The sequence below is a fragment of the Delphinus delphis genome, chromosome 20 (genome assembly GCF_949987515.2).
Source record: "Delphinus delphis chromosome 20, mDelDel1.2, whole genome shotgun sequence".
In the NCBI taxonomy this organism is placed as follows: Eukaryota; Metazoa; Chordata; class Mammalia; order Artiodactyla; family Delphinidae; genus Delphinus; species Delphinus delphis.
The window spans coordinates 493,776-619,863 of NC_082702.1; the positions used below are offsets into that span (position 1 = coordinate 493,776).

Consider the following 126,088-nt stretch of genomic DNA (forward strand, 5'->3'; position numbering starts at 1 on the left):
CCTTATGGTGTCATTTCTCTTTCCCTTGTTTTTCCTGTAAACTGGTAGTTGGATCTAGAGGCTTAATTAGATTCAAATTTGTATGTATATTTGACAGTCTTTCATAGGCGTTGCACGTTTCCTTTTGCATCATATCAGAAGGCACATGATATCTGGCGCGCTTCTTTTATGTTTATTTTGATCATTCAGGTGTTGACAGCCTGATCCGTCTATTACAAAGTTCTCCAACATTTTTCACAGAATGGGTTCTAGCAGTCGTTGATGATCATTGCCTTACACCCATTATTTCATTAGGAGTTACAAAATAGTGGTTTTCTAATTATATCATTCTTTCTATGTCTACTTGCTGGAATTCTTCCATAAGGAAAAATTTTCCCTTACCAACTTTTTTGGTTTCCCTAATGTTGTAGTTATCTTATGACAGGGCCGAAAGCAAGCTCATCACACGAGATGAATTGTGCCGAAGCACAGCAGTAGAGGGCTGCCGCTCGCTCAGGCAAAACAGTGCCGTCTGTCTTGTTGTGGTAGCTTTTATTAAAGCATTATCTATGTTTACATTTTAAGACGTATTTTTTTAACATTCCAGAAATGCCAAAGCAGCAACATATATTTTTATTGATTATACAAGCAATAATGGGCTTTCTTGAAAACATGCCGTGCTTCGTCCTTGAGCAAAAGCAGCACAAGGACATTGCCTTGTGTTCCCACAATTCTGATTATACTGAAGTAGCACAAGAACATTTCCTTGTGTTCCCACCATTCTGATTATACTGAGGACATCTTATGGATCAGTGCCCGAAGCACTCAATGCTTATTCGCAGGCCCCCGGTTTGCCGGGGTGGGGGTGGGCTCAAAGCATTCAAGACTGTTTACAGTTCTGGCTTATTCGCATGCCCCCGGTTTGCCGGGGGTGGGGGTGGGGGGTTGCTCAAAGCAATCAGGACTGCTTGAAGTTCTGGCTTATTCGCCAGCCCCCAGTTTGCTGGGGGTGGGGGGTGCTCATGGGTCGCGTCTCCTTTCCATGTCCTCAGTTATTCCACTACATTTCCCCCTTTTTGTTTTGCAGCTTGTGCAGCATCAAGGAGAACACGGCAGCTTGTTGCGATGTTGCGTGGCGGGTAGCTTTCACTCGTCCTCGGACTACAATTAAACATATGATTATTATTATTATGAGCATTAGCAATCCTGCAGTAGAACCAAATAAAGCATGTAATTTAGACATGGGATTTAGATTATTAAGTCCTTGAATAATTCTAGTCCATACTTCTTGTGAATTAAGTCGTTGTAATCTCTTCTGAAAAGTTTGTTGAATTTTCCCTTGTAAATTCACAATTTCTTCTGTCAATTTTTGTGATGTAATAAATGCTTTTTTATTTTTGCCCAGGGGAATGCAGACTGATTATATGGAACCGAAGTGACACAAAAGGCACTTTGATTCCAGTCACAACGTAGCTTCATTTGTCTTTGTAAATTTACAAGTTGGTCCCCCAACATAACCACAGCTTGTAGTAAGTCTGCTATTTCTGAATGTATTTCCGAATCAATTTGTCATTGAGAGGACCAAAGCATTTCAGAGTTTTTATGCCAATCAGTTATATAATCAACGGTCTGAATAGATTGTTCTAAAGCAACTCGAGCTACTTCAGCAGTAGCTGTTATGGCTATAATACCCATGACAGCTGCAATCAACATTCCTACAAATCTTTTACTTCTTTTTAATGCATCAGTTAAATATTGCAAAACAGCCATAGGAGGAGATTCTTGCCATTCCCTTCCAAGATTGACAGGAAGCCAAAGACCTGTCCGAGCTCCTAAGATATACAAACTTTCAGTAGATATGTTAAAAGATATACTAGAGTTAATGCAGGTATACAGAGAGCAATTTTTACACATTATAATACCTTGAGTCTCATTCCATACAGCTGGTTCCTTTAACAATATATAAGGTAATTTTACACAACTACGAGTATACCGAGTAACATTTTTATGAAAAGTCAAACTATGATTTCCAGATTTGTTAACCATATGTCCTACCCAGGCATTAATCTTTTTTAAAGCTGTCATAAGCTTCCATAAATCATTTTGGATAGGATATCCACTTAAATGAGGACCAGGAGGAGAAAACCCTCCTGCATGTCATACTATGGTATCATTAATAGTATTGCTATAAATAGTATTATCCTCTCTATGTTAGTGTAAATTCTTCAGACCCCTTTTTCCTCGGGCGGAGCCAAAAGGGCTCCAATCAATGACGCTTCCCCAAGAAGTATTAACAAGAAACCGAGCCATTTCTCCTCGGCATCGAGTCCAATGGACCCAATCCGATAATCGATCCACAAGAGGCACCTGGCACGGAGGCAAGAAAGGTGCGGAAACATTCTCATTAAGAGTGGAATTAGAACTTTTAAAACTATAAGCACTCAAAAGATATAACCCATGATATCTGTTTTCATTTTTGACAACATTTAACCATGCCTGATAATTCATTTTAAGGCAATGATCTCCCTTTCCCATACAGATATGAGGTCCATTAACACCCACCGTGTAATTTTCTATTATCCTTCCTTCTTCTTCCGGCTTTAAAGGGCCTCTATCATCAAAAGGACCAGGCAACCATCCAGACTCATTTACATATACAAGAATTGGGGCATCCCACCAGGGAATACCCATATTAAGAGGAGGGTTAGGAATATAAGTCCAATAAGTATGGTTAGTACAATTTATCTCATTGGCTTATATGCTTATTATCTGTGCAGACAACACTGCCAACATAGCCACAAAAAGATTGGTGCTAGTGAGGGGTTTACCCTGTGAAAGGACAAGATTTTTAGCAGTGCCTGCAAACTTTTTCATTTGCCCCCAGGTCAATGGAGACGCCCTCTTTGTTTGATCCAATGGCACACGGAATACTCTCTTGCTCAAATCCATCTCCGCAAATCCCCTCTTCATTCCCGTCACATCAAAGCTACGCTTAGTTGCCATCCCGAAGCTTTATCTTTTTAGCCGGCACCCAATAGGATTCAGCTCCTGCAGAAACAAAAGCATATCCCCGGCCCCAACGAAGAACCTCGGCAGGTTTCCAAGTGTTAGTATTTTCATCTAATATAAAAACAGGCTGTCTAAGTTCTTGTGTTCGTTGGACTTATTTTTGTCCAATGTCTGTCAGCTGCACTAAAATCATCTTCTCCATGATTCAAAAAATTAAGAGTAAATAAAGCAATATGTATTCTTTTCCTAGGACTTTGTACCTCATCTTCCCCTTTTTGTTTTATAAGTATTTTTTTCAAAGTGCGGTTTTGTCGTTCAATAACCGCTTGTCCCGTACTGTTTTTTGGGATACCTGTAATATGTTGTATATTATGTGTTGTAAAAAAAAGTCTGACATTTTTGAGAGTGATATGCAGAAGCATTATCGGTTTTTATGTTGTCGGGAACTCCCATAACAGCAAAAGCTTCTAATAAATGAGTTATTACAGCATCAGCTTTTTTAGAAGATAATGGAGTTGCCCATGAAAGATGAGAGTAGGTGTCTACAGAATGATGAATATATTTTAACTTTCCAAAACCAGGATATTGAGTTACATCCATTTGCCGGATAGCATTAGCAGATAAGCCTTTAGGGTTAACTCCAATATTCAAACAAGGTTGATTAATGGCAGCACATTGCGGGCATGTACGGAGAATAGTTTTTGCTTGTTTCCATGTAAGATTAAATTTATTTTTCAATCCTCTGGCATTAGTATGATATCTGTGATGTTCTGCTGTAGCTAACTGTACGATACCCGCTAAAGTATCAATAAAATCATTTCCATCTACCAATGGGCCGGGTAAATGAGTATGAGCACGAATATGAGTAATATAAAGTGGTGCAGTACGTAGTCTAATTATATGTTGTATTTGCAAAAATAAAGAGTGCAGTTCTGATCCATCATTTGGGATAAAAGCGGTCTCAATATTTTTAACTGTAAATTCCACATGCTGAGAGTCTGTAATTATATTAAGAGCAATTGGATAATCTTGTAACAATAGTATTACAGCAAATAGTTCTGTTTTTTGAACTGAAACATATGGAGATTGTAACACATTTTGATCATGATTGTTAGCATATCATGTTCTTCCCATTTTATTGGCATCAGTAAAAAAGGTTGGTCCTGGGCTTCCCTGGTGGCGCAGTGGTTGGGAGTCTGCCTGCTGATGCAGGGGACACGGGTTCGTGCCCCGGTCCGGGAGGATTCCACATGCCGCGGAGCGGCTGGGCCCGTGAGCCATGGCCGCTGGGCCTGCGCGTCCGGAGCCTGTGCTCCACAATGGAAGAGGCCACAGCGGTGAGAAGCCCGCGTACCGCAAAAAAAAAAAAAAAGTTGGTCCTATAACAGGATTTGATTGAACTATTTTTGTCAAAATTTAATTAGTCTTTTTCAAAAATTGTAAACGTTTATCAGAAGGATAGAGATTATGTATTTTGCCTATATAATGAGCACAGGCAATTTGCCAGTTATCCTCTAGCTGAACCTTTATTTATGGCAGTTGCAAGTAAATTGGCATGATAAGTAGGAGATCCAATATCATGGCAAGCTTTTATATACTCCTCGAGTGGAGCGTTTACAGCCCGTAAAGGTCGCAATGCCTTCTGGCATTCAGGATTTGCACTCTCAAAGGCCAAAGATTGTAATAATAAATCTTGCACCTCTATTTGTGCTACAGCTCTTTGAATGGCTGCACGCAGTCTAGACAAGAAATCAGTGTAAGGCTCACCAGGCCCTTGCATTAACTTAGTAAAAGATTGTGCTGTTTTTTCAGGGGGTTCCATTCGTAACTATGTTCGTAAACAACACATACGTATTTGAATGATTCGTAAATCATCAAATTGAGCTTGAGCTTGTAGATTACTAAATGCGCCTGCTCCTATTAATTTATCTAAAAGTGGCCCTGGAGGATTGCGGGCCGCATTAGTCTTTGCCATGTTTTTAGCTTCCTCTTTTTACCAAGTCTTAAACTGTACATATTGTCCCGGTTTAAGAACAGTTTTGGCAATCGCTTCCCAATCATGAGGAATTAATATGCTTTCTGTAGCATATCCAGACAAAAGTCCTTAAATATAATTAGAATGTATCCCATACGCATTAATGGCTTCTTTTAGCATTTAAAAAATTTTTATATCATGACGGTTATACTCAACATTTACATATCCATTCGGAAATTGATCATTAGCAGGCATAGCTTGTCTAACAATAGGGAAAGCAAAAAATGATTCAGAATATTGCTTTTTTTCCTTATTCATCTCTTCTTCCAATAAAAGTTTGTTAGATTCAGGTTTTAGAGGAAAGCGAAACTGACGAGAGGCTCCAACAGGATAAGTTGTTAATTCTAAAGGAGGAGCCGAAGGAATAGTAGGACATGGCTCATTGTTTTTATTTTTTTTCAATTTAACCATCAAATTTTTTAACTTTGAAAGTATATCAGAAATCTCATTCTGTTGAGAAAGTGGCATCTCATTTCGTTTGCTAGCTTGCTCCCGATCTTTATCATCATCAGAAAAAGCCCCTTCATCACTGGAACCTGAAAAATCCTCTCCTGTCTCAGACACAAGGGGAGGAGGAGGCGGAGGAAGGTCCTCTATAGGAGACTCACGAAACTGAGTACGAAAAGCAGCAGAATGATCGGGAGCAGAATTCGGACGCTGAGGGCGCGCCCCATTTTTATTTTCAGTTTTAGATTGTAATGGTTCCAGGGCAAGGGAAATTAATTTACAAAGAGACCAAACACGGACAGATATAGGGTCTCCATGCTGATGAGCTGTTCTTAAGGCTCGTATAACCTGTTTCCAAACTTTTAAATTCAACTGGTTATGACCAGTAGGTTGAAACCAGTAACAATGTTTACGAAGCAGCGCAAACAATTCATCAAAAGATTCTGGTTTCACTTTTACTCCTGAACTCCGTAATAACTGTTTCAGGAGTCTAATGTATTGAAATTCTACTGAATGGGAATTCCCCATTACAGTTAATCTACTGATCCCGAAGGTTTCGCTTACTCTTGAGCGGACCAAATTCCCCTTCGGTCCCGCGATCACGCGATCACTTACCTTCAGGTCCCTGTTCGGGCGCCACCTAAGATGTACAGGAGAGAGAGGACAAATGCTTCATTCTTTCCCTTTGCTTTGAAAAAACTGAGACGTGTTAGCATCCTTCAAAGGTGGCCAGTGAGTGTGTTTTATATACTTGGATTTTAAACATATTCTCTGTGTTTTAACCTATTTCAGTGAACAATTTGATGCTTCAATTAACCAAACTTTGGCCAAGATCAGCTCCTTCAGTCTGTCTCCTGTGTCCTTTTGACATGACCTCAGTAGCCTTTGATAGCTTATTTACTTTCCTGTCTGAGAAGATGTTACAGGCTCATTCTGTAAATTTCCAGTACCAGCCTTGGAATTGGCCATTTTGCTGAGGAACCCTGGTTCTGTTTAATGGGAAATGTGTTTTAGAGACCATAATCTGGGTACTAGTAGTATTCATTGCTACTATGGTAATTATTGTTAAAAACCTCTTCAGTGGACATTTAAAAATTGGGATATATATATATATATATATTTAAGAGAAACATTTTAGATTTATCCTGATATTTCTATATCAAATTTAGTGTGACAGGGCTTTAATTATTTATTTTATGCTTTGATTTTTTTTTTCAAGCTGAAAATCTTGGTTCCTAATTACATCAGCAGAATTACTTAGTTGCTTTGTGTTTCAAATTACCTCCAATCTTATTACTGACAGTTCAAGAGTTATTTGCAGTTCTTTTTGTCCTTAAGATCTATCTCTAAGGTGAAATTGCTGTGTTTTTAAGTTAATGGAAATAATTATTCATGTGATAAGCTTTTCACTGAACACTTTCAATTTTTAGAGATCACTTAAAACTTAAGTAATTTCTAATTATGCAAAGCACTCTCATGGTTCCAAAATGAAAACTACAAAAGCAAAATTACACTTAGAGAAGCCTAGCCTCTTTGGCTGCTCCTCCCTCTATCCCTGCCCTCTCCCACTGGTAATCATTTATATTAATTTTGGATTATCCTTCCATTTAAAAAAGTATCTAAGCAAATACATTCTGCACGTGTATCCCACACTCTTCCTTGGGTAAAATATTCCATACCATACATAGTGCTCTGATGTACTTCGTTGCTTATACCTAATGATTTGGCGGGCGATCACTCTCTGCCAGCTGCTAGGGCACCATTGTGTTGCAGGACCACAGTTCCTTCTACCAGCCCCCTACTGATGACATGTAAGCTGTACTGAGTGTTTTACTATTACAAAGCGTGCTGCAATGGATACTCCTGTGCCTACGTCATTTTGCATTTTTGGCAGTGTGTATTTGGAATAGATCTCTAGAAGTGGGATTACCGGGTCAAGGATAAATGTGTTTTTAATTTTGCCCAATTCCTGTCCTTTGAGGTTATACGTTTTGCATCCCGCTAACAATGTATGGTAGGACGTGTTCCCCACCGTCTCATCAGCTGGCTATGGCACCAAACTTTTGAATCTTTGCCAATCTGATAGGTAAAAAATCGTATTCCAATACAGTTCTAATTTGTGTGTCTCTAATGAGTGAGAATTTCTCTAATTATGAGCATCTTTTAATATGTTTAAGAACTATTACATTTCTTGTTCTGCGAACTGTTCATATTTTAGCCTTTTTTTTTTGTTGTTGGTCTTTTACTCTAGCTTTGGAAGTTCCTTATTAGCAATATTAACCTTGCAAATTGCAATTTTCCACAGTTTGTAATCTTTTTATGTTGCTAATGGTGTTGTTGTTTCTTTTTCATGCAAACGGTTATTTTTACACCATCAAATTTATCAGTATTTTCCTTTATTGCTTCGGGATTTTGATTCATGGGTAGGAAATAGTCTCAAGTTTTGCGAACATTCACCCATGTTTCTCCTAGTACTTGTATAGCTTCATATTTTACATTTAAATCTTTGATCCACTCAGAATTCATCCTAGTGCAAGGTGTGAGGAATGAATTTCATTTTATCTTTTGCCACAGGTAGACTAAGTAGTTTAGCAAAATTGTCTACTCTTTCCTCACTGTTTGAGGTGCTCCTTTTATCATACACTAACTTTCCATGTGTAATTGAGTCTACTTCTGGATTTTCTTTTCTGTTGAATATGTCTATCTACTCATGTGCCAATACTACAACTTTAAATAGATGCTTCATAATACAGTTTACTATCTAGTAGTGCTGGTCTTCCCTCATTGCCTTTGTTTTTCAGGGTGTTTCTGGTTTTTCTCTATTATTATTTAGTGCTTATAAATTGTCAAGTGTTGAAAGAGGAGCTAGTAATAATAGTAATAACAACAGTAATAGATTAAGGGCTTACTGACTACCAGCCTGGTAAAGCACACGTGTGTATTGACTCAGTTCTTTTAGCAACCGTATAAGATAGCCTCTATATGAACTTCCCCTTGGAACAGATAGGAAAGCTGAGGCCCAGAGAGGTTAAGTAACTAACTCGAAAGGCACAGCTGGTAAGACACAAAGCCCAGATTTGAACCGAGGCCATCTTGCTGCAGAGCTTGTGTTTTTTGTTTGTTTGTTTGTTTGTCTGTTTTCAAATATCTGCCGGTTTTAGACCAGACTGACTTGGAAATCCTAGATTCCCTCAACTCCTGGTTTGGTCTAAGCCATGTCTCCTCTTCTCTGGAAGATCAATTTCCTCATTGTTACTGGGGGAGCCCTCAAAGTTGGGGTGTAAAAGCTGAGTGTTGGTGCCACTGGCAGGAACCACTCTGTCTCACATGGATGAGGGAATATTGCAGGCAGAAGAAGCCCAGCACCCTACCCAGGACCAGACGGAACACTGCTGACTAGCTCACCTTCGATCAGCTGGACCCCCGCAGGCTTGGGTGTGCTCCTAGTTCCAGGAACAAAACATTGCCCCATTGGGCAGCCCCTCACAAAACTCCAGGGGGCGCCACTCCCACGCACTGCTCACACATCCCTTTCCTTCCCATTTTGTGGGCTTTTAGCTTTCCAAACCAGCTTTTCTTTCTCTTGGTGTCATGAAAGGAAAGGAATGCCTGCCTTTGGCTGTTCTCAGAGAGAAGACAGCAGGGATATTCTCTGCCACTAGAGATGCAGCAGCTGCAGAGCAGAGGTTGACCATATGTCATTACACTAAAAACTGTTGTTTAACAGTTTTCTTCAAGAATGAGTTCTCTGATGTCCAGCAAGGGGAGAGCACCATCTGAAAGCCTTTCTGCACTGATTACATTCATGAGGTTTCCTTCACTGTGAATTCTTTGGTGTTCCATAAGTCAGATGGTCTGCTGAAGGCTTTTTCGCAGTACATTCAAGTTTTTTGTTTTTTTAAAAAATTTATTTTATTTATTATTTCTTTTTGGCTGTGTTGGGTCTTCGTTGCTGTGCACGGGCTTTTTCTCTAGTTGCAGTGAGTGGGAGCTACTCTTCGTTGGGGTGTGCAGGCTTCTCATTGCAGTGGTTTCTCTTGTTGTGGAGCACAGGCTTCAGTAGTTGCGGCTCATGGGCTCTAGAGCACAGGCTCAGTAGTTGTGGCGCACGGGCTTAGTTGCTCTGTGGCATGTGGGATCTTCCCAGACCAGGGCTCAGACCTGTGTCCCCTGCATTGACAGGCAGATTCTACACCACTGTGACACCAGGGAAGCCCCTATTTTAAAAAATTTTTAAATATTTATTTACTTGGCTGTGTTGGGTCTTAGTTGCAGCACACCAGATCTTTGTTGCCGGGAGCAGGCTTCTCTCTAGTTGTGGCACTCAAGCTCTAGAGAGCGCAGGCTCAGTAGTTGCAGTGTGCAGGCTTAGCTGCCCCAAGGCATGTGGGATCTTAATTCCCCAACCAGGAACTGAACCTGTGTCCCCTGCATTGGAAGGTGGATTCTTAACCACTGCACCACCAGGGAAGTCCCTCATGGTTTTTCACCCTTATGAATTTTCTGATTCACTATAAGATAAAAGCTCTGTCTGAAGATTTCCCACATTGATTACATTTATACGGATTCTCTCCAGTATGGATTCTTTGATGTCCAATATGGTGACAATTCCGGTGGAAAGACTTTTCACACTTATGGCATTCATGAGATTCCTCTCCAGTGTGAGTTCTCGGAAGAGTAACAAAGTGAGAACTCCAACTGAAGCATTTCCTGCACTGATTACATTCCTAAGGCTTCTTTCTTTTCAATGTGAGTTCTTTGATGTGAAATAAAGCCAGACCTCTGAAGGAAACACTTCCTATATTAACTACATTCATAAGGCTTCTCTCCATTATTCTTTTTTAAAAATATTTATTTATTTATTTATTTTTGGCTGCATTGTGTCTTTGTTGCTGCACGCAGGCTCTCTCTAGTTGCAGTGAGCAGGGGCTACTCTTCGTTGCAGCGTGCGGGCTTCTCATTGAGGTGGCTTCTCTTCTTGCAGAGCACGGGCTCTAGGTGCGCGGGCTTCAGTATTTCTGGCACTCAGGCTCAGTAGTTGTGGCTCACGGGCTCTATAGAGCACAGGCTCGGTAGTTGTGGCGCACAGGCTTAGTTGCTCTGCAGCATGTGAGATCTTCCCAGACCAGCACTCGAACCCATGTCCCCTGCATTGGCAGGCGGATTCTTAACCACTGTGCCACTAGGTAAGTCCCTGCATTATTCTTTCTTTGATACACATTAAAATCAAGGATGTGACTGAAAAACTTCCCACATCAAATACAACAGAACAGTTTTTCTTCAGTGTGAGTTTTCTGATGCCTAATTAGTCAAGACCTCCTGCTGAAAGCTCTCCCACATACACATTCATGGAGTCTCTCTCTAGTACGAATTATGTAATGTCAACAAGTTGGGAGCACCAGGTGAAAGACTTCCCACGTTGATTACATTATACAGTTTTTCTTAGGCATGAGTCCTTTAATGTGCAACCAGGTGAGAACTCCACTTAATAGATTTACCACAGTGGGCTTCCCTGGTGCGCAGTGGTTAAGTATCCACTGGTTGGCTTTCATTAAGTTCCAGCTCCACAGGAACCATAATGGTGGCTGTTTCTATGTTCTGTGATCTAGGAACCTGAGGCAGCGGAAAGCCACATCTTACTTTGTGAATGGGACCCTTCTCCACTTTCTCCAGCTTTCAGCTGACTCATTCTCCCAGTTACCTCCCAGTTACTATCCTCATCCATTTCTACAAGTTCAGCTGCCTCTGCCCCAGAGGATACATGTGCACCCTTTTCCACCAGACAAAAGTCTAAGTCCCAGGATCACCAAAAAGTCTGAGCAGCCTACTCTTCCAGACTGTTGGAATTTCCTATGCAATCTCCATGTTTCTGTGAGAACAGAGAAGCATTCCACACAATTCCAAGCCCCTAGTTCCTTGCGGTTTGCCAACCCTAGGCACAGTGCCTGTCCCCTCTCCCTTTCCCAGATCCAGTGCTTCCTGGAGGGATAGACCATCCCTTTGGGTACAGTATCCATTGGTGGAAACTTTCAAATCATGTACACCCCCTGCTATTACTGCAGAAGCAAATTACCACAAACCCAGTGGCTTGAACAATACAGATTTATTATTTTACCCTCTGGAGATCAGAAGTCTATCACTGGGCTAAAATCAAGGTGTTGCCAGTACTGCATTTCTTCTGAAGGCGCTAGGGAATGAATCCATTTCCCTGCCTTTTCCAGCTTCTAGAGGCCCCTCACATTCCTTTGTTTATGGTCCTGCGTCACTCAAATCTCTGCTTCTGTCACCATATCTTCTTTTCTTACTCAGATCCTCCTGTCTCCCTCCTGTAACAACCCTTGTGATGACACTGGGTCCGCTGGGATGATCCAGGATTATCTCCCTGTTTCAAAATCCTAATGTAATCACATCTGCAAAGTCGCTTTGGCCACGTGAGGTACCATATTCACAGGTTCCAGGGATTAGCAGTGAACATCTTTGGGGGCCATCATTCTGCCACTCACAACCCTCCACCCAGGATATTCAGACACATCCTGGGCCCTGACCACAAATTTATGACTGTAATGCTGGGTGGTACAAATGTGAATTACGTGCGGTTGGGGAAAGATTAGGAACCACCAGTTTATTTATTTATTTGGCTGTGCCAGGTCTTAGTCGCCGCACGCAGGATCTTCGTTGTGGCATGGGGGGATCTTTTAGTTGTGGCATGCGAACTCTTAGTTGCAGCATGCATGTGGGATCTCGTTCCCTGACCAAGGATCGAACCCAGGCCCCCTGCATTGGGAGTGTGGAGTCTTAACCACTGGACCACCAGGGAAGTCGCATGTATATTCAAACCCCGCCTCATTTCATCCTACGCTAAGGAAAGTGGAAACTCTTCCATTCACCTCGGAGGTGAGTTCCTCTGACCTTCTGAAGAAGTCAGCTTATGATATTAAGTTATCCATATAGCCTTATATCTTTCCTAACTCAGCATTTATCACCTTCAGGTTTCTTTTATTGAGAGTGGTGAGTACAGAGGCTCCTGCCACGAGACGAGGGCATTGCTGGCCCTCCTGGTGACATCATCCACCATTCCCTTGGTTGATCATCCTCCAGCTCATCATCCAGGCTCCTCATATAATCCTGACAGATGTCCATTCATCTGAAGGAGGTTCGTGCAACCACCTGCCCTGCCACCCGCTGATCATGCTCCCAGAGCACTTCCTTCACCTGCCTCGGCCCCCACTCCCCTTATCTACCCCAGCACAACTTCCCAGGTCTACCCAGGGCCCACCCCTTTTGTTTTAACATTGCTTCTTTTAATCAAGTCATTAGTGAAAAAACATTTAATCAAATAAGTGGGAAAAAACACACAGAGATCCTACCACAGAAATATATAGTTTATTTATCTAGGTTCTCTTTCAATCCTTGTCCATATGCATAAATACTTTACCACAAATATAATATCAGTGCACAGACTTTTTGGTACCTGGCTTTTTAAACAGATTATAAGCATTTTCAGGTTTCACTAATATCACTTTTAATAACCAACGAACAAACAAATTAAAATGGCAAATCAACTGAGCGAAAAATTAAATGTTTTTCCAACTGATGTATTCATTAGCGATACTCCCCACTGCTTTTCTTACCGACTTAGGTGCAGGGCGGTCTCCCTGGTCATCCTTTGGTCTTGAGAACTTCATCACTCAAGGCTTTCCACATTCAGTCCGGAATCTCAACCAGGCTCGCTCATGTGACACTGCAGGATCAGGCTGCAAAGGCGATGTCTCTTCACCTGGCTTGAGGGCTACGAGGTAGGCTGTTTCTTCTTGCATTTCACCCCGCTGTGCGTTTTCTGATGCCCTATCAGGTGCGAGCTCTGGGTGAAGGCCTTTCCGCACTTGTTACAGGTGTAGGGGCGCTCGCCGGTGTGAGTCCTCTGATGCCTGATGAGATGGGAGCTCTGGCGGAAGGCTTTGCCGCAGTCCTGACATGGGTAGGGCTTGGCCCCGGTGTGAGTCCGCAGGTGCTGGGAGATGGCCGAGCGGTCGTTGAAAGTCCTTCCACACTCGTGACACTCAAAGGGTCTCTCCCCAGTGTGAACCCTCTGATGCTGCGTGAGGGAGGAGCTCTGCACGAACGCCTTCCCGCAGTCCGGACACACGTAGGGCTTCTCTCCCGTGTGGATCTTTTTATGCACGGAGAAGTACCTGGGGTTCCGGAAGGTTTTCCCACATTCGCTGCATCGGCACACCTGGCTCCCTTTGTGAATTCGCGTAAACGTGATCTGCTGAGTGCCCCGGGGTAAGGTTCTCCCACAGCTCCCGCTCTCCTGGTCCTTTCCCCTGCCGCAACTCTTCTGATGAAGTTTTACACAGGGGTTGTGTGTCGTCTTTTTGACCCTGGGGTCACGCTTGCGCAAGCGTTTTCTAGGAATGGCCTTCTGAAGGGAGATGTGGCTTGTGTCGGGACCTGTGCTTGCCTGGGGTTTGGGGCTTTCACCGGGTGGCTTCTGAGGGAGGGTTTTTTCCTGAGTGAGCACTACTGGTTTCAACGCTGTGTCCAAGATCTCCGGGGCCCCAGCCTGCAAGGTGTCTCCGGAGGTAGAGGGCTGGGTGTCATCCCTCGAGAATTCCTCCACTTTCAGGTGGCAGGCTGGCTCTTCCTCGGGTGTGTTGGGGTTTGGAGTTAACTGTTTGCTTTCCAGAGTAGTCTCCCACCCTGAAAGAAACACAAAGGTACAGACACTGTAAACAGAAAGTGCTAAAACGGGTCGACAGTACGACATAATTAAATGTCCAGAAGCTGTGTTTTCCAAGTACAGTCATGCACCCTGGGGAGGGAGACTGAAAGCAGTGAAGCAGCAAAGAGCGGCACACCGAGCTTGGGCAAGGGCTGCGGGCGTCTCCCAGCTCTGAGTCCCTGTTCTCATTCACCCTCAGGGTGGACAGCAAATCGGTCCTTCACTGGACCTGAGGCTGCCTCTGTTCTTACGAGCCCCATCCCTCCCAATGTAGTGTCAGCTAGAGGCCCTGGACGGTGCAGGGGACTCGAGGGCATGTCCAGGGCCCAGAGAGGGTGTAAGCCCTGACTCAGAGCCCCCATGGCATCCCAGTCCCGGAAGCGTGGAGGGCCTTACCCACAGAGACCAGGTGTCCAAAGGTCTCCAGCATCACGTCGTGGTACTCGGTCCTCTGCGTCAGGTCCAGCAGCCCCCACTCCTCCCTGCTGAAGTCCACAGCCACATCCAGGAAGGTCACTGGTTCCTGCAATGTCACACACCTTGTATTTCAGCAGGAGGGTCAGGGAGTCCTTGCTGGGGACAGAAGAGAGGCTGGCGGGGACATTCCGACAGAGCTCACTGTGCTGGGATGCCCCAGCTTTGAAGGTTTGCTTGGAAACACTGACTGGGGCCTGTAAAAAGTCCAATGGGTCTGCTCTCACAAAACCAGAGTCTGGGGCCCAGGCTGGAGGAAGAGCCCTACCTCACAAGGAACTACAGAGTGCCACAAACAAACCGCCTCTACCCTTTCCCCATGACTTCCCACCGGAGACCACCCCTCGGGCCAGCCTTGCACCTCCCTGGGCATACCCCATTCTGGAACAGCCCCTCCCCATGGGGACAGGGGTTGCCTGGGGCTGGGGTGGCTGCCTGGGCCGCACCGTGATGAGTCCTTTCCGAGGAGCTGACCAGCACTCCGGGAGGAAGAGGCTTCCCACCGCCCTCTGTCTGGATCCGGCAGGCATTTTGCCCAAAAGGGGCAGAGCCTGCTTGAGAAGGAAGAGGCTGGAGCCCCTGAATACAGTTGTGCCTGAAGCCTGCACCAGACCACTCATTACACGAGAGCTGATAAATTCACTCCTACGCTCAAGCCAGATGTAAGCCCCGACCAAGATCACACAGACACCATCACTGGCTGCTCTCTAAACCTCAACAGGCAGCAAGACAGGGCCAGTCCTATTTCGTCTACACCCCAGCTCTGATGATTTTGATGCAAATCCCAGGCTTTGTTTCAGTTATAAACACCCAGCTCTGCGTTTCTGAAGGATGAAGCCTCTTTTGTTCTAACTGGGATCCAGCCTTGATCTGGACGCCTGGGCCCGAGGCTGCGAACGCTTGGCCCCTCCCCACTCTTCCCTCCAGATTTCCCGGCTCCTGGTCACTGTGCCCTGTCGTGGTCTCCAATGACACCACAGTCGCAGGAGGGCAGGCCTGCCCTTCACACTCAGCACTCTGAAAGGCCTGCCTGTGGGAGGCCTGCAGGGGATGCTGGGACCAGAGAAGGAAAGGGTGACACTCCCCACTCACCTCAGGCAGTGCCTTCACCAGCCTGGTGGCCATGTCCTCCTCCTGCTGAGCTGTGGTCTGGAGAGAGCCGGTGGGGCCCTGGGTGGGCAGTGCTGGGAAGAGACGGCAGCGCAGGGTTAGGTGGGGCAAGGACAGCCCACGTCTATCTCCGGGACCCATAACTTATCGTGCCCCTCATTCTTCTCTCAAAGCCTGTGTCCAAATCCCCATGTGTGTGACCACAGGGCACCACTGTCCCCACTGCGGGTCCCATCCACTCCCCTTCCAAGGACTGTTCCGGACCCAGTCCCTCCACTGAAGTAGCTGCCTCACCTCCACGCTCACCTCAGCAGCTGGCCTCACACCTTCTCCTCAGAGACAAAGACCCCATTTCCGGCCTCCACGCCCTCCACCCCTTCATCCTTCCTTCCTGCTACACCACGGAGTGGGGAACTTCCCCTGGCCCCAGGACCAGACTCATTCCCCCAAACCCATCTTGATGCAAATTTTACCAAGTTTCTTCTACCTCAGAAAACAGCTCTGCCTGGCTTTATGGCCCCTCTTGACCATGGCTCTTCGATGTCTGACTTTCTTTATGTGTCCTCACATGGTCCTTGGGCTTCTATAATGATGACGCCACCCCACTATCAAGGAGGACACACGATGTGACCCAGGCTGGTCCAGCAGGCCGTTGCTTCCTCCTGGCCAAAATGACTGGATCAGGGATGAACATGGGCCCCCCAGCCAGCCAATCAGAGCCAAAGGGGCATCTGTTGGAACATTTAGGAAAGAGAAATTCCATCCTGGGAGCCCCTACATGGAAACAGTGCCTTTGAGTGAAGCCATCAGAGGCCAGCAGAAGTATGATATAGCAGAGAGGACGAGTCCTGAAGATGAGTGGAGCTGCTGGGTCTAGCCATGCCTGAAGCTGGATCACCCTTGGACTTTTTCAATATATTGTCCTTCTCCCTTGGGCCACTCTGTGTAAGGCTTGTGGCAGTCATGCCCAAGAGGTTCAATGGACATGCTGACCACAAACGCAGGACTCATAGGGTTCCCTGGAAGGCCTCTTTTGTTGTCCCCTGTAACACTAATTGGTTTCATTCACCCCCAAGGTGTGAAATGGACTCACTGCCTTTCATCTCAGTGAGCTCAACAACTGCCTCCCTGGCACCTATATTAGTTTCCTGGTGCTGCTGTAACAAGCTGCCATGCCAGTGGCTCAAGATAACACAAATTTGCTGTCTTACAATTACGGAGATCAGAAGCCTGACACAGCCTCGAAGGGCTAAAATCAAAGTGTTCACAGGGCTGCATTCCTTCCGGAGGCTTCAGGGAGAACATACTCCTTGCTCCTTCCAGTTTTTAGAGGCTATGTAAAATACATTGCTCGTGACACTTTCGTTGTATCACCCCTGCCTCAGTTTTCACATCTCCTATTCTGACTCTGGCCCTCCTGCCTGCCTCTCATAAGGACCCTCATGACATTGGGCCCATCCAAGTAATCCAGGATAATCCGTCCACCTCAAGATCCTTAACTTAATCACACATGTGAAATGACTTTTGCCATGTGAGGTTCAAGGGGTTCCAATGTGGATAACTTTGGGGCCCTCACCCTGCAGACAACAGCACCCCAGACTCGGTGCCTGTGGAAGAGACCACTCCCACTGCCACCTGCCCCTCTCCTTCCCCGCACCTGCTTCTCCAGGAAGCCCTCTTCTCTGAATCCCACCATCCAGCCTCAGATTCCCCCCTCCTCCTCAAGCATCAAAATCAATCAGTCAATCACGCATTCACTCAAGAAACATCTTCCAGGTACCCATCACAGACACAGAGAGCAGGGTCTGCGCTCCACAGAACTCAGCTTGAAGGACATCAAGCCTCATGGAGGCTGGCTCCCAAATACGTCCCGAACCTGTGCCGTCCCCCTGGCCCACCACCACTGTTACCCTCTCTACCCCACACCGTCAAACACACGTTCATTTGTCAGACTCCCATCTTTCTTGCTAGACTGGAGGCTTGTTGAGCTCGTAAGTCCATGAGTCCTGTCTATCTCAGTCACCATTTTATCCACAGCCTCCACTGAGTGTATGATGTTAGAAGGCACACCAGGGGACTTCTCTGGTGGCGCAGTGGTTTAAGACTCCGCGCTCCCAATGCAGGGGGCCCGGGTTCGATCCCTGGTCAGGGAACTAGATCCCACATTCATGCCACGGCTAAGAGTTCGCATGCTGTCACTAAGGAGCCCGCCTGCCACAACTAAGGAGCCCGCGAGCCGCAATTAAGGAGACAACCTGCCGCAACTAAGGCCCAGTGTAACCAAATAGTAAAATAAATAAATAAATATTAAAAAAAAAAAAAAGAGAAGGCGTACCAGAAATACAACACCTGTGTGACTGATATTGATATAGCAGGGATCCCAGAGGGATGAAAATGAAGCACATTATCTGCTGGCTTCCATCAGAAATGTGTGGAGGGCTCATTAAAGAACGCAGTGCCAGGCCTCACCCAAGGGTTTCAGCAGCTCTGACGTGGGGCCTGAGACCTTCCATTTCCACAAAAGGGTCCAGAGAGGAAGCCATTCTCAGAGCCTTGGCCCAGGGGTAGTGACAGGCACGTCAGCAAGCAAGTATCTAAAGCTCTGACTCATGAACTGGGGTTGGGGGGGGGAAGCAGATGCCCTTGGTGTAGATGGAGTGGGCACCAGCCTTCCCCTACCCCTCCCAGGAAGCCTGGGGTTCCTTCGCCCCCACCCTCCAAGATGCCTTCACAGGAACTGCTGTCTCCCCAGTCTTCCACTGCACTCACCTTCCTCCTCAGAGATCCAGGTCACATCCTCCACCAGGACTACTGCCTCCTGGCAGTCCACTGGGTGCTGCGACTCCACCCACATCCGGAGCTTCCCGGGCAGCGCGCCCAGGAACTGCTCCAGCACCAGCAACTCCAACATCTGCTCCCTGGAGTGAACCTCGGGCCGCAGCCACTGGCGGCACAGCTCACGCAGCCGGGCCAGGGCTTCTCGGGGCCCTGCCACCTCCTCAAAGCGGAATCCCCGGAACCTCTGGCGAGCGGTCTCAGGGTCAGTTGGATGCTTATCCAGATGTTGAGTGGGCTCCCTGAGGATGTCTGGGCTCAGGCCCTCATCTTCAGCATAGAGGGCGCGGATCTGGGCATTCCGGGGAAGAGCCACCTCCTCGTTCAGTGTGAGGATTTCAACAACCTCGATCTTCATCAGGGGATTCCCAGCAGGAAAAGGATGGAACTGAGGGTCCAACTGAGCCTCAGGACACTCTGTAAGTCAAAAGCAGAGCAAGACAGATGGCCAAAAAATGCATGAAAAGGTGAGCAACATCGTTAACCACCAGGAAAATGCAAGTCAAAACCACTGTGAAATACAATTTCATACTCTCTAGGATGGCTATTATCAAAGATGGGTGGTAACAACTGTTAGTGAGGATGTGGAAAAATTGGAACCCTTGTGCGCTGTTAGTAGGAATACAGACTGCTACACTACTTTGCAAAACAGTCTGGCAGCTCCTCAAAAAGTTAAACACAGAGTTATATCATGATCCAGGAGTTTCAATCAAAGAGAATTGAAACCATGTGTCGACACAAAAACTTGTACAAGAATGTTCACAGCAGCATTATTCATAATTGCCAAAAAGGGAAAACAACTCAAATGTCCATCAAATGATAAATGGACAAACAAAATATGGTCTAGCTATACAGCATGGATGAATCTTGACTACATTATGCTAAGTGAAAGAAGCCAGACACAAAAGGCCCCATACTGTATAATTCCATTTATATGAAATGCCCAATATAGGCAAATATATAGAGACAGAAAGCAGATGAGTGGTTTCCAGATGGGGGAACTGAAGGGCTTTGGGGTGATGGCTAAGGGATACAGGGTTTCTTCTTTGGGATGCAGAAACTGTTTTGAAGTTAGATCATACTTATGGTTGCACAGCCTTGTGAACATAGTAAAAACCACTAAATTGTATACTTTCAAAGGGTGAACTTTATGGTATATAAATTATATCTCAACATAGAAGGAAAAAAAAAGACCAAGAGATAACAAGAATTGTTATGCTGTATATGCCTGCAGCCATGAGGGGAATAGAACCTGATCCCACCTCCATGGGGGCCAAGAACAAGGATGTCTGGGAAAGGCAGGGACACTGGATCTTGTCATAGAGTCCACAGAGCATTTGCTGAACAGAACTCCAGGATGGTCCTGAAATGCTAAGGGAAGCTCTCTATAATTCCAAGAAGAAATGCTAATTCTAAATGACTTAGAGGTTTAAAAAAATAAATTAAAAGAAGTAAATAACACAGACTATGATTTATTTTTGGTTAGATTTCTGTTTTATAGAGTTTTCTTTTTGACCCCAAGCCAATAATCTCCAATCAGAACCTTCTCCTTTTTTCCACTATGAATCTTCCCACTCCCAGCCTGCCTTAGTCTCTACCGAACATAAGGGACGGTGGCTGACCACCTTGCTAGGGTGGGCTCTGAGTAAGTAGCCTCTGCATGTCCTCCTCTGAGTGGTCTTTATTTCCACAACACTCACTTCCTAGCAATGTGGTAAATGATGAAATAAAACTGGAAGACACAGGTAGTGTTAAAACACAGGTCAAGAAAATTGTGAAAGATTCCCATGTAAGCATTAAAAAAATTAATACACTGGTTTTAGGGGGATTATGACAACATAGAAATGTTCCTGTCACATGAAGTAAAAAGCAGAACAGGAAATTACTATTGAATGAGTCCCCCTAAAACCAATTCCCCTGCCGAGTTTATGATTAACCTCTGTTATCCAAAACTTTATCCCCTTTCTTGTCCCTGCTGATCTCAATCCTGTGCTAACTGAACATCAATCAACCAGTGTCAGATGACCAATACTGCTGTGATTGACAACATCATTAAAGTACAAATTCAAGTTATCTCTTCACGGTAATATGAGCTAACAGATCCTGGAACCATGGACCACCTAGCCAGAGAATCCTAAACCAGAGACATGACGACTTCTGAAACCACGATTAAGTAATGTCACAAAACGATGATTAACCCTAGACTCTCAGTTCTTCCTTTAAAACACCCCTAACTCAAAGACCAAGTTGGAGTGGATCTGAGACTTGTCTCCACGCAATAAACTCTTAGTTTGCTGCAAACTCCTGCTGTCAGAATTTGGCTTTCTATCCCTGGAGCACAGGAGCAACTTTGCTCACACTACTGTGGGAGTAATTACAATTGCGTTAGAAAAAAAAAAAAAAAAGACTCAGGAAGCGATTAGGAGCAGCGGCTCCCTGCATACGCTGCCTCTGTGCTTTTCCTCGCCGTCTGCGGCCTCCCAAGCACCTGCCACATCGTCCACCGGGCGCACTTATCAGACAGCGTGGGCTGCCGGCGAGCTGGCTTTAGCTGAGTCCGCGGAGCGCGCCCGGCCCCTCCTCCAAAGGGTGAAGCGGTAAAAAGCCCATGCCCCACCCACCCCGACCCTGAAGCCTCACTCGCTCCTCTCAGAGATCCAGGAGCGCGGGGCCGCGGCTTCCGGCCTGGACGGAAGTGCGTCAGGCACCCGCCTCACTACAATTCCCAGGAGCCTCCACGCCGCGGACTTCCGGCCCCGCCATGTTGAGGGTTTGGGTTAGCCTGAGGCCCTTGGCAGGATGGTGGCTGCTCGGCCAGTGGTGGGGCTTTCGCCTCTGGCCTCCACTCGCGTTCTCTCCCGGCCTCCCCGGCGACGGTGGACGCGTCCTGGGGCGACGCCGACGCAGCCTCCACACACACCTATCCGAGCTGCAGGTCTTCCCCGTTGGGTGACGCGGGGTGAGGGGAGCGCGGCCGCTTTCCCCGAGAGCAACGACCACCCGGATTCCCCACCCACTTTCCTCCCCCGCCCCCACATTCTTCCCCTGTCTCCTTACGGCTTTGTCTTCCCTTCTCGGAAATTCCTGACTGCACACTTCGGGTCGGCGGCGGCCTCCACGGACCTCACGGGCGTCGCCCGTTGCTGGCGCGCTATCCGAGTGAGTCAGCTCGGGGTCAGGAGTCGCCCAGTGCCGGGTGGGGCCGCCCCGCCACCCCAGACTGGCCTTGGGCGCTCCAGGGTTGAAAAACAGGTCCTGGGCCATACTGTGGCTTATCGGCCGCTGCCAGTCGCTTCTTTGCTACGTTTAAAGTGACTTTTTCCTTGATAAAAATCATGGCAGGCATTTGATCTCTCACTTCTAACCTCTTCCCCCCACTTCCTCCCAAATAAGGTTTTGAGTTAGTTTCATCGGGAGGCTTGCCCGCCCAATTCATATCTGCGTTATCTTGAGCATTTAGTTCCCTTCCTGTTCCTTAGGATTTCTGGAGGGTAATCCCCACCACCACCCGGTCATTCTTGATTTGAAAGCTTAGTTCACTTTTCTTTCACTTACAGCTCTTAACAGCTCTTAAGGCTTGGTTGGAATTTCTCTCTGAGGATAACTTGGGAGATAGGAGTTTATACCAGAATCTCAGCAACACTGGCCTGAGAAGCAGCCCCCACAAGGGGTGGGCGTGGGGCTCCCTAGCGGCTCCGTGTTGGGCCACAGGCACCATTTTGAGCAATAATCATGCATGACACTTAAGAACAAACTTAATTTTCCGTATTGCTTCATAGCTATTTAAGTTCTGAAATTTCCGTTTTGTATTCCTTGGTTAATCAGAGGAATTTTTATTTAATGCTTTCTCCTTTAAAAAAACCACGTTGGGTCCTTTTTATTCTACTTCATCCCCTCCATCCCCACCCCTTCTCCTTTAATCTTGATCATATATTTAGTTCCTCTTATCCTCGGGGGCACCAGGGTGTTTTCTTAGAATCTTGCATTGAATGCTCACTGAAAATGTTTACAGTTTTAAACTGTAGAGCCTTTCTGGGTTTGGATGTCAGGAACTCTGCCGATGTTTTTGGCGCTGAGATTCCAGTGTATTTGCCTTCCCCCTGCTGTAGCAGCCCTTCAGGCGGACACTGGTTCTGCAGTTGTCATAAAGCACCTACAGGGTGCTCTGCAGTATGTGAGATGGCCACAAGCCTCTAAACCCATGGGTAAATGTCATCCTAGGCACCTCAGTCCTCTAACCGTCTCATCTCTTGGACCACTCCCCAAAACCTGTAAGGTAATCCTTACGGCTGTCCGTTCCAGAAAAGTATTCGCCCCACTTGACAGCTGTGTTTACCAGCTAACAAGGCTGAAACTGGATCCCCACCTCACTGAGGCAGGGCTGACTGACTCACCCACTTTCCCACCTACCTGCCTGGGGCTGCATAAAATTATCCCTATCAGCTGCAGCTCCAAGTACTGGCTTTCAACCCACCAGCTGAATAACCCTGGGGGGAATTTGGGCAATTTAGTCCCCTCCCCTGCAACTCCCCTATCTAGCTGGGGGGCTATTACACAAATTCACTGAGCCTTTGGGCAAGGGGCTTAATTCTTCTGGGCCTCAGTTTCCCCTAAGTCCTAAGTGATTAGGGACCCAAAGCCAGTACTGCATGAACAATAGTAAAGGCTGATGGGAGCTGCTGTTTTCTTCTTCTAATTACCGTTTTCTACTCTCATGTTCTCTCTGCTGCTCCTTTCCAGGTAAGCTGTCTCCTTCATAGTGCCCACGTGCCCACTTTCCTAGGGAACGCGGACTGATTAACCAGGTACACTAGGGCTACCAGTCCACAAATATAATAGTAACTAATTACAATGATCTTTTACCAGCTTGTTGGGGGGCGGGGGCAGGGTCAGCTCCCCTCATCCCTGTTGCATACTCCCCTGTCCCTCTTCCTCCTTGTCCAGGATGCCCCCAGCTCTCACCCTTTCTCCTTTCCCCATCACTCTCTTCAGCTCTGCTGGGCACCCTGCTATATCGCCTTCTAAACGTGTCTCCCCCACTGCACCACTAAGGCTGCTAACTGGGTCTCGTGCATTGGAAACCCCTAGGCCAGATCCAGAGGAGGATCTGCCAAAGCCACTTATGACGATCTTTACATCAGTCAAACTCTTTGAATCAGTAACAGTAGCTACCATTTCATGAAAGCCCTCCAGGACCTGGGCTTTTACACCACCACAGCCCCACTAAGCAATAGCGTCCAACCTTTACACAAAAGAAATCCAAGCTGGGAGAGGATAGGAACCTGCCCAAGGCCACACACTGGGGAAGGGAGCAGCTGGGATCCAAACCCTCTTCTTTTATGCCCCTTACACCAAAGAGGGCTTCACACAGCAACTATTCTTACTTTTCCTCAAACGTGCCCAAATGTGTCTTATCCAGAAGTCATTGCACTTGCCTGTCTGATAGTCTCTCCTAGCATCTCCACCTTGATCTCCTTCCCCATCCAGCTCTCAGCTCTGATGTCATCATCTCAGAGCTATCTTCCTGCCCAGTTCTAAACTAGTATTGCCTACCCATGCTTCCCCACTCCTTGATAGATACCCTATTGTTTCATTTTTCTTCATAGCACTGATTGCCACCTTAAAGTATCTGACTCACTAATTTCTCTCTCCACCTTCTCTAGAACAGCACTGCCCAGTGGAACTTTCTTTGGTGAAGGAAATGTTCTAGATCTGCAGTGTCCAACACAGTAGCCATTAGCTGCAGGTGACCAGTGAACATTTGAAAGATGGCCAGTGCGACTAAGGAACTGACTGGTAAGTTCATTTTAGTCGGTTTACATTTAATCAGCCACAAGTGCCAGTGGCTACTCTAGAATGAATGTAAGCCTAGTGAGACAGGGGGCCTTTCCACCCTGTTCATCGTGGTGACCCACCCCTATAACAGTACTTGGCATTTTGGCAGGTGCTCAAGCAGTATTTGTTGACACAACACAGCTACTAAGTGCCTTGGTGAACGGTTCACCAAGACATTTGGGCCTTTTAGCCTTATGTCTGGATTTACCCATATTTCAAATTTCAGGAAATCTCACTGGCACTGTGAGTGTGCCATCTGAAGTTACCATGGGAGGATGGCTGTTGCTACAAAGTTCCCATCTTTTACTTAGGAGCCTAAGCAGGCCATGGGGTAAGAGGACACTTGGTTTGCACCCCACCTGCTTCTTCCCAGACCAGCCAGGTCAGGGACTTGTATTCATGCTCCCACAGCAGCACTTCTGTGGAGGACTTATAGGACTTAAGAAAGGGACTTCACACACTTCTAGCCTTTGTAAGCTCTCAAAAGAAGTCAGTGCTTTTACAGTACTTACTTAAGTCTTCCATGGCACTCTAACATAACTTTCTCCAAATAGAGCCTGCTCATTAACAATTTATTCTTAGGTTCCATTTCAAAAAAGTATCACTCACAAAATCTATCCTCTATCTGTGTTAAATTGGTTATTCCTGGTATAAGCCAGAGCTATTCGCTTCTGTATTTTGCAATCTGTTGCAACTGCTCAACTCTTATAGCTATTTCAGAGGATTAGCTTTTTTTAAAAAAGGTGTTAATTGTTACAAGCTACAAATATTTCCTCCTTTTCAATATTTTTCTCATTTTGTGCTTTGGTGAGAACGATGCTATGTATACATTGCAGAAGAACCTGTTAACATAGCACCCTGTGTTGTCATTGAGTAGCTCATGTTCCATGGAAACTATCTTTTAACAGGAAGCTGGAAAATATTCACTGCCCAGGTCAATATAGAAACACAACTAACTGGCCACTTTGTTCTAAGAAAAAGTTGGTTTTTACATTTCTCCTGGGACCAATTTTGCCAACTTTACACTTTTCCAGAAATCTTTCCATCTTATTGTTGGTTCTTTCCTGTACTCAACAAATAATTACTGAGCACCTACGTTGTGGCAGGAACTGGTGACATAGCAGGAAGAAGACAGTCGTTTCCATTTTATAAGCATAGTTACCGGCAGCACCTCTAAAAATGGAAAGTCACCCTCCCACCCAGTTTCCTTCTTGGGAGACAGTTACATTCTATCAGTTTCTGTATTCTCCCAATGATAACCAATTGACACATTCATACTTGGTGTGTGTATAGTTTTAAGAAAAAAAACCCCATGTACATCTATATATCTTTATATATGTGAAGATATGTATGTTAAAGATATATATTTTAAGAAATACATATTTCTTGGAGATTGTTTCATATCAGTACATAGAGCTGGCTTATTCTTTATAACAGTTGGGTAAAGTACTATAATGAGAACTACATGTATTGCTGAATATCTGAATAGAGTTTCTTTTCCCTGTATAGGTTTTTAGTTTGCCTTTTATTTATTCTGTCTATCCAGAAAATGGGCTTTTTTTCTTCTTCATTTCTGACTCATTTATTCCTGCTTTTATCTTATTTTCCCTCAGGACTTTTGGAAGTATTTTTTCGCCAAAAAAGGTTTGAGTCAAATGCTTAGTTCATTTACTTTCCTTCTTATTCAGTTAACAGTTAAAGCACTTCAGGCTTTGAAATTACTCCAGGGACTGTATCTGGACACCAGAGAGAGTGGTCCCCAGATAAAAGGATTAAGATTACATGGTCCTAGAGAACACATAGATGGATGATAACAGAGAACATAAAGTATTCTTGAATAAAGACTGCACAGTATGTGACCACACCCTGATAGGCTGGATTCCTGCCAAAACATGTTTGATGGTCACTCAAGATTGTAGACTTCTGCACCGTCCCCAAGGATGTGACCCTCTCAAAGTTCTTTGTAGCAGTATCTTAAGATTTCCCTTTATCATCCCTTACCTACTCTCTTGTCTCAGAGCCTGGCCTAGTCTTCAGAGTCTCCTCTTTGAAGATTCCCTCTTGTCTCTTGAAAATTTTCCAACCATTTATTCTCTCAACAGTTTCCTGAGCTAGAAAGTCAGTCATTGTCCTAGAACTGGGGACTTACAAGGGAAACTGAAATAAGGATGCATGCTCTCACCCATGCTACTTAACATCTGTTCTAGATGTTCACATCAGATAGATAATAGAACCCAAATTGGAAAAACAGAATGTTTTACTATATATTTGTACAGTTGACCCTTCATGTCTGACTATACTACGCCACTTTATTTTCTTTTTAAATATGGAACGCTTCATGAATTGTATGTCATCCTTATGTAGGGGCCATGCTAATCTTCTCTGTATCGTTCCAATTTTAGTATATGTGCTGCCAAAGCGAGCACTGTACTACACCATTTTATATAAGGGACTTCAGCATCTACGGATTTTGGTATCCATAGGAGTCTGAAACAATCCCCCATGGATACCAAGGGATGGCTATCCTTACGTGATCAAAGTTTTGCAGAGTTCGCCTTCCTTATGACCTATCTGACATAAAAACAATGAGACATTTCATTTATATTATTAAGTGTGGTTCTTTTCAGTGTAAGTTTTTCTGTTGTTCTGTCAAATAAGGTCAGAGCTAAGATTAATGATTTGCCTGTGCATATTGCATTGAGAGTCTACTCTCATATGAGTCCTCTGATCTGAACACAATGAGGACTCCTACTGAAGGGCTTCTTGCCAGTGGGTTCTGTGACTCCTGAAACCTTCCTAACACTAATTATTTTCTCAGACACTCTCCAGTATGACTTCTATGATGCTGAAAAAGAGAGCTATTCATGAAACCTTTCCATAGCAGTCATGTTCCCATGATTTCAGAGTTCTCAGATATAATTATTTGGTATAAGAATTTTTTCAAATTGAACAGAACTGGAACTTTTTGTCCAGTATGAATTCTCTCAAATCAGACTATATCAGGCCAGAAGCCTTTCCTGCTATGATTATATTCCTGAGATTTCTTCCATGTTTGAGTTCTCATGTTGAAAACTCACGATGAAAAGGATTTCCTCCATTCAGGGTCTCTTGTGTGAGCTTTCTCTTAAAGGCTGAGCTGAGAATAGGCTTTCTCACACTAGTCTTGTTCTTGAAAGAATTATCCTTTGTATAAAACAATTGATTTCCTACATCCCCCACATGTTGGTTTTATATAGCCCATGTGAGTCCTCTCAGGCTACACAAAGGATGAAATCTGGAGAAGAATTTCCTTCTCTTCCTCCCAACAAAAAAATCTTCTTGTACAAGCTATTTTTTTCTATTGATGTTTGTACTAATTTGAGAGTTGCCACGTTCATATTTGCAGGGCTCTTCTCCTGCTTAAATTCTTAACCAGTCAAAAAAAGTTAAATATCCTTCAGGCTTTCCTACAGTCATGACCTTCAAAATAGTGTCTTTATTGCTTTCCTAATGTTTAAATCTAGATTATGTCTCAAGCTTTCCACCCAAACCACACATATAGTAATACTTTATTGAAGAACACTGAGTGAGAAGGTGGAAGATTTGAGTGCCATCAAGTATTTCTCCACATTCCTTATCTTCATAGCATCTCTTCAAATTAGTGCCTTCTTGAAGATGAATACCTGTCTTCAGCATTTATCCAGTCTCCCTTCTACTTCAACCAATGCCTATGCTGCCATTTTTACTGTCATGGAGAGCTGAAGACATGCAAAATGAGCTGCATCAGAGAGGCCTAGCTTTCATTCAGTTCCAGTTCTCTGCACTGAGGAGAGGCACAGCTACATTAGTGCTGGGAGAAAGAGACCACTGCAGGAGATGAGAAGTTCTCTTAATAGTAAAGCAGGCCATTCCAAACACCTATGATTCCCATGTTTTTATGTACTGCCTCAAGAGGAGGTCCAGGCAGATACATTCAGCTGGCTTTACAAACCTCTACCTGGGTGTTTCTAAGTCCCCCCTCATTCATACTTCATTAACAGAACCAGTCAAGACATGGGAGAGTTCTAAAAACATTTGGATCTAGGTGAAAGCTATTAGGTAGTTCTTTGTACTAGTCAACTAACTGTTTACCTAAAATTATTTCAACATAAAAATAAAAACCAAAGAAAACCTCTATTTCCACCCTTCAAAAGTCTCTGCCTTTATCAGACTTAACCATGTCAATGACTAATGCCAAAAATTCCAGGGTCGTAATATCGCTGTTATTGTATTTTTAAAATGAAATACTGATACGTTAAAAAAATATATATATAGTAAATACATATGTTACAAAGAATAGTCACAGGAAATCCCTTGAAGCTTTCACCTATGAGCAGTTCTTGGCACCTTCCTTTCCTTTGCTCTCTTGGGTCAATTACTCAACTAGCCCCACTGAATCCACCTACGAATGGGGAGGAGCCAGCTTCTCCCCAACCCTGCTACTACGCTGTCAGGCCAGGTATTGCCACCTCTTCCCTAGATGCTACCACAGCCTGCTGCCTGCTTCCGTCTGTGCCCTTCCATCTTCACAGAGTGAGCTGTGAAAAGCACACCACACACGTACTCAATGAAAATCAAACCCCCTTCACAGTGGAAGCGCTGTGTGCTCTGCCAAACTTAACTTGCACGTCAGTACACCTCGGTTACCTCCTCCCAGCCCAGTGGGTGACTTTCCATTCCCAGAATGTGCCATGCCTGCTCCATTCTCACAGTAACCCCAAGTGGTGTTTGTATCTGGAAGCTCTTCCCCACCACTCTTACGTCTGCTGACTTTCTTTTCTTCAGGAATCGGCTTAAATCTCACCCCTGCATTGTCACCTGACCAACTCTTCTAGAGTAATTCCCCATTGCTCCCTACTTTACACCATGTTCTTTTTCTTCTCAGTACTTACCACTGTTTGTGTTTACACAGTTATATCTATGTAGCTTGTTTGTAGAAGGCTGTCATCTATTAGACTAAGGAGTCTACAATGGCAGGGATTATGTTAGGTCTTTGGCTTACTACCTAAGTGTACAGTTTTTTGTTTTTGTTTTTATATTGCATAGGACACAAGAGGCCTTCCACAAATATTTGTGAAGTAAAGGGGAAGCAGTGGAAGAAAAAAAATCACATAAAGGACTCTTTGTGACACTGCAGAAACGTGTTAAGCACCTATCACCTCAGGCCTAGCCTGCAATTGTCCTGGTAAGCCTCCCTGCACAAGGTCTCTCGTTCTGGAGCACCACCCCTGAATCTCCTGTCACCTGTCAAGCCAGCTCCCCTGAGATGTGCAGAACCATAGGCGCCCAATGCCCCCTGACAGCAGCTAGATTTAGGAAACTACTAGACCATCCAGAATTGCATGCCTGGGAGGTTTGCCCACATGGGACTTAAGTTCCAGAGAGGATGAGACACAGACCTAAGCCAGAGCCACAAAGATGGGAAGAGACCTTAGGAGGCTGGATCAACCGGGGGGAAAGAAACCATGTTGGGTGAATACAAAGTGCTTGTGTTGCTGGGGACCTTCCAGGTAAGGTTTGGTTTAGTGACCTGTGCTCATGGTTAGAAGGGAGGTTTTCACTGTAGAGAATGAAAGGAATGACGTGAATATGGAAAAGAAAAAATATTAATGTTGAGCCATCAGGCTAACAAAGGAGTCCAGGAAAGGGGGACAAAGAGTCAGTGAAGACTCTAGTCTATGTTGTGGCAAACAGAAGGTCATCACCAAAGATGGGGCCAGGTGCAGGCTTCACAGCTGAAGACTGCCAGGTTGCTCCGAAGCCACTTTCATGAGAGCAGAGAACAAAGGCGGGCAGAACACCCAAAGTTCTCCTTATAAAGCCAGTACACTCTGATACAGAAGTGTCCAAAAATAACAAACAAAAAGAAGAAAACCACCTAATCCCCAACCTAATTTATGAATATTGATGCAAAAACCCTAAAAAAATAAGTTAGCAGACACCAGCAACACATTACAACAAGGGCACTTCTATGATTATGTCACTGTTAATTGTTCAAATGAGAAAATCCCCATGGTCGCTTTGGAGGAGGGAAATTGGGGCTATTACTAATTTTCATTTATTAGAAAGGGTGAGGTGACTATTTCTTTATCCAGATAAAAACTGATTTGAATCACAGAATCCAGCAGCATGCTTGTCAAAACCTAGAGACTTGCCCTTTTAAGTCTAAGACCGGATACTCAAATCATCACACTCTCAGCCCAGTGTTTTGGAAGTACCAGATAATCATAATCATGAATGCAATTACATGATCGTGCAAATGAAGTAAAATAATACAACTGCCTCCTCCTTTATACTTGCCAGTAAGATGACTTTGTACTGAGAAAATTAGTGAGACTCTAACAAAACTGTTACAAATAATAAGAGAATTTAGCAGCATGACAGGTTCATCTGCAACAACTAAGGAAGACTGCAAGGGATGATTAACCTGAGCAGATTAACAGCAACTACAGTGAACTCCCAGCAGCACTTGGAAGGCCTGACTAGCACAGTGAGGTAAGCACATCCCTCTGTACACCTGTGCCAAAACTCAACTGAGACCAGTTCTGCATCAAGGAATGTCTGAATCCAATCAAATGTAAGACACCTTCTAACAAGATTTTCTCAATGAATCCTGACAAGCTGATGGTGAGTTCATTTGGTTGAAAACAGATGTGTTTTTTTTTTAAATAATGAGAGGAACTACCATTTATCCAAGTTTGTTGTAAAGTTACAGTAAGTACAGCAATATGGTGTTTACTCAGACACTGACAGAGACCATGGGAGCATAAGGGGCCAAGAAGGCCTGCACATGGTGATGACTATGGGAATTAAGTCTGTGATAAAGACGGCGTTTCCAATAATGAGAAGAACCAAGTCAGAAAACGGTGTTGAAAAAACTTGTGCCCCACATCATATACACAAGGAAACCCAGTTATAGGAAACAGCTACCCCCCCCACAAAAATACCAGAATTGACAAAAGTATTGGTACAACCTGCCTATGTATGACATGAAACCTAGAATAGGAGTAAAGACAGATTTGAAAGAAAAAATATCTGAAATCATAAAACTTCTTTATGGAGACTAAATAAAGGTAAAAGATAAATGTTGGGGCTTCCCTGGTGGCGCAGTGGTTGAGAATCTGCCTGCTAGTGCAGGGGACAGGGGTTCGAGCCCTGGTCCGGGAAGATCCCACATGCCGCGGGGCAACTAGGCCCGTGAGCCACGGCGACTGAGCCTGCGCATCTGGAGCCTGTGCTCCACAACAAGAGGCTGCGATAGTGAGAGGCCCGCGCACTGCGATGAAGAGTGGCCCCCGCTTGCCACAACTAGAGAAAGCCCTCTCACAGAAATGAAGACCCAACACAGCCATAAATAAATAAATAAATAAAAAGGCCAAGCATTTGAAGCCCTTTAAAAAAAAAAAGGTAAATGTTGGACTGGTATTTGCAGTATTAACATCCATAACATATAGTATATAGAGTCCTCCTGACCACACACACGCAAAAGACAAACCAAATAGGAAAAGGGAAAACACATAAACTAACAAAAGCAAAAATACAAATGATCTGTAAACTTATGAAAATACGTGCAACTTCATGAGGGAAATATGAATTAAACTGAACATATCTTTTCCCATCAGATCTGAAAATCTTAAAAGAGGACTATAAATCGCTGGTATCTTATGAAAAGGAAAAGCTCTCATGTTCTTGAGCAGCTATATGTATTTTAAAAGATCTTAGCAGTTTGTTGCTACCAGATTTTTTCACTTACATCTTGGTTGATTCTAAGTTCCATTTCTAGAAATCCTTACCTACAAAAAACCAACTTGAGTGCAAAAAAAAGTATGCGAGGAAGTTTTTTGCAACAACTTGAATGTCCATCAAGAGTGAAAAAATCAGGGCATCCCTGGTGGTGCAGTGGTTAAGAGTCTGCCTGCCGATGCAGGGGCCACGGGTTCGTGCCCTGGTCCGGGAAGATCCCACATGCCGCGGAGCAGCTGGGCCCGTGAGCCATGGCCACTGAGCCTGCGCGTCCGGAGCCTGTACTCCGCAACGGGAGAGGCCACAACAGTAAGAGGCCCGCGTACCGCAAAAAACAAAGTAAAAAAATCAAATGTGGACTACACTTGCATTTGTTAAAATGAATGATGCAGACCTGTCTGCACTGAGTATGGAAACACCTCCTCAAACAAACATATATCCATAAATGTAAATGTATCTAAAAAATCTAGCCAGAGACACACACCAGTTACTGGAGATGACAGGATGGAAGGGCAGTTAGACAATGAGTGAAGCAGGGTGAGGGAGCCCCTGTTGCCAATATGGCACCGGCAACAGGTTCATGTTCATGTTCAACCAAGCAGTACACCCTGATTCTGAAGCCAGAGGAAAATGCAGGGCTTGATTCAGCATGTCTGCAGCTACTCATCACAACACCCCACTGGGGGTTTTCCCCATCCACCTCCTTTTCTAAGACACTAGTTCCTCACTAACCAGGACTCCCGTGCCAGGACTCCCATGTGCCTGGTTCTCACCTGAAAAGGTGTCTCGAGGAATTCCTCTCTCCACCGACCAGAGTTCTTCCTCCTCCTCTAACTGAGACACCACATCTGGCTTGGAAAGCTGATGTTCTGCCCAAGGGAAAAGAGACAGTGCTTGGGGCGGGGGTCTGTGTTTGGGAGAAAATACTTTCCTGCTGTAGCGATTCTGTCCCTGTGTTCTCCCCTGCTAGGGCATGACTTCTGGTCTAGGGCAGTGTTAATAACCCTACCCATCCCATTTGCCAGCTGCTTGCTTTTCTGGACTCCTTTGCCAGTAAAGGAGGCACTGGGACCTGGTTTTGGCCAGCAAGACACAAAGGGAAGTTTGTCAGCTGGGGGCCTAAGGCATTTTTATTTTTTTTTGTATGACAGCTGTAGAAAGAGAACTAGCCAGGGTTGCCGTCTCTCCTTTCTGCCTTGAACATGGACATGATGCTTGGCATCACGGCCATGCATATACTAACCTAAGAATGGAAAACTTCACGCTAACCATGGAGAGATGCAAAGGATGAGGGTCTCTGATGATACTCCTGAGCTGTCAAGACACAGACACCCCGTCCTGAAATTCTTGTTACAAACACAGTAAACATCCACTGCGGCATCTGGAAACATTCCTGATAGACCCACCTCCCTGGTATTCAACGCCTCTGACGGATGGACTAGGTAAAGCTTCAGAAGTTATATATGAAATTGCCCTTTTCCAATGGGTACAAAGTAAAGCCCTCTCCCTCAGGCTCCAGGGCCTTGACATTTGAACTCGGATCCCTGCAGGCTGAGCCGAAGCAGACACACACTTCAGAGGCACCACATTCGTGCTGCAAAGCGCAGATCTTTATTGACACAGAGGCCATCCTTACCCACTGAGACAAGGTTCCTGTAGTTCTCCAGCAACACCTCCCTGTACAGGGACTTCTGTTCGAGGTCCAGCATTCCCCACTCATCCGGGGTAAAACCCAGGGTCACATCTTCAAAGATCACTGGTTCCTAAAACCCACAGGTGCGTGTTCAGCCAGGGCCTGTTGTCACCCATGCTGACAGGAAGGGGAGGCTGACTGAGCACATGTAGGCACAATCAACACGGTGACCTGAGCATTCCAGGTGTGTCTCATCATGAGTTCCTGCATTTGTCTGAAACAGCAAACCCAAGCTTGACCCTATCAGGTCACAGCAAGGAAGACAACCCATGAGGCTGGAGAAGGTTTTTCATTCTCTGAAAACCTCTCCATTTTTTGTTGACCTGGGGCTTCCAACATTTGTATCAGTGTGTATACCTCCTGCTAGGAGATTGTGTGAGCTGAATGATCAAACCCCAGCCTTCAGCCCCCACCCACTTCCCATACTGCTTCTACTTCCTTCACCTGTCAAGGATTCATCCTCAGCTCTCTTCTCTCAGGGACTAAGCTCTAATGCCAAAGTACTGTTTAAATATAAGCCTGATCCCTGCTTAGACCTGACAATGCATACCCCCATCCCACCCCCAGTTTAAACGGTAAATTAGTATCCCCCATACTTGGACCTCTATTCTAACCACTCCCTTGGAAAGTAACTTGTTATCACTCCACTAACTAGGGTCTCTTCTTCCCATCCACTCTCCCTCCCCTTCCCCTTCCCGAGATGCTACGGGGCCCGGGAGCATCTCAGGGAAGGTGATGTCCCACCATCAGCCCGCCACCCCCGCTCCCAAATCCAGGGGTAGACTCAAACTCATAAAGAAGCCTCTACTCACACGGAACCAGGCCGTCGGAAGCCCGGTGGCCATACCTTCCTCTTCCTCAACGTGTCTCGTGGGAGTGGGCAGAATCCTGAGAAGGTCGAATTTGGGAGGTGGGAGGGGCATGAGCGCTACGCCAAGGCCCCCCGCCCCCCTCGGCCCAATCAACAGGAAATGACAAGTCCATTCCCCACCTCGGAAGACGCCCTAAAGGAATGTCTCCACCTGCTCTTGAACACGCAAAAGGACGGTTTCCCACCTTCCTCACCGAGAGGGAATCGCCCCCCGCCCCCGTCTGCCCGCAAGCGCCGGGAGGGGGCGGCCCCGCCCCGCGTCCTCTGGGCCCCGAGTCCCCGACTCCCACTGCCCCTAAAGGCCACACGGCGGAAGGACGGCAGGCGAGGCTGGCTCTGGGCTGCTACGATTGGTATGGTAGGGGCCGCGGCTCGGCGCTCCCCGCGGAGCGGCCCTAGAACTGAACCCCCGACGGGCGCAAGTTTCCCGCCGCACTCACCCCGCGCGCAGCGCACAATGGCGCCCGTCGGCCCGCGGCGAAGTGCGTCAGCGCGCCGGCCTGGACTACAACTCCCAGGCACCCCCGCGGCGCGGTGCGCCCCACCTAGCGGGCGGCGGCCATCTTGGCCGGCCAACTCGGGGCGGCAGGCGAAGCCCAGGCGGGGGAGAGCGCCCTCGGCGGTGCCGCTGGGCAGGAGGAGGCCTTGGGAGGGGCAAGTCAGGCCGCTGGGCCACAGCACCTGGGTGGGCGACGACGCAGGCCGGGAGGGATCCACACGCTGCCACGAGGGCTGCTAACGCATGGGACCGGCCGGAAGTGGATAAAGGGAAGCTTGGGCGGGGCAGGGCCGGAAGTGCTGAGGGGCGGGGCGAGCTTCTGCTCACACCCAACGTAGGGGGAGGCGAGGCGGGCCGGAAGTGCGGGGGGGCGGGGCTAAAGTCTTGCCAAGTTCTGGGAAGAGGGCGGTGCTAAAGGTGCGTCCACGTCTAATGGAGAGGAAAAAGGGGCGGGTTGGGAGGGTGGGAAATGTTCTGGAGACGGGACTGAAATCAGCCAGAGGTCCTGGGAGGAAAAGAGGGACGGGCCTGCCCCAAAGTGTGCAGAGGTTGAGACTAAATGTCCTCCAGGCCCAGGGAGGGGAGTGGGGGTCAGGACTGTCTACTCAAGTTGTGCGATGGGCAGAGTTAAGTGGACCCAAGACACAGGGATGGGGGCGTGGCTGTTGTCTACGGTAAACCAGAGCTAGACGGAAGTTAAAGCGGTGAAAGTAGATTTTATTCAATAAACTATTGCAACCGGGGAAGGGAGACTCCAGTGTAGAACTGAGATCAGTTCTGAATACAACCAGAATAAGTGGGGATTTATGGCCTAGGATTGGGGGAGTGGGATACTGGTGGATAGAAAATGAAGAAAAGGAAACATCAAGTCTGGGGGGATTCTGGCTGAACCAAGATAATAGGCTTTTTTACTGAAGGCAGGCCCAGGTGATGGGATATCACCTGGGATAGAGAGTGGGGATGAGGAGTTTGATCAGATATCAAGAGTAAGGAATTCGTGATAAACTGACTTAGGATTCTTGCTAAAATGGGATTCTACGAGGAAGTACACGTATGGGGCTTACTGGGGAGAAAGTTAAGGGTAGCCTGTCTGATGTTTGGTTAAGCAAAGAATCAGGGAGTTGGAGTGGGCTGGACAGGATTCTCTACCCCGTGTCCTCTTCTATGAGCGAGATGCCCATATGTAGGAAATGGGAGAAGTCTTTCGCTGCCCAGGACCCGGTGTGTGCTCTTCTTCCTTGAACCCAGCCCACTCTCATCTTTCTTGGGAGCCCAGGACAAATTATTTTCATGTCTTCCCCAGAGTCCAGTATTTGGTGTCCTTTCATCTTCCTTAGTTTCCAGGGCCCAGGCTCTGATGTCCTCTCTCCTCCTTGGTGCTTGGTTCTGTCTTATCCTACTCTGACCCAGGGCTCAGTGTATTCTTTCTCCCCTTCCTTGGGGTTTCCTAGCAGGTTTCAGCAGCCCTGTGCCTCTGTTTGGATCATCCTGTCCACTGCATGCTAAACTTGTTCCAGGAGTTGTTAATTTCTATGGCCACTGTGGAGAATATCCACGTGCAGGCTGCACATTGTTCATCTTATTTGTTGCAATTAAGACAGTATATCTGTTGACTTTTGCATATTAGTATTTAGAGACTATGCAGATGTCTTTACTTCTAACAGCACTTCCCTGGATTTTACTTGGCTGTTGATAAAACAACATCCCATTCATTAAATAATTTAGGCCTCTTTTCCATACTTTGACTTTAAAAAAATTGATGTTCTATAGCCCTAGGTAGTATGACTGGGCAATTAATTAGCCATATTATTGTTTTGTTTTGGATGTGACTAGAGATGCGTCCAGTGATTCACCTTCAAGTTTGATGGAGGCCTTAACATCTTAAGAAAGAGAGCATTCTTGGAAGTTCAGTTTTTTCTGTTTGTATGGTATAGAATAAAAACATGATTTTAGGTTAAAAAGTGTTTTTAAATAAGTATAGTATTTGAGATTGATTCATGAAACCCACTTGAATACAACTTTTAATAATAAATTGCATGTTCTTTTTTCATTTAGCAAATTAATCATACTATTTAATTTACTGTAATTTGATTACATTAAAAAAAATTTCTGAACAAATGTTAACTATTATGCATGTAAAATGTCAAAAATGTTATGCATCCTGTTTGCATACAGGACCCTAATCCTTTGTTCTAAGCCTTCGGGGCCAGAAGTATTTTAGAATTCATAAACATTTGGATTTTAGCAGTATAGTAAGGTGCATACACTGCGCAATATGTAACATCCCAACAGGTCTGGGGCAGCGTCTGGGTATATCTGTATGAAAATATATGAGGAGTCCCACTAAGTTAGAGAGAAACAAAGTGTAAATAGCCGTGTTAGTTCAGGTAAATTTTGCAGAGACATAATAGGGGGAAGAAGCTTTTCATTAGAAAACATTTTAGAATTTAGAATTGCAGAAAAGGCATTGTGGATCATTTATGAAAATTGCTGTATTAGCAGTATTAATCGTTTCATTCAATTGCAAAGTTTAATTTGCCCTTTTCCTCTCTTAGTATAGTCTGACAAACATGCTTATTGAGATACTGAATTGTTGAACTATATTAACATTCTTTCATATGCTTTTTAAAATCAGTAGTCCACTATTGGTTTAATTTAAACAATTTATGACTAAGAATAAGAGATATAAAACTATATATTGACCAAATCACTGTGGTAGCTGGTGGCATTCAATCGACTGAATCATGGACCTACAATTTGATCTCCATTCACCGTTATTATTTCATCACACATAGCATCTCAAAGTGTTCCATGTGAAGGGGAACACTTTAAAAGTCATTAAAAAAACAAGAAAATGAAGAAAGATGTATATTTTTGTCTTTGAAACATGAGCCTCTAGGACACTTCTCAACTCCTCAGAGCTTAAGAACTTCAGGTTAGAGAAGGAGGAATAAATTAATCAGCATTTTACCTGTAAATTGTTAGTATCATAACTATTTCCTGAAAATAGGCTTTGGGGTCTCTTTATTACTGCTACACATTTGTTCGGCGCCTGTTCTCCCACACATCAAGAATAAGTTCAAAATCATGATAATCCAGACAGGCTGTAGCACATGGGGGAAAGGTGAAGAACCTGAGCTCTGAGCAGAGACAGACCACACACAGCTTCCAGAAAGTGATCTCTTTCAAAAAGGAGTGTAAGAAGTCCACAGAATACTGGACAAACCAGTAAGTTGACTTTGGAATAATCCAGTTCAAAGCTTTGTACCCTGTATCCTATAGGGTGTGTTTAGCTGTAAATAACTGAAAATCCAACTACCATAAATAAACACCATTTCCTCACTGAAATGAATGTCTACAAGTAGGAGCTTCCTGGTACTCGTTAAGCCACCACTGTCATCCAGGACCAGGCTCCTACTTTCCCTCTTGGTATCATCAAGTGTAGGAGTGTCTCATCCTTTGGCCACTAGGATGTAGACAAGGGATAAGCCAGCAACCTGCTTCCTGCTGGTCCTGAATACAACCCATTTCAATATTTCTCTCTGCCTTAGGAAATTGACCTTTTCCTCTCTGATGAAAATTGACCCCCACCTTTCTTCATTCTCTTGTTTATTCACTCCTCTGTTCAATAACCATGGATTGATATGCACATCCAGAACAGAAGGATATCTGCTTTCAGCAATCTGAAGTTTAAGATTTCTGTATGTCCTTGTTACCACAAAAAAGATAGGAAACAGACGTAAGAGCTGTAACTATTAGAAAAGAAAATATAAAAATGCTTCTATTAATAGATAACATTACGAACTTCCCTGGTGGTCCAGTGGTAAGACACCCTGCTCCCAGTGCGGGGGGCCCAGGTTCGATCCCTGGTCAGTGAACTAGATCCCGCATGCATGCTGCAACTAAGAGCCCACATGCCACAACAAAGCTCCCGCATGCCACAACTAAAACCCAGTGCAGCCTAAATAAATAAATATTTTAAAAAATAGATAACATTAGAATACTTTAAAAATCCAATTGGAGGGCTTCCCTGGTGGCACAGTGGTTGAGAGTCCGCCTGACGATGCAGGGGACACGGGTTCATGCCCCGGTCCAGGAAGGTCCCACATGCCGCGGAGCGGCTGGGCCCGTGAGCCATGGCCACTGAGCCTGTGCGTCCGGAGCCTGTGCTCCGCAACGGAAGAGGCCACAACAGAGGGAGGCCCGCGTACCGCAAAAAAAGAAAAAAAAAAAAAAGAAAGAAATAAAGATACATGAATCAACACACAGGTACACACAAAATCTGTATAACCTTAACAAGTATATTGAAAAGGAGATTCAGAGTAGAAGCATAAAGACGTAACTGTCTGGGATTAATTTGTTGGGAAATGCAAGGAACCTACAGGAAGATAAGTTTCTGGAAAGAATTACAAGTAAAATTGCATAAATGAAGCTGAATCTTATGTTCCAGGTTGGGAAGGCCAACTATAAATCCCAAATCATCATTGGGCTCAATACAACAGCAAATGGGATTACGGGATTACAGTGGGCTCTTTGGGAGCCTGGCCCTTGACTTTGCTCTGTACTTCCTCTTTAAAATGTGAGGAAAGGAACTGACTGCCATCTTCACAAGGACAATCAAGTTGGATTCAAACTCATCTTAAGGAGAAATGCCCTCAGAAAGTACTAGTTCAAAAAAATTCTTTTCCTTTCCAATAAATTTAGACTTCAAAGCCATCAACAGCATGCAGTAATAATCATAGAATTTTGTGTGTGTGTGTGGTGGCAGAGGATTCATCTTGTTCAGCAAGTTGGCACATTTTTTTTTTTAATGGAGGTATGGTTTTCTTCAAGCACCTTTGTTTTTTTCCCTACCCAGAGAGGACCCATGTCACCCACTATGAAGACTGAGGGGGAGAGTGTACCCATGTCTGCATGTGTAATTTGATGAATCCACCATATACCCTTGTTCCTGTGTGTTTTCACATCATATCCTTGGAACTCTGGAATGTTTCTTTGCCTCCTCTGTAGCCCCTTGGCAGTGCCTCTCAGACTGCAGCTGGCCCTTCATGCTGACCACAGTGGTTCTCTGCTCTTTGTGGGGTGTCCACCTCCTGAGGAGTGACTCTAAGTCAGGTAAGCAAGTGTCAGCCTGAGCCTGCAGAAGCTTATTACCTGTGATGGCTGCTCCTAGGGTCCCTGACTTGTGTCTCAGCATGATTAAACAAGAGACTTGAGAGCAGAAGCTTGTTGGGAGCAAGAAAGGGTTATCATGTGAGATTTTTTGGGGCCACGAGTAACAGAATGTACCACCATTCACTATCTCTTTGCGTGAAATCCAGAGCAAGGGCTTCCAGGGATGGTTTCAGGTGCTCTGCGTCTTCTGCTCAGCTCTCCTCAGTGTATTGTCTTGCTTAATCCCAAGGCTCGTGTCCTCATGGCCTCAAGGAGGTTGTCACAGTTTCACACATCACACGAAGCCATACAACATTTGGCTGAAGATATAGCCATCAGGGAGTGTGTTTGTTTCCTTTGGCACTGTAACAAATTACCACAAACTTTGTGGCTTAAAACAGCACGAATTTATCATCTCAGCTCTGAAGGTCAGAAGTCCAACACGGGTCTTTCTGGGCGAAAATCAACATATTGTCAGGGCTGCCTTCCTTCTAGAGGCTCTAGGGGAGAATCGCTTTCCTCGCCTTTTCCAGCTTCTAGAGACGTCCTGCACTCCTTGGATCATGGCCTCTCTCTCCATCACCAGAGCCAGCAGTGTAGCATCTATAAGTCTCTCTCTGGCTCTGACGTCTGCTTCCTCATCACATTGCCTTCTCTGACTCTGACTTCTCCTGCCTCTTCTTAAAACAAGGACATTCGTGATTACATTGGGCCCAGGATAATCTCACCTCAAGAGCCTTAACTTAATTGCATCTGCGAAGCCCCTTTTGCCCTGTAAGATAACATAGTCACTGGTTCCAGGCATTAGGATGTGGGCAGCTTTGGGGAGCCATTACTCTGCCTACCTCAACAAAGGAATGCATTCTCTTCAGAAGCACTCTTTCTTGTAGACTTCCTCAGGCCCCGTTGGCTCAGGTTGACACAAGTGTCCATGTCCTGGCTGTGACAAGAGCTGGAAAAGAGTGGCTCACATTTTGGCATCTGTAGGTGACCCCTCCACGGTGGCTGGCACAAAAGGTGAAGCTCATCTGCCCCAGAAGCCTCTCTTCAAGTTGAGTTCTAAGGACATATGCCCCATCTGAGAGCAGCTGGTGCTGGAAGTTTCTGGACTTGCTTCCATCAGGGATCTGGAACTGAACAAATTCTCAACATCCAGGGAGCAGCAAGGAGATGGGTATCTTGGTGGAGGATTTGATGGTAGTGCTGGAAAGGAAAGGTGGTATTCCATGGAGTATAAGGGAAGAGCAGGAGCTCTCCCTGGGGTTTAGGAGGAAAACCAGATTTTCAAAGGATTCTCATAAAGGGAGAGGGAGAGGAAGGTCTTCAGAGTTCATGTGTGGGACATTTCCCTTTATCCCTTCCGCAGAACCATATACCCTTTTGAGCAGCTATGGGTGAGGTTGCTCCCAGTCCCAGTATCACCCTTGGAGTACGGACACTTCACCAGGCTGTGGTATGTCTTTTTTAAAATAAACATTTTATTTTTTTTCCTTCCAGTTTTATTGAGGTATAATTGACATCCAGCACTGTATAAGTTTAAGGCGTACTACATAATGATTTAACTTACATGCATCGTGAAATGATTATCACAATAAGTTTAGTGAACTTCGATTGTCTCACATTGATACAAAATTAAATAAACAGAAAAAAAGTTTTTTACTTGTGATGAGAACTCAGGATTTATTCTCTTAACATCTTTCTTATATAGCATACAGCAGCAATAAGTATATTTATCATGTTGCACCATCAACCTGCCTTCATCCGATTCCCCCTCCCCCCTCCCCTCCCCCCCCGTAACCACAAATCTGATCTTTTTTTATAAGTTTATTTGGTTGTTTGTTTTGAAGTATAATTGACCTACGATACAAAACTATTTTAGTTCCTGATACACAATATAGTGATTTGATATATCTATATGTTTGGAAACGATCACCATGGTAAGTCTAGTTACCATCTGTCACCGTACAAAGATATTACATAATTATTGACTATATTCCCCACACTGTACATTTTATACCTATGACTCATTTATTTGGCCACTGGAAGTTTGTGCCTCTTAATCCCTCTCACCTATTTCTCTCCTCCTCCCACCCTTCTCCCCTTTGGCAATCACCTATTCTCTGAATCTGTGACTCTTTCTGTTTTGTTATGTTTGTTCTTTTTTGTTGTTGTTGTTTTTTAGATTCCAAATATAAGTGAAATCATGCTGTATTTGTCTTTCTCTGTCTGACTTATTTCACTTAGCATAATAACTCTAGGTCCATCCATGTTGTTGCAAATGGCAAGATTTCATTCTTTCATGGCTGAGTAATATTTCATTGTGTATATATACCACATCTTCTTTATCCACTGATCTACTGATGGGCACTAGTTTTCCTTCCATATCTTGTCTATTGTAAATAATGCTGCAGTGAACATAGGGGTGCGTATATCTTTTCAAATTAGTGTTTTTATTTTCTTTGTATAAATACGTAGGAGTAGAATTTCTAGATAATATGGTAGTTCGATTTAATTTTTTTCTTTTTTTTGGGTAGTGCTGCGTGGCTTGTGGGATATTAGTTCTCTGACCAGGGATTGAACCTGGGTCATAGCAGTGAAAGTGCAAAGTCTTAACCACTGGACTGCCAGGGAATTCCCTGATTTAATTTTTTGAGGCACCTCCATACTGTTTTCCACAGTGCCTGCATCAATTTACATTCCCATCAACAGTGGGTAAGGGTTCCCTTTTCTCCACATCCTTGCCAACACTTGTTATTTGTTGTCTTTTTGATAATAGTCATCCTGACAGGTATGGGGTGATATCTCATTGTAGTTTTGAATGTGATGTTGAGCATCTTTTCAAGTGCCTGTTGACCATCTGTATGTCTCCTTTGAAAAAATGTCTATTCAGATCCTGTGCCCTTTTAAAATTCGGTTTGTTTTTTTTTGATGTTGAGCTCTATGAGATCTTTTAATATTTTGAATATTAATCCCTTATCCTATATATCACTTATAAATATCTTCTCCCATTCAGTTGGCAACGTTTTCATTTTGTTGATAGTTTCCTTTGCTGTGCAAAAGCTTTTTAGTTTGACATAGTCCCATTTGTTTATTTTTGTTTTTGTTTCCCTTGCCTGAGGAGACATAGCAAAAAAAAAAAAAATTACTAAGACCATTGTCAAAATGTGTACTGCTTATGGTTTTTTCTATAAGTTTTATGGTTTCAGGTCTTACGTTTAAGTCTTTAATCCATTATGACTATATTTTTGTGCATGGTGTGAGAAAGTAGTCCAGTTTGAGTCTTTTGTATGTAGCTGTCCAGTTTTCCCAACACGATTCATTGACGAGGCCATCTTTTCCCCCATTGTATATATTTGCCTCCCTTGTTGTAGATTAATTGCCCATATAAGTTTGGGTTCATTTCTGGTCTTTCTATTCTATTCCATTGATCTATATGTCTGGTTTTGTGCCTGTACCATACTGTTTTGATTATTGTAGCTTTGCAGTATAGTTTTAAATTAGGGCGCATGCTACCTCCAGATTTATTCTTTCTCAAGATTGTTTTGGCTATATGGGGTCTTTTGTGTTTCCATGCATATTTTAGAATTATTTGTTCTAGTTCTGTGAAAAATGCCATTGGTATTTTGATAGGGATCACATTGAATCTGAGATTACCTTGAGTAATATGGTCATTTTAACAATATAAATTCTTCCAATTCATGAGCACAGTATATCTTTCCATCTGTTTGTGTCATCTTCAGTTTCTTTCATCAATGTCTTATAGTTTTCCCAGTGTGGTCTTTTACCTCCTTAGATTTATTCCTAGTTATTTTATTCTTTTTGATTCAGTTGTAAATGGGATTATTTTCTTAATTTATCTTTCTGATAGTTCATTGTTAGTGTATAGAAATGCAACAGATTTCTGTATATTAATTTTGTATCCTGAAACTTTACAGAATTCATTGATGAGTTCTTGTAGTTTTGTGTGTGGTATGTCTTTTTAGTCCTGCCTGAACACTGACTATGCCCCTAGAAACATGAAGATGCAGGCAACTCTTTATGATACCTCTCTCAAAGTTAGTAGTGGAATGCCACTTGTGAAACATTTGTGAATTTTTATAAAAGTCTGTAATTTGTTTGACGTGACAGGACTATGCAAGAAAGAAATTGTTGGCATATTTTTCAGCTCTCTTCTATGACTACTATAAAACTGTACATATGTTGATCCCTATGATACTATAAGATAAATGATCTCTGCATGACACTTCAAATTTGGTGGGTTTTTTTTTTTGATGTAAAAAATATGCTGTTGTCGTTGAAACATTTACATTTTATTATCTATGGCAGTCATTTCTATGAGACATTGTCCATCAGGCCTAGACCCCGAGTCCCATTAAATGACTTTCTATGGGAAATCAAGGGCACATGCAGAGCATAAGTGCTCATACCTCGTTATCTGTGACTGCAGGGAGTTACAAGTGCAGAGTCTTATTACATTCAGGTACCTGTTTATGGGTCAAAAATAACTTGTGGATTCTGCCTCCTTTGTGGTTTATTTCTGATATCAAATCACATGGAATTCCAACCAATAGCTTTTCCATATTATGTTCAATGAGTTTCTCTAATCTATATGAATTTCCTGGTGTCAAATAATGTGAAAGCCATAGTTGAAAGCCTGCCAATATTTCCTCTCTTCAAAATGTTCTCCAGTATGAGTCCTCTTGTGTTGGATAAAGTGAGAACACCTCCTGAAGGCTCTTCCACACCATTTACATGTATAGGGTTTTCCCAGTATGAGTTCTCTGATGTAGCATCATAAGTGCTGAGCTATGTTTAAAGCTTTTCCCACAGTGAACATATCCATAGGTTTCTCTCCAGTGTGTGTGCTGTGATGTTGAGTGACTGAGAAAAGCATGAAACTTTTCCCTGAATGATTACATTGTAGTGTTTCTTTCCTTTATAGATCCTTGGGTGTAACATAAAGCAATCACACCTTGAAAATAAGTTCCTGAATTCACTGCAAATATGAAGTGTCTCATAAGTATAAATTCTCTCATACTGAGTAAGGGATAATTTGTGCCTATACATTTATAGAATTTTTCTCCTATATGAGTCCTAAAATGTACTGAAAGACAATCTTTCTCAGAAAAGACTCTCCCACACTCAACACATTGGTATGATCTCTCTTGAGTATGACTTCTCTGATGTCATTGTATAGTGGAAGAAGGAAGGACTGAGTTCTAATCAACTTTTTCCCCAAATGTATTATTCTTGCCGCCTCTGTCCTGAATCAGTGTTTCCTCAAGGGCCATGTGTTCCACCCCTCTCTTCTGGTTCTCCTGCTGCTTCCTTAAGTGAGCCTCACATTCCTGGTCTCTGCCAAATGTGGAGGGATGTAGTTCAGCCTTTGTGAATCTTTCTATTTTCAGGACAGCACATGAGTCTAACAGAAATGCCCTGATTTCTGGCTAACTCTTTGTTTTTGAATCCAGTTTCCAAGCCTGGAAAAAATATAAATAATTATACAAATATAGACATATATGTGTGTGTGTGTGTGTGTGTGTATATATACATATATATCACATATATATGCCTCCTTCCCACTTGCACAGGGAGGCTTTGCAAGTCACTAGCAGCATGTGAGGACATGTAATCCTTCTTCAAGGAGGGCAGTGAAACAATGGGACCAACAATTCAACTGACTGGTTTTCAGTCAATGAATATTCATTAAGTACCCAGTATGTGCCAGGTATGAATAAAGACTTAAAGAGGATAAGGAATGAGCTGGGCAGGTATCTGATGGAAGCGTATTCCAGGCAACGGGGGAACAGCATGTGCAAAGGCCCTGACGTGGGAGCATATCATGCATGGGAGCACCAGGGAGAGGACGAGCGTGGCTGGAGCTGAGTAAGGCAGAGAGAAAGAAAGGTGTGAGCTCAGGGCTGACCTGGCTGCCTTGCAGGCTGTGGTGTGGACTTTCCCCACTGAGGGAGCTGGGAGCCCTCAAAAATTTTGAGCAAAGGAGGGAGGTGCCATGGAAAGTCTCTGGCTGCTATGGGGAAATTTAGCTGGGGAGAAGGATAGAACCAGGGGGGCTGGCGACATGATCACTGTAAGAGATGCTGGCCGTCAGGCAGGCAGTGAGAGTTGGCTGCATTCTGGGTAGGTTTGAGCATGATGCTGGCAGGACCTGCTGTCCAGTCACAGGTAGAATATGAATTAGCAGAGTCCAGACACCAAAGAAGATTTGGCCTGGGACTTCCCTGGCGGCTCAGCAGTTAAGAATCCGCCTGCCAATGCAGGCGACACAGGTTCGAGCCCTGGTCGGGGAAAATCCCACATGCCGTGGAGCAACTAATCCCATGTGCCACAACTACTGAGCCTGCGCTCTGGAGCCCGCGAGTCACAACTACTGAGCCTGTGCTCTAGAGCCCACGTGCCACAACTACTGAGCCTGCGCTCTAGAGCCCACATATCACAACTACTGAAGCCTGTGCACATAGAGCCCATGCTCCATAACAAGAGAAGCCACCACAACGAGAAGCCCGTGCACCACTACGAAGAGTAGCCCCTGCTCACCACAACTAGAAAAAGCCCGTGCGAAGCAACGAAGACCCAACAGAGCCAAAAATAAATAAATAAATAGATAAATAAATAAGTTTATTACCAAAAAAAAAGATTTGGCCTTTATCAGGGAAAGAATGGAAATGCTGGTGACCAAGACAGGCAACGCTGTGAGAGGGGCTGGAATTGAGGACAGCACTGGCATTCGCTTTGGGGCATGTAAGATGCTCATCAGGCCTTCCAGTGGAGAGTCAAGGAGGCAGGAGACTGTTTTAGTCTGGAGTACAGGGAGGGGCCTGGGCTGGTATGATGTACTTGGGGATCATCAGCAATAGAAAATCTGAAAAAATGAGGCACTGACCAGAAGAGGGAGTACAGAGGAGAGTGCTCTTCAGAGCAGAGGAGTCTGATAACGGAGAACCTGGTGTGAGGAGGGGCAAGGCAGGGGGAGATCCCGACCTTCTTTCTCAAGCCTGAGGCACTTTGGCCTTCGTGGGCTCCTTCCTCCATCAAAAAATAGAAAAAAATACATTTTATTACTACATTGGTATAAAGATGAACATAAGCCAGACGGGATTACATTCATTTTTCTCCTCTAATTTTAAAAGGAATGATACCACTTTGGTAGACCCTTAAGGAATCTTGAGCACTCTGGCTTCTGTTCCTGATGGAGAAGTCTAGGAATTGAAAGAGGATCGGAGGCCACAGAAACCAAGGGGCTAGAACCTGATGGAGCTGGGGGGCAGGACTCGACCAGGCAAGGCTTTGTAACCTGAGTGAAGGATCTTTTTCTTTAAGGGCACTATGTGCACCAACAGAGGACAAGGCACCAAGGATAGACTATTGCTTGGCTGCTACGCTGACTTGCCTTCAAAGAGGGACCTGCTGTCAGCTGTGAGCTCCTTAGGAGCCCAGGTCACACTCTTTTCCCAGCAGCCTCTGGCCACCAAGCACTCAAGTCCATGGCCCACAGGCCTGGATGTTTGCACCCCACATAAGACTCCTCTCACCGGCAGTCTGCCCTGAGCTTATTGCTGGGCAGCATGGTGGTCTGACAGTGCCTCCTGGCCAATCCTGCTTTCTCCCCTTTTCACTTTTTCATTCTTTTACTAGTGTTATTCCCCAATAAACTTTTGTACTTCTGACTCCATCTCAGTGTATGCTGACCCTGACTATGACACCTGGAGAAGCCAGACAAGAACATCAGAGGAAAAGTAGTCAGGGGAGCTGCTACGTAAAGGTTCATACACAGTTGTGAGATAGACTCCAGCATATACATGGATAAACAATGTAAAGTGACCAGTCCCGAAAAAGATTGGGTAGCTAATTAACAGACATACGGGGAGTGTGCAGACTTGCTGGTTGTCAAGGGCCTGCAAGTTAAATCAATGCATTTCAACTTCTAGAGTGGACATTGTGGTAGGCAAAATTCTAAGATGGCGCCCATAATTTCCACCTCCTGGTATTACACCCTGATTCATTTCGGTTGTACAGCAAAGAGGAAGGGATTTTGAAGATGTAATTTAGGTTTTAAATCAGTTGACCTTAACCTAATCAAAAGGGAGATTATTGGTGATAGATCAAGATGGTGGAGTAAGAGGGACATGGATCGCACCTCCCTCCATGAACACATGAAAAATACATCTACATGTGGAACAATTCTCACTGAAAACGAACTGGAAGTTGGCAGAAGGACTCCTGTACATCCAAGGCTGTAAGAGAGATCCACAAGTAATTGGGCAGGAAGGGAAGAAAGGCGACCACGTTGGGACCTGTGTCCCTGGGTGGGGACTAAGAGGAAAACCCTAATAACCCAACTGCCTATCAGCAGATGATTGGTTTAAGAAGGTATGGGGACTTTCCTGGTGGGGCAGTGGTTAAGGCTCTGCGCTCCCAATGCAGGGGGCCCAGGTTCGATCCCTGGTCAGGGAATTAGATCCCACGTGTATGCCGTAACTAAGAGTTTGCATGCCACAATTAAGGAGCCCACCTGCCGCAACTAAAGACCCAGTGCAACCAAATAAATAATAAAATAAATATTAAAAATAAGATATTGTATGTATATATTACATATATACATGTGGTATGTATGTATATATTATATATATACACATTGCATATACATATATGTGTATACATATGTAATGGAATATTACTCAGCCATAAAAAATAATGAAATATTGCCATTTGTAGCAACTTGGGTGGACCTAGAGAATATCATACTGAGTGACATAAGTCATACAGAGAAAGACAAATATTATATCACTTACATGTAGAATCTAAAAAATAATACAAATGAATCTATATACAAAACAGAAACAGACTCACAGAGAAAAGAAACTTATGGTTACCAAAGGGGAAAGAGAGAGAGGTAGGGATAAATTAGGAGTATGGGATTAACAAACTACGATACATAAAATAGATAAGCAACAAGGATTACTGTAAGCACAGGGAACTATCCTCAATATCTTATAATAACCTATAGTGGAAAAAGAATCTGAAAAAAAAACCTGAATTACTTTGTTGTACATCTGAAACTAACACAATATTGTAAATCAACTATACTTCAACTAAAAAAAACCCTACAATCACCAATACGAAAACAAAAAAGTGTATATATTGGGTGAGATTCTTTGAGAATTGTCTCCTTCACCTTGACTTAGGCTGTGTGGGAACTGTGCCTGGTACCCTAGGCCTCACACACATCCTGCCTGGGCTACTCTGGGGGTTGCCCCCCCACATTCATGCTGGATAGTGGAAGTGTGGGTATTTATTATTTTTTGTACATATACTAATTATTTCTTTTTGAAATTGTTTTATTTTATACACATACATAAAACTGAGAACATTTATTTCTTTCAAAAGCACATTTTCTAACTGCTTGCTGCTAATTTTTATATACTGATTTTTCCACAACACATACATTGATTTGCATTCCTAATCGTCCATCTAAAATCCTTCCCTAACTCCCATTAATTCCAAAAATGTGCAGCTTCTGTTTAGATTTCTAAGGAAATAACTATACTGTCAATGGATAATGAGTTGCCCTTATCTGAATTTTAACATATTTTTCTTAAAAATGTGATGATATAGAATTATTTCAGCAAACTATGCAGTACATAAAAATAAGGCTGCACAATAATGATGTCCTGGGATAAAGCGAAAATAAATGTCAGCGAATCCACATTGATATCAATAAATAACTGAATAAGTAAATGAGGCGAAGGGACAGCTCTTCCTGACAGAACCGCTCTTAAGTCCCTGGGCTGGAGGCGAAGACTGGGCGCAGGGCGGGCGGTGACAGCTCGGAACCTTGCGGCCGACTCCCGCCCAGGGCGAGGGGACTGGATCCGGCGCGGTGCTGAGCAGAAGCGAAAGGCAGGCACTCGGGTCTCTACACCGCAAGGGTCCAGCGGTGGCCGCGGAGTCTCCTGGGACGCGCACATCCGGGTCCCGGCGCGCGCACGCGCATTTGTACCGAACATGGCCGCGGCAGCTCCCGCCGCTGCCGCAGGTGCCGCCGGCCAGTCTCCGGTGAGTCCGCTGCGCCCCTCGCCCTTTCGGTTCCCCGATTTCCCCCGAGGGCGGTGTGTGTGTCGCGGGGGGCGGTGTCCGCTGGGTCTTGGTGACGCAGGAGCGGAGCGTCTGCCGGCGGGTTTCCCGGGGTCAGTGGGCGCGTCCGACTCGCAGGGCCGGGGGTCCGCCCGAGGCGCGGCGGCCCTAGCGAGTGAGGACGCCCCCGGCCAATGTAGACGCCCCCCTTCTGCGGTGTGGATGTCCCCCGACGGGTGTGGACGCCCCCCTTTTGCAGTGTGGACGTCCCATGCAGTTGAGGACGCCCCCTCCGGCAGGTGTGGACGCCCCCCTTCTGCAGTGTGGACGTCCCCTGCAGTTAAGGACACCCCCCGGCGAGTGTGGACGCCCCGCTGCGGGTGTGGACGTACCTCGGCGGGTGTGGAAGCTCCCTCTTAGGGTGAGGACGCCCTAGCGATTTCCTCCGCGTTTCCCGGCGGTTCCGCGCTCGTCCTTCCATAGGTGCCTTTTTGCCCCTGCCTGCCGGGTGTCCTGGCCCGGCCGCTGGGGCGAGCCCCGGGTCTGCCGCCCTTCTGCTGCCGGGTGGTGGGAGGGCCCGTGTGGGCGTCGGTGGGTCTCGGGCCGAGGTGGCCGCGTTGCGTCCGCAGACTGTGCCGTTTCCCACCACTCGGCAGACCGGGAGGTGTCAAATCACCTGTTTTTTTCCCCACCTAATAGCTGCAAAATCAGATCTTGCTGCACTTCTCAATGAGGGCTGCGTTTTTCCAGCTGTTAGTGGCCACTTCGCTTTCCTCTTCCTTGGTTTAGTGGGTTCCTTTCCTTAGCTCCTCTTCCCGCAGTAGTTTACGATAAAAGTTTTTCTGCATATAGAAAAGTTAAGACACTTGTGCGTCCTTATACCAACTCATTAACTCTCTGCTATACTTGCTGTATGCCCTATATTTGTTCCCTTTGTCCACCCTTTTAGCCACCCACTAATCTTTTTGGGATACAGTCAAAGTAAATGGCAGATATCACTCCACTCCCCCCTCAAACACCTTACTACGCTTAACATCAGTTAGAGTTCAATATTGCTTTTTAAATTTTTGAGGGAAAACTGACTTACATTGAAATGCACAGATACTCATTGTATCACTGGATGAGTTTTGGCAAATGCAGTCCAAACCTTTATCAAAATTACCATCACCCCAGAAAGATCCCTTATCCTTTGCCAATTTAAAAAAAATTGCTTATTAGCGACTTGGGCTTGTAAAAATATGTTTTGAACACTAAGACTTTGTTACTTTTTCTACCCACAGCAAGCAACTTTTCTCCCTTCTATTGATTGTTTCTCTCCCTTAGCACTCGACTTTTTATTTTGAAGTTTTACACCTACAGAAATGTTGCAGGAATAGTTCAATAAACACTTGTAAAACCATCCAGATTATCAAGTTATTAATACTTTGCCTCATTAGCTTTACCCTACTTTTCTCCCTGCCTCAAACACACATCTTTTTATATCTTACACACCCTCCCACAAGAAGACAAAAGGTTTATCACTCACATAATGAGACTGTCTTGGAGAGCAGGGCAGACTTCCCATGATGATCCAAAAAAGTGTGAGTGGGACTCCCCTGGTGGCCCAATGGTTAAGTCTTCTCCCTTCCACTGCAGGGGGCGTGGGTTCAATCCCTGGCCGGGGAACTAAGATCCGGAATGCCACGTGGCGCGGCCAAAAACCAAATAAACAAAAATCGTGAGACAGCAGGAAAAGGAAGCTCGCTGGGCTTCTGTAGTGATTAATGGAGTTGAGATGAGGGTGGCCTTGCATTGGTTGGGGCTTGCATGGTTTGAACTTCCTGCCAACACCAAGGAGAAAACACTCAGGCTTTCTTGTTAGTTTGCCTCGTTTGCAGAAGGAGAAGGGGCAGTAGGTGGTGGTGAGGATGGGGGGTTGAAAGCTGTCAGCAGTCAGTCATCAAAAATGAAGTCAGGGGCTTCCCTGGTGGCGCAATGGTTGAGAGTCCGCCTGCCGATGCAGGGGACATGGGTTCGTGCCCCGGTCCGGGAAGATCCCACATGCCGCGGAGCGGCTAGGCCCATAAGCCATGGCCGCTGAGCCTGCGCGTCTGGAGCCTGTGCTCCGCAACGGGAGAGGCCACAACAGTGAGAGGCCCGCGTATCGCAAAAAAAAAAAAGAAGTCAGGCTGTTAATCACAATTGGTAATGAGGTGGGTAACTTTATTTGGACAGGACTAAAGTTAGTGGCAAACAATTTATTTTTGTTAAAGAATGTATCATTTGAAGAAGTAAACATTATCATGTGTGATCCACAGAGATGGCAAGAACCATGCAGATGGGGTCAGTCATCTGAGGTCTGGCAACCATTGATGTCAAACATCCAGTCATTGGGCTTAAGTGGATCCCTCTGCAGGGTCATAGAGACTGGGTATAAAGCCCTTCAGAGGTGAGTGCCTGGGAATGGAATTCTCCACAAGCTTTATTTTATTTATTTATCAATTTATTTATTTTTATTTTTGGCTGCATTGGGTCTTCGTTGCTGCACGCAAGCTTTCTCTAGTTGTGGCGAGCGGGGGCTGTTCTCCCTTTTGGTGCACGGGCTTCTCATTGTGGTGGCTTCTCTTGTTGCGGAGTATGGGCTCTAGGTGCGCGGGCTCAGTAGTTGTGGCTCGTGGGCTCAGTGGTTGTGGCACACGGGCTCAGTAGTTGTGGCTTGTGGGCTCTAGAGTGCAGGCTCAGTAGTTGTGGTGCACAGGCTCAGTAGTTGTGGCTTGCAGGCTTTAGAGAGCAGTCTCAGTAGTTGGCTCACGGGCTCAGTAGTTGGCTTGTGGGCTCAGTAGTTGTGGCTCGCGGACTCTAGAGCATGGGCTCAGTAGTTGTGGCCCACGGGCTCAGTAGTTGTGGCTTGCAGGCTTTAGAGAGCAGTCTCAGTAGTCATGGCTTGTGGGCACAGTAGTTGTGGCTCGTGGGCTCTTGTGTGCAGGCTCAGTAGTTGTGGCCTGTGGGCTCTAGAGCACAGGCTCAGTAGCTGTGGCACATGGGCTCAGTAGTTGTGGCCCATGGACTCTAGAGTACAGCCTCAGTAGTTGTGGCTCACGGGCTCTGTTGTTGTGGCACGTGGGCTAAGTAGTTGTGGCTTGTGGGCTTGGTGTGGCACACGGGCTCAGCAGTTGTGGCCCACGGGCTCAGTAGTTGTGGCCCACGGGCTTCAGTAGTTGTGGCACACGGGCTCAGTAGTTGTGGCCCATGGGCTCTAGAGCGCAGGCTCAGTAGTTGTGGCGCACGGGCTTAGTTGCTCTGCAGCTTGTGGGATCTTCCCAGGCCAGGGCTGGAACCCGTGTCCCCTGTGTCAGCAGGCATGTTCCTAACCACTGCACCACCAGGGAAGCCCTCTCCGCAAGCTTTAATCCCAAGATATCAGAAACATGCCAAGTGGAGTCTAGACCAGTAGTTCCGACTCCCAACAGATTCAACACCTGCTTAATTGTTTAAATAGCTGTATTGAGGTATAATTCATATACCATATAATTCACCCTCTAAGGTATACCATTCAGTGCTTCTTAGTATATTCACCAAGTGGTGCAGCCATCACCCAGATCAGTTTTAGAATATTTTCATCATGCCCCCAAAGAAAACCCCTGTCCGTTAGCACTCACTTCCCATTTCCTCCATCCTTCTTAGCCCCAGGCAATTACTAATCTACTTTCTGTCTCTGCATTTGCCTATTGTAGGCGTTTCATATAAATGGCCATACAATATGTAGTCCTTTGTTTTGGTTTCTTTCACTTAAAAATGTTTTCAAGGTTCATCCATGTTACAATGTATCAGTACTTGGTTCATTTTTATAGATGCATAATATTCCCTTGTATGAATATATTAATTTGTTTATCCATTCATCAGTTGATAACCATTTGAGTTGCTTCCATTTTGGGAGTATTACGAATAATGCTTCTGTGAACATTCACATACAAGTTTTGTGGGGTTTTTTTTGTGGAAATATGTCTTCATTTCTCTTGGATGACCTAGGAGTGGAACTGATTGTAGCCACACTAGGGGGTGTGAAATGGTATCTCGTTGTGTTTTTGATTTGCAGTTCCCTGATGGTTAATGATATTGAGCTTCTTTTCATTATGCTTATTGGCCTTTTGTATATCTTCTTTGGAGAATTGTCTATTCAGATCCTTTGCCCATTTATGAAATGGGTTATTGGTCTTTTAATTATTGAACTGTAAGGGTTGTTTATTTATTCTGGATACCAGTGCCTTATCAGATATATGATTTGCAAATATTTTATCCTATCCTGTGGATTGTCATTTTACTTTCTTAGTAACATTCTTTGAAGCACAGAAGGTTTTAATTTTGATTAGTCCAGTTTATCTACTGTGTCACTTGTGCTTTTGGTGTTGTATTCAGGTTTCTGAAGAATTATGCCTATGTTTTTCATTTAAGAGTTTTATAGCTTTAGCTTGTATATTTAAGCTTGTGATGCATTTTGGGTTATTTTTTGTGTAATGCTCAGTCTTTCTTCTTTTTTTAAAGGTGGATTGTCTGAAGCCATTCTGTCTCTGCTCTTTCCACAGGAGGAGTTCTACTTTTTTAAAAAATTTATTTATTTTATTTAATTTATTTTTGTCTGTGTTGGGTCTTTGTTGCTGTGCACGGGCCTTCTCTAGTTGTGGTGAGCAGGGGCTACTCTTCGTTGCGGTGCATGGGCTTCTCACTGTGGTGGCTTCTCTTGTTACGGAGCACAGGCTCTAGGCGCGTGGGTTTCAGTAGTTGTGGCTCGCGGGCTCTAGAGCGCAGGCTCAGTAGTTGTGGCTCGCGAGCTTAGTTGCTCCGCAGCATGTAGGATCTTCCCGGACCAGGGCTGGAACCTCTGTCCCCTGCATTGGCAGGCAGATTCTTAACCACTGTGCCAACAGGGAAGCCCAATGCTCAGTCTTTATGATCAATAGTAGCAATATGCCTTTTACTGTCCTGAAAAGAATTATATAGATAATATTAAATACTCATATAACTTTAAAAATTAAATGTAAAGAATCAATAAAAGGAAAGGCATTTGTATTAAAAAAATTACCTCTATATTTAAATGTTTGGCACAGCTACCTGGAGAACATAAGAAGCAGTCTGCTGCTGGAGGTTGTAGGTTTGGATTAAGAGAAATGGGACAGTCAGAATTCATTGTCTTCAGTGCAGTTGAATGAGGTGAGGTATGGCTGGATGTTGCTGGAACAGTGAATGTTGTGGGTGGATCCAGACCAGGTGTATTAAATAGGAATGGAAGAAAGTACCTTGGTGGAAGCAGGTTCTAAGCACTTACGCAGTTAAGGCAACCCAGGCTGTCTGGATGATCTGGGGTGACAGGTGAAGGGTCAGTCACCCCCTCTGCTATGACCTGGAACAACATCAGGACAATTTATCACAGAAAACAGTTCTCCAAACAGACCTGAAGTCTCAGCATGTGCTGGGGCAACATTCAGTGTATAGAAAGCCTTAGAGACCACCTTCTTTGGTGGCCATGGGGAAGAGAAGGACAGGCTGGGGAAAATGAGTCATACTGGGGCTCCAGAGAAGTGGTATTGTGAATATCTGAGGTCAGAGGATGAGTGGGGTGGGGGAGGAATAGAGACTTCCCCCCGCCCAAATTTGTGAACAGCATCAAGGTGAATTTTTTACAACATAGTTTTGGTATCATTGTAGTGCCAAAAATAGCTACACGGATGTGTATGAGGGCAATAATACGAGATTTTTAAAACAACCTTAATTAATGAAATTCAGTGTAGTTCCTGCATTAAATACCCTAATTTAATACTATTTCCCTGAAGTCTGTCCTAATGTCCTCCTGTATGCTTCTGATTGTTCTTTTTGCAGTAACCGCTATGGCACTCAGGCCCTCACTGATTGAGTGTAGAGTTGGAATGGCCAGTTTTGGTCAAGGAGAGAGATGCAAAATAGGGAATGAGTTCATAAATTCAGGGCTGTATCTGGATTTCCATTCAACTTCCTTCCCCTAAATGAAGGCACCTTTTCCCTGATGTCTTGTAACACACGTAGTATTATTCTGTAGTTCAGTACCCCAGGTTAATACCTGCAGGGATTTCGGTCCACAGGTTGGTCAAACATCACGTGGAGCAGTCCCAGGTGTATTAGCAAGTATGCATCCCTGGTCCAGGGCCATCAGATGCTAGTAGTTCCCCCCCCCCCCCCCCCCCCCCCCCCGCTTCCGTCTTTGTGACAACCTGACACCTCCACAGATTTCTGGATGCCCCCAGGGGAAATACTGCCAAGGTCAAGCGCTGCAGGTCAGGCTAGGTGAAACTTGTCCCCTTATAGGTGTAAATTTACTTATCACAGCTTTATTGAAATACAATTCATATATCATATGATTCATTCATTCAAAGTGCACAACTCGGTGGTTTTTAGTATATGCACGAAGTTGTGCAGCCATCACCACTATATATTTCCAAAACGTTTTCATCAATCCAAGAAGAAACCCCATACCAATTAGGAGTCACTCCCCATACTGCCTTCTCCCAGCTCCTGGCAGCCACTAATTGACTCTCAGTGTGTATGGAATTGCCTTTTCCGGATGTTTCACTTAAATGTGATCATATGAACACTATGGAGTCTTTTGTGTCTGAGTTCTTTTTTTTGTGTGTGTGTGTGTGTCTGAGTTCTTTTACTGCGTATAATGTTTTCAGGATTCATCTGTGTTATTGAAGCATTTATCAGTATTTCACTCCTTCTTAAGCCTGAAGAATATTCCATTGTGTGTATTTCGACATTTTGTTTATCCACTCATCGGTTGGTAGACATTTATTTGGGTTGTTTCCGCTTTTGTTTATCATGAATAGTGCTGTTGTGTACTCATAATTCATGGAGAAGTTTACGTGTAGACATATGTTTACATTTTTCTTGAGTAGATACCTAGGAGTGGAATTGCAGGGTCATATGATAACTCTGTTTAACTTTTTGAGAAACTGTCAGACTGTTTTCCAAAGCAGCTGCACCATTTTATTTATTTATTTATTTTTTGGCTGTGTTGGATCTTTGTTGCTGCTCGCGGGTTTTCTCTAGTTGTGGTGCGCAGGGGCTAGAGCACGGGCTCTAGGTGCGCGGGCTTCAGTAGTTGTGGCACATGGGCTTGGGTGCTCCATGGCATGTGGGATCTTTCCGGACCAGGGATCAAACCTGTGTCTCCTGCATTGGCAGGTGAATTCTTAACCACTGCGCCACCAGGGAGGTCCCAGCTGTACCATTTTACATTCCCCCCAACAGTGTGTGAGGGTTTCAGTTTCTCCACATGCTCACAACACTTGTTATTGTCTTTTTTTTTTTTTTTGCCGTGCTGTGTGGCTTGACCCCGACCACGGATTGAACCCAGGCCCATGGCAGTGAAAGCCTGGGTTTTTTTTTTTTTTTTTTTTTTTGCGGTACGCGGGCCTCTCACTGTTGTGGCCTCTCCCGTTGCGGAGCACAGGCTCCGGACGCGCAGGCTCAGCGGCCATGGCTCACAGGCCTAGCCGTTCCGCGGCATGTGGGATCTTCCCGGACCGGGACACGAACCCACGTCCCCTGCATCGGCAGGCGGACTCTCAACCCCTGCGCCACCAGGGAAGCCCCTAAGCCTGGGTTTTGATTAGCATTTCCCTAGTAACTAATGATGTTGATCATCTTTTCATGTGCTTATTGGCCATGTGTATGTCTTCTTTGGAGAAATGTTTATTCAGATCCTTTGCCTATTTTTAAAATTTGGTTGTCCTGTAATTATTGGGCTATAAGAGTTTTTTATATCTTCTGCAAGTCCTTTATCAGATACGTGCTTTGTAAGTATTTTCTCCTGTTTGGTAGGTTGTCTTTTCACTTTCCTAGTGGTATGTAAGTCTTATTTCAATAAAGGAAGTATCTATTATAGATGAAATGGACATTCCCTTTGCTTCTCTAGGGCTGTTCCCTTCCACACTCCCAAGACAGTCATGATCACAGCTTTGGTAGATGTGTTGCCAGGGCATTTTAATATTTTTACTTCGAGAATACTTTGTCTAAAAATTTGAACTAAGTGGTATCATCCTATATATGTCTGACTTACCTCATTTCTTTTAAGTGCACACATACATCCTCCCCTTACAGACTTGTAGGGAGGTGCTGTCCATCTCTTGTTTCCACAGGACAGCTGTAGGCCACCCAGGCCCCAGTCTACTCAGAAGGCTCAGAAGAGGAAACATGCAGCATGGTAATAAGGCAGCCTCAGGAGGTCTGAAAAGCAGGAGCAGCCAGGAGTGACAGCTGGGGATATGGTCCTCCTGGCCAGCTGGCCCTCCACATCACTGTTGAATGCTGTGGACGTAGCAGGCCTCTGGGGTCTTGGCCTTGGCTTCAGACTGAACAATTCTCATGTTTCCTCACGTGTGATGTTTACCTTAATTCCCTGTGTTCATAGTTGATAAGAATTTTCATCATGAGTTGGAGCTTTCCTTAAAATACCTTATCAATTTATTGACGTAGGGTAAAGGCGTCTACTACTTTAATCTGAGAGCATTTTGATCAAGAGTCTGGGTGAGATTTGTTCAAATTACTTTCTGAATTTATTGAGATAGGATGTAGGGGGCTGTCTTCTACTTTAATCTGAAAATGTCGGGAATCGTATCAGTAGATGTTCTAATGTTTCATAGGCCTTCTTTTGTAGGATAAATCTAATGTTGCCATTTTGATAACTTTCTTCTGTTTCTTAATTAAATCCCCCTTTTATGACGAATATCACCTATGTATGCCTTCTTGTTCTTTATTTTATGATTACTCTTGCCAAAGGTAATTTCATTAGTCTTTTCAAATAACAGACTTTTGGTTTTCTTCATGTTCTTGGCTGTTTCCTTGTTTTTGGTTTCTGTAATTTTTGATCTTACCTTTATTATCACCTTCCTTTCACCTCCTGTTGGTTTCCTCTGTGGCTCTTTCCCTTACTTCTTAAGTCGAACAGTGATCTCACTAACTTTCAGTCTTCTCTTTAAAATACAAGATTAGGGACTTCCCTGGCAGTCCAGTGGTTAGGACTCTTCGCTTTCACTGCTGAGGGCACAGGTTCAATCCGTGGTTGGGGAACTAAGGTCCCGCAAGCTGCATAGCATGGCCACAAAAAACAAAAACAAAAACAAAACAAAACAAAAACAAAAAACAATAACAAAAAAAACCAAACCAAAAAAAAAGCCCCATGCATTAAAGACCAACATTTTTCGCCTAGCAACTTGTTTAGCTGCACCCTCCTTTGCTACATGTTTTGAGATGTGCCATCATCATCAGTTGTTCAGTTCTCCGTGTTTTCTAAGTAGATGCTTTCTAATTTGCATCAACATTTCTCTGTGAGTTACTGAGAAACAGGTTTTCATTTTTCCAAATAAATAGGGTTTTTTTTTTAAACTTACTATTATTTTTTGTATTTGGCGTTCTTTCTGTTACTGGTTTTTAACTTGAACACATTTGTAGTCAAGAGACTGTGGTCTGGTCTTTGTTGAACTTATTCTTTGGCCTGGTTTATGACCAATGTTAGCAAATGTTCCACTTGTGCTTGGAAAGCCTTTGGCTCTAATTGTTGGTAGTGGGTCTTCAGTCAGCTGTGTGACCAGGCTGGCTAATTACATTCTCTTATGCTTGTCTCTGTTCAGTCTTCTGCATTTCCATTTCTGAAAGAGGCTCATAAACCCTCCCAGTATGGCTGGATTTGCTGACTTTGCTCTGTGTTTGGAGGCATGCTGTTAACGTAGACATCTTTGCCATTGTTATATTGCCCTTTTATCATCCTTGAAGTTTATTGTTTGTTAGCAAAACACCATTCAATCTTTGTTTGGTTAGCATTTGTCTGTTCCGAACTTTTGCTTTTGTCTTCTGTGTCCTTTTGCTTTTGGTGTCTGTTACAAACACATTTTTAAATGCAGTCTGACACAGTGTTTATCTTGCCCATCAAAGCCACTTACATTTATTGTTATTGTGATGTCCTATTTTATACTTTCTATCTTAACTTGTCCTTTTTGAGCTTTCCCCCTTAGCACCTTCTTCTGGATTGATCTGTTTTTTTTCCTTTTCTTTATTATTCTTTTCTCCTGTAACAGGGTTTTTCCACTTCAGCACTATTTACTTTTGAGTTTTGAGGCTGGTCATTCTATGTGTGAGAGGCTGTCTTGTGTTTTAAAGGTATTTCACAGCATCCCTAGATTACAGTAGCATCTGACCCCAAGTCATGACAGCCAAAAATGTTCCCAGATGTTGCCAAGTGTCTTTTGAGGGTAAAACCGTCTCTGGTTGAGAACCACTGCTCTGTGGGCTTGGAAGTTTTACATGACATTTATTCTTTTATTCCTGACTTGACCAGGTCTAACATGAATCATGAACAATATAAGAATGTCAGGACACTTAATTTTGCTACCCTGTTTTCATCTCACAGGCCACTCCATTCAGTATTTTAGTCCATCCCATTGTTAACCCCTGAGTCATTGTTACTGCTTCATTTTATGCGGTCAGTGCTGGATATTATTTAAATACATGTTCTCTCCATTCCTTCCTTCTGGGTTTTTTTTTTTCCCTGAAGAACAGTTTTTTTCTAACTCTTTTGGCAAGTGTCCTTGGAGATAAACCCTGCTTTTGCTTTTCTGAAGTTGCCTTTATCTTTCACTCTTTTTTAAAAATTTTTATTTATTTATTTAATTTTGGCTGCGTTGGGCCTTCATTGCTGCATGTGGGCTTTCTCTAGTTGTGGTGAGCAGGGGCTACTCTTCGTTGTGGTGCACGGGCAGTGAGAAGCGGTGGCTTCTCTTGTTGCAGAGCACGGGCTCTAGGGGCATGGGCTTCAGTAGTTGTGGCATTAGGGCTCAGTAGTTGTGGCTTGTGGGCTCTAGAGTGCAGGCTTAGTAGTGGTGGCGCAGCAATACCACAACACTACTGTGGAACAGCAATGGGCTTAGTTGCTCTGTGGCATGTGGGATCTTCCCACACCAGGGCTCAAACCCATGTCCCCTGCATTGGCAGGCAGATTCCCAACCACTGTGCCACCAGGGAAGTCCCTTACTTTCACTCTGACAGTTTTTTCCTTCGGCACTTTGATGGTAATCTTCCATTACTATCAGGTTTCTATTTTTGTTACCAAGTTAATCACAGTACTGCTCACTCTTTCACTGGTTGTCTTTTTCCTGGTGGCCTTTAAGACCATCTCCTTAGGTATAGCTTGATGTCCAGTTATGCTTGGGACTCAGGCTTTCTGAATCTAAGACACCACCAAGTGGTATTGCAAGGTGGCAGAATGTGCCATTTCATGTTTCGATGGCCACTACCAAGTTACACCGCCAAGTGGACTGACCTCTTTACGTGCCCACCAACTCTCTTCTTGCATGACCTGCTCAAGCATTATATTATCATGCCTTGTTTTACTTTTACTCATCTGAAATGTGCATATTTTGTATTCTTAAAGTTACAGTTTGTAAATGCCTTTAGGTGCGAATGAGCAAGAATTCATGTATTCAGGACATTTCTATTTTCTCTCCATCAAGTTCCTCCTTGTACCATTTATCCAGTTTTTTCCCTTTTATGTGCTATTCTGGAAGAATTTTTTTATAGATATCTGGCACTATTCCTTTGTCTCTTTTATACTTTATAGTATCGTCTCTCCACCTGCCACTTGTATTTTGACTCTTACTCTATTTTTTGTTGTTTGGAAATTTTAAAAAATTAATTTGTTTTATTTTTGGCTGTGCTGGGTCTTTGTTGCTGCGCGCGGGCTTTCTCTAGTTGCAGTGAGCAGGGGCTACTCTTCATTGTGGTGCACGGGCTTCTCACTGCGGTGGCTTCTCTTGTTGCAGAGCACGGGCTACAGGTGCATGGGCTTCAGTAGTTGTGGCATGCAGGCTCAGTAGTTGTGCCTCGTGGGCTCTAGAGCGCAGGCTCAGTAGTTGTGGCACATGGGCTTAGTTGCTCTGTGGCATGTGGGATATTCCCGGACCAGGGCTCAAACCCGTGTCCCCTTCATTGGCAGGCAGATTCTTAACTACTGTGCCACCAGGGAAGCCCGAGAGCCAGTTTTCTTGATATCTTCAAGTCAAAGGAGTGGGAGCATGGTTAGAGAAAGATCCATAACAGTGAAGACACTGGCACACTTACAGTACTGTCTGTTCCCCAGCTCAGAGCCAGCACACATGATGTAATTCTCATAATAACCCTGCAGGAAGGTCATTGACAGATCTAGGAATTTCAGAAGTGTCAGGTCACCAGGCCTGTGTTGTGTCCCATCCACGAAGGCAGAACTCTGACCACAAAGGTGGGGTGAAAACTGCTCATTCAATGCTATTGTAAGCCCATTGTGAAGTGGAGGATCTGGAGTGTGTACTGGTTATTGGTAGGGGAAGTGCGTGATGGGGACAAGATCACAGTGGCCGAGATGTGTTACTGTGTCATCAGAGTGACACCTGGCCTCTGATCTCCCATGTCTCAGGCTAATCCTTTTGGTGATATTTACCCCCAACACCATTCCCCCTGCTTGTTCTCTAGGAGGGTGGAAATGCCATGTGGCTCTTCTTGAGCCTGTTCTTGGCTCCATCCCTCGACTCTCACAGTATCTCTCCCTCATATAGATCTGAATTTCAAAAAGAAAACAAGTAAAAAGACACACTTACACACTTGGCCTGTCACCATCTTTCATTCCTCTTCCACACACGACTTCATGTACTTAAGTCTGTCTTTTTCATTCTTTGCTTTCCAGCCTGGGACAGAAGATTGAAAATGACAGCTGAGAACATTCCTGAGGAAGAACTGTCCTGTGACATGGAGGTGGAAGGATTTACACGAGAGGGTCCTCATTTCTCCATTCTAGGTAACAGTTGGGACTGTGAGAACCAGGGGGGACATTTGAGGCAATCAGCTTTAACTCAGGAGGAACCAGGAGCTCAGGAAGCAATTCGTGAATATCCCGGATTTGGGGAGCATTTGAGCGTGAGCCCAGACCTTCCACGACGTCAGAGAGTTTCCACAAGAAACGGTTTCCATGTACGTGGCTCAGGTGTTAAAAGCCTGGATTGTGACCCAGCTTTACACAATTGTCAGAAAAGTTACGTAGCTAAGAGAACGGGTGACAGTGACACCTGTGGGAAAGCCTTCAACCATTCCATAGAAGTTATTCAATTTGGAAGAACTCAAACTAGAGAGAAACCCTATAAATACCCTGAAAGTGTTAAGTCTTTCAACCATTTTACCCCTCTTGTTGAACAAAAAATAATGAAAAGAGGGAAGAAACTGTATGAAGGTAAGGACTTTGGGGACATCTTTACCCTGAGTTCATCTCTTAATGAAAACAGGAGGAACAGCCCTGGAGAAAAACTGTACACATGTACTGAATGTGGCAAGTGCTTCAAACGGAACTCTTCTCTTGTTTTGCATCACCGAACTCACACTGGAGAGAAACCTTATACCTGTAATGAGTGTGGAAAATCCTTCTCCAAGAACTATAACCTAATTGTGCATCAAAGAATCCATACAGGAGAGAAGCCCTATAAATGCAGTAAATGCGGGAAAGCCTTCAGTGATGGGTCAGCTCTGACACAACACCAGAGAATTCACACTGGGGAGAAACCTTATGAATGTCTAGAATGTGGGAAAACCTTCAACCGAAATTCGTCCCTCATTCTGCATCAAAGAACTCATACAGGGGAAAAACCATATAGATGTAATGAGTGTGGGAAGCCTTTCACCGACATCTCCCACCTCACTGTGCATCTCAGAATCCACACTGGGGAGAAGCCTTATGAATGTAGCAAATGTGGAAAGGCCTTCCGAGATGGCTCATACCTCACCCAGCACGAGAGGACTCACACTGGAGAGAAGCCCTTTGAATGTGTGGAATGCGGGAAATCCTTCAACCGTAACTCTCACCTCATTGTGCATCAGAAAATCCATTCTGGGGAGAAACCCTATGAGTGTAAAGAATGTGGGAAAACTTTCATTGAGAGTGCTTACCTCATCAGGCACCAGAGGATTCATACTGGTGAGAAGCCCTATGGCTGTGATCAGTGTCAGAAACTTTTCAGGAACATCGCCGGCCTCATACGTCACCAGAGGACTCATACTGGCGAGAAGCCCTATGAGTGTAATCAGTGTGGTAAAGCTTTCAGGGACAGCTCCTGTCTGACCAAACACCAGAGAATTCACACTAAGGAGACCCCGTACCAGTGTCCAGATTGTGGAAAGTCCTTCAAGCAGAACTCTCACCTGGCAGTACATCAGAGGCTCCACAGCAGGGAGGGTCCCAGTCATTGTCCTCAGTGTGGGAAAACATTCAGAAGGAGCTCTTCCCTCATCCGACACCAAAGATCACACCCTGGAGAACAACCCATGGATATTTAATGAACGTGGGCCACACTCATCTTCCGACTGGCTCTCAAAAACCTATGTGAGAGAGAAGTGTCTTCAGGGGTGGCTCCTCCCTGTCAGTGGAAAAGACTGCTCTGAGCTGTCCAGCGGACTGGTGGATGTGAGACATTCCTCAGCCATCCTGTTACGTCTATACATTAGGGAACTCTTGCAGAGGATACAGGATGGTAGTAAATGTGGCAAAGGCTTCAGGGATGATTCAGCCTGTACCAAACATGATAGTGCATACACTGGAATAAAACCTGAGAAAGTCAGGTAGATACTTCCCTGGAGAACTCACCTACCCGTACATCCGAGTCCTTAAACTGGAAAGAGCCTGTGTAATCGGGAAGAGGAATCCTTTAAGAGGGAGTGTCTGCCTTACTGTTCGTAAGCAAACTCTTACTGGAATCCAGCGAGGGAAGCTGTCGGCAGGAGCCCTTGCTGTCTTAGCTGTGTCAGCAAAGGCATGCTGGTGAGAAACCCCACACAGTGCTCCAACTCACAGCAACCACAGAATTACAGCGGATTGACATTTGAATGTATTTCCGCGTTACATTCCTGCCAAGTGCTGAGGACTCGTTTCAGCAGGGGCACCTGGGTGAGGAAGTCGCTTGTGAATGAACAGTGATGTTATTCCTCTTAATATGGAGACCAAAGCAGGTTCTCCTAAGAAGGAAAGGGCTGCTGCTGAGAAATATGATGCGTTGCTCTAGTTGTTGAGACAAACAGAGAAACACTGAGTTGTTATGTTTACATTGTCACCCCTCATTGTTCATTTGGGACACTTGTGATTTGTTCCATGCAACCATGCCAAACCATGATGATAAAGGTTTTGTTGCCATATTGAAAACGCTTATAATATGGCCGGCAACCAAAAGCATAAAATAGAAAATTTGCCATGTAAAGTGTGCACACATACGGATGTAGGTTGGGAGTTGATCATAGAGAAATAAACATGGGGTCTCCTAAGTGACTGTTACTTGTGTATGATTTTTCCTCTCTCACAAATCATACATTGTTATAATCATTTGATGAGGAATAAAAAGGTGGAGATAAAAAGAGGTGAGTTTGGGTTTTCTTTGGACCTTTTTAAAACCAGAAGTGGCTAAGTCAGGGTCGCAGGGCAGTTGTAAGCATGGATGGGGGCATCTCGGCAGAAACTTCTCTGAATCAGCATCCCACAGCTCAGGGCCTAAGGATAACTTCCTTCTTTGGGACTTGGATAATGAGAGGGTGTTATTGTGAAGAAGAGGGTGGGTCTCTGGGAATGGGGAGTAGGAGGCTACAGAGAGGTCTGGGAGGACCTGGGAGCATCCCTCCTGAGGCCCTGCAGTGCTGGCTGGCTGAGAGCTGCTCACACTGGTTGGCATAGCCTCGGAGCCCCGGGGTGGCTCCCCTTGGAAGTTTGACTTGTTCCTATGGAGGCAGAGTCAGAGGGAAGGTCACTGAGCTAATGAAGGCTATGAGATAATAAATCTGCGTTGTTTTAAGCTATGTTTGTGGTACTTTGTTATGGCAACAATAGAAAACTAGCACAAGCATTAAAGAAAACTCATTCCTGCCCTTTCCCTCTTTCTTCTGGTCCTCCTTGCACTCTTTCAGCCTCCTCCTGGCTGAGACTGCAGCAGGGCCGCTGATAGTCTACACCTCACCTTCATACAAATTAGGAACACCAACCCCAACCCCACCCCCCGCAGGGCAATGCAAGAGGAAAACTCTCCTTGGTGCAGCTCTTGCTTTGGAGATGCTGCAATTGGATGTTGGGCTTCTCTACACCGGGGCTAACAGCTGAATCTGAGAGAGACCCAGGGCATAGCCTCTTTTTTTTTTTTTTAAATTAATTAATTTATTTTTGGCTGCGTTGGGTCTTCGTTGCTGTGCGTGGACTTTCTCTAGTTGCGGCGAGCAGGGGCTACTCTTCGTTGTGGTGCTCAGGCTTCTCATTGCGGTGGCTTCTCTTGTTGCGAAGCACGGGCTGTAGAGCGTGTGGGCTTCAGTAGTTGTGGCACATGGGCTTGGTTGCTCCGCAGCATGTGGGATCTTCCCAGGCCAGGGCTCGAACCCGTGTTCCCTGCATTGGCAAGTGGATTCTTAACCACTGCACCACCAGGGAAGCCCCAGGGCATAGCCTCTTACAAGCCTTGACTGATTGGTGGCCAGTACGGCTAGTTTTAACCATTCCTGTCCAGACCCAGGCCCTCTTCTGTTTTCCCACAGGCTGGGTTGCAATACTTGATTAACATAGCAGTCAGGAGGGTTTGATCCCTGGTTGGGGAACTAAGATCCCACATGCTGCGTGGCGCAGACAAAAAAATAAAAATAAAACACAGCAGTCAGGAACCCTCATTGATAGGCTGAATAATGGCCTCCCACATAGGTCTACATCCTAATCACTGGAACCTCTGATGGTTTATATGGCCAAGGGACTTGGAAGGAGTAATTAAGTCAAAGATCTGAGACAGGGAGATTATCCTGGGTTATCTGGGTGGGCCCAGTGTCATCACAGGGGTTCTTACAAGAGGGAAGCAGGAGGATCAGAGTCAGAATGGGATATGATGATGGAAGCAGCTTCTAGAAGCTGGAAAAGGCAGGGACACTGGTATCCCCCCTGGAGCCTCCAGAAGGAACCAGCCCTGCTGACACCTTGATTTTAGCCTCATATGACTCATTTCAGATTTCTGGCTCTGGAATACATTTGTGTAGTGGTTTTTAAAATATATATAAATTTATTTATTTATTTTTGGCTACATTGGGTCTTCCTTGCTGCACGCAGGCTTTCTCTAGTTGCAGTGAGCGGGGGCTACTCTTTGTTGCGGTGCGCGGGCTTCTCATTGCAGTGGCCTCTGTTGCGGAGCACAGGCTCTAGGCACGCAGGCTTCAGTAGTTGTGGCACATGGGCTCAGTAGTTGCAGCTCACGGGCTCTAGAGCACAGGCTCAGTAGTTGTGGCACCTGGGCTTAGTTGCTCCGCAGCATGTGGGATCTTCCCAGAGCAGGGCTCGAACCTGTGTCCCCTGCATTGGCAGGCAGATTCTTAACCACTGCGCCACCAGGGAAGTCCATTTGTGTAGTTTTAAGCCACAAAGTTTGTGGCAGTTTGTTACAGCAGCCATAGGAAATGAATACATTGCCCTTTCTAGTTCTTTTAGAACTTTAACCTTCCCTGCTCCTACCTGGAGAAGTATTCGGTGTGCATTCCCTTGCCCAGCAAGTTTAAAAACTCAGCTTGAAAAAAAAAAAGGAATTCCCTGGCAGTCCAGTGGTTAGGACTCTGTGCTTCCACTGCTGGGGGCCCGGGTTCAATCCCTGGTTGGGGAACTAAGATCTCACAGGCCTTACCACGAGGCCAAGAAACAAACCAAAAAAACCCTCTGGTGGTGTCTGTTTGCTGCTTTGAGAGAAAGCATGGCCTGCTCAACCAAGTGCCCTTTGGGAAATTCCAGAACTAGTCTTGAAAAATTAAGTCCTATTAATGAACAGCCATTAGTGAAAAGAGATCTCAGAAAAGTTAAGGATGAGATGCCCCGTACCTGTACTCCCAGCTTCCGCCCCCTTCGCTGGCTGAGGGGAAGGAACCTTTCAGCATTCTAATAGAAGTCCATCTCCTAAGAATGTGTAGAAGTTCCAGATGTGCTCTTGGTTCATAGATGGCCATCTTCTCGCAGTGTCCTCACATGGTGGAAGGGGCAGGAGAGTTCTCTGGGGTCTTGTTTATGAGGGCACTGATTCCATTCATGAGGACTGCATCCTCAGACCTAATCACCTCCCAAAGACCCCAGCTTCACATACCAGCATATTAGAGATTAGGAGCTCAACATGAATGGGATGGGGTGGGGGACCACAAACATTCAGTACGTAGGTTTTCATTCCTCTTGGTTAAATACCTAGGAGTGCGATTGTGGGTCATTACAGTAAGTCTATGTTGAGCTTTGTAAGAAACTGCAAAGCTCCTGTCCAAAGCGGTTGTGCTATATTGCTTTCCCACCAGCAACAAATGAGACTTTGTGATGCTTTGCAGCCTGGCCAGCCTTTGAAATTTCAATTTTTTAATTAATTTATTTTTTATAAATTAATTTATATTTTATTTTTGGCTGCGTTGGGTCTTCATTACTGTGCACGATCTTTCTCTAGTTGTGGCAAGCAGGGGCTACTCTTCGTTGTGGTGCACGGGCTTCTCACTGCAGTGGCTTCTCTTGTTGCAGAGCACGGGCTCTAGGCGCACAGGCTTCAATAGTTGTGGCTTGCGGGCTTCAGTAGCTGTGGCTCGTGGGCTCTAGAGCGCAGGCTCAGTAGTTGTGGTGCACGGGCTTAGTTGCTCCTTGGCATGTGGGATCTTCCCGGACCAGGGCTGGAACCCGTGTACCCTGCATTGGCAGGCGGATTCTTAACCACTGCATCACCAGGGAAGCCCCATAATGTTTTAATTGATAGCCCCGTCACCTCCCTGTTCCCTCTTCTCCCATCTCCCCTTTGGTCACTCTGTTCAAGTTTCAGTGGCCTCCCTGCTCTTCCTCATACACACCAGGCATGTTCTCATGTCAGGGCCTCTGCAATCCTTGTTCTCTGCACGGGGATCCTCTTCCCCCAACACCTTCTGGCTCAGGTCCTCCCCTCCTGCAATTTGTCAGTCACACAGCACCTACTCAGTGAGGCCTTCCCCGAATTCTCTTATTTAAAACTGCAACTGCCTCTGCCCAACAGTCACACTCTGTCCTCTTTCCCTGCTTTATGTCTCTCCAAGGCATCAACCCATGCGACTGATACATTGTGCTTGTTTACTTTCCCTGCTGGACTGTAAACACCTTGTTCTGTTTCCTGCTTTATCCCTGGCTGCTGGAATACTACAACAAGTACTCAATAAATGTTTGTTGAACTAAAAGAGCTAGATGGAGGTACACCAGCACAAGTGAACAGTGGGCAGCCACACCTTGGGTGCATGTCTTTGTTGTTTTCTGATTCTAAAGTAATCCTTGCTCACTGAAAGCCAAGACTTGGAATGTCCAGAAAAATATGAAAATAAGAAATCACATCCAGAGCCTCAGCTGTCACCAGCAATCATGATTCATGTTTTGGAAAACATCTTCCAGTTAATTCAATCCACAAACACTTGATGAGCATCTCCGATGTATGTCGGCACGTTGGTCCCTGTAGAGTCTAACTAGGAGCACGACAGACAGTGTGTCCAGCCTTGTGGAACTGGCTAGTTAGAAAGCAAGATGGGCATTTATCAAACTATCACAAAAGCATCGACGTGAACTTGAATAGGAAAAAGAAACAAAATAACAGCAGAGAGCTGTGAGGAGTGATTAACCAAGGGGTAGAGAAGGAAGACTGCCCCTGCAGGGAGTGGTATGTGCTGATGTGGGAGGGGAATTAGAGGCATGAGGGAGAAAGGGGTGAGGGGAGTGGGCAGGATAAGGTAGGTAGAGCCTTGTAGACCTCAGACCATGTTAGGGGAACACTCGGGGAGGAGACCCAGGAAGCAAGCAACCATGGGAAAAACGGAAAGGAGGCAGCCAGATGAAGATGAAATGGCCAAGAAGGGAGGAGGGGAGCTAAGGGTGGATGATGTTATGGACCAAGAGAGAATGGGATTTAGGGAGAAGAGACCCCCTCCACCGTGGGAGGGGCAAAAGGCCATAGGTGAAATGCCTTCGTGGACAGCAGTTGGGGAAATGGCTTCACTGGAGATGAGGCGGGTGTAGGGTTCAAGGCTGCCTTTGCCAAATTAAAAAAAACCACATTTACAAGGGCAGCACTTAAGACCCTAAGAGATGAATAGGTTGAGAGTGTGTTTAACCCAGAAGAAAATAGCAAATACATAAGTCTAGGATGTCTAGGCTTAGAGTGACCAAAGGAATTCAACTGAATCCTTTCTGGTAAATTAGATTAAACAATTTTTAAGTAGAAAAAATTTGTAGGTGTACAAATCAATGGATTTTAGTATTTTCATGAGGTCATGCAGTGATCACCATTCTTTAATTCCAGTACATTTCATTACCCCTCCCCCTCCAATTAGCAGTCACTGCCCATTCCCTCCTTCCTCCAGCCCCTGGCAACAACTAATATACTTCCTGTCTCTACAGATTTCACTACGCTGGACATTTCATATAAATGGTATCATACGACAGGTGCTGTGACTTCACTCAGCGTAATGTTGTCAGGGTTCATCCGTGTTGTAGCAAGTGTCAGTACTTCATTCCTTTTTATGGCTGAATAATATTTCATCATATGGCTATACTACATTTTGTTTGTCAGTTGATGGACCTTTGGGTTGTTTCCGCTTTGGGGCTCTTATGCATAAGGCTACTATAATTGTTCATGTACAAGTTTTTTTTTTGTGAATATATGCTTTCAGTACTCTTGAGTAGATGCCTTGGAGTGGAATAGCTGGGTTACATGGCAACTCTGTTTAACCTGTCCATGAAAATTCAATGAACAATCAAACTAAGAAGAGAAAGAAGAGGATTTTATTTGAGCCAAACTGAGGATTATAACCCAGGAGACTCTCAAAAAGCTCTGAGAACTGTACCACCTGCTGGAGGTCAAAGATACATTCATACACATTTTCGGGACAAAGGAACGTACATCAAAATGATACACTGATGTTGTACATAAAGTTCATCAAAGACACATAGTCCAGGTGAGCACAGACAATGTGAGCAGTGAGTCACCACGACCCCCTACAGAGTTGGGAAAGAACCCCGCCCGCCGCAGCTCGGAACCTGCGCATGCGCACAGCCAGGTGGCGCGCTGACAGGGAAGAGGAAGTCGACGGTCGGGTGTCCTGCACTGAGTTCACTTCAGGTGGTTCTTGGGCCTCGGTTTTCAACCCCCGGGCGGGGAGAGAGCCCTAGGTCTGGCTGTGGGGAGCGTCAGGGCGTCCAAGGCGACTGGCAGCTGCGCGGCGGCCACCTCCGGGCTGGGCGGGAGCGGGGTGGGCGCGGGTGCCCGGGAGTGGGGGGGGGACACCTTTGCCTGAGTGGCACGGACCCCCTTATCTCACGTTCTCCCCATGGGGCGCGGACCCCTTATTCCCTACTCCCATGGCGCGCAGACCCCCTAGTCTTCCCCCATACCCATGAGGTACGAACCCCCTATTCGCTCCTCCCCGTGATGTGCAGACGGCCATTCGCCTCTTCCCATGGGGCGCGGGCCCCTATAGCCCCCTCCTCTCCCTTCGTCCTTTCTCCTCCCGCGTGGGCGCATTCCCCTTCTTTCTCCCTCCTCCAGGGCACGACTCCCTAACCTCCTCCCGGTCCTTGCCTGTCTTCATTCTCTCAGGTGCGCAGCCCTCCGCCCCCCTGCCTAGGTTCAAACGCCTCCACCCCCGTCTCACAAGGTTTGGGCTTGCACAACCTGTTCAGTTTCCTGTGTCGCACTCCCAAGGATGCTTTCCCCTCTTTTCGTCTTCCTCACCCAACAGCCTTGTTCCTGCCCGCCCCCCTCTGCTCTTCCAAAGACCGATTCCCCCCTGCCCACTACGAACTCTCCCTCATCCCCAAACCCCGGTCGTGGACTGAGGTGCCCTTACCCACTGGCCCCTAATCCCCTGAAGCTGTCATCCACCCTCACCGCCCCCCGCCCGGTCCCCCGGGACAGACACTTCAGACTGTGGGGTCCTCAGCAGAACCTCTGGGCCCCAACGCCAGTCCTTCCACTCTCTGTAAATAGCGTCTCCGCCTTCTGCCCACGTTCCCCACCGTCCGCCTTGATGTTTCCCTTTCACCAACCCCCACATCATCTCTGCCTGAAAGTCCCATGCCTGTACCTCCAATATAGTTCCAGAGTTCAGCCACTGCACCACCCCTTCTCCCTGTAACGGGACTGCTCCCTGCTCCCCTGCCTCTGCCCTCCCCACCGTCAGGCCCCCAGCAGGAGCCTGTCAGCTTATGTGTCACATCATGTCCCATCTGTGCTCCAAGTCCCCCATGGCTCCCCTTGCTCGGTAACAGCCGGAATCCTTCAGGGGCTGGGGCTACTGGCCAGGAGCTCTTTGCTCCTGGACTCCGGGTGGTAAGGAGCTTGCATAACAGTGAAAATCAGAGCCCTGCTTGCTTCCTTGGACAGTGTGTTCCCTGAATCTGGTTGGTTTCTGAGTTGTAGATAGTGCTGGAGGTTGGAGCAGTCAGGGCCACCAGCCGTAACTCCAAAAACTGACCCAGGTCTGTGCGCTCTCTGAGTTTGCAGTGAGTGTTTGATAGCGACAGATTTTGCATTTTGTCCTTCGTCTGCATCTTCCCCACCAGAATGCTAGCTTCACCAGGTGGAGGTCTCTCTCTTTTTTGTCATTTATTTATTGTTATTTATTATTTATTTATTTTAATTAATTAATTTATGGCTGCGTTGGGTCTTTGTTGCTGCCCGCGGGCTTTCTCTAGTTGCGGTGAGCGGAGGCTACTCTTCATTGGGGTGTGCAGGCTTCTCACTGCAGTGGCTTCTCGTTGCAGAGCACAGAATGTAAGCACGAGGGCTTCAGTAGTTGTGGTACACGGGCTCAGTAGTTGTGGCTCACGGGCTCTAGAGCACAGGCTCAGTAGTTGTGGCGCACCGGCTTAGTTGCTCCGTGGCATGTGGGATCTTCCCAGAGCAGGGCTCGAACCCGTGTCCCCTGCATTGGCAGGTGGATTATTAACCACCGCGCCACCAGGGATATGTCCCAGGTGGCGGTCTTCATCTGTCTCATCCATCGATGAATCATCCCTGCCTAAACAGGGCCTGGCACACAGTAGGTGTTCCGTAAACACTTGCTGAGTGAGTGGAAAAGGGCCATTCCTGTGCGACCATGGGAAGGAGCTAGTCCTTGTCCAAGAGACTTGAGATCATAGAGGTGGTGTGGTATACATCTAGCAAGCACTCATCTGTTGTCTCCAGGCTGTCGTTACAGCTTTTCCCTTTATAATATCCATAGCTTCGAACAACATGGTGTGTGTGTTTGAAATTGATATGTTCAATGTGTGAAACTCTGCTACCTGCTTCTCTCACCAACCTCTTGTGTACTAAGTGGAGTTTTCTGCACATACTGTTCGCACTACCGTGCAGTATTCCACCTTGTGAGGCTGCCACAATACATTTGTTCCTTCCCACCACCTGTTGATGGACATCTTGTAAATTTACGGTTTTTCAACGTTCCCAAGAGTGCCTTAGGGGGCATCTTGAACATGTGTCCTTGTGAAATGAGTAAGGATTTCTTCAGCCTGGTGGTTCTCCAGGTTTTTTAACCCAGGCATTGTAAAAAACACATTTACATCACGACCCCCATACATATGTAACTGGAGGAAAAGTTTGATGAAACAACACTATGTGTGAGGTCCTCTTATGTAAGTTTTGAATTTTAATTTACATCAATTTAAAAAGAATGCCAGTGTTGATTCACTACATTGCTGTGTGGTTTACTTTTTGAACCTGAGCCACAGCAGTGAAAGCACTGAGTCCTAACCACTGGACCGCCAGGGAATTCCCTGCTGTGTGGTTTAAATTTTGTTTGTTTGTTTGTTTGTTTTTGTGGTACGCGGGCCTCTCACTGTTGTGGCCTCTCCCGTTGCAGAGCACAGGCTCCGGACGCACAGGCTCAGCGGCCATGGCTCACGGGCCCAGCCGCTCCACGGCACGCGGAATCTTCCCGGACTGGGGCACGAACCCGCGTCCCCTGCATCGGCAGGCGGACTCTCAACCACTGTGCCACCAGGGAAGCCCTAAATTTTGATTTAAACTCAAAATTATCATCCAAAGAGACTGTCATGTTTTTATGCTAATAAAGACACATTAATGATATGGACACTACCAATAATATAATGTTAACAGGGAAAAACAAAAAGGCGGCCCAAAATTGTCTGTACAGTTTGACTTTAAGTATGTGAAAAAGATTCTGCAGGAAGAAAACAGGAAGTAAATGCACCCAAGACAATTTTCTTTGTATTTTATGTTTTCTAAGTTTTCCATATTGAGTGTGTATTATATTAATTCATTATATTAATTTTAGAGTGACATTTTTAATAGTAAAATATTTAAATGGAATTTGATACAGGTTTTATTTAAATAGGATGCTCCCCTGTTGAATCTAAAATAGAATTGTTTGCCCTACTTCATTTACTTACAACTTTTCAGAAACATATTTAACTCATAGAACAAAGAGATAAAATAGCTTTCAATTTGGATCAGCTGCCAGCTGTTGCAAGCAGTTGGAGGGCCAGACGATTCTGGAGCTGGCTGGAGGGAACTGAGTGCTTTGCACAGCTCTACCTGCCTCGACCCCAGTTCTTCGAGGCAGAGTAGAGATGTCCAGACACCCCAGCCTTCCTGTTTTCTCCTGCATCAAAATCTACTGTGTAGAAAGGATTTTACAAGTCAGCATTTTGCTAGGGTGATAACTGCATGGTTTTCATACAGGTCCCAGCTAGTTTCATATTTTCCCCGTTAAAATGCCTGTAACCATCTCTTGAACACCTTTTGAGAAAACTGTTATAAATTTATTCTCACCTGGGTGTTAATGAATGCTGATCCCTGAGGTAGTATCTCTCCCTATTTTCTATTTTAACGTTTCCCCTATTTTCTATTTTAACAAGTTTCTAAAATATTAACAGAAAAGTTGAAAAAAGAGTATAATGAACACCCATCACCCATCATCTAGATTTATATGTATGCAGTATATAACAGTTATATAGTATGTATTTGTAATATGTATGTGTATATGTGAATGCATATTTGTGTATACGTATTTTAATCTGTGTATTTGCGTGTATGTGTGTATATATGTATGTACACGTGTTTATATGTGCATATGTGTATATTGGTGTGTGTATGTATGTTTATGCGCGTCTATGTATATTTATGTGTGTGCATATATTTACTGTGTGTATAATATGTGTATTTCTTTATGTGTGTATGTATAACCACTTGAATATAAGTGCAGATATGACACTTTACCCTTAAATATGTCAGGACATAAATTCCAAGAATAAGGGCATTCTTCTGCACAACCATAATACTGTTATTGCTAAGAAAACTAGCAATAATTCTCTGTATCATCTGATAATCCATCCATAGTCAAATTTTCCCAATTGTCCCTAATGCCTTTTTCTTAAATTTATTTTTTTGAACTATAGTTGATTTACAATGTTATGTTAATTTCTGCTCTACAGCAAAGTGACTCAGTTATACACATATATACATTCTTTTTTATATTCTTTTCCATTACAGTTTATCCCAGGATATTGAATATAGTTCACTGTGCTATACAGTAGGACCTTGGTGTTTATCCATTCTATATGTAATAGTTTGCATCTACTAACCCCGAACTCCCAGTGCATCCCTCCCTCACCCCCTCTCCTCCTTGGTACCCCCAAGTCTGTTCTCTATATCTGAGTCTCTTTCTGTTTCATAGATAAGTTCATTTGTGTCATATTTTAGAGTCAACCTATGAATATGGGAGAATTCATACTGGAGAGAAACCCTGTTAAGTGTACGGATTGTGGAAAATCCTTCACCTGCAATGGTCACCCCATTGTACATCACAAAGTCCATTCTGGGGAGAAACCCTGTGAGTGTAAAGAATGTGGGAAAACTTTCATTGAGAGTGCTTACCTCATCAGGCCCCAGAGAAGCCCTATGGCCATGACCAGTGTCAGAAACTTTTCAGGAACATCCTTGGTCTCGTCCGTCACCAGAGGATTCATACTGGTGAGAAACCCTACGAGTGTAATCAGTGTGGTAAAGCTTTCAGGGACAGCTCCTGTCTGACCAAGCATCAGAGGATATAGGATCAAAAGCCCCTGTACCTGTGTGTCAACAGAAACAGAGAGCTTCCCTGGTGGCGCAGTGGTTGAGAGTCCGCCTGCCGATGCAGGGGACGCGGGTTCGTGCCCCGGTCCGGGAGGATCCCGCGTGCCGCGGAGCGGCTGGGCCCATGAACCATGGCCCGTGAGCCATGGCCGCTGGGCCTGCGCGTCCGGAGCCTGTGCTCCACAGCGGGAGAGGCCACAGCAGTGAGAGGCCCGCGTACCATAAAAACAACAAAACAAAACAAAACAAAACCTTCAGGGATTGTGCTAAACATACATGAGACTGTGACACCTCACAATGAAACCTTTTGAAGGATGGTGACACAGTTGAGAGAGGGAACCAGGATGGCAGGGGGAAACTTCTCGTGGCGTTTCTCTCTGTTGTTATATGATATGCAAATCAAAGTCTAGGAATGGAATTAACGTGGGAAACGTTTAAACTGGAACTCTTGCTTTTATTTGCATTAAAAAGAAGATTTGGTTAATGTGATGAGTTTGGGGTTTCAGTAAGAACCCTTGCCAAGGGACTTCCCTGGTGATGCAGAGGTTAAGACTCTGTGCTCTCAATGCAGGGGACCTGGGTTTAATCCCTGGTCAGGGAACTAGATCCCACATGCATGCCGCAACTAAGGAGCCCAACTGCTGCAACTAAGGAGCCAACATGCCTCAACTAAGGAGCCTGCCTGCCACAACTAAGACCTGGCACAACCAAATAAATAAATAAATAAAATATTAAACAAACAAAAAGAACCCGTGCTGAAACTCTTAGGTAAAAGGGAACGTATTTTTGAATTAGCCAATATGAAGTGATAATACAGGAAAGTCCCTTAAGGTGATACTAAATTTATTGTGAAAGAAAGCTCATACTAAAGATGGACAGAAAACGTACACTTGATGTAGGAAAGCTTCCACCTGGAGATCTGATCTTCCAGAGTAATGCTGTCTGCTGGAAATATAATGTGAGCCACATGTATAATTTCAAATTTTTTAGTGGCCACATGTTTTTAAAAGTAATAAGAAAGAGGTGAAATTAATGTCAATAACATTTTATTTTACCACCTATATTCCAAATACTAATAATTTAAACATATGACACTCACTCATTTCAGATCCTCTGTAACTGCACATCTAGTTGCTACTTCATCGGACAGTGGGACTCTAGTGTGTCAGAGAATGAATTCCGGAGAGGAGCCCCCTATAGAGCAATTGTCCCATTACAAACCCACAGTCAGGTTTTTAACACATTTCTAGAAAAAGTGTGTTCCTGGAAGTTAGTCCCGACATAGAACCCTAAGGACTCAACTGTATTCCATTTTTTCTAATATGCACGTTCTTTTCACGTTGTAACATCTCAGAAATCAGTTTAATTGGTAGCCTTTTGTCTTCACAAAATGTGCATCTTACCATCAGTTGTGTCTTAGGTCTAATAAAATAACTAATATCAGGAGGAGGAACTAAATGACTAGTGAGATTCATTCATTTGAGGAAACTAGAATTTTCAAGGAAGAGACTGTTGCTGAGATAATGATTAATGACCTACCTGCTGGAACAAAATGTGGTGATGTTGTCCCTGCCGTGTTGCTGCATATTAAGTGTTATTCCTTTCCTGTAGCCTGTATCGCCTGTAATTGTTTTATTACAAGATTGAAAATTCTCTTAAGGTGGAGGGAAGCAAAACACAGAAGTGTGCATAGGCTCTTAACAAGCTGGTTAAACAGGAAAGAGTTCCTGGGCTCATGGGGCTTCTATTCTAGCTCATATATCGAAATAGCTTTATGTTTAGTATTGTGTGTATATATGTGTGTGCACACTTCGGGCCTTTTAGTTATAAAAGAAAACGCTGTGCCTGATGGTCAGTAGACGCTCACTCAAGTGGCAATTCCTTGGCTGCTCAGAAGACCTATACAGGAAAGTTAATCCCAGTTAAAGAAAAATTGTACGACATTGCATGAAAACATTGGACCGCACCACGTGAATGTTAGTGTCATGGTTAAGAGCACATCTCTTGACTTCAGTCAGACTTGGGTTTCTCATGGGATTACATCTCAGTAGCTGTATGATCTCAGGTGAATTATTGAATCTCTCTGTGCCTTAGTTCTTCACTTATAAAATGTGGATGAGCCCTACCTCATTAGGAGTAAGAGAAGTGAGGTATGCAGAGTGCTTGGGACGTGACAGTGTTCAGTGTGGATCAGCTGCTCCGGCTCCCACCCCTGTTGCTATTACTGCATTTCCTGCCGTTACTGCTGCTCTTTTATTGATGTTTCTGTTTGTTTTGGCTGAGCCATGTGGCTTGCAGGATCTCGGTTCCCCGATCAGGGATTGAACCTAGGCTACGTCAGTGAAAGCCCGGAATCCTAACCACTAGGCCACCGGGGAACTCCCCATGTTTCTGTTGTTGCTGCTGCTGCTGCTGTTGATGTTACCCCTCTCTGACTCAGGAGACTGAAAGAGAAGGGACATCAGCAGCCTTCTCAACCTCTGTAGGCTCTGGGCCCCTGTCGCCAGTACTTCACAGCTGGCACTGCTTCCCAAACCCTGGTGTACGTGATTGGCTGGAAGCCTCCTGAAGGGGCTACGTGGGAGAGGGCTAGAGTCTCCAGGGTGTGGATGATGGCAGCTGGGTTGTGTGCAGATGCCTGACCGGAGTGGAGGTGGGGCTCCAGGCGCTGTGAAGATGAGGTCTCTGGCACGTGTGCCCCAGAGTGATGGCGCATATTGTGCTGAGAAGGAAGGTGTTGCCCACCACATTCCACTGTGGTACACATCCAGCCCACAGCAGTTGCAAGAGTCTGGTCCTGTTTGGGCCTCAAGCTCCTGGACTCAGTATCACAAGGACTTCTGCCCCAAATCACAGCTTCTCCCACTCACCCAAGACTCCTCACAGGCCCTGCCCCAGCAGCTGAACCACAGTCAGATGATAACTGCTGCTCCCAGGGTAACTGAGCCACACATGTGCCGTCCAGTCTGGAGCAAGACTTCTTATGAGATGTTGCCTCCCTGGGGGTCGCGTGAAGACTGAGACCTGCTCCACTTGAACAAGGTTGGCCTTGTGTGCCTCTTGGCAGTCAGGACCAGGGCCTCAGTTGGATTGCTGTGCTGGAAGAGCAGCAAGTTGGTGTCCTAACTTCCTTCCAGTGGAGCTGGGGTCCCCAGTGTGGCCACTTCCCTTACACGTGTGTGATTGGACTCCAGGATTCTGAGCAGTCAGCTGAGGCTGCTGGACTGGTGAGAACGGGCCATCTTGCAGGCTGGGGCTGCCATTCTCTGGTGTGGGCAGGGATAAGAATAAAGCAGATGGTGGGGGCGGAGACAGGAGTGTGAGGCCTCATAGAGAGGAGTGGCTGAGACAAACGGGGTGGAGGGCTGGTGCTTCCCCGCTCCCGGGGTCAGGCTGCACTCACATTGTGAGATGCCCTGATAGACAGCCAGTGGATTCTCCTGTGTCTCTAAGCTCATCCAGGTGTGTTCTCGCTGCTTGTCATTGGAGAGAGCCTTAACTGTCCCTCCATCTAGCTTTTGTAGTTCTCTGTTTGGGACCAAATATTTTTACTTTAGTTGAAAAAGCAACCCATGCATGTGGTAAAGAATTAAAAAGGAGGGAAGCAGATGAATGAAAAATGAGCCTCTTTCTCACCTGAGACCCCTCCTTGGAGACCACAGTTGTTGATGTGTTCTTGTGTATCCTTCTAGAGGCATTTAATGGGGGTGGAGGAAAGGGCGATCTCTGGACACCTAGGTTGTAGGTTTTTGTGTTCTACCTTGATTGTTCTCTTCACGGTGTGTTCTGGAGGCCATTCCGTGTGTGCATGTGTGTCTGCCCCAGTCTTTTTAATGGCTGAGAGAGAGATTCTGGGCTGTTGAACACATCGTCGTGCTGAGAGGGTGGCATGCTGGGAGGAAGCACGGGAGCTCTGCACACTGCCCCCTTCCAAAGGCTGCCCTATTTTAATTTGGTTGTTCCTGAGTTATATCCTTTATATTAAACTGGTAAACATTAAGTAAAGTGTTTTCCTGAGTTCTAGTGAATTTCAACCTGAGGGGCCTGCGTGTTGTGGGAACCACTGATTTTGAAGGCTGCTGAGCAGAAGTGTGCATAGCCCGTGGCAGGCATCTGAAGTGGGGACAGTCTTGTGGGACTGAGCCCTTGACCTGCGCTAATTGTAAGCAGTCAGTCTCAGAATTGAATTGTTGGGCACCTTTTGTGTTGGAGAATTGGTTGGTGTTGAAAAAAACTACACATACGGTGTCGGAATTAGTGTCAGAAAAAAGACGCCCAACATCAATAGGGGAAAAAAACGAACCTCAACATAAACCTCACATCTTATACAAAAATTAACTCAAAATTGATGGTTGACTTATACGTAAAAAGCAAAATGGAAGTCCTTGGGACTTATAAACAAAGAGTTCTTAAACTTGACATAAAAAGCATGATCCATAAAAGAAAAATTGATAACTTGGACATCTTCTGAATTAAAATACTTTGTTCTGCTAAAGGCTCTGTTAAGGGAATACAACTACAGACTGGGAGAAAATGTTCGCAAACCATATATCTGACAAAGTACTTACATTTAGAATATAAAAAGATCTCTCCAACCTCAACAGTTTTTAAAAACTAGAATATGGGCAAAAGACATGAACAGACATTTCATTGAAGAGGATATACAGATGGCAGATAAACCTGAAAGTATGCTCAACATTATTAACTGTTAAGAGAACAGACTTGTGGTTGCCAAGCGGGAGGGGAGTGGGGAGGAAAGGACTGGGAGTTTGGGATTAGCAGATGCAAACTAGCATATATAGAATGGATAAACAACAAGGTCCTACTGTATAGCACGGGGAACTATATTCAATATCCTGTGATAGACCATAATATGGAAAAAAATATGAAAGGGAAAAAATATATATGTATAACTGAGTCACTTTGCTGTACAGCAGAAATTAACACAACATTGTAAACGAAATATACTGCAATGAAATTTTTTCAAAAGTTATTAACTGTTAGGGAAATGCAAATTAAAAGCACAGCGAAATGTCACTACACATCTATCAGAAAGGCTAAAAAACAATAACACCAAACACTGGTAAGGATGTGGAGAAACAGGTGCACACATACATTGCTGGTGGAAATGTAAAATGGTCCAACTACTCTGGAAAAGAGTGGTAGTTTCTTTTAATACTAAACATGTGCTTACCTTGTAACCCAGCAATTGCACTCTTGGGCATTTACCCCAGAAAAATGAAGACTAACGAAGGTTCACACAAAAACCTGTACACAAATGTTTACAGCAGCCTTATGTGTAATAGCAAAATTTTGGAAACAACCCAAATGTCCTTCAGTGATGAATGTTTAAACAAACTGCGGTATATCCTTAGCATCAATGCTACTTAGCAATAAAAAGGAATGAACTGAATGGATCTTAAAAGAACTATGTTTGGTGGAAAAAAGCCAATCTCTAAAGTCCACATACTCTATGATTCTGTTTACATGACATTCTGAAAAATGCAAAACTATACTGGGGAAAACAGATCAGTGGTTGCTAGGGTTATGGGTGGGGGAGAAGGTCACCAGGAAGGAGGTTTTTTTAAAAATTTTTTATTGGCATATAGTTGATTTACAATGTTGTGTGTACAGCTAAGTGATTCAGTTATACATATACATATATCCATTCTTTTTTATTTTTATTTTATTTATTTATTTAAAAAATCTTATTTATTTATTTTTGGCCATGTTGGGTCTTCATTGCTGTGAGCAGGCTTTCTCTAGTTGTGGTGAGCAGGGCCTACTCTTCGTTGTGGTGCGCGGGCTTCTCATTACAGTGGCTTCTCTTGTTGCGGAACACGGGCTCTAGGCACACGGGCTTCAGTAGTTGTGGCGCGTAGGCTCAGTAGTTGTGGCTCATGGGCTTAGTTGCTCCATGGCATGTGGGATCTTCCTGGACCAGGGATCAAACCCGTGTCCCCTGCATTGGCAGGCGGATTCTTAACCACTGCGCACCAGGGAAGTCCTATCCATTCTTTTTTAGATCCTTTTCCCATATAGGTTATTACAGAATATTGAGTATAGTTCCCTGTGCTATACAGTAGATCCTTGTTGCTTATCTATTTTATATATAGTAGTGTGTATATGTTAATCCCCAAACTCCTAATTTATCCCTTCCCCCCAACGTTTCCCCTTTGGTAACCACAAGTTTGTTTCGAATTCTGTGAATCTGTTTGTTTGTAAATAAGTTCATTTGTATCATTTTATTTATTTGTTTGTTTAAAAATATTTACTTATTTGGTTTGCCAGGTCTTAGTTGTGGCAGGCGGGCACCTCAGTTGTGACACGTGCGCTCCTTAGTTGTGGCATGCAAACTCTTAGTTGCGGCATACATGTGGGGTCTAGTTCCCTGATCAGGGATCAAACCCGGGCCTCCTACATTGGGAGCGTGGGTCTTAACCACTGCGCCACCAGGAAAGTCCCTGTATATATTTTTTTTAGATTCCACATATCAGTGGTATCATATGATATTTGTCTTTCTCTGACTTACTTTACTTAGTATGATAATCTCCAGGTCCATCCATGTTGCTGCAATGGCGTTATTTCATTCTTTTTCATGGCTGAGTAATATTCCATTGTATACATGTACCACATCTTATCCACTCCTCTGTCGATGTACATTTAGGTTGCTTCCATGTCTTGGCTGTTGTAAACAGCGCTGCAGTGAACATTGTGGTGCATATATCCTTTCGAACCATATTTTTCTCCGGATATATGCCCAGGAGTGGGATTGCTGGATCATATGATAGCACTGTTTTTAGTTTTTTAAGCAACCTCCATACTGTTCTCCATAGTGGCTGTACCAATGTACATCCCCACCAACCATGTAGGAGGGTTCCCTTTTCTCCACACCCTCTCCAGCATTTATAGTTTGTAGACTTTTTGATGATGGCCATTCTAACTGGTGTGAGGTGATACCTCGTTGTAGTTTTGATTTGCATTTCTCTAGTAATTAGTGATGTTGAGCCTCTTTTCATGTGCTTTTGGCTACCTGTATGTCTTCAGGAAGGAGATTTTGGTGCAATGGATCTATTCTTTGTTCTGATTGTGTTGGCGGTTATATAAGTTAAAATTCATGGAACCGAATACCGGAAAATGAGAGTATTGTTGTGTATATGTAAAATAAACTGTTCAGAGAAACATTTTTTTAAAAATCAGCTTGCACAAAATTACAGCCTCATAAACTGCCCTCTAGAAAATTCTGGAATGGGAAGCGGCATCCTGACCCTGGCCCTGTCTATCGGAGTGGTGACACCTATTTGGGGTTTTGGAGGACATCACTCACCCGTCGCTTCTCCTACGTTTTCCTCCGTTTCAGCGGCTCCTGAAGCCCCCAGCATAGCTAGTCTTCAAATTCTGTCAGTTCCCTGGATATGCAGAACGCTTTTTTTTTGCCCTGTCACTGAGAGACACATCCCTGTCTCTCAGTGTCCCCACCTCTATTTCTTTTTCTTTTTTTAAAAAAAAATAAATTTATTTATTTTTATTTATTTATTTTTGGCAGCATTGTGTCTACGTTGCTGTGCGCGAGCTTTCTCTAGTTGCGGCTTGCGGGCTTCTCATTGCAGTGGCTTCTCTTGTGGCGGAGCACAGGCTCTAGGCGCACGGGCTTCAGTAGTTGTGGTGCACGGGCTTAGTGGTTGCTCCGTGGCATGTGGGATCTTCCCAGACCAGGGCTCGAACCCGTGTCCCCTGCATTGGCAGGCGGATTCTTAATCACTGCACCACCAGGGAAGTCCCTCACCTCTAATTCTAAGGCTGTGGGTCTCTCTGTCTCTGTTGTCTCCCCGTTTCTGCTTTTCACCTTCTCTGTCTCCATCTCTAGGTCTTCTTATCTCAGGGTCTCTGTTTTCCCCGTTCGAGGCCTGCCCATTTCTACCTGTCCTTGTCTTGGGTCTTTCTCCACATCAGAGTCTCCCAAGCTCTGAATCTCCCCTTCTCTGAGTCTGTCTTCCTCTCATTCTCTGTGTCTCCATCTGTTGGTCTCCTTGTGTCTGTCCTCCTCAGTATCTCGCTATCTTGGGGACTCTGGGCCTTCTGGTCTCTCTATCTTTGTGTGTGCGCGCCTCTTGTCCTCACCTTTCTCTCCCTCCCCGTCTCTGCGTCCGTGTCTCCTCTTCTATGCCCCACTCCCTGTCTCTGCGTATGTGTCTCTTCTCTTCCTTTCTCCGTCTCTCTCTCTGGTCTTCTCTTGTTTATGCCGTTGCCATGGCATCAAGGACAGCGCAGGCGCAAGGGAGGTCGGACGCCAGGCTAGGCTAGCTCGGCCTCTGATTGGCTGTCTGGTCTGCCGTCGCGTCTTCTCTCTGCCCCCGTCCGCGCCGATAGACTGCTGCCTTCTGGGCGTTACAGGTACCGCGCACGCGCAGTCTGGCCCGACGCCATCGCGCCGGGCTCCCGGGGCCGCTTCGTCGAAGGAACGCAGGCTGGCGGCCGCGACGTACCGTTCCTGAGGTGCGAGTTGTAGCGGCCCGGCTCGTGTACGCGCGCAGCTGCGTTCCGAGGTGGCCGGAGGGGGCTTGACGGCTGAGGGTGTCTGTGGTGGGCGCTCAGGTGGGAGCAGGGGACGGTGTCAAGCCGCCCTGGGCTGCGAGCGGGGTCGTCTCTGCCGGCCGGTCGCCCTGCCTCTCTACCCCGTCACCCGGGCGTGGGTTCGGTTTGAGTGAGGTGCCTGCCTCTGCTCTGGGACCTCTTAGGTGGGCGAGGGAAACCGTATCGGGGAAAGGGCAAGAATGGGTCAGCCGGCAACGGACATTGAGGACCACAGAGGATTGTTTTTTGGACCTTTTTAAAATAGTGTCAGATAGGACTCTGCATACCCTTTGTTCAGATTCACCTGTTGGTATCTTATGTTTTGCACACCGCTGCCTCTCTCTCCCTTATCCCTCTCCATTTTCTCCGCCCCCCCATCCCATCATATACAGACCTGTCTCTTAGTTGACTCATCGGAGGACAAGTTGGACAGTTCCACCATCCTTGACTCCATACCAGGGTCTGGTCCCTGTTCCCCCAGTCACCCCAACAACTTCCTGTAGACGTGTCTTCTGCTCCCCAGCCAGTTCAGGGCCCAGCGTGACACACTGTTGCTTTTCCTCTGCTTGCTCCTTGGGACTGTGACTTCCTTAAATTCCTGGTCTTGAGGCTTTTGGGGCGACCAGGCCGGTCACGCAGGTTGTCTCTTTGTTGTCTGTCTCTCCTCGTGAGCGGGTCCAGTGTGCGCGTTCTTGGCAGGGACTGAGGAAGGCAGCTGAGGTACTCAAGACGCTCCTTGCTCCACGTGTTTTTCATTCTAAAGGCACTTTTTCCCCCTTTATAATGAGTGAGTAATCTCTGCGTGAGGCCAGGAGCCGCTGTGAACACCCTGAGTCATCTGATGTGGAAATATGGGGAGAAGGCGACATGCGGGCAGGGCTGGGCCTGGAGGTGGGAGCGAAGCTTGAGCTCTGCACAGCCCTGTATGAAGGGGATTTGCCTCCACCCTTCAGGATCAGCTGGGGATGGAGAGAGGGCTGGCCAGGACCTGAACTCCCACTCACAGGCCTGTGCCTCTCACTGTGTGGGTACCTCTTTGTCCCTCTGCAGGTCTGGACTCTGGCTAAGATCCCAGAGCATATTGTCATCCTTGGTCGGTCTCCCTCGGAGCCTCAATCCCGTGAACTCACCCTCCACAACAGGCGCTTTGCATGTTTGGAAAGATGCTGCCTTTGGAGAAAGCGTTTGCCACCCCCAGGAACTCCCCAACTCCCCTGGAATTGCCCACACTGGAGTCAACAGCTGGGGACCAGTAGGAGGGGCCCAAGACCAACCCTGGAAGGGCTCCTGCTGACCTCGAGTTCTCCTGCCTGCACTTCCGGAACTTTTTCTACCAGGAGGTGGCTCGGTCCCACCAGGCCCTGGCCCTGCTCTGGGACCAGTGTTGAGACTGGCTGCAGCCTGAGGTGCACTCCAAGGAGCACATGATGGAGCTGCTGGTGATGGAGCAGTTCTTGGGCGTCCTGCTCAACAAGCTCCAGCCCAGGGTGGTGGCAGAGCAGCCCAAGAGCTGCAAGAAGGCAGCCTGCCTGGTGGAGGACCTCACCAAGGCCCTGGCGGAACCAGGTGAGGCCACCTTCCCAGAGGACAGTATGCCTTTGAGGAATGGGAGGGGATCAGCCCTGGAAGGAGTGACATTGACAGAATGGATCCCAGACCCCAGCCAACGGGTTACCTGAGAGAGTTCAGTTCCCTCATGTATAAGAGGCACAGAAGCTAAACATTCTGAGCTGGTGGGGCAGCTCCTCCGTCAGCAGGGATCTGGCCCACACCACCCTGCCCAGGGGCATCACCCTCATGGTTGCCTCATGGGCCAGGAACGCTGCTTGGGTTCCTGCCCTCACATCTGCCTTCCAGATGTAAGGAAGCAGGAGGAAGCAGCCCCTTAAAAACTAAGTAAGTATTCTCAGCACACTTCCGTCTCCTTATTATGGGAAGAAGGGGAGCACTGGGGCTGGGTGGGCAGTCTCCACCACATCTGAGGGCAAGGCCTATGGACTGGTGGTAATGGGGCCCTGGAGCCTTGGGCTCAGGGTTAGAAGCCTGTGTCCATGTTTGTCCCCAACCCCCAGCCCTGTGGGCTTACTGTGAACCTCTTGGGCTTACTCTCCCCTTGGGTGGAAATGGGGATGCCATCAAGATCTCCCTTGGGGTCCACCCACAGCTTTGAGCAAGGCAGTGTGTCACAGCAAAGCACACTGAGTCTTTCCTGTCTGCCATTACCAGGTGGGCCGGCGAGAGCCAGGGAAGACCCGGAACCCAGTAAGACCCAGGCACCCCCGAGACCTGTGAGTGACCAGCCAGCTCTTGGGTACGTGTGGTGGGCCAGGGTCTGTGGTTGGGAAAGGCCAGGAGGGAGACATTGTGCTAGTTCTTGAGGGAACCCGAGGGAAGCCAGGTAGCTGAGGCCTGGAAGTCTGTGCTGTAATTCCGACTTCTCCCCACAGGCTCTGTGAATGTCACGAGTATTATTTTTAATTAAATTCCTCTTCAGAGATGATTCAAATTGTATGTGCTTATCAGAAACAGTGAAAAGCATTAAGGTATAAAGAAGAAAGTAACAATCTCCCCACTCCCTCACACCCTCTGCAAATCAAAGCAAGGTGCGCACCCTGGCATTTGCCCCTTCGTGTTCTTTTGTACATCTCACCTGAGTGCGCACACATCTCACCCGTGTATGCACACATCTCACCCACGGGCCTGTGCAGAGGTTGGCAGCCCGTTTCCCTGAAAATGATGCCTGTAGCACTGGCTGTTTGCATGGAGCAACCCCTCACCCACCCAGGCCCCTCCAGGCAGTGGCTCGATATCCAATGGCATCTCCTCACCTCCATGGCGTTTCACAGGATCCACCGTTCGTTGTCCTAGAGTGGGAATTTTGCTGCCGTTAAGGTTTCTGCCTCTTCCTGTAAATATGCAGTGAAACGTCCTCAGACATGTGCCTGGGTGTGGGAAGTTAGTTCTGTTTGGGTAGGGTGGGATCCTCAGGACCATTGGACAAAGGGCATTTCCACGTGGTTTTCCGAAAGTTCTATAGCATATATGTACAGGGTGCCTATTTTCCCACATCTGTGCCAGCACTGCATATTGTTGCTTTTTAAGATCTCTACCGACCTGATGGGTAGAAAAATGTGTTATCTTCTTTTTGGCTTCTGTTTGAATGTGTAGGGCCACTGCTGAGCTTGAGCTGCTTTTTGCTTTCTTCTTGGCTCTTCTGCTCTGTCAGTTGAGGACACGTGTGGGGTCAGTGGAACCCTGGGACCTGCTGTGATGTGACCATGCTGGGGCCTCCCTGACTGGCTTGGGGGTGCCCAGCTGTGAGATCTACTCTCCTCAGCTTTGCCTTCCCTTCTCCCCAGTCTCTCCTGCTCCAGACCCCGTGCTTCTGGAACAGGAGAGCATCGGGGAGGAGAAGACCAGAGAGGCCAGGCCCACAAAGGCTGAGCCAAAGGTGGGTGGGTGGGGACCCACTTGCCCAGCAGCTCACAGGGCCTGTCCCACCCTGTCTTATCAACCTCCCTCCCTCCCTCATCAGTGTGCTGCCAGCTGCCCCAGGGAGGCCAGAGGATGAGGAGTGGGGTTGGGCTGAGGTTCCAGGGCTGGGCACCCAGGCTGCTGCCTCCCCAGGAAGCTAAGGGACGAGCCTGGCCCTGAGCGGTGGGTGAAGCTGGGGGAGTTCTCTGAGACCAGGGGGAGGGCTCTGACTCGAGCCGTCCCACTGCCTCCTGGGGAGTGCTGGCCAGGTGGCCCCTGACTGCAGGCTCCCCCCCAACCCACTTTGTGGTGACTCCATGGCCTCTTCCCTGTCCCTCTGGCTGTGTCAGGTGGACCCTTAGTCCCCCCGAGGGTGCACTGTGGCTGCCAGAGGCAGCTCCCCTCCTCACCCTTCCTGCTGCGTCTGCTGTCCCCAAGTCCCACCTCCCACCAACCAGGACTCCTGGCCTCGCCCAGCCCCCCACCCAGCAGCTGCCTCCCCACCCTCATGCACCTTGCTCTTCTGCATCGAGTCTCAGGTTTTGTTGCCCTTGGGCATCACAGGTCCCTCAGACCTCCTGGGCTGGGCAGAGTACAGGGTCCCTGGCCACGTGGGCCACCTCTAGCCATGTGCTGCCCTGCAGTACATGAGCCTGGGGGGTGTCCCAAGGGAAGCGCTAGGTGGGCAGCACTTGCGGGGGGACCTTTGTGTGGATCTCCCGTTCATGGATCTCAAGAGCCACGGCAGGAAGCTCTACACATGCCAGAGCTGTTGGAAAACTTCCACTTCAGCCTGGCCCTGGCCGAGCACCAGAATTCCCATGAGAAGGAGAAAGGCAATGCATTGGAGAGTGCCCTAGGCACCCCCGTGCTGCATGTGGAGCCCATGCCAATGGAGGATTGGCAGGCTCCTGGAGAACATGGAAGGTGATGTTTTCCCTGTGCACTCTGAGGCATAGAGATGAGCCATTTTGCTGTAAGTGCCCCCAGAGAAGGACAACTACCTGCCTGAAATTTCAGAGTAACACATTGGGCTCCTTCGAAACCCTTGCGTGGCTTCCTGCGATGTCAGTGTGGATTTAAGTCTGCTTGTTTTCTAAACGAGCTAAGGTAGCTGAAGCACTTAGAACCCAGGAAGGGCCCACATGAAGCCCTCACCTTGCAAACACAGCTGTAAAGATGCCTACCTGTGAGCACAAGCCGCCAGGAGTGAAAGAAGACTCTGCTTTCTTCTCTGACCATTTCAGCACCACCCACACATTGGAACATTGGTCTTTGCAAAGTGTACGAGTTGCCTTAAAGTGTGTGATTGCCAACTCTTTCTTGAAGTCAGTCTTGTCTGTTCCTCTTGTTAGAACTTCCCAGGGCTGCTGTTCAAGCAGAAATCTTGCCTGCTGTTTTGTTTTTCTCGTAAATATGTGATGGCAGGTTTACTTCTGAGTCCTCAGTAGCGTGCCGTTCTCCAGTTTAACTCACATGGGTATGGAGTGGCTTACAAAGATCACAAAAACACTCGGAGCCTAGTAATTGCAGTGTTTTCAAACTATGTCTCATCCCATTAGTGAGTTGAAAGATCAAATTAGTGGGTGGCCACCGGCATTACAGAGCAATGAAATAGAATAAAATAGGTCAAAATTCATAATGTAGTAAAGGCAAATATTGTTTTGTGAAACTTTTCAGCCATACATCTAAATATGAGAACTGGTTGCAATGTAAAATGTATATCTTACTAGGCAGGGAGTGGGGGTGACTGTGATCAAAACCAGTTGAAAACACCAATAAAGGTTGATGAGATCTGCCTGCGTGGGCAAGGGGAACTTAACTCCTTGGGCTACGTAAGGCGATCTTTGAGTTTTGCATTTAATCTCAGGTTGCAGCATTGTTTTCATTGCCTGAGCATAAATTTGACTGCTTTCTGTGGATAGAGAAACTGGTGCCTCTTTCTGTCACTGTGTTTGGGCAGGCAGTCTGTTGTGATGGTGCCCGAATCACGGGGGCTTAACATAATAAAGGATTTATTTCCTCACTCACATCACAGTCTTGTGGTGGTTGCTTCTGCTTGAGTGTTAGTGGGTTCACACGGAGTGTCAGAGGGTAGCTGTGTTCATAGGGATAGGGGGAAGGTAAACCACATAAATGGAAACCTGGCAAGATGGGAATGAGTTCCAACGGGAAGGAGATGCTTAAATACCTTATCTAATGGACTGAGTTGTGTGCCACCTTGCCCGCCTTCCCTCCTTCCCCCTGCCCCCAGCTCATATGTGGAAGCCCTAACCCCTAATTTAGAGATAGGGCCTTAGGGAGATAATTAAGGTTAAATGAGGTCATACGGGTGGGGCCCTAATCCCATGGGACTGGTGTCCTTATAAAAAGAAAGAGCAGAGATTGCTCTCTCTTGCCAAGTGTGCACAGAGGAAGCTAGGAAGAAAGGTCTCACCAGAAACCAACCCTGACAGCACCTTGATATTGGAGTTCCAGCCTCCATAGCTGTGAGAAAATAAATTTGTGCTGTTTTAAGCCACCTAGCCTGTGTGTTTTGTTTTGTTTTGTTTCGTTTTTTGTGGTACGCGGGCCTCTCACTGTTGTGGCCTCTCCCGTTGCGGAGCACAGGGCTCCGGACGCGCACGCTCAGCAGCCATGGCTCACGGGCCCAGCTGCTCCGCGGCATGTGGGATCTTCCCAGACCGGGGCACGAACCCGTGTCCCCTGCATCAGCAGGCGGACTCTCAACCACTGCGCCACCAGGGAAGCCCAGTGTGTTTTGTTTTTTGTTTCTCATGGTAGCCCGAGCAGACTAATACATGACCCCCGTTATTATTTGGGTTGATGAGTTTTGTAAATCAGTGTCAACCAGTGCAACTATCTGGAACACAAACAGCCCAGTTGCTTAAGAACTACTTTGACATTTGTGTTCCTTGAACTTTCAATTTCAGGTGTGGTGATTTTTCCTAGAGAATTAGTGGGGAAAAAAAGGAGAAAGCTACGTACATTGAGAGGCTGAAATCCTTTCTGGATCTAGGTGGAATACTACAAGTAAAATACATACAAGTGACTAGGACGCCTATTTACATGGAGTTAAATACCCAATTACAGAGGAATGATGACTGAAATTTTGGTAGAGCCATTCAAAGAATAATGAAGCATAATGATAATTAAGAAGACTGTAGCAACATGGAAGAAAAGTTTCTAAGTGTAGCTCAAGAAGTAGAATACAAATATTTGTTACATTGTAACTATAAAACATGGTGGAATTTTGGCTGCATTTGTTTTTGCTTTTTGAATTCCCTTGGAAATTCTTTATTTACAGCACTTCAATAAAATTCATTTTTCACCATTTTGAAAAAAATTCTCCCAATCATGGAAAACTGAAAAAAAAAAAAAAAAGAAATGAAGGAGAAAAATTTTTTTCTCATGTTCCCAGCTCATAGGAACTTTTGACATCTCAGTATCCGTCCTTCCAGTCATTTTTCTGTGTACAAGATTTGGTATATATGTGTTCAGTGCATATATAAAATTTGTGAGCATCTTCATTATAAATGTGTGTGTGTTTCTTGAGTATCCTGAGTGAGGGATCAGTCCAGAGTCATTGGGCCTGTCGCTCACACGACTGAGAAGTCCCTCTTTGGGAGGAAGAATTAAAAATTACTAAGATAAAATGAGGTGTTAGGCTTTGGAAGGGGTGCAATAGAGTGAAGGACCTTGGAGTTTCAGCTTCATTTACTTCATGGCCAATCCATGAAACCCGATCCTCAAAACATAATGTAACTCAGGCCTCTCTCAACCAGTGAGCACGTGAGTTTATAGAAAGGACAGTTTCCAGAAGTCTCAGTGAAACAACCAGCTCTCCAGCTCCAGCCTCTGGCCGACAAAAACTGTCTCTTGAGAGTTGGGCTCCTGAGAGGCCACACACAAACTGAGGCAGTTCTTAGGGCAACCCTCCCAGGCTTCCCAGAAGTGTAGGGAAAGGGGCGTGGCTTCTGCAGTAGGAGGTTCTGGTGTCCTGTAGTGGAGACTGCTCTGAGAGGGAGACTCTGGGACAGATAAATCTAATCCTTCCCAGGTTCTTACCAAGTTTCTTCTCAATGGTTCATATCCCTGCACCTTTGGATGGGAGTTAAGCACAGACCCATTTTCCCTAATGCCTGACCCAACCCAGCTTACCCTGAGGTTAACAAGTGGGGACATCTGGCGATATTTTTGTCTCTCTGTAGAATAAATCATCCATTTGTGTGCTTTACCATGTGTTGGGCAGGGTGGTGATGGAAGAAGAACAGCAAACAAATTCTAAATTTCTTTTATTAGGTTTGTTTTTGTAGTGGTTTAAGAAAAGCAACTCTGAAACTATTTTACAAGTATTTTAGAATTCAGCAAATTAGTGTGTTTATTTTAGGGGTCTTAGCATTCTCGCTATTGAAGAGGGACATAAAAATACGGGGAGTCACAGATTGGAATGGGAGGTATTTCTGTGTATGTATATGCACCCATATACCTTTTTGTGTGTATCTATGTAAGTGTTTATACATGCGCCTTTATTTCCTAGCTCAGCAGTAGACAACCTAGTAGCAGTGAGCACACCTGGCACTCAGATTTGGTCCTGAATAGCATCCCCTACTAATATGAACCAGTTCTTTGGACCTGCAGAAATATGGCTGATTTCGGGGCTGATTTCAGGGTAGAAACAAGATGAGTTTATAACATCTTATACTGAAAATGATGAAGGCATGTCACAGGGATGGCAGGAACTTTCCTGAAGGGACTATTATTGGCCACATCTGGGACAACATGAGCACCAAAAAACCTAAGGACAGCAGTAAGTCATAAAACAGGTGTACACCAAGGCATCAGGGCAAGCCTCTCTGAAAAAGCCAACAAACCACAAGTGCAGAGGCTCCTAATGTGAGACCCCTCCCACCTCCCAATCCACCACACAATAATGCAGGTGTTATTATCTCTGGCCAATCTTCACCTTGTCTCCTTCTCTCTATTCTGACTTTGATGCTGCTCTTCCCGGCACATCTAATTTCCTTGAGGACAAGAAGCTACACAAGGATAGAAGCACAGGGAAAGGGAAGAGGATACATGTAATAAAGGGAGGGAGGACAGAACACCTGACCAAAGGACCAAGGCTATTGAGCTGCCTTGTCCTGTACAGCCACTCGCTGGCTACATGTGGCACATGAGCACTTGAAATGTGGCTACAGCAAATTAAAATGTACTGTAAATGTAAAACACACACTGGATTTCAAAGACATAGTATAAAAAGAAAGCAAAATATCTCAATTGTGATTTTTTTATATAAACAACATGTCAAAGTGGTAACATTTGGGATATATAGGGACAAATAGTAAATTAATTTCACCTGTTTCTTCTTTTTAAATGGGACTATTACAATATATTTAAAATTTACCGATGGGGCTTACACGTTGTGTCTATTGGAGAGTGCTGCTATGCACTACTTACTGATTTTCTTAAGTGTTTTTTTTTATCACTCTCATAGTTCTTTATTCACTTATTGTTTCCCCCACACACACTAGAAGGTAACCTCAGTGAAGGCAGGACCTTGTCTGTCTTGCTGTATCCTCAGAGTGTATGACAGTGCCTGTAGTAGGGGTGTATAGACATTTAATGAGTGAACAATAAGTGACGTCTCTCCATCAGTTTGAATAATTTAGAGGTGATTATGTTGGTATCATTAGTCATGATTATGTATACACCCAAGATGCATTTTTACTATTTACTTTGCAACTTCTGGTTACTGTTTCCATCAATCTAATTTATATTCCTCCCAGTCATCTCCCTCCCTTGCACACATTTACTGACTCTCCAGTGTGTGCTTTAAAAAACAATATTGTTTTATTACTACCAGCAGAAGTGGCCTGCATGGGGTGGTGGGTGTGCCTGGCTCAGGGTATGTGTGGGCTGTGAGGGGTAGATGATAATTGGGAGGCTGAAGGAAAGGGAGTGGGGCTGCAGGCCAGGCCCAAAGGCTCCTCTGATTTACTTCTAGGAAGAGGTAGACTTAATAAAGGAGTCATGGCAAGCTACGGCCAGGCCGCCAATACGATTAAGAAATTCTTGGAAATCTAGCTGCCCATCAGAGTCGAGGTCCAGTTTCTTCATCATGCAGTCAAGGACACTAGGCTCCTTCTGGTTCTTTGTGAAGGCACCCAGCTCTGTATTCATGAAGATAAGGAACTCGGCCTTGGAGAGTTTGCTGTTGTTACCGTCTCTTCCAGCATGCTTTTGGAAAACAGCAATCAGAAACTCAATGCACCGTTCAGTCTCTGTAGGGCTGGATATTTTTACCATGTTCAGAGAGGAGCGAGGCACGGGGCTGCGAGCGGGGAGCGGCGCGGCAAGCCATGATTTTCTCACATGGTTTTTAAATGACTGAAATTAAGTCCAAAAAAGAGGGGGCATTCCACAAGCATACTGAGGAACAGTATTGGAAGACTATTTGCAACATGGTTTCCCCAAGGGAGAAATTTCAAGTTAACTGGAAGTTTATATCCTAGCACTGTGATTAGAAAGTCAAACTGATTGTTATAACCCTAACTGATGGTTAGTGACAAAAACCAGCCAATGCAATTTACATATGGGTTCTAGTGAGGGTGACAAGTCACTGTTTAAGGATCACGGTTGTCAGGGTGACTGCTGTTAGTGGATTCAGGGTTCAGTGAAATACTATAGACTGCCTTCAAGTTAAATTTTACAAAAACAAAAGCTTATTAAACACCAGGATAAAGAATCAATGAAAAAACAACAGTTCAAAAGATTAACTTGTACATTTCTCAAGAGATAAATCTCGCAAAACATAAGGTTCCAACGTGGGTGTGCTCTTGCTCATAAGATGGTGGCTTAACAAAGAAAAAATCTTCCTCTTTTTGTGAAACAGCAACATCTGCATTTCTAATGCCTGTGAGTCCTGTAGAAAAATTTATAGCAAGAACAGAGCAGCAAAAGCCATCTCAGAATCTGCAAGACTCCATGGAAGTGGCTTTACCTTTCAAGTCTTCCTATACAAATCTTTTCAATTCCATTGCATATAAAGATTAACTTATTGCAATATAATGCATATAACTACTTTAAAATCTGTTTATAGTACATGGATACTTTGTCACATGGCATTCACATCTATGAGGCTGGTGGCCATGTACCTTGACCAAAGAATTTACACAAATCAGAAAATTTTGTACTGAGACAGCTGAATATTCATGGTGATTCCATAAAGTGCCACTCTCATGTCTGGAACACTCTGCCATATTGTTTTTAGGGAATATCAGAGTCAAGTTGCACCATTCATAAGCAACCCCTGCCAAGGATGTAATGTACAATAATGATAAATTCTGACTGCGTTTGGTTCTTTTATATGAAAGGCATTCGCTGAGTTTGTCACCACTTTGAAAATCTCTGGTTTGGAATATGGTGAATCCTTAGAAGCCACCCCAGATCCACATTTTTTTCCATTTCTCTTTTGTAGGTTCTATAATGAAGCATTAGTGGCCACTCATGGCTGAAAGTCCTCAACAGTGATTAACTCCACACTTCCCTACTGTCTGGATGATCTGATATCCCGGGATGGATGACCCAGAGCTAGGTATTCCCACAATCATTTCCATAAATATGAACTCTCTGTGGGGGTGTAAGGAGTTTGCTGAGCATGAAGCCTTGTGTATAACGTTTGTGTTGTTTCTCAGGAGTATGACTGGGTCAAATCTAGTAAGCAATGCGCTATAGCTTAAGGCTTTGCTGGGTCCCAGAACATGTGGAGTGGGTCTACCCAGCATGAGTTCTCTGGTGCTTGGTAAGGGAGGAGCTGTGTGTGAAGGCTTTCCCGCAGTCCCTGCACTCATATGGCTTCTCTCCTGTGTGGATCCTCCGGTGCTGAGTGAGGTGGGTGCTCTGCCTGAAGGATTTTCCACAATCCTGGCACTCGTAGGGCTTTTCCCCAGTGTGTGTCCTCTCGTGCTGGCTGAGCGATGAGCTGTGGCTGAAGGATTTTCCACATTCGTTGCACCCATAGGGTTTCTCCTTGGTGTGAATCCTCTGGTGTTCTATGAGGAGGGAGCTCTGGCTGAAGGCCCTGCCACACTCATTACACTCATAGGGCTTCTCTCCCGTGTGGATCCTCTGGTGTTGAATGAGTGGCGCAAGCTGGCTGAAGGCTCTGCCACACTCGTTACACTCATAGGGCTTCTCCCCAGTGTGGATCCGCTGGTGTTTGGTCAGGGACGAGCTGTGGCTGAAGGCCTTCCCGCACTCACTACACTCATAGGGCTTCTCCCCGGTGTGGATTCTCTGGTGCTGAGTGAGGTGTGTGCTCTGCCGGAAGGCCTTCCCGCACTGACTGCACGAGTAGGGCTTCTCACCCGTGTGTGTCCGCTCATGCTGGCTAAGCGACGAGCTGTGACTGAAGGTTTTCCCACACTCGTTGCACCCGTAGGGCTTCTCTCCTGTGTGGATCCTCCGATGCTCAGTCAGGAGCGTGCTCTGGCTGAAGGCCTTCCCACACTCGCTGCACTCGTAGGGCCGCTCGCCTGTGTGTGTCCTCTGATGCTGAATCAGTGGTGTGATCTGGGTGAAGGCTTTTCCACATGCCTGGCACTCGTAGGGCTTCTCCCCCGTGTGGATCCGCTGGTGTTTGGTCAGGGACGAGCTGTGGCTGAAGGCCTTGCCGCATTCTCCACACTGGTAGGGCTTCTCCCCGGTGTGGATTCGCAGGTGCTGGGTGAGGTGGATGCTCTGCCGGAAGGCCTTCCCGCACTGACTGCACGTGTAGGGCTTCTCACCTGTGTGCGTCCGCTCATGTTGGCTGAAGGAGGACCTAAAACTAAAGGATTTCCCACATTCACTGCACTCGTAGGGCTTCTCACCTGTATGAGTTCTCTGGTGCTGGATCAGTGGGGCAATTTGGTTGAAGGTCCTCCCGCACTGAGTGCACTTATAAGGCTTCTCACCAGTGTGGATTCTCTGGTGTTTGGTAAGCGCTGAGCTGTTTCGGAAGCCTTTTCCACATTCGTGACATTCGTAAGGTCTCTCTCCCGTGTGTGTTCGGTGGTGTTCGATGAGTGCTGAGCTGTGACTAAAGGCCTTTCCACATTCCTGACATCTGTAGGGCTTCTCTTTTGCACAGGTTTTCTGTTGAGTATCTGAGTCCGGATCCTCCCTCTTTCCATGTGTTCCCCACACGGGGGGGCCTTGCCTTTTAGGAGTCATTGGTCGAGTTGAGAGATCAGGCCTCAGACTCAAGTTTTCCCCAAACCCATTCCCCTGCTGCTTCTCCTGAGTGGGTGTCTTCACAGGCATGAAGGCAGACTGCACCACATGGCTATCTGGCCTCTTGCGACCCTGTTCCCAGTGGCCCTCAGCATTTTCACCCTTGGAGTTCCACAGACTTTCCCACAGGAACCTTTCTACCAGAGCATTATTGGGTATTTCTTCAGTTATGTCTTGCTTCACAGTTGATAGTTTGGTTTGTCTAGTTTCAAAGTCTAAAAGAAACAGAAAAATGGAAATGTCCCTTAATCCCAGTTCTGGGGGAAGAGTTTGTGGTGGCTGGGTGGGTGGATGAAAGAATAAAACTGATGGTTTTGAAAGGTCCAAGGCACAGGTGGCTTTGTCCATTAAAAAAAATAGAGTTTTGCAAATCAGAGAAGGAACAGGAGAGGGAGGAGAAGCACAGAGAATAACCAGGGGTGGGGGACTTGGTGTAGGGGTTTTCAGGGGGAGCACAGAGAATGAGGGTGGGAGACGGTGCTGAGGAGAGAGTTAGAATCCAGGGAAACTGCTGACAGACGCCCTGGGCCTGGAGTACTGCCAGCCCAGAGCAGAGCTCAATGGGCACGCTGAACGAACAAACAGATACATTTGCTCCTCCTCCTCCTTCATTTTGGCCCTCTCTGCACAGCCATGGCTTCGGTGTCCCCACCCTGACACCGAACTGGCCTAAAGGTGTGACATGGGCACCGTTCCCATTTATGTTACACTCTAGTGAAAAGCTAAAAATAAAAAAGGCCAAGCCAGATGTGGTTGGCAGAACAGTGGCTCCCAAATATATACACATCCTAATCTCTGGAAGCTTTGAATCTATGCTTAACTTACATGTCAAGGAGGAATTAGGCCGCTCATCATTTGACATTAGCAGTCATCTGTGATTACCCTCATTGGCTTATCAGGGTGGGCCCAATGTAATCAAAAGAGTTCTTCAGTGTGAAAGAGAGAGGCAGGAGGGACATGATGTGAGAAGGCTTGACCAGCCATTGCTGACTTTGAAGATGGATAAGGCCTTGTGTCAAGGAATGTGGGCAGTCTCTAGAAGCTGGACAATGAAAGGAAACGGATTTTCCCCAAACCCTCCAGAAGAAACACTGCCCTGCTGACACTGGACTGTAGCCAAGGGAGACCCATTTTGGACTTCTGACCTCTAGAACTGTAAGGTGATTTGTGTTGCTTCAAGCCACTGAGTTTGTGGTAATTTGTCACAGCACCAATCCGAAGCTGATATAACTAAGTAAGGACTGGTTATTATTCGAGGCTAGGGAGACCCTGTTATAACCCCCCCACACACACACTGGCTCATCCCTTATTAGGCCCTGGTGATGGGCCACTGCTTACATAGGGTCAGGGCCTGTCGCCAGAGGGCCGGGACATTCCCACTCCCAATAGACTTGCCTGCTGGTCTCAGGAGCTGGACAAGAGGTATGAAGAGCAGAACTACCCAGCCAACCTACAGGCACATGGAAGAGCCCAGCCTGGATCCACCAGCACACCGATGCATGAGTCATAAGTGATTCTTTGGTTTAAACCACTGAGGCTGGAGTGTTTGTTACATGGCAAGAGCTGGCTGTTGCACTGCCTTGGTGGCCTTGTGCTTGCTGTTTCCTCTGCCTGGAGTTCTGTCCTCCCAGATTGTCTCATGGTCACATTGTTCTCATGGTTTAGCCTTCAGCTCACACACCACCTCCTTGGAGAGGCTAGCCCTCATCTCTCTGCTCAGTCCTCACCCCAATCCTAGTCTCTACCTCATCCCCTGCTTCCATTTCTCAGCATTCATCATAACCTGTAATCATCTTGTTCACTGTTATTATTATTATTTTAGCTATTTATCATGTGCTCCTCTCCCTCACCAAAAATGTAAATTCAGTGAAGATGGGAACTTGGTCTCACTCACAGCAAAATGGATGCTTGGTGAATGTTCCCTGAAAGACTGAGTAGTTAATTTGCTCTGAAGAATCAGGGCAGAAATGGAGAGAGAACCTGGGGGGTGAATGGGTTCCTCCCAGACCTGCAGGGTTTTCATCTCACCTGTGCACACACCTCGGGGGGCTCCCTTGTCCACCACCCACAGCTCCGCCTCGTGCTCCAACAGGGAGATGACGTCCGGCTTTGGGAGCCAGTGTCCTGCTCAGGGAGAAACCCATGGAATGAGCATCTGTGTCCCAGGACCCTCCCCACCCCTCTGCCCACTCCACCCTCAGTCTTCCGGGACCCAAGTGGCTGGTGTTCCAGGAGGCCATGGTGTGGTAACAGCCTCTGACATTCCTTAGGGACCTCCTCCCCTCACTCAGTCCCTGACCCCATCCTTGGCCCCGGTGTGGCCAATCAGAGCTCTGCTTCATCCCGTGCCTGCTGGCAACAACGACCAGGCTGGAGGGGACCTGGCTGCCAAACCAAGACAACCCAGGGGCCTTCTTTGGGTGCCCGGGACACAGAGCCTGCCTCTTCTGCTGGTCTCAAACCTGGGAGAGGCACCCTCTCAGCTGTCTTGTCACCTTCAGAGGGCCCCGTCTGCGAATGGAGGCAGAAAGGGGTATGGGGGCGGGCAGCAGAGGGGTCCCGACAGCACCATAGGAAGATCCAGGTCTACCTGGGGTTCTGTGGTCATGGGACCCGGTATGTCCCTCTTACCCCATGACTTTCTGCTTCTGGCATTGTTAGCTAGGGTCTGTCATTTGCAACCAAAACATCCTAATTGACATTCCCTGCACTGAAACAGGTCCCTGAAGGCCAGGTATTTGCTTTTATGGCCTAGATCTACTCCCACTTTTATCCCAGGAAAATTAGAATCTGTACTGTAGGCAGACCATCAGGGGCACGGGGGTGGCCTCACCCACAGAGGCAAGGAGCCCAAAGGTCTCCAGCATCACATCTCGGTACAGGGTCCTCTGGGCTGGCTCCAGCTGTCCCCACTCCTCCCAGGTGAACTCCACGACCACGTCCTCAAAAGTCACTTGCTCCTGAAACGTCACACATGAGCGTCCTCAGTGTCCCCGGCGTGGCTGCTAGTGGCAGCATCTGGTGAACGGGGGCCTTGGCCAAGTGGGTGGGAGGGTCTGGGGATTTGGATCAGGTTTTTACTGTGGGGCCTGGGACCCTGCTGGAGAAGAGTCTCTTGAAATGAGAAATGCTGCTGATGCGTCATCAATGAAGGGGAGGATGGTCCTGGCGTGTTGGGTTCACAGGAAGTGTGCTTGCGTGGGTAGCCCCTCCGAGAAGCAGCTGGGTCTGGGCAGCGGGGAAGGAGCATCTGGAAACTGTCAGGTTGGCTCCCTGCCTCACCCTTTGGCCAAAATAACATCCTGATGGGTCCAAGATGCATACATAATGAATGAAACAAAGCCCTCTTTAAGAGATGAGAGGGTCCATGCTGCCACGAGCACATTTTACAGAGACTGGGAAAGCTTAAGTGTCTTGCCCAAAGTTATAAAGCTAGTAAGCAGCAAATCCAAGGATTGAATCTGGGTGACTTTATTAAGAATCTGTTCACGTGTAAATTAAATTCAAGTACATGAAGATCCATGTATATGTAGAAAATCAGTGTGGTAGTGGGAGCATTTCAAAGCAATGGACACACCAGGGCAACTGGCCCTCTGTTAGGGGGAAAAATCAGTAGATCCCTACCTCACCATAAATAAAAATAAATTCCAGAAATATTAAAGAGATGAATATAAAAAAGGAAAAAGTTGGAAAAGTATAGGCCATGAATTTAATAAATGGGTGGTAGAGAAAGTCTTCACAAATAAAATATAAAACACTGAAAGTCAGAAAGAAGAAAATGAGTGTGGTAGGCAGAATTGTGTCACTACCATCCCTGGATTACATGGCAAGGAGGAATTAAGATGGCAGATGGTGGGACTTCCCTAGCGGTCCAGTGGTTAAGACTCTGTGCTTCCACTGCAGGCGGTATGGGTTCGATCCCTGGTCGGGGAACTAAGATCCCACATGCCATGGTGCAGCCAAAAAAAAAGATGGTTAGATGGCATTAAGGTTGCTAGTCTGCTGATCTTAAAATAAGGAGATTATCCTGGAATATCCTGGTGAGCCCAATATAATCACAAGGGTCTTTCAATGGGGAAGAGGCAGAAAAGTCAGCCTCACAGTAATAGTATGTGAGGAAGACTCAAATGGCCAAAGCTGGCTTTGAAGATAGAAGCAGGTCAGGAGCCAAGGAATGTGGGAGGCCTCTAGAAGCTGGAAAAGGCAAGGAAGTGGATTCTCTCTTAGAGCTACCAGAGGGAACACAGCCCTGCTGACACCTTGATTTTAGCCCAGTGAGATGTACTACAGACTTCTGACCTCCAGAACCATAAAATAATAAATTGTGTGGTTTTAAGCCACTAAGTTTGCTAGGATTTGTTACAGAATCGACAGGAAAATAATACATTCAGCAATCAAAATTCATGACTTCTAGATGACAAAGCCTTTACAAGCCACTTCAAGGACCCACGACAGCAGAATGAATATTTGCACCATAAATGGAAGGGGAAGGGTGAGTGGCCAGCACGTGCAAAGAGCTGACAAATCAGTAAGTAAAAAGCAAACAGGAGGACAGAGAGTCTGGGCCTTCTGAGAAGAGGACGGCTTAGCACCCAGGCATGGATTACTTTCACAATTGGCAGGTTTTTAAAAATACATACACTTGTTACGCCAGCAATTCCACTTCCCCTCCATCTCCCCCTTCCCCCAAGAACCTTGCTCCCCTGCTGCAACGTCATAACAGGCAACTGGTAATGGCCTCGATGCCCATCGTGGCAGAGCAGCCAAAGTCAGGTTCTGGAAAATCTGCAGCCAAGCATAAGATGGGGGGCACTAATAGGCACAGCTGGGGAACGACCTTCCAGATGGAAAAATCCTGGATGGTGGGACGTTGCCAGCCCAGTGCCATTTATGTAAAAGGAAACAAAGCTCTAATTCTAATATTTGTCTGAAAATGTGTACATAAACACAGGAAAATGAGGCACGTGGAAGTGACAGCAGCGGCAGCTTTAGATGGAAGCCTGGGAGACGGGGCTGAGGAGCAAGGGGGACTTTATAAGTGCTGCTTGACATTTTTATAATGAGAATATCATTATGGGATATTATTTATTAAAAAAATAAATAAGCCAATTCATCAACCTAGAAATCACTATGAAACGTATCATGGTTTTGATACATTAAGAACTTTAAACTTGTGAACCTTAAAAACAAAATTCAGAGCAAACAGATAGATGGTGCTGAAAGATGCACGTGGATTGCTCACTTAATAACCCCAGGCCACGGGTGATCACATCCAACCACTGTTCACCCAGGGAGGACGCCAACGAAGTCACCCAAAATCACCCAGGGAGAAAGGGCTGAGCCAGGATTTGAACTTGGGTAGTCTGGGTCCAGCGCGTCCCCCTACTGGCCATGTGGCTGAACCACCTCCCTGAAAGACAAGTGAGAGAAAAACACACCCCAGGAGTCAGAATGGAAGTTCTGGGCTGGCAAGGAACTTGCATCCTCCTATCGGTTCCTCCTTGGACAAACAAGGACCCCTGAGATGTCACAGCAGCAGCGACTGAGGGAGGGGCACGAGGGAGCCCCAGGGAGGCTAGGAACTTCCTGTGCCTCAGCTGTACCATCCACTGGTGTCCATACATGCAGTTGCCAGGCTGCACACTCAGACAAATCTATGCTGTGCACAAATGACACCTGAATACACAGAAGAGGGGCTGGGGAGACAAAGAGCCAATGGAGAGTGGCCAGGAAAATGAAATGGGTGGGGGTCTCCAGTGGCAGGACCCCTGAGGACTGTTTCCTAGTCTTCAACTTTGGACATTTAGATAATGGGTTAATAGAACTACCATATGATCCAGCAATCCCACTCCTGGATATATATCTGAAGAAAACAAAAACAGTAATTCCAAAAGACACATGCACCCCAGTGTTCATAGCAGCTAAGTGTCCATCAACAGATGAATGGATAAAGAAGATGTGCCATGCACACACACACAATGGAATACTACTCAGCCATGAAAAATGAAAATTTGCCATTTGCAATGGCATGGATGTACCTGCAGGATACTATGTTTAGTGAAATAAGTGAGACAGAGAAAGACAAATACTGAGTATTATCTCCTATATGTGGAATCTAAAAAAATAAAGAAATGAATGAATATAATAAAACAAAAACAGACTCATAGATATAGAGAACAAGGCCAGTTTCTTCCATAATCAAGTGGGTAATTTATGATTCTCTTTAAGGCCCATGAGGTTTGGGCACAGACATCCTCCACAAAGGGATTTTCATCTCACAGAAGCAAGCACTATGGATGGCTGGTAGGGGAGATGCAAGGTCTATAGACTTTGGCCATGTGGGTGGGAGTGAGGCACACAAGGTGGCCCACATCCTGGACCCTGGTCTACCAGGCAGAATCTGCCTCTGCTAGAATTTCTCCCACCAGAACTGGGCATCTGGGAGGTGACGCTGTGAAGACCCGGCCCTGGATCCACATGATGGAGATTCAAACTCCAGCACCAGCTGTCTTTTAACTGCACTGTGCCTCCCTGCCCTCATCTGCAAGTTACTGGGAGCTTCCTGAAGGCTGTTGGGAGGAGTGAGGGAATTCACAGGAAGTGTGTACCCTTGGCCCGGTGCATAGTGGGTGGTTTACCTGAGGACCCACCGTTCAAACAGCTGTGCTGGGGGGCCCGGGGAGATTTTATTTTCTCTCACCAACCCTCCCTGCTTGCTCCACACCTTCCAAACTCATTAGGTCTCGCTCAGTGGTTATCTGCGGAGTCCTAGGTGCAGGTCACCGTTCAGGCCGTGGAAACAGGACACACAGCCCGCCTCCTGGTGCTTGTATGCTAGTTGCAGGGTCGGGGAGCTGGCAAAAATGAAAACCCCAGGAGAGGCCAGTGCTCTGGAGAAAATGGGGGGATGCTGCTGGGCAGCCACACAGGGATCTGAAGGAGGAGCCATGAAGGCAGCAGGATGTGTGCTGGGCACTGGGGACCTCAGGGGGCAGGTGGTCTGCGCCAGGCCAGGGGTCCTGAGCTCACGCCTGCCTCAGCCACTCCCAGTTGCGTGACTTGCCCCTGTGCCTTGATCTCCTCCTCATCCCACCTCGTGGGACTGATGCGGGGGCTGAACAGAGTGATGTGTCCAGCACTGACCAGAGTTCCAAACATTCATTGTTCACCCATTCACTGTACACCTACTGTGTGCCGGGCCTTTGCACGTGGCCAAAATGGCCAGAACTGCTTCCTAAGGCCCCAGGCCCCTGAAGCCGGCCTAGGAGACCTGGTTCTCAGTCTTCCTGCCACACGTGTGCCTGGTCTTCATGTTAGGTGCCTGGCGTGCTCCCACCTCCAGGCCTTTTCTCATGCTGTTCCCTCCACCTGGAACATTCTCCCTATGGGCCCTGGCCTCACCCTGTCCTTTCTTGCAGGTCTGTTTGGGGGCCACTTCCTCAGAGAGGCCTCCTGGGCTGTACTGGTTAATGCCTGGTCCCCAAGTCCACCCTCTTCTGGGCCTCATTTCCCTGCCCAACGCTTGGCAGGTTTACATTCCTCATATGGTCTGTGAGCCCCCGGGGATGGAGATTTCTGCTCATCTTGTCGGTTCCTCTACTTGGAGTACCTGGAACAGTGCCTGGAATGGTGCCTGCTCATTAGCAGTGCTCAGTACAGGTTGGCCAAGTGACTGGATGAAGAGAGTGAGCTGGGAGAACAGACCTAGAGCCCTGTGTTGAGAAAGTGCCAGACACATCAGTGGGATGGATGAACCATGTCTGCCAGGGTGGCACGGAGCGGGGGGGAATCCAGGAGGTCTTCTCGGAGGTGGTGAGGTAAGAAGTGGAGGAGGACATGGAGCTGATTAAAGCACTTTCCTGGTGAGGGCAGAGGCCCTGAGGGCAGAACGAGCCTGGTGGGGACCACAGGTAGAGCCTGGGAGGCCTGAGAGTGAGGTGGTGGTGTACTCACCGGGTCCCTGGCAGTGAGGAGCCCAGCGGTCATTCCCTCCTCCTTGGGCCTCTTGCAGGAACAGCCAGCTCCTCGGCAGGCAGTTCTGGGGGGAAAGGGGATGTGAGAGACTGGACAAGTGACAGGTGACCAGTAACCCCAGGCCCTGGAAGCCCTGTGTGCAGGTGGAAGGAGCTCAGCACCCAGGCCAAACTCAACAGCAGTGCAACCTCAGCTTGGCATTTCCCGAGCTCCTGCTGTGCACCCAGGTGCTAGTCCAGGCACTGCTGAAGTATGAGCTCAAATTTTCCTTACCCATTCCAGACAGGAAAACTGACCGCCAGGTGGGCAAGGAGCACAGTCTGGGTTGCACAGATGATTTCCAGGGTGATGACTTACTGTGACAGAAAGCCAGACAGTACGGGGGTCTTGGGCACTGTATGGTGTGCGTCAGCTTCCCTCTCATAAAATGATGGTGGTGACCCAGGACAGAGCTTATGGGAATTAAAATGTGAAAACGGCTGGAAATGGAGCCCAGCAGGCAGCAGAATACACAGGAAGGCGATTGTTGCTGGGAGGGAAGACTCTTGCTTCAGTCAGCATCTGTTTAGCATCTACTACGTGCACGGCCCAATTCCCAGTGATTTACAAGCCGTTGCCTGGCTGAATGCCTAAAATGAAAGTCAGGCCAAAGGCAGGACGTGTTTCCCTTCTCTCTGTAATGTCCCTTGACGACCCTGCCTATGCACCCCTGATTCTGCTCCATCCAGCTTGTGCTCCGTTGTCTTCATTGCAGTTTCCTGGATGGGAGTTATCTTGTTTAGTGATGGTTTATGGGCTTATCATCATCTCCCTGACTCTCCTGTGGCATCCAGTGTGGAGACAATGTTGGGGGGCTCTAGGATATAAGATGGGCCTGGCACCCAGGACATATAAATACCTGCTTGTTGAATTAATGATGGAGCCTGAATGGTGCCTGGCATGCAGTCGGTGCTCAATAAGATTTTAATACAATGAGTCTGTTTCCTGGGTCCCAGGTGGCTAGGATCAAAATCTGGTGCTTTGGCTCTCCCTCTCTTTCATTCTTTAGACATAAGTCCCTCAGGAAGGTGAAGCTCCAGAGATGACATTGTGGTGGGGCCTCGGCCTTACTCACTCTCCAAACCCTGGACGTCCCGCAAAAAAAGGGAAGGGACGCAGGTCAGGCTGGCTCCAGGCTCTGAAGGGTCTGGCCAGCCAATCTCTTACTATGCTCGCGAAGCCAGAGACCCCAATGCCTTCCACCAAAGCCAGTACCAAACCCCTGCCCCAAGCCCTCCTCTCGAACCCTGAGACCACCCCGCAACCCCCTACCCAAACCGGGCCCCGCCCACTCGGCCCCGCCCACACTACCCCCAGCGACCCGCTCTGGGCCCAAAGCAGCAGAAGAGACGAGACACAGACGCGCGCCGTTAGGTACACATCCGGGCCGGGGCCCCATAGAAGACCTTGGACCCGCTCCCGGCTCGGCCTCCGCAGCCCCTGCCACCCCCAATCTCACTTACCCACCGGACTGTAGGACAAAGGCCACGGCAGCCACCAACCAACCTGCGCCTGCGCAAGACCGCCACGGGCCGCTACTGCGCCTGGGTGGGCGGGCGCCGAACTACATCTCCCAGAGGGCGGCACGTGCACTTCCGTTCGTCTCCCTGGTCGCCCCGCTCCCGCCCGGGGCGAGACTGAGCGGTTCGGAGCCTTTTTTTTTTTTTTTTTTTTTTTGTTCGGAGCCCTTTTGCTGCGCTCCATGGAACGGAGGAGGAAGGCTGTACCGCCAAAGGGCCGGGACTGCGCCTGAGCGAAGGGCGCTGAACTACATCTCCCAGAGGGCCACGCGCGGCTCCCTGCGCATCTGTCCCCTCCCGTTGGATTCATTAAGGACAGGAGTTCGAGTGCCGACGCCTGTACCTGTATCACCGTCAAAAATATTCCCTACCCGCTGATGTGTGAGGAGCCTTATGACCGTGGCGCCGGCGCTCAGCGGGTGAGTAGCTGGGGGGACTAATTTTGGCAGAGGGTTCAGGAGTGAAAGGGAGCAATCCCTGGATGGGCTCTCTTGGTAACAGACTCCTTTGTGTTCTCTATTTCTTGCTTAAAGAAAAACTTTAGGGCTTCCCTGGTGGCGCAGTGGTTGAGAGTCCGCCTGCCGATGCAGGGGACACGGGTTCGTGCCCCGGTCCGGGAAGATCCCACATGCCGCGGAGCGGCTGGGCCCGTGAGCCATGGCCGCTGAGCCTGCGCGTCCGGAGCCTGTGCTCCGCAACAGGAGAGGCCACAACAGTGAGAGGCCCGCGTACTGCAAAAAAAAAAAAAAAAAGAAAGAAAAACTTTAGTCCACTGAACCTTCCTGGAGTTTCAAAATGTCTGGCTTGAAGGTTAATGATCGGAGGAGTGAAAGCAAGCAGAGACAAAGAACAGAAATCCAGCTGGAGAACTTGTAACAATTTAAATAATGGATCAGTCATATAGCAGGGGCCTTTAGTTCCCTCCTGAAGAACATAGATACCAATGGCAGACTTGCATTCCTAAGTGGTTTTTACAGAAACCAAACTCCCATCAGATGGAAACTGCTGACCATAAGCACATAGACTCCAGGCCAGTTGGAACGAGAAGGTTGATGATGTTGACTCCGAAAACATCATCCTGTTACCTCGCCACCAACCAATCAGAAGAAAGTCCGTGAGCTGCAACCCTTACCCCAATGTTGCCTTTAAAAACCCTTCCCTGAAAGCCAAGGGGGAGTTCAGGTCTTTTGAGCATGAGCTACCTGTTCTCCTTGCTTGGTGCCCTGAAATAAACACTACACTTTTCTTCACCACACCTGGTGTCATTAGATTGGCACGTAGGGCAAGTAGACACAAGTTCAGTTTGGTAACAATATTGGAAACTATACTGTAAACTTTATTGTTGTAAAACAAACCAGTGTTTAAAAATACATTAAAAATTGAAATGAGAGACTTCCCTGGTGGTCCAGTGGTTAAGAATCCACGCTTACATTGCAGGGATCGTGGGTTTGATCCCTAGTTGGGGAACTAGGATCCCACATGCTGTGTGGCCTGGCCAAAAAGTATAAAAAAAAAAAAAAGAAATAAAAAATTCACAAAAACTTCAAACACAAGAGCAGTTTACATTTTGCCACACTAACCCAGGCTTGAACAGTTGCCAGTATTTAGTACATGGTTATAAGAAACATCACAGGCTAGACACTTGAACATTTTAAAACTACTTTATACATTGCTATGTAATTGTCAAAATGGTGCATTTCAACAGCAGCACAATATTCAAAGCTGATGTGCCCTCACATGATTGCATTCGCCATTTGGTGAACACTGACCAAGGCCTACCAGGTGGCAGGTCCAGGGTACAGCAGCCAAGTGTACAAGGTGAGAACATTCACCATTCCCCCACTTGAGTTGGACTTATTTTCACTAATGCGGGTGGAACATCTGTGGAGTAGTGAATGGAAAGAATCTAACCATGGCTGAGCCATGTGCCTTTGCCCTTTTTTTTTTTTTTTTTGCCTTTGCCCTTTTAAGAAGGGACTGATTGATTCCGATCAGTTGGGGCTTGCATGATGGATCTGAAGCTGAGAAAAATGTTTCAGGACAAGGGCATTTCTTTCTTTGACTGAAACAACTATTTCTTTGGAAAAACTCTGACTCTGAAAACAGGAGAGAAGACAATAAGGATTCTTATGTTAGGAAAAAACCTAGCTGGTTACATCTTCTTTACACGTACAGAGACACGTGAAAAGATTTGGCTGGTTCACGTGTGAGTGAAAGACTTTAAATCTTGTAAGCTCTATAACAGTGGTTATTATGAGGAGACATGACAGATGGCTCAAAATTGGAATGCACTGATGTAAACGAAGCAAAGCCAAGCTTAGCAGCTTTTCTTTAAAGGTGTCCTGTACATTCAGAGACTATAAGCTTTAAAATGTACATAAAACGTCAGTTATCACTTCCCTCACCCGCAAATCCAAATGCAAAAAAAGACTCAATTTTGTTTTTCCTGTTAACTTTTTTTTTTTTTTTTTTTTGCGGTACGTGGGCTTCTCACCGCTGTGGCCTCTCCCGTTGCGGAGCACAGGCTCCGGACGCACAGGCTCAGCAGCCATGGCTCATGGCACGTGGGGTCTTCCCGGACCGGGGCACGAACATGTGTCCCCTGCATCGGCAGGCGGACTCTCAACCACTGCGCCACCAGGGAAGCCCTCTGTTAACTTTTTCTTCCACAAAATGTGTACCCTTGTCTCCCCAGTTTCCTTTTACCAGATCATGAAGCATGAATACACTTGTCATGATGAAATCTTTTTCCCAGAGGTCTGGGCAGAGTCCTGGTGACGAGCTGTTGGTGGAGCCGTGCCAGGTTTGCCTGCCCATGAGGGCACAACCCAGCCCTGACGTTGGGCCAGGTCGCCCTGCTCAGCTCCCCTTGGATTTGCCCCTCTGTCCCCTGCCTCTGACCATCTAATTCTTGTTTTTTCCCAACCAACTTTCACAAGCTTAAAGGCCTGCAGGGGCTGGTTTTTTTCTAAAGGGGCTGATACTAATGGCTCCAGCCAAGTGGTGTCACGGGGACAGGTAAGCCCAGTGTCCCGGGTCTGGATTTCTCAAAAGAAGCCAAAAGTCTGCATTTGTGTGTGAAACCTCTTGATTTTTAAAAGCTGGCAGGGATTCAAAGTTTTTAAAAACACTCTGCCAGTCAAATAACATATACTGAAGGCTACCTCTGAGCTGACCTCACCCTCCAGACCACGACGTCACCACTGGCTGGGTCTTTTTGAGCCCAGTCTTTCTCCAACCACAGGGGGACGCCTCCATTTATCTGTGACAGGACCCACCATGAGCAGCTGCGTTACAAATCAGTGAAACTTTCAAGGAATTCTATAATCGTATCCTGGAAAGCACAACTGCATTAGTCTGCATTTTTGTTAATTTGTTTGATATGTACATCTAAATATACCACAATGTTTACATAGCCCTGTGGATACATTTTTTCCTTTAAAAAAAAAAATCATTTCGGGAGCCTCAAAACCTAGCAGTGCCCAGCCGTCCTCTGACCCCAGAGGCCCTGGCTGGGGTGGGGAAGAGTCCTCCGGTGCATGAGATGATGAGGGCCAGCAGTGCATTGCAGCACCCAGGACCAGTCTCAGCAGCTGCTGAGCTCAGACCCCGGGGGTGCGGAGTCTGAAGCCTCTAAGGGAAGCCGGGCTCTGGGGGGCTGTGTGAGGAAGGGCTGATGGCGGGAGGGAGCTGGGATGGGGTGGTGCAAGATTATTCTGCTTTCAGGTTGGGGATACGTGGAATGGTGTGTTTGGCTGGATTCTGGATTTTTTGTTTCTTGCTAAACACTAGGTTTGATTGTAAAACAAACACCGTTGAATTCTGTAATAGTCACCAGAGAACCCGCCGTCCACAAGGGGGAAGGCAGGACTCCCTTCGCTCTTCTGTCTTGTATGTGACACCCTGAGACCCTCAACAGCAGTGAGTCCTGCATCCTCCTCAGTGGCTGTGACCGTGACCAAGGATGCAGAGGGACTGAATGAGTGAGAAGACCAGGACGTGTGTGTGTTGGGGGGTACGTTAGGGCATGTTTAGTACCTCCTCCCCACTTGGAGGCGTGGGCTGCCATCCAGAGTTGTCTAGATACGCATGCTTCGGCTGGGCACCGACACCAGGACATTCCCAGGCCCTGTCTGTACCTCCAAATACAAGAAACATCCCGAAAGTCTCGTGGACCTGGGCTTTGATCATTACAGAGACTGCGAAGGGCAGTGAGTGGGACCTGGGGACCCAGATCTATCGTCTAACCAATGAAGAAAAGCAAAGAAGAGTAATGGGGAAATGTGACTGCCAACTGGTTATTTATTGTTTTCAGGGACAGCAATGGGGGGGGGGACAGTCAGGAAATGGGTAAACATGGTCAAAATGTACAAACTTCCAGTTATAAAATAAGTCCTGGAGATGTAATGTACAGCATGATGACTATAGTTAATACTACTATACAGGCATCGCCCTTTATGGGGGTGAGAGGGGATGCATTCTAAGACCCCCCAATGGATGTCTGAAGCCACAGATAGTACCAAACCATATATATACTATGTTTTGTCCTATACATACATACCTATGATAAAGTTTAATTTATAAATTAAGAGATTAACAACAATAACTAATAATTAAATGGAACAATTATAACAATAGGCTGTAATAAAAGTTATGTGAAGGGAATTCCTTGGCGGTCCAGTGGTTAGGACTCTGCGCCCTCTCTGTGGAGGCTGGGGGTTCGATCCCGCAAACTGCGAGGCGCGGCCAAAAAAAAAAGTTAGGTGAATATGGTCTGTCTCTCTCAAAATGTTGTACTGCACTCACCTTTTTTCTTGTGATGTGAGACGATACAATGCCTACAGGGTGAGATTAAAGAGAAATGAAAGACATAGGTGTCGTAACCTAGCGTTAGGATACTGCTATTGACCTCCTGGTGATACTTCAGGAGGAGATCATTTGCTTCGGGTGATCCAGGATCATCATGTGGTGATGTAGATGGTTGGGTATCCGAGGCAAGACGGAGCAGGACTGCTGAGAGTTCATCACGCTACTCAGAAAGATGTGCAACTTAAAACTTACAAATTGTTTATTTCTGGAAATTTCCTTTTAGATTTTTGGACCACAGTTGACCTCGGGCAACTGAAACCATGGAGAGTAGAAGCTTGGATAAAGAGGGACCACTGTATTGTATATTTGAAATTTCCTAAGGGAGTAGATCTTAAAAGTTCTCATCACAAGAAAAAGTTTTGTAAGTACAGGCAGACCTCGGAGATATTTCGGGTTTGGTTCCAGACCACGGAAATAAAGTGAATGTCGCATAAAGCAAGTCACACAAATTTTTTGGTTTCCCAGTGTATATAAAAGTTATGTTTACACTATACTGTAGTCTATTAAGTGTGCAATTGCATTATGTCTAAAAGCACAATATGCATACCTTAATTAAAAATACTTTATTGTTAAAAAATGTTAAACATCATCTGAGACTTCAGTGAGTCCTAGTAGTAACCTGAAAGATCATTGATCACAGATACCATAACAAATATAATAATAATTAAAAAGTTTAAAATATTTCGACAATTACCAGAATGTGACTTAGAGACATGAAGTGAGCAAATGCTGTTGGAAAAATCGTGTCAATAGACTTGCTCCAATGCAGGGTTGCCACAAACTTTCAATATGTAACAAATGCAATATCTGCAAGTGGCAATAAAGCAAAATATGCCCGTGCATGTATGGCGATGAATGTTAGCTAGATACATTGTGGTGATCATTTCATAGCACAGTAGTCCCCCTTATTTGAGGTTTCACTTTCCGTGGTTTCAGTGACCCTGGATCAGTGGCAGTCTGAAGACATTAAATGGAAAATTCCAGAAATATGAAACAGTTCGTAAGTTTTAAATTGCAGGAGACGATATTCACCTAACTTTTATTACAGGATATTGTTATAGTTGTTCGATTTCATGATTAGTTATTGTTTTAACCTCTTACTGTGCCTAATTTATAAAGTAAATTTTCTCAAAGGTATGTATGTATAGGGACAGAACATAGTGTACATGGGGTTCAGTACTGTCCGTGATTTCAGGCATCCACTGGGGGTCTTGAAACGTATGCACCTTGAGTAAGGGGAGACCACTGTATATAAAAATGTTGGATCACTATGTTGTACAACTGAAACTAATGTAGAAAGAACGAAAGAAAGAAAGAAAGAAAAGAAAAGCAAGAAAGAAAGAAAAGAAAGAAAGAAGGAATTCATCAAGCCCAGGCCTTCCTTGCTGTGCGTGGAGATGGCGTGTGAGCACGTCTATGGGGAGAATCCAGGATGGAAAAGAAGCTCCATCTACACATCTGGCTATCTGTCAGGCACTTGTGTTCCACCTGGGGCTGACTTCTCCATCAGGCACTGGAAACCTAGTGCCCAGGACCCATAAAACTTTTCTTAGAGGAGGAGATTTCTTATGATGTTTTAAAATTTATTTATTTATTTATGGCTGCATTGGGTCTTCGTTGCTGTGCGCAGGCTTCTCATTGTGGTGGCTTCTCTTGTTGCAGAGCACTGGCTCTAGGCACGTGGGCTTCAGTAGTTGTGGCATGCAAGCTTCAGTAGCTGTGGCTCACGGGCTCTAGAGTGCAGGCTCAGTAGTTGCGGCTCACGGCCTTGGTTGCTCCGTGGCATGTGGGATCTTCCCGGACCAGGGCTCAAATCCATATCCCCTGCATTGGCAGGCGGATTCTTAACCACTGTGCCACCAGGGAAGTCTGTGATAATGTTTCAATTTCTTTTAAAATCAGACGAGGAAAAAATGAACATAGTGACTGCTACATCCTGGAATATATTCATCTTTATACCAGCATGGTCATAAAATATAACTTTTTAAAAATTGAAGTAAAGTTGGCTTACAATGTTGTGTTAGTCTCTGCTGTACATTAAAGTGATTCAGATCTGTATATACATATAGATATACTTTTTCAGATTCTTTTCCATTATAGGTTATTACAAGATTTTGAATATAGTTCCCTGTGCTATACAGTAGGATCTTGTTGTTTATCTATTTATATATAGTAGTGTGTACCTGTTCATCCTAAACTCCTAATTTATTCCCCCCCTTCCACTTTGGTAATCATAATTTTGTTTTCTATGTCTGTGAGTCTATTTCTGTTTTCATTTGTATCATTTTTTAGCTTCCACATATAAGTTATAGGTATTTGTCCTTCTCTGTCTGACTTACTTCACTTAGTATGATAATCTCTAGGTCCATCCATGTTGCTGCAAATGACATTATTTCATTCTTTTTTTTATGAACGTAATATTCTGTTATATCTATATAGATATAGATATATATATCTCACATAGTCTGTATCCATTCATCTGTCAATGGACATTTAGGTTGCTTCCACGTCTTGGCTACTGTAAGTAGTACTTCTGTGAACATTGGGGTGCATGTATCTTTTTGAATTAGGGGTTTCTCTGGATGTATGCCCAGGAGTGGAGTTGCTGGATCTTATGGTAAGTCTATTTTTAGTTTTTTAAGGAAGCTCCATACTGTTTTCCATAGTGGCTGCACCAATTTACATTCCCACCAACCGTGTAGGAGTGTTCTCTTTACTCCACACTCTCTTCGGCATTTATTATTTGTAGACTTTTTGATGATGGTCATTCTGACTGGTGTGAGGTGATAACTCATTGTTGTTTTGATTTGCATTTCTCTAATAATTAGTGATGTGGAGTATATTTTCATGTGCCTTTTAGCCATCTGTATGTCTTCTTTGGAGAAATGTCTATTTAGGTCTTCTGCCCATTTTTTGATTTTTTTTTTTTTGATATTGAGCTGTCTGAGCTATTTGTATGTTTTGGAAATTAATCCCTTGTCAGTCGTATCATTTGCAAATATTTTCTCCCATTCTGTAGGTTTTGTTTTCCTTTTGTTTATGGTTTCCTTTGCTGTGCAAAAGCTTATAAGTTTGATTAGGCCCCACTTGTTTACTTTTGCTTTTATTTCTTTTGCCTTAGGAGACTGACCTAAGAAAACATTGCTACAATTTATGTCAGAAAATGTTTTGCCTATGTTCTCTTCTAGTAGTTTTATGGTGTGATTTCTTATATTTAAGTCTTTAAGCCATTTTGCGTTTATTTGTGTGTATGGTGTGAGGGAGTGTTCTAACTTCATTGATTTACATGTGGCTGTCCAGCTTTCCCAACACCACTTGTTGAAGAAACTATCTTTTTCCCATTGTATATTCTTGCTTCCTCTATCGAAGATGAATTGACCATAAGTGTGTGGGTTTATTTCTGGGCTGTCTATTCTGTTCCTTTGATCCATATGTCCACTTTTGTGCCAATACCACACTGTTTTGATTACTGTAGCTTTGTCATATTGTCTGATGTCTGGGAGGGTTATGCCTCTAGCTTTGTTCTTTTTCCTCAGGATCGCTTTTGCAATTCTGGATCTTTTGTGGTTCCATATAAATTTTAGGATTATTTGTTCTAGTTCTGTGAAAAATGTCATGGGAAATTTGATAGGGATTGCATTAAATCTATAGACTGCTTTGTGTAGAATGGCCATTTTAACTATAATTCTTCCAATCCATGAGCATGGGATATCTTTCAATTTCTTTGAATCATCTTTAATTTTCTTTCTTTTTTTTTTAAACATATTTATTGGAGTATAATTGCTTTACATTGTGTATGATAATTTTCTTTATCAATGTTTTATAGTTCTCAGCATATAAATCTTTCACCTCCTTGGTCAGGTTTATTCCTAAGTATTTTATTTTATTTTTTATTTTTTAATTTAATTTTATTTCTTTGATGTGATTTTTAAAAGGGTTTTTTTTTTTGTTTTTTTTTTACTTTCTCTTTCTGATATTTCATTGTTACTGTAAAGAAATGCAACAGATTTCTGCATGTTAATCTTGTATCCTGGACTTCCCTGTGGGCACAATGGTTAAGAATCCACCTGCCAATGCAGGGGACATGGGTTCGAGCCCTGGTCCAGGAAGATCCCTCATGCTGTGGAGCAACTAGGCCCATGCGCCACAACTACTGAGCCTGCACTCTAGAGCCCTTGAGCCACAACTACTGAGCCTGCGTGCCACAACTACTGAAGCCCGCGTGTCTAGAGCCCATGCTCTGCAACTAGAGAAGCCACTGCAATGAGAAGCCCGCACACTGAAACAAAGAGTAGCCCCTGCTCGCCACAACTAGAGAAAGCCCATGCACAGAAACGAAGACCCAACACAGCTAAAAAAAAAAAAAAAAAAGCCCGTGGCTGCTGATGCCAGACCTGCCCTAGCCACAGGGGCGCCAGATGCCCCAGGGGGTAAACCCTTGGAAGTCACACAGCTGCAGGGAATCAGCTCAGATTTCAGCCCTGCCTCTGCGTGTGGGTAACCTGCAGGCACTCGTGCGCTCCCAGACCTTATAGAGGTTGAGCTGAGCCCACTGTGAGCACGCTGAGAATGAGGCTGCTATGGGGGGGGGTCATGCCCTCCCCTTTATGTGTGCATTGACAATGACCTCCCCAGTTGTGGCCTGGACCACACTCCAGGCCCTTTGGGCTGTCCCCACACAGCTGACCTCAATCCAGTCCCTGGATCTGTCTGTTGAAGCCTGAGTTTCAGCCCCCAGGCACTGCATACTCCAGCGGGTGAGATCTCTGGCTGGGAAGTGCAGCAAAGTGACCAGGACCTTCTGTGCTGCTCTGTCTCAGTCCTGCCTGATGCAAGGCTGCTGCACTCACCTCTGAGCCTCTGAGGCTCCCTATCTGTGCTGGCTGATCTCTCAGCCAGGGAGGATTGCCAGGGAAAAGGAACCCTTCCTCCTTCACAGCTCCCTCCCATGAGCACAGGTCCCGTCCAATTCCTTTTTTTTCCCCCTTTGGTCCTACCCAATCTGGGGATCTTTCTTGCAGCTTTGGTTGTATGAGATCTTCTGCCAGCTTTCAGTAGGTATTCTGTGAGAACTGTGCCACATACAGATGTATTTTCGATGTACTTGTGGGAGGACGTGAGCTCCATGTCCTATTTCACCATCTTGATCTCTAGCTCATTAGATCTTTTTTCGAATATAACTTTTTGTTTGTTTGTTTTTGTTTTTTGGCCGCACAGTGTGGCTTGTGGAACCTTAGTTCCCCAGCCAGGGATTGAACCCACACCCTTAGCAGTGAAAGCACAGAGTCTTAACCACTGGAGAGCCAGGGAATTCCCGTCAAATATAACTTTTAATGTTATTTTGTTGAAGCTCAAGAATGTAACTTTTTTAAATAAAAATTTATTTATTTATGGCTGCATTGGGTCTTCACTGCTGCCCACGGACTTTCTCTAGTTTTGGTGAGTGGGGGCTACTCTTGGTTGCCGTGTGCGGGCTTCTCATTGCGGTGGCTTCTCTTATTGCAGGGCATGGGCTCTAGGCACACAGGCTTCAGTTGTTGTGGCTCGCGGGCTCAGTAGTTGCGGCTCATGGGCTCATTAGTTGTGGCTTGTGGGCTCTAGAGCGCAGCCTCAGTAGTTGTGGTTCTTGGGCTCCAGAGTGTAGGCTCAGTAGTTGTGGCGCAGGGGCTTAGTTGCTCCAGGCATGTGGGATCTTCCCGGACCAGGGATCGAACCCGTGTCCCCTGCATTGGCAGACAGATTCTCAACCACTGTGCCATCAGGGAAGTACCGCAAATGTTAAGTTTTGATATTACTTTTATGGGGCAAAACCACACAGGACCCACAAAAGTCCTAATACAACCCTGGGTCCCTGCCTTTGCTCGGTCTGCTTAGGTGTATACAGTGTGTCTGAGCCCCATGCCTGCTGTAACAGGTTACATTCCTCTGGCGTCTCTGCCTCGGTTCGTGTGGTGCGTATGAGCTCCTGCCTGGCCTAGGCAAAGCTTGGTGCAGCGGCTGAAAACACGGTCAATTAACTCCCGCAGCTCTAGAAGCCACAAGTCCAGAGTCACTTGCCCTGCGCTCATGCCCAGGTGTCTGCCAGGCTCGTTCCTTCTGAAGGCTCCAGGGAAGAGTCTATTTCTTGGCCTTTTCTCAGCTCTTGGTGTCCCCACATTTTTATGCCTTGTGGCCCCTTCCTCCCCACCTTCTCTGCGGTCTTCACGACCTCTGTGCTCACGTCGCTGTCCTCCTTCTCTGCCCCCCTCCCACTTAACACCCTTCAGGAGCTTCCCATCTGAGAAATGAAACCCAGCCTCCTTGGGAGCACCGTGTGATACACCTGCCGTGTCCCTGGCTCCCAGGACTTGGAGCGGGAGGTGGAGAAGCCGTATCAGGCCCAGCAACCCGCCACCCCCATAACCTCACCGTTCCATAGACCCAGGCACAACATAGAGGAAAGCCCCTTGCTGGAACTTCAGGATGGCAACGGGGAAGGCTTAAAGCCAGCCTGGGCCCTGCAGGCTGCGCGGGTCCCCCAAGTACCATAGCAAATGCTTCTGGGCTCCTCTCCCTGGGGAATGGGGAGGAGCTCCAAGGGCTGCTTTATCTGCCTTGCCGCACGTCACCACGCCACAGGAACCTGAACCACTCAGCGCCTGCGGATGCGGACGAGGCTCGTGCCTCTGCAAAGCCGCATGTGTCACCCGGCTTCCCGGGGCAGCGTGCGGAACCGAGAACCCTGTTTTCTGTAAACGGCAAGTCCATTCTGAACCGAGGGTCTGGAGACGCCCTAATCTCAGCACTCATGCGTGATGGACCTGCTCCAGACGTTGTGATGGGGCCTGACCACATGGTGGGCAGCCAGGCACCAATGACCACGTGCACGATGGATAAAAATCCCTCCCGCGACCCCATGGACTCCTGGAGCTGGCGACAGGGGGTGCACCCGCGCACAGAATGGCCCTTCTCACCCCTGACTCTTGTTCCTGCTGTGCCCTCCGCCTGGTGTTCCCCTCTTGTTCACCATGAACTCATTGACACTCCTCCCACAAGCCTTCGCTATTCCACCCTGCGTCGCCTGGCTTTCGCATCCACGTCTGCTTTTGGGGGGCCCCTCAGTGTCCAATTCCTGCACTTTTGTTGACATTCCTAGGAAAGAGCGAGCCCTGTTCCATGCAGCCGGCCCTGGGAGGATGCAAGCTCACATGGGGTCACAGGGGCAAGACAGCACAAGGAGGGGCGAAGTCTCTTCAGGGGAAAGGGGAGCCCAGAGCAGCGTGGGGTCAGGGCCGCCCGAGGGCGAGTCCCCTCTGCTGAGCTTTCCCGGACAGACCCGGGCGTCCATCTGCACAACCAGCCCGCGAGTCTCTGGGACAGGGTCTGCGCCCCACCGACCTAGCGCAGGGGAGGGTTTCCGACAGGGCCCAGGGTCCGGGTCGGGGGCAAGCCTGGTCTGCAGCAGCGCCGGGGGGAACCGGTGTCCTTCTGACGGAGAGCAGACAGACGCAAGCCGCAGGCCAGATGGACATGTGGTAAAATGGAGGCTCTCCAGTTACCGACGGAGCGAGAGAAGTGAGGCAGAGGCGTGCGGCACAGTGACATTTATGTAAAAAACAAAAATTAAAAGCACAGGTGCACGGAACTCGATGCATGTTGGGCAGGACGTGTGCAGGGACACGGTTTGCTGGGATGGCCTGGGGCGCTGCGGGCGGGGAGGGGGCTGGGACTGGAGCGGGTGGTGGGGTGAGAGCAGGGCTGGGTGGATGCAACACTGTAAATCCCAGAGGAAAAAGAAGCGATCCGTGGGCACCGGGCCATGGAGACGTGGGCTGGAGCCCAAACTGGGCACCCGCAGGCTCTCGGTGCGGCCGCCCCCTCACCTTCCTGCCGCAGCATCTGGGTGAGGTCCTCTACCAGGCTAGCGGCCAATCGGAAGCCGCCTAGGCTGTGTTCCCCGCCCCAATGGAGTCCGGGTGTTACCGGGACACGGATTCGGTCGCCATGGTAACAGGGTGCCCTGTCCGGAGAGGGGGCGGAGAATGTGCAGTGTCTGCACTGCCTCTGAGCGGTGCTGTGCAAACGTGCTCCCTTTGCAATTCAGCTGCCAGATAAGGCCGAAATTCCAGACAAATGAAGAAAGTTTTTCTTTTTGACTATGAGTGTGTCTCATATTTAGTATGTTAAAAAAATTGTTTTAAAAATATTTATTTATTTGGTTGTGCCAGGTATTAGTTGAGGCAGGCGGGTTCCTTAGTTCCCGCACATGGGCTCCTTAGTTGTGGCATGTGGCCTCTTAGTTGCGGCATGCATGTAGAATCTAGTTCTCTGACCAGGCATGGAACCCGGGCCCCCTGCAGTGGGAGCGCAGAGTCTTAACCACTGCGCCACCAGGGAAGTACCAAAAAATTTTTTTTAAAAAAGTATATCTTGGTTAGTGTAATATGTCCCAGTATAGGATTTCCACATTTAGCAACTTAAAAAATAGGAGAGGCCCAGTTAAGAATTGAATTGGAGATAACCATGAGTGTTTTTTAGGATTAGCATGTTTCACATTGAGTGTATTTTAAGAACTTCAAATAGATAAGCAGCAAGGATCTATTGTACAGCACAGGGAAATATAGCCATTATTTTGTAATTAATACAATAAATTTAAATGGAGTATATTCTATAAAAATACTGGACACTACGTTGTACACCTGAAACTAATATAATATTAGTTTCTATACTTCAATTTTAAAAAAGCGATCAAAGCCCAAGTATAGCAAAGGGATGATACCACATATGAAAAAGGAAAAAGAGGATTACCTTGTCTGCTATCGGACCATGTAATATCAATTAGTCAAATAAATATGAAATAGACACACGAAAAGCAAGTTTTGTTGCCTGTTATCAAAGATGCCTGCGGGACTTCACTGGTGGTGCAGTGGTCAAGAATCCACCTGCCAATGCAGGGGACACGGGTTTGATCCCTGGTCCGGGAAGATCCCACATGCAGCGGAGCAACTAAGCCCATGTGCCACAACTACTGAGCCTGCGCTCTAGAGCCCGCAAGCCACAACTACTGAAGCCCGCGTACCTAGAGCCTGTGCTCCACAACAAGAGAAGCCACCGCAATGACAAGCCCGCGCACCCAACTAGAGAAAGCCTGCGCGCAAAGACGAAGACCAAACACAGCCAAAAAAAAGAGCCTGGGACTTCCCTGGCGTTCCAGTGGTTAGGACTTCGTGCTTTCACTGCAGAGGGCACGGGTTTGATCCCTGGTCGGGGAACTAAGATCCCGCGTGACCACCTAGTGGGAGACATGTGGTCAGCCCTGCACATCCCCATGGCCTGGCTCCTAGGGCTCTATAAATTTCCCAAGGTGAATCACCCCAAAGCCTGTCCCCTTCACAAACTGTGCTTTCGCTACTACCGGCCAGGTTTCCCGCTAATGCTTTATGTGCCAGACACTATTTTTACTCCACACCATAACCTGGTGGTGAGGGAACCTCAATCCCTGTGACATCAACGAGGAAAGTGAGGTTTAGAAACAAATCAATGATGGGTCCAAGCTCACCCAGGGAGGCTTGGAATGCCACCACCTGGTGTTCCCCAAATTTCAGGCCCTGGGCGTCATCCCTACGACGGTGGTCATCTTCTTGTCTTCCTTTAAATTTGGCTCCTACGTTCACAGGTTTGTTGAGATAGAATTCACACACTACGCCACTCACCCACTTAAAGTGGACAATTCAGTGCTTTTAGTCTACACTCAGAGTTATGCAGACATCACCACAATCAGAGAACATTGTCATCACCCAATAAAGAAACATCAAACCCATGAGCCACCACTTCCCATCATCCTCAGCCCCTGGCAACCACTAATCTGCTTTCCATCTCTATGGATTTGCCTTTTCTGGACATTTCATATAAATGGAATCATGTCTCATGTGGTCTTTTGTGTCTGGCTTCTTTCACCCACCATAATGTCTTCAAGGTTCATCAGTGTTGTAGCATCTATCAGAGCTTCATTCCATTTTATAGCTGAGTGATATTCCATTGTATGAATGGACCACGACGTGTTTATCTGTTTATCAGCTGAGGGACATCTGAGCTGCCTCCACTTTTTGGTTATTGTGAATCATGCTGCTGTGAACAGGGTAGGTTTTGTGTATGTGTGTTTTCAAGTCTCTTGGGGATTTGAGTGGACTCGACGGGCCACATGGTAATTCTATGTTTAACTATTTGAAGAACTAACAGAGCATTTTCCAAAGTGGCTGCACGGTTTTACATTCCCACCACATTGTCTGAGGATTCCAATTTAAATCTATTCATTTTGGCTTTGAAACTATATATTGGAGTGAATTCTCTCCTTGAAGCCTTAAATCTGCTAGGTTCCCAGTCCTGCCGGGAGAGGATTTCCATCCTACCCGTGAAGCTGGGGCCTTATAAGTCACAGAATAGGTTCCAGGGCATTTCTGGGGGCGGGGCTTTCGGGGTGTGGGTGCCACAGAGGAAGTCCAGCCCTGGTTCCTCCTCGGAGGGCTTGTCACGTGACGCGGTTTATTCTTAAGTGTGACACTCCAGGTATGGGCTCGGCTGTCTGACTGATTCGTCCAGTTCTCTCCTGATAAAAAGGAGTCTTAGAGAACCTCTGCAAGTAACCACACCGCTGTTACAGGGGAAGAAGCTGGGGACAGCTATCTGTGGATTCTGACAGGGCTGTGAATGCAAGATGCCATCTAAAGAAGAACGCTTGTATGGGGGGCAGGATGCTGAGGTAGCCCCTGAGATCCTTGCCTGCGGGTGCACACGCCCCCTATGGTCCCCGACCCTGAGCGGCCAGAGCAACCTGTGAGCGCGCTGGGGCCCTCGCTTTCGTGATTATGTTACATCATACAAGACTCGACAGAGTAGCCTGAAGAGACACTTTTCTCTTCTGACATAAAGGAGAATTAAACGGTATCATACTGATATTTTTCCTTTGAGATAATTTATCTTTTTATTAAAAACTTTTTTAGATTTTAACTTATTTATTTTTATTGAAGTAGAGTTGATTTACAGTGTTGTGTTAGTCTCAGGTGTACAGCAAAGTGATCCATTATATATATATTTATATATATATTCTTTTTCAGATTTTTTTCCCTTATAGGTTATTACAAAAATTTGAGGTCTTCCCTCGTGGCGCAGTGGTTGAGAGTCCGCCTGCCGAAGCAGGGGACACGGGTTCGTGCCCCGGTCTGGGAATATCCCACATGCCGCGGAGCAGCTGGGCCCGTGAGCCATGGCCGCTGAGCCTGCGCGTCTGGAGCCTGTGCTCCGCAACGGGAGAGGCCACAACAGTGACAGGCCCGCGTACCGCAAAATAAAATAAAATAAAATAAAATAAAATAAAAATTTGAGTATAGCTCCCTGTGCTGTACAGTAGGTTCTTCTTGGAAACGGCCATATTTTGAGAGTAGGAGGCCATGTGACAAGAATCTGAGGTGGCCTCCAGGAGTGGAGAGGGGCCCTCCACCAAGGGCCAGCAAGAAAACAGGACCTCACTCTTACAACTGCAAGCAACTGAATTCTGCCAACAACCAATGATCCTGGACGTGGAGCCCACACCGCAGATGAGAGCCCAGCCCTGGCTGATTCCGTGCTGGCCGCCTTGGGAGACTCTGAGCAGAGGACCCAGTTAAGTAAGCCATGCTCTCACTCCTGACCCACAGAAGATGTTAGCTAAAAAATCCGTGATTTTTTAAGCTGCTAAGTTGCAGAAACAATTGGTCCTTGCTTAAGACAGGCACATAGATGGTTGTAGCTGCATTGCCTCAACTGAAATGATGATCCAGTTTGAAAATAAATTGATCAGGTGGTAACACAATAATAAAACTTCATTCATATCATAAGCAAAAAAAAAAAAAAGAGAGAGAGAGAGAGAGAGCCTTGTGAATTTGTTATTGTCATATATTATATTAATACAAGTCTGGAATTTGGTTTTCCTTCTGTTAAAATGCCAAACTGGTCTTGGCATATTCAGACCATTCTTAGCAACAGGTAGTAAAAAGGCGATTCTTTGTGTAATCTGCCCAGAGAGAGGAGATTCAGAAAATTACCAGAATAACCCCTGGGGCTTGGGCTGAATTGTCATGCCCCAGTTAAAAAAACAAACAAATAAACAAAAAAATACAGAATTTTTTTCCCTCACTTCTGAAAGAGCTAATTTTATTTTTTTAATTTTATTGAAGTATAGTTGAGTTACAATATTGTATTAATTTCTGCTGTATAGCAAGGTGACTCAGTTATATATATATATATATATATATACTTTTTCGTATTCTTTTCCATTATGGTTTATCACAGGATACTGAATATAGTTTCCTCTGCTATACAGTAGGACACTGTTGTTTATCCATCCTTTATATAATAGTTTGCATCTGCTAATCCCAATCTCCCAGTCCATTGGAGGCAGGAGATAGATGGGCTCCAGGCTAGACATTTACAACCGGCCTCCTGTTCACACTTACTAGGGTGAGAAGAAGGTGGGCTCCAGGTTGCACATTCACTACCAGCCCCCTGTTTACATTTCCTGAAGCAAGAGACAAACGGCCTCTAGGACTACATATTTATGACCAGACTCCTGTTTATATTTTGAGATCTGCACCTCGATATAAAAACCAGCAACAGAAACAGGGTAAATAATTGGAGATTGGACATTCTTATGGCAGGGACGGAGTGGGACTAAACCCTGTTAAAAGATCAAGAGGTCATACATTTCCCATCCTTGGAGCAAGGGAAACATTGCACATGCGCAGAAAGGTTCCTTGGGGGCCAAAAAGGAGGGGGCGCCACCCCATAATAGGTGATGCTAAGGCCGTCCCATAGGCCTCTGGGCTGTAATCCATCTTCTAAAAAAGTTGAGCACACGGGCTTCCCTGGTGGCGCAGTGGTTGAGAGTCCGCCTGCCGGTGCAGGGGACGCGGGTTTGTGCCCCGGTCCGGGAAGATCCCACATGCCGCGGAGCGGCTGGGCCCGTGAGCCATGGCCGCTGAGCCTGCGCGTCCGGAGCCTGTGCTCCGCAACGGGAGAGGCCACAACAGTGAGAGGTCCGCGTACTGAAAAAAAAAAAAAAAAGGTTGAGCACGCATGTTGGGGAGGGTCCTAGGGCAGGGCAGGTGTGGAAAAAGAAACCAGATAATTGACCAGAGGTAAACAGAGACCCGGAAGAACTGCCCTATATGAATGACTTAACCGCCTCTTTACTGGTCTCCTCCTCATTAGGGAGGATGCCCACACCCTTTCTCTCCGGGTGTGCATCTCTGCCTTGCTTCTGTCTTAACGAAACAAACTGCTTCTCTGTGTGCTCTCCCACTTGTTGTTGTGCTGTCTCTAATAATAAACTCTGTACCTGTTTTTACAGTTTTTGCCTCCGTGAGAAATGCACTTTTCACTGGGGGCAAAAGCCATGGGGTGTAGTGGCCAGGATTCCTGGTTTTCATCCAGGCTCCCCAGGTTCAATTCCTGGGCAGGGAATTAAGATCTTGCTTCACGCCACCACTCACTGCTGCCTCTCTGAGATCCTTCCCCCACACCCCCTACCCCTTGGTAACCCCAGGTCTGTTCTCTGTGTCTGTGACTCTGTTTCTGTTTCATAGATATGTTCATTCGTGTCATATTTTAGATTCCACCTATAAGTAATATTATACGGTATTTGTCCTGAAAGAGCTAATTTTAACTGTGTTCTGTTTCT

General features: G+C 46.2%; 4 protein-coding genes, 1 long non-coding RNA gene, 1 other non-coding gene and 1 pseudogene across 7 annotated transcripts; 3 read left to right on the top strand and 4 right to left on the bottom strand.

Annotated features, from left to right (window-relative positions):
- Nucleotides 1-12,840: 12,840 nt before the first annotated feature.
- Nucleotides 12,841-35,206, bottom strand: ZNF274 (zinc finger protein 274). Its single transcript, XM_059998981.1, has 7 exons — nucleotides 34,716-35,206; nucleotides 33,847-33,973; nucleotides 32,984-33,079; nucleotides 18,549-19,031; nucleotides 15,762-15,853; nucleotides 14,592-14,718; nucleotides 12,841-14,173 (listed from the first exon to the last, which is right to left on the bottom strand). Exons 1-7 carry the CDS (start codon nucleotides 34,824-34,826, stop codon nucleotides 13,260-13,262), a joined length of 1,950 nt encoding a protein of 649 aa, XP_059854964.1. The 5' UTR covers nucleotides 34,827-35,206; the 3' UTR covers nucleotides 12,841-13,259.
- On the bottom strand, nucleotides 26,770-26,875 carry LOC132417386 (U6 spliceosomal RNA). Its single transcript, XR_009517824.1, has one exon. It is a non-coding gene; the product is annotated as a U6 spliceosomal RNA (small nuclear RNA).
- A 15,249-nt stretch (nucleotides 35,207-50,455) lies between the features above and the next one.
- ZNF329 (zinc finger protein 329) lies at nucleotides 50,456-66,038 on the top strand. Of its 2 annotated transcripts, XM_060000895.1 has the most exons (3): nucleotides 50,456-50,504; nucleotides 52,820-52,950; nucleotides 63,244-66,038. In XM_060000895.1, exon 3 carries the CDS (start codon nucleotides 63,264-63,266, stop codon nucleotides 64,878-64,880), a length of 1,617 nt encoding a protein of 538 aa, XP_059856878.1. In that variant the 5' UTR covers nucleotides 50,456-50,504; nucleotides 52,820-52,950; nucleotides 63,244-63,263; the 3' UTR covers nucleotides 64,881-66,038. The 2 variants fall into 2 exon arrangements, with proteins under 2 accessions (XP_059856878.1, XP_059856879.1); XM_060000896.1 differs by lacking the exon at nucleotides 52,820-52,950 and having other exon boundaries at nucleotides 50,475-50,504.
- A 19,049-nt stretch (nucleotides 66,039-85,087) lies between these two features.
- On the top strand, nucleotides 85,088-96,287 carry LOC132417226 (zinc finger and SCAN domain-containing protein 18). Its single transcript, XM_060000898.1, is given in 4 exon segments — nucleotides 85,088-85,165; nucleotides 86,294-86,809; nucleotides 87,470-87,554; nucleotides 96,198-96,287. Coding segments are annotated over 3 exon segments (537 nt in total). The 5' UTR covers nucleotides 85,088-85,165; nucleotides 86,294-86,394; the 3' UTR covers nucleotides 96,235-96,287.
- On the bottom strand, nucleotides 93,982-96,244 carry LOC132417229 (protein S100-A11 pseudogene; annotated as a pseudogene).
- A 90-nt stretch (nucleotides 96,288-96,377) lies between the features above and the next one.
- Nucleotides 96,378-107,527, bottom strand: ZNF135 (zinc finger protein 135). The gene is made up of 5 exons (XM_060000894.2): nucleotides 107,470-107,527; nucleotides 105,947-106,031; nucleotides 100,827-100,953; nucleotides 100,022-100,117; nucleotides 96,378-98,208 (listed from the first exon to the last, which is right to left on the bottom strand). Exons 2-5 carry the CDS (start codon nucleotides 105,977-105,979, stop codon nucleotides 96,494-96,496), a joined length of 1,971 nt encoding a protein of 656 aa, XP_059856877.1. The 5' UTR covers nucleotides 105,980-106,031; nucleotides 107,470-107,527; the 3' UTR covers nucleotides 96,378-96,493.
- Nucleotides 107,528-107,693: 166 nt separating this feature from the next.
- LOC132417231 (uncharacterized) lies at nucleotides 107,694-108,298 on the top strand. The gene is made up of 2 exons (XR_009517775.1): nucleotides 107,694-107,945; nucleotides 108,060-108,298. It is a non-coding gene; the product is annotated as an uncharacterized lncRNA (long non-coding RNA).
- Nucleotides 108,299-126,088: the final 17,790 nt, after the last annotated feature.

Coding starts and splice junctions, on each gene's coding strand:
- ZNF274 (XM_059998981.1), bottom strand. CDS start 34,826: ATGCCCCTCCCACCTCCCAAATTCGACCTTCTCAGGATTCTGCCCACT. Junction 14,719..15,761: donor TGGTGAAGGCACTGCCTGAG/GTGAGTGGGGAG, acceptor GTGACATTGCAG/GAACCAGTGACCTTCCTGGA. Junction 14,174..14,591: donor TGGACACCTGGTCTCTGTGG/GTAAGGCCCTCC, acceptor TGTTTCTTTCAG/GGTGGGAGACTACTCTGGAA.
- ZNF135 (XM_060000894.2), bottom strand. CDS start 105,979: ATGACCGCTGGGCTCCTCACTGCCAGGGACCCG. Junction 100,118..100,826: donor TGGGCTCCTTGCCTCTGTGG/GTGAGGCCACCC, acceptor CTCCCTGAGCAG/GACACTGGCTCCCAAAGCCG. Junction 98,209..100,021: donor CCCCCGAGGTGTGTGCACAG/GTGAGATGAAAA, acceptor TGTTTCTTTTAG/ACTTTGAAACTAGACAAACC.
- ZNF329 (XM_060000895.1), top strand. CDS start 63,264: ATGACAGCTGAGAACATTCCTGAGGAAGAACTGTCCTGTGACATGGAG.